The sequence below is a fragment of the Macaca fascicularis genome, chromosome 10 (assembly GCF_037993035.2).
Source record: "Macaca fascicularis isolate 582-1 chromosome 10, T2T-MFA8v1.1".
In the NCBI taxonomy this organism is placed as follows: Eukaryota; Metazoa; Chordata; class Mammalia; order Primates; family Cercopithecidae; genus Macaca; species Macaca fascicularis.
Window position 1 is genome coordinate 84662913 of NC_088384.1, and position 140489 is coordinate 84803401.

The 140489-nt window shown below is 43.3% G+C and overlaps 1 protein-coding gene across 1 annotated transcript; it reads right to left on the reverse strand.

Moving 5' to 3' along the window:
* Window positions 1–7917: 7917 nt before the first annotated feature.
* Window positions 7918–116560, reverse strand: TMC2 (transmembrane channel like 2). Its single transcript, XM_065521815.1, has 21 exons — window positions 116423–116560; window positions 113750–113973; window positions 93372–93433; window positions 91897–92251; window positions 88998–89150; window positions 78476–78566; window positions 71908–71989; window positions 71098–71204; window positions 58736–58834; window positions 56136–56278; window positions 53817–53964; window positions 48767–48955; window positions 39851–40030; window positions 38233–38382; window positions 37228–37356; window positions 34436–34503; window positions 33333–33572; window positions 25355–25480; window positions 13761–13839; window positions 12163–12280; window positions 7918–8135 (listed from the first exon to the last, which is right to left on the reverse strand). The coding sequence occupies exons 1-21, from the start codon at window positions 116558–116560 to the stop codon at window positions 7918–7920; spliced, it is 3099 nt and encodes a 1032-aa protein (XP_065377887.1).
* Window positions 116561–140489: the final 23929 nt, after the last annotated feature.

The window sequence follows — 140489 nt, forward strand, 5'->3', positions numbered from 1 at the left end:
TCTTATTCATCTAACTATATTTTTGGACCTATTGAGTATCCCCACTTTCCCCACTGCACTACCCTTCCTAGCCTTTGATAACCATCATTCCACTCTCTATCTCCATCAGTTCAATTGTTTTAATTTTAGCTCCCATAAATAAGTAAGAACATGTGAAGTTTGTCTTTCTGCGCCTGGCTTATTTCACTTAATGACCTCCAGTTCCATCCTGGTCTTTGCAAACGGCAGGATCTTATTTCTTTATTTTTATTTTTTGAGATGAAGTCTCACTCTGTTGCCCAGGCTGGAGTGCAGTGGCGCGATCTCAGCTCACTGCAGCCTCCACCTCCCGGGTTCAAGTGATTCTTCTGCCTCAACCTCCTGGGTAGCTGGGACTACAGGTGGGCACCACCACACCTGACTAATTTTTGTCTTTTCAGTAGAGACAGGATTTCACCATATTGGCCAGGCTGGTCTCGAACTCCTGACCTCGTGATCCCCCCGCCTCAGCCTCTTCATGTGCTGGGATTACAGGTGTGAGCCACCACGCCTGGCCAACAGGATTTTTTTTTTTTTTTTTTTTTGAGATGGTGTTTCGCTCTTGTCACCCAGGCTGGAGTACAATGGTGTGATCTCAGCTCACTGCAACCTCCACCTCCTGGGTTCATGTGATTCTCCTGCCTCAGCCTCCAGAGTAGCTGGGATTACAGGTGTGTGCCACCATGCCCAGCTAATTTTTGTATTATTAGTAGAGACGGGGTTTTACCGTGTTGGCCAGGCTGGTCTCGAACTCCTGACCTCAGGTGATCCTCCTGCCTTGGCCTCTCAAAGTATTGGGATTACAGGCATGAGCCACTGCACCCGGCCAGGATCTTATTTTTTATGGCTGAATAGTACTCCATTTTGTATACATACCACGTTTTCTTTATTGATTGATTCTGTTGATGGACACTTAGGTTGCTTCCAAATCTTGGCTATTGTGAACAGAGCTGCAATAAACATGGGAGTGCAGATATCTTTTTGATATGCTGATTTCCTTTCTTTTGGGTAAATACCCAGTAGCGGGATTCTTGGATCATATGGTGGTCCTATTTTTAGTTTTTGAGGAACCTCCAAACTGTTCTCCACACTGTTTGTACTAATTTACATTCTCGTCAGCAGTATGTGAGCGTTCCCTTTTCTCCACATCCTTGCGAGCATTTGTTAGTGCCTGTCTTTTGGATAAAAGCCGTTTTAGCTGGGGTAGGCTGATATCTCATTGTCGTTTTGATTTGCATTTCTCTGATGATCAATGATGTTGAACACCTTTTCATACACCTGTGCCATTTGTATGTCTTTTTCTTTTTTTTTTTTTAAATGGAGTCTCCCTCTGTTGCCCAGGCTGGACTGCAGTGGTGTCATCTTGGCTCACTGAACTCCCGCCTCCCGGGTTCAAGCGATTCTCCTGCCTCAGCCTCCCGAGTAACTGGGACTACAGGCGTGTGCCATCAGGCCCAGCTAATTTTTGTATTTATTTATTTTTTTTCTGAGACAGAGTCTTGGTCTGTCACCCAGGCTGGAGTGCAGTGGCGCCATCTTGGCTCACTGCAGCCTCCACCTCCCGGGTTCAGCCTCCTGAGTAGCTGGGATTACAGGCACCGGCACCACACCAGCTAATTTTTGTATTTTTAGTAGAGACAGGGTTTCACTGTGTTGGCCAGGCTAGTCTCAAACTCCTGACCTCGTGATCTGCCCACCTCAGCCTCTCAAAGTGCTGGGATTACAGCTGTGAGCCACCGCTCCTGGCTGATTTTTGTATTTTTAGTAGAGATGGGGTTCACCATGTTGGCCAGCCTGGTCTCAAACTCCTGACCTCAGGTGATCTGCCTGCCTTGGCCTCCTAAAGTGATAGGATTACAGGCATGAGCCACCACGCCCGGCCTGTATATCTTATTTTGAGAAATGTGTATTCAGATCTTTTGCCTATTTTTTAATTGGATTATTATGTTTTTTTCCTTAAAGAGTTGTTTGAGTTCCTTATATGTTGTAGATTTTGGATTTTTGAATTAGGGATGCTCAAACTGGTAAGTATTATGCAAATATTCTAAAATCTGAAAAAAGAATTCGAAATCCAAAACACTTCTGGTTCCAAGCATTTTGGATAAGGGATACTCAACCTGTACTAACCTGTGACCTCTGACTTCAGAGACTTTGCAATCCTGGGAGACTGAATATAATCAGGTGCTAAGATGCAGTTGTATGCAAGCTGACCGGAAGACAATTTGGCCCGGTGTTCCTGAGGTAGACTTCATAGCAAGAAGGGATTTAGGTATTCATAGAAGAGTGTGTAGGTCATTTAGAGATGGAGGATGGAAAGATAGTGGCAGTAAAAGCCAGAAACAAGAGAAGAACCTGCTAGAGGTGTAAAATGCAACCTGGTCAGTAGTTGGACAAAAGACTGAAGGATCTAGAATGTAAGAAACCTTGAATGAAAGTCAGGATGAGTGGTTTGGGTCTGATAAGACTCTTGCTTTTCCATTAAGCAGTGTTTGGAGATTCATTTGGAGGGGATGTGCAGGACAAATTGCCCACAGGGCTCTCACTGAGCAAATGTACTGCGGGGACAGCAGGGCTGAGTGGGAGCCGTGAGTTTCCCAGATGTGCTCCAGGTTCCACCTTAAAGCCAGGTGGCACATGGGGCCTATTTCTTTTTCTCTGTCCATAAGACTATTCGCCCATTGGGAAGAACCATACAGTATATCATCTGACCTTTTTCATTTAGATCAGCCTATGGCTAACTATGTCATGTTGGTGTACATTAGCCCAGGGTTTTTACTCTGGCGACACTGATGGGGACCTATGGAAGTGGAATGTGCTATTTAAATTTCAGTGCCAGGCCATGCATGGTGGCTCACGCCTGTAATCCCAGCACTTTGGGAGGCCGAGGTGGGTGGATCACTTGAGGTCAGGAGTTCAAGACCAGCCTAGCCAACATGGTGACACCCCATCTCTACTAAAAATACAAAAATTAGCCGGGCGTGGTGGTGGGTGCCTGTAATCCCAGCTACTTGGGAGGCTGAGGCAGGAGAATCGCTTGAACCTGGGAGTTGGAGGCTGCAGTGAGCCAAGATCACTCCATTGTACTCCAACCTAGGCGACAGCGAGATTCCATCTCAAAAATAAATAAATAAATAAACAAATTAATTAATTAATTCAGTGCCTTGGGAGAGCTTCGGGAAAGGAAATTGCATGAAACTACCACAAGAGGGTGGCACTTTATACTCATTTTGTGAGTGAGAAAATGCTCATATAAAATTTAAAAGGCTTTCTAGCAATTCCTGGGCTCTTTTCTCAAAAGTGGAAAGAAACCCTGCAACATTCTTTGGCAGTGAGTTACATGTATACGCAACATTTCTTTATAAAGACACAGAAGAAGGGAAGGCACCTTGGGAAGGTGGTTTAGTCCAGCATTCCTTGTCTTTTTTGGCAATGATGACGTGGCAGCTTCTGCAGCCTGGCCGTTGATTAGGATTATAGGGCACAGGGTGCTGTTGTGTTTATCCCCCGAGCCTGAGGATGTTAGATTTTATCCATGCCTGTGATGATAGCTGTTATTTATTGAGTACTTAGCATAATGCTTGGTACGTTACAGTCTTACCTCCATCAACTTGTTGAATCGTCACAGACAGATTTGGAGTTTGGTTTTATATGACAGACACAGTTCAGTGATAAGAGTTTTCTGTATCCTCTGTGTACCTCATCTACCCCAACTATGACCTTGGGCCTTTCTACGTGTTTTTCGAACTACTACTACGTTGAAAGATAAAGTATCTGGCACAACACTGCAGACAGTTGTCTTTAATAGCAATCCTCACACTCTAAAAACAAACTTGCTTAGAAGATTTGATGGTACAAAATCACACCTGGTGATTTTGCCATTGAAAATTATACTTCAGTTTTTATTCCCTAGGAATCAAAAAGGATACAGTTCCTATCTTAGTTTTGTTTATTTTTGGTTTTGAGACAAGGTCCCTCACTCTGTCACCCAGGCTGTAGTGCAGTGGTGTTGTCTTGGCTCACTGCAACCTCTGCCTCCTGGGCTCAAGCGATCCTTCCCGTCGCAGCCTTCTGAGTAGTTGGGACTATAGGTGTGCACTGGCTAATTTTTGTATTTTTTGTAGAAATGGAGTATCACCGTGTTGCCCAGCTGGTCTCAAACTCCTGGGTTCAAGCGATCCACCTGCCTCAGCCTCCAAAATGCTGGGGTTACAGGCGTGAGCCACCATGCCTGTCCCCTATCCTTAGTTTTAAAGGCATCTCTTGAAAACAGCATATAGGATTTTAAAATCTCCATCAGATAGTCTTTGCCTTCTATCTAGAAGTTTAGTCCATTTGCATTTATTTTGATTCCTGATATAGTTTGGTTTATTTCTTTCATCTTACGTGCTTTATATTTGTTGTGCTATTTTTGTTTATTTGCCTTTTTCTTCCCGTTTTGGAGGCACTATCAACCTAATGCCACTTTTTTTTTCTTTTTGAGATGGGGTTTTGCTCTTGTTGCCTAGGCTGGAGTGCAATGGCACGATCTTGGCTCACCGCAACCTCTGCCTCCCGGATGCAAGCGATTCTCCTGCCTCAGCCTCCCGAGTAGCTGGGATTACAGGCATGAGCCACCATGCACAGTTAATTTTGTATTTTTAGTAGAGACAGGGTTTCTCCATGTTGGTCAGGCTGGTCTTGAACTCCTTACCTCAGGTGTCTGCCCTCCGCAGCGTCCCAAAGTGTTGGGATTACAGGCGTGAGCCACTGGGCCTGGCCTAATGCCACTTTTAATTAAAATTTCCACTGAAGGATTAAAAAAAAGTAAAAAAGAAGACAAAAATGGGTGTAATTTTGTAATTCTGAAAGTCTTTTTTCTTTTTTTTTTTTTTTTGAGATGGAGTCTCGCTGTGTTGCCAGGCTGGAGTGCAGTGGCATGATCTCAGCTCACTGCAACCTCTGCCTCCCGGGTTCAAGTGATTCTCCTGCCTTAGCTTCCCGAGTAGCTGGGACTATAGGCGCGCACCACCACACCCAGCTGATTTTTGAATTTTTGGTAGAGACGGAGTTTCACCATGTTGGCCAGGCTGGTCTCAAACTTCTGACCTCAAGTGATCCACCCACCTCGGCCTCCCAAAGTGCTGGGATTACAAGCATGAACCACTACGCCTGGCCAGAGTTTTCTTGATAGAGGTCTTGTAATTATTTGAATTAGAAACTTTTCTGTTAAAGTATGTCCACAAATTCTTTGATAACCCTCCCTTCAAGAAGTGAAGCCTAATTCCCTTCCCTTCCAGTGTGAGCTAGACTTAGTGACTCAGTTCTAATGAGTAAAAGTGGTGGAATTGATAGTGTGACTTCCGAGACTAGGTCATAAGAGGCATTGGGCTTCCTCCTTGCTCTCCCTCTCCGATCACTTGCTCTGGGGGAAACCAGCAGCCATGTTGTGAGGACACCCAAGCAGCTCTATGGAGAGGCCCACATGGAGAGTAACCACGGTCGCCTGTCAATAGCCAGCAAGGAACAAAAGCCTCCTACCAATAGTCATGTGTAAGCCATGTTGAGAGCAGATCTTTCAGTCCCAGTTAGACCTTCCAATAATTGTAGCCCTAGCTGAGAATTTGACTGAAATATCCAGAACCACATCTGCCTAGTTAAGCCACTCCCAAATTTATAACCCACAGAACAGAAACCACGTACAATAATACATAATTGTTTATTGTTTTAGGCTGTTACGTTTTGGGAATAATTTGTTATGCAGCGTTAGATAACACATACATTCCGTCACATAAAATTACACTTCCTCAGATCAGGATGGTTTGTTTGTGTTTGTGGTGGGTATTTATGTGTATTAGTAACCAGTGGAGGCCTGACAGTAATCACTAGGGGGCCAATGGCTCAGGCAGGCAGAGTGTTCCCTTCCTCAGGGCCTGGCATTCTGATGCAGAAGGCCAGGTGTTGGTGTGGTGGCCATCTTGGGGCCTTCTGGTCCTGATTGGTTGGGTTACAGTGCCAGGATCCCTGTATTGAGGCCTCAGGTAGGTTAGCTTGGGGGAAGGCATATGACACACAGGCAGTTTTGGATTTAGGAGCTGGACCTGGGTTCCATGGAAATCAGGCATTGCAACATCTTCATTAGCCTTGCCAGGAGATAGATTGGTGTGAAATAATTTATCCTGTTTCTCCTGGTCACGTGTCCCTATTCCATTGCAGTTCGTATATGTGAAGTTTTGGTGCTGGATTGAGAAGGGAAAGGATTTAGGAGGGAAGTTAGAAATTATTTTAATTATACAGCTTATGGAATTGCTGTAAAAATCTTCATCTCTCTACCAGGGCTTTACCTGACTTTCTGGGTCTGGAGGATTCTCCTGAGAACCCCTGGGGACCTGGTTGGGTGGTGGCTGTAACAGCTGATGAGGTTAAGGTGGCAGACTCTCTTTAGAACACTCAGAGACGTGGGTGAGAGGGTCCCTTGATCCTGAGGCCACACTGCTCACCTGGGTCTGGGAGCACGGAATGGAGGAAAGGAAGGAGCTGTCCGCAAGATAGCTGGGCTGTTGCAGAGTCCTGGACTGCGACTCCCACCCTATCAAGGCTCTGCCCTTGCCATCAAGGCCTTAATGGTCTGGCCCCCGGCTTCTTCCCCCTAAGAAATATTCTGCATAGAACCATGATATGACACTAAGTGAACATAGAATCCCCAGAGACGATGCTCTGCATTGTACCTTTTGCAAAACTCTTCAAAGAAACCATCTTCGAGGTCCCTTGTACAATAATCAGGTTATCAAATTCCTTTTAGAATTTGGTGCATAAAAGAGATTTTTCTGCCCTGGGTAAGGCAGGTTTCCTTCCAAGATAAGAGGCACTGGGCAGCTCACTTGCTCCTGTGATTCACTGTTAGGAGGCTGCCCTCCAGGTTTTGTGCTCCGTGGTGTGAGCTTCGCTTGGGCTGGGTACTGGGGTATCACCAGTCTTCCCACCAGTCCCACTCACCATGACTGGTCTTTGGTCCATTTACCTTTATTTTCATTCACTTTCATTTATTTATTTATTTGTAGAGACAAGGGTCTTGCTATGGTGCTCAGGCTCGTCTTAAACCCCTGGCCTCCCACTTCAGCCTCTTAAAGTGTTTGGATTACAGGTGTGAGCCACTACTCCTGGCCAGACTTGTTGTTGTTGTTGTTGTTAAGACAGGGTCTCACACTGTTGCCCAGACTGGAGTGTAGTGACATGATCTTAGCTAACTGCAACCTCTGCCTCCTGGGCTCAAGTGATCCTTCTGCCTCAGCTTCCTAAGTAACTGGGATGACAGGTGCGTACCACCATGCCTGGCTAATTTTTTTGTAGAGATGGGGTTTTGCCACGTTGCCCAGGCTGGTCTTGAACTCCTGGGCTCAAGCGATCCACCCACCTCGGCCTCTCAAAGTGCTGGGGCTACAGGTTTGAGCCACTGTGCCTGGCCTGGACCTTCCATTTAAACCAGCTCACTTCCTCTGGATTGAGAAATGTAGGCCCTTCCGCATCCCCCTCCCAGCTAGGGAAGCTGGCAGAAACCCGTGTCCTAAACTGTGTCCCATGGAAAAAGTCTACGAGGGTGGTCATGGCCCTTCCCCAACTCCCAAAATCTGGAGGCGATGTCAACTACTGCGAGTGTGGGGTTCAGAGCTGTCTGGACCAAGATATTGGTGAGGGCAGTTAGTGCAGAGATGCCTCCAGGTTCCCTAAAAGACAGGTGAAGCCACTGTCTTCCTCCTTTGGTAGCTGACAAGGGCCTGAAGGAATCAAAGTTCACACATTCCAAGAGAGGAGAGAGAGCATGTATCTGAGAGGAAAGAGGGGAGAGAACCTCAATTTGGTATATGTGAAACTGGGGAACTTGAGGATCAGCCCCAGGATGGAGGCTCCCTGGAGTCCCATCCATCAGTGCGGAGGTCTCTGAGCACTCTTCCCAGAGGCTGACCTCCACAGATGAGTCTGAGATGGGGCGTGGCCAGAATCTGGTTTGACTCCAGGGGGCCGAGATATAGGAAGGTGTCCAGAGGCAGGCAGCGCGGTCCAGCTGGCAGAATTGGAGGTTCCAGGACCCTGAGCCTTCTTGTCCGTGGCCTGGCTTTGGCTGGCAGAGGGAGGCGTGGTCTCTGGAAAATGAACCAAGACAAGAAAGAGGAAGTGGGAGATTTTGTACAGGTTGAATTGGAGCTCTCTGGAGCCGCCCTGCGGTGTGTGTAAGTTTTAGTCCATTTGGTGATGTGAGAGCTGTCAGATTGTGCTCAGCTGTCTCGGGGTCACCTTGGCCTGGCTTTTGCATAAACACATCTGTTGGAGGAGTATGGTCTGCTGGCTAGAGAACTTGATTTTGAACCCTGGCCTTAGGCTAGACTCTCTGATCCCGGGTTTTCTAGAGTATAAAATTGAGACAAGAATAACAGCAACTTTGCAGGGTGACTGCCAGGGTCAAATGTGATGATGGAAGGGAAAGGGCTGTGGGAAGTGTTTGGAATCAAATCTACTTTCCAATCCTTCATTAACTTGTTTCCTTCCCCTCCTCTATCTCCAAGTTAGGGACAATGACTGCTCTCTACTAAACCCAGTCCCTCTTGTTCTGGGACACAGAAATGGGCTCTGGTTCCCTTGTGGATGAGTGTGGCCTATGCTGGAGTTCCAGGCTTTGATGGGACCACATCCAGGTGTGTCCCCTAAGCTCTTCCCCTTGCACTAGCTTGATGCAGGCAGAGCCACAAGATGGAAGGAGCCAGGGTCCCCATATCAGCACTTGTGGCTGTCAGGTGAAAACACCCAGTTTAAACTTTGTGTTGAGTGAGAAGTGAACTTTTATGGTGTCTGAGCCACTAGCCATTTTGGGTCTCTTTGTTGCAGCAGCTAGTATCATTTTATTATAGCTAATACTTAGTAATAATAAATAAATAAATAAAATGCCAGTTACTAAGAAATTGGAATGCTTGTATAAAAAAAAGGGTCAGGCCGGGTGCAGTGGCTCATGCCTGTAATCCCAGCACTTTGGGAGGCCATTTGAGGTGGATCACTTGAGGCTGATCATTTGAGGTCAGGAGTTTGAGATTAGCCTGGTCAACATGGTGAAATCCCATCTCTGCTAAAAATACAAAAATTAACCAGGCATGGTGGCAGGTGCCTGTAATCCCAACCACTCAGAAGGCTGAGCAGGAGAATCGCTTGAACCTGGGAGGCAGAGATTGCAGTGATCAGAGATTGCGCCACTGCACTCCAGCCTGGGCAACAGAGTGAGACTGTTTCAAAAAAATAAAGTTCAGATTCCTAAACTGTCAGTCATTCCTTATGCATCTCATTCACTTCTTACATCCAAGGCTAAAGTGTCTGCATGCATATACTGTTTAATTTTAAAACAGAGATGATCTTTGGAAAATGGGATCACCTCAGAGATGGTCTGTTTCAACTTGAACTGTCCTCACTCCTAATTTGAGATGGTCTATGATCACTCCACTTTGAAGCCCCAGGATATTTTCACTTGACCTTAGCCAAAAGGCCGAGAAGCAATAGCCCCAAGATACTTTCTTGGGAACTTTTTATGTGGACTTTTCTCACTCTATTATTCTAGATATTCCAGTGCTTCTCTTTTCAGAGAATATAAACTATAGCACACATTGCTTAAAGATGCAGATACATTCTGAGAAATGCATCATTAGGTGATTTTGTTGTGTGACCATCATAGAATGTACTTACCCAAACCTAGATGGCATGGCCTGTTGTACACATAGGCTATATGGTTTAGCCTATTGCTCCTAGACTGTAAACCTGCCCAACACCTACTGTACCGAATACTTTAGGCAGTTGGAACATAATGGTAAATATATGTGTATGTAAACATAGAAAGGGTAGAGTATGTGAAATATGACAAATGGTAAACCTGTCTAGGGCACTGACCATGAATGGAGCTTGCAGGACTGGAAGTTGCTCCAGGTGAGTCAGTGAGTGAGTGATGAGTGAATGTGAAAGCTCAGGACACCACTGTCACTGCTGCAGACTTTATAAACACTGTACACTTAGATTACACTCAATTTACAAACATTTTTTCTAGACCAGGCACGGTGGCTCAGGCCTGTAATCCCAGCACTTTGGGAGGCCTGAGGCGGGTGGATCATGAGGTCAGAAGTTCAAGACCAGCCTGGCTGACATGGTGAAACCCTGTCTCTACTAAAAATACAAAATATTAGCCAGGCATGGTGGTGGGCACCTGTAATCCCAGCTACTTAGGAGGCTGAGGCAGGAGAATCACTTGAGCCCTGGAGGTGGAGGCGGCGGTGAGCCGAGATCACACCACTGCATTCCAGCCTGGGTGACAGAGCGAGACTCCATCTCAAAATAAAAAAAAAAGTTTTCTTTCTTCAATAATAAACCTTAGCTTATTGTAACTTTTCTATTTTATAAACTTTTAAATTTTAAAAAACATTTTGTCTCTTTTATAATAACAGTTGGCTTAAAACACAAATACAGTGACCACCTGTACAAAAATATTTTTCTTTATATCCTTATTTGATAAGCTTTTTCTGATTTTAAACTAAGAATTTTTTTTCTTTTTATGTTTTAAATTTTTCTTGTTAAAAACTAATATACAACACACACATTAGCCTAGGTCTACAAAGGGTTGGGATCATCAATATCACTGTCTTCCACCTCCATATCTTGTCCCACTGGAAGGTCTTCAAGGGCAATAACACACATGGAGCTGTCATCTCCTGTGATAACAATGCCTTCTTCTGGAATGCCTCCTGAAGGACCTGCATGAGGCTGTTTTATAGTTAACTATTTTTTATATAAGTAGAAGGAATCTACTCTATAGTATAGTAAACACATAAGCCAGTAACACAATTATCAAGTATTCTGTACCGTATATAATTGTATGTGCTAGATTTTTTTTTTTTTTTTTTTGAGACGGAGTCTTGCTCTGTCCCCTAGGCTGGAGTGCAGTGGCCACATCTCAGCTCACTGCAAGCTCCGCCTCCCGGGTTTACGCCATTCTCCTGCCTCAGTCTCCCGAGTAGCTGGGACTGCAGGCACCCGCCACCTCGCCCGGCTAGTTTTTTGTATTTTTTAGTAGAGATGGGGTTTCACTGTGTTAGCCAGGATGGTCTCGATCTCCTGACCTCGTGATCCACCCGCCTCGGCCTCCCAAAGTGCTGGGATTACAGGCTTGAGCCACCGCGCCCGGCCTTTTTTTTTTTTTTTTTTTTTTTTTTTTTTTTTTTTTTTTTTTTTTTGAGATGCAGTCTTGCTCTGTCGCCCAGGCTGGAGTGCAGTGGCGCAATCTTAGCTCACTGCAAGCTCTGCCTCCCGGGTTCACGCCATTCTCCTGCCTCAGCCTCCCCAGCAGCTGGGACTACAGGCGCCCGCCACCACGCCCGGCTAATTTTTTGTATTTTTAGTAGAGACGGGGTTTCACTGTGTCAGCCAGGGTGGTCTTGATTTCCTGACCTCGTAATCCGCCCACCTCAGCCTCCCAAAGTGCTGGAATTACAGGCTTGAGCCACCGGGCCTGGCCTAGACTTTTATGTAACTGGCAGTTCAGTAGGCTTGTTTACAACAGCTCACAACAAAGACATGAGGCCGGGCGCGGTGCCTGTAGTCCCAGCTACTGGGGAGGCTGAGGTAGGAGAATGGTGTAAACCCGGGAGGCGGAGCTTGTAGTGAGCTGAGATCCGGCCACTGCACTCCAGCCTGGGCCACAGAGCGAGACTCCGCCTCAAAAAAAAAAAAAAACCAAAGACATGAGTAATGTGTTTTGCTACAATGTTGACAGTTACATCACTTGGCAATAGGAATTTTTCAGCTCCATTATAATCTTATGGGGCCGCTGTATATGTGTTCCATGGTTGATCCAAATGTTATTAAGGGGTGTATGATGGCACTACTGCCAGCTGGTATTCACTGGCTCATTCTCTGTGCCAGGAATTCTGGTAGGCACTTTACATGCATGATTTCGTCTCATCTTCACCATCCCATGAGGCAGGTGCTATGATTGACCCCTATATTCACCTGCCCAACTTCATCAGCTAATAATTGTTAGGATTCTGATTTCAATCCCAGAACAGTCTGATTTCACACTGTTTCATAGGCTCTTTACACCTTTCCATGTGGCCTTGTAAAACATAATCATGACAAAGAGCTTACCTTCCTTGGTGAGTTGGAGCTGGGTGGCATTTTTGGAGCTGTTTTTAGGTGTGTCCCCTGAATCTCTGGCTGTGGCTTTGCCTTTCACAGATTTGTGGCTCTTCTCAACTTCACGGAGCTGCACAAAATAATGAACTGTTGGTCCTGGCCCAGGAAATGGGTATTTGAGGCTCAGAGGTGCTGAGAGTGATTTTTTTTTTTTTTTTTTTTTTTTTTTTTTTTTTTTTTGAGACAGAGTCTCACTCTGTTGCCCAGGCTGGAGTGCAGCGGCATGAACTTGGGTCACTGCAACCTTTGCCTTCTGGGTTCAAGCGATTCTCCGGCCCTCAGCCTCTCGAGTAACTGGGATTACAGGTGTGTGCCACCATACCTGGCTAATTTTTGCATTTTTAGTAGAAACAGGTTCACCATGTTGGCCCGGCTGGTCTTCAACTCCTGACTTCAGGTGATCCACCGGCCTCGGCCTCACAAAGTGCTGGGATTACAGGTGTGAGCCACCATGCCTGGCCTGTTTTCAGTTCTTGGTAACTACCTTAAACTGCCTGTTACTGGTCCTCACAACTGATTGGAGAGGGCAGCCTGAGGCTCTCAGATTCGCACAGCTATTGAAGGAACATGGGGCCTGAGGACAGCAACCCTTCCAATCCTCTATTTCAGTGGTTTTCTGTACCTGAGCAGGAGCCCAGCGAGATTAACAGAAGAAGGGGCTTGGCACGGTGGCTCATGCCTGTAATCCCAGCACTTTGGGAGGCTGAGGCGGGTGGATCACGAGGTCAAGATATGGAGACCATCCTGGCCGACATGTTGAAACCCCATCTCTACTAAAAATACAAAAATTAGCTGGGTGTGGTGGTATGTGCCTGTAGTCCCAGCTATTTGGGAGGCCAAGGCAGGAGAATCACTTGAACCTGAGAGGTGGAGGTTGCAGTGAGCTGAGATCGTGCCACTGCACTCCAGCCTGGTGACAGAGCGAGACTCCATCTAAAAAACAAAAACAAACAAACAAAAAACCAGAAGAAGGTGTGGATGGGGTACCAGTAGCAAGACAGATGAGATTCATTCCGGAAGAGGGACAGAGAAAGCAAGGACAGGGCTTAGGGAGGGTTAGGGTCTGAATTTTAGGGAGTGTGTGTGTGTGTCAGGAGAGAGCAGTCAGAAGTAGGGTATCGGCTGGGATGTTGAGAGAGGCTTCCCACGTGTGAAGGAGACTCAGGAGATCTTTTAGGCTAAAGGGCACAAGAAATACGTCATTTTGACAACATTTCTTTTAGTATTTAAATATTCACTTGAATCTGTAGGAATTACTGTGGGTACTGGGTTTTTCTGTATGGGCGTTGGTTGAACTCACTGAATTTCTCCTGTTCTTTAGCAGCCTGTCGACATTTAAGTCATTATTGTCACAAATCACCAAATAGCCTCAATAATATAAATGCATGCTGTTGAATCTCACAAGGCTACTTGCTATGATACAGATATTTTGGTATTTGGTTTAGAAGAAAGCCATTTAGATAACACAGCTGGGCTCACAAAGCAAATTAGCAAAAACCAAAAACATGATTTCTTTTGACCCTCCAGGAGGAAACTTCCAACAGACTCACCGCTTGGATTTTCTTCCTCAGCTGGGCATTAGCTCGGGAAAGGCTTTTGGAAACTGAGTTCAGGTAGTAAATGGCCAAGCTGCAAGAGAAAAGCATGCCTCCTGTGGTCCTGTGATCTTGGCAGATGACAGGAGCTGGGCACCTTTCTTGGAGAATCAAGGCAGGATTCCTGGAATAGTTACTGAGGCTTTAGGTAGAGGGTGGGTGTCCTACCATCTTCTTTTCTCAGTGTGGAGAAGGTCCTGGATGCCCCTGCATCCTCTCTATTTCATTACGCATGGGCATGACTACATAGCTCTAGCTCTGAGAGTGCTCAGTAAAGGTTGGCTGGAGGAATCATCCCTCTTCTGGGAAATCTGAGGTGGTCAGAGGGTGGCAGGGTTTACTGACTGCAGAAGAAGCTGGTCACATTTCCTGTGCACCTGCCTTGTGCCAAGCCCTGTGCCATGTGCACAGTCCACCCCCACCCCACCCCATCTCATTGACTTTGATAAAAATACCATGAAGCAGAGAGTAGACTTCTATGTTTAAAGACCTGGGTCCTGGGACTCAGTGAGGTTAAATAATTTGCCAAGGTCATCCCACCCATTAGTACTCTGCAGCCCACATTGGAAACCAGTACTTTTTCTACAATTTTCAAGTCCTGAGAGGGGAGAGGTGGAGGTGTTAAGAGACCTCTTCTAAGTTTGCCTAAGAAGCACAATTGCAGACGCTCTGAAGGCCTCCTGCTCAAAGTGCCCTAGCATGTTTGGCCCTGACCTTATGGGTTTTAGAGTCCAGCCCCCATAGGCTCACTGGATGTCTGGGTGTCCTTTGAGGCTGCAGCCCAGGCTTTCTTTTCACAGGACCTAAGATCTGGGGTTATGACTACACAGGACACACAAAAGCCAGGGTGCCACCTGGAGTGGATGCTTTGCCAGCCTATTATCTGCTAGCTTTTATTGTCCATCCTTATTAGTAGCTTTTCTCCATGACTTTCAAGTCTCAGCTGCTCCAGCTTTGGTCTCCAGAACCTTCCCTCTCAGGGCTAGGCCATCCATAGCTGCCTCAGTAGAGCCTGTAAGCCCTCTCCAGCCAGAGAAGAGGAGTCCCATGGTCCTTGGGGCAGGGTGTAGGTCAGAGGCTGTCAAGTGAGCCTTCTGAAGCAAGGATTCAGAGAACTGTGGGCGAGGGGAGGAAAGAATAAAGGACAGGTGAAGAGACCAATTTCTGTTATGTAAGGCTGTTACTCTGGGCCAGGCCTTGCCATTCACCTAATTAGCCCATTTTTTTAAGGGAGGAATCAGAGGTCAGAGAGGTGACTTGTCTGGCTCAAGATCACATGCCCAGCAAATGGTGGATAAAATGCTCATGGGTGGCTATGTACCTCCCAAGGTTGTTTACAAGTTTAGCATTTCTCTTTGGTGCCTTCGGGGTCAGGTTTGGTGTCTGGGTTTCAGAATTTCTCCAGGAGGGCACAGGGCAATCCAAGTGGTCACTATCATGTCATCCCTGTCATGCCAGCAGCAGAGGAAATTGGAAATCAAGGATATAAAACAACATGCAAGGGTTTGCTGTTGGCAATGACAGTATTCAGGGCACAGAGCAGACCTTCAAGAATGGGTGTTACATGAATAGATGAACAAATGAAAGGATTCTACATTCACTCCGGCGCCCTTGGGGCCCTGGAATCTCTGTGAGTCCATGTTCATTTCCAGTAAGCTACCAGAGAGGGTGCTGAAGGAGAGGCACCATTGCAGAGTGTGGAGCTCCAGTTCCCCTCCAGGCTGGCAGCCCTTGAGCAGCAGTCAGGAAACTGACCACAGGGTTGGGGGAGTCTGGTTTCATCAGACTATCCTGGAGCTGAAGAGAGCCCTGATGGGGAGCAGCCATTTCTTGAAATACTTTTTGGGAATTTCAAACGATAGACAGAGACAAAGAGATATTTCTAAGGAACAACAAAGATGATAGTCAAAGAGGGAAAGTTTTAACAAAGTCTTTAAGCCCACCCAAGGCTAAACTAAAGTTCAATTGGATGTCAGCAAAATTGGCAAAGATCTCTGAAAATCCTCTCTTCCTTAAAAGCAGTGATAATGCCAGCAAAAATAGTCAGAATCAATTTTTTTTCAGAACTCAAAATTAACCAAACGTTTGCAGCAAATCTAGGGAGTGTCTTTTCTTTTCTTTTCTTTTTTTTTAGAGTCTCACACTGTCGCCCAGGCTGGAGTACAGTGGCGCAATCTTGACTCACTGCAACCTTTGCCTCCTGGGTTCAAGCAATTCTCCTGCCTCAGCCTCCCAAGTAGCTGGGATTACAGGCGCCCAATACCACACACAGCTAATTTTTGTATTTTTAGTAGGGACAGGGTTTCATCATGTTGGCCAGGCTGGTCTCAAACTCCTGACCTTGTGATTTGCCTGCCTTGGCCTTGCAAAGTGCTGGGATTATAGGTGTGAGCTACTGCGCCTGACCTGGGAGTGCCTTTTCAAGGAAAACAGCTTAATCTGAGAACAGTGAGTTTTGCAGCATCTAAGTTGCCTTGTATCCCCTGTCCTACCCAGTTCTGTAGTAGGTTTGAAAACCAACAGCCCAAAATTTTGGTGAAAATCAGTAGCCTGGCAGTCACTGGAGGAGGTAGAATGGATTTGGAGCACCTTAAAATTCTCATACCCAGAGAATTGTCATTATTTGATTTATCCAGTGGTTGATACTACTCACAAGGCTATCTTTATTTAACCTGGCTCAGAGCCCAATCAGTGTGAACAACCTTTTCTCTGAGATTGGCAAAAGCAATCAGAGGCAATTGTTGAACATCATGGCTGTGCGAAGTGTTGCATGACAGCTGGGACAAACAATAGGCTAACCAAAAAGCTTAAAAGGAGAACTGGGGAATGAGATGTCCAATGGAGGCTTTAAAACACTTTGAAATGTTCCTGGGAATCTAGAGAACTGTGTGCATGATGTGTAAGGCTCTGTGCCTGTCCAGGGCTGTTTGTATGTCCAAGAAAGACTTGAGAAGGCCCTAAGCTCTCACCTCTGGTAACCTTGAGTCTCTGAACAAGCAGTCAGTGAGAACTAAGGTAGCGTTGTAAACTGCCTGGTTGAATGTCGAAGGCATACCCCAGTACATACACAGAGCCTCTTGGGAAATACTGGGAGTCTTACTGGTTCCAGACATGTAAGAAAATGTCTGTCCAGTCAGTAGGTGACTACTAAGCTAACAGAGCACAGACTTTAGTGGCCACACACAACAAAGAAAACAGACTTTACATAATTAGTTCAGAAAAGCTACTAAACAAGAATAACAGCAACAATTGTAACAACAAACAGCAACAACAACAAATGCATGGAAGGGAGGAGAACCTGATTTCCATGTCTGCCATATAATATTATTTAAGATACCCAGTTTTCAACAAAAACTAGTAAGACATGGCTGGGTGCAGTGGCTTACGCCTGTAATCCCAGAACTTTGGGAGGCTGAGGTGGGCGAATCATGAAGTCAGGAGTTCAAGACCAACCTGGCCAACATGGTGAAACCCTGTCTCTACTAAAAATACAAAAAATTAGCTTGACATAGTGGCAGGTGCCTGTAATCCCAGCTACTCGGGAGGCTGGGGCAGGAGAATCACTTGAGCCCAGGAGGTGGAGGTTGCAGTGAGCCGAGATCTTGCCACTGCACTCCAGCCTGGGCAACAGAGCGAGACTCTGTCTCAAAAAACAAACAAACAAACAAAAAACACTAGTAAGACATACAAAGAAAGAAGAAAGTCTGGCCCATACACGGGGAAAAGTAGTCAATAGAAACCATTCCTGAGGAAACCTCAATCCTGCATTTAAGAGACAAAGACTTTAAATCAGTTATGTTAAATACGATCAAATAGTATGATCAAAGAATTAGAGAAAACCATTTCTAAAGAACTGAAAGTATCAAAATGGTGTCTCACCAAATAAATAATTTTAGCAAAAAGAAATAAATAAAAGAACCAAATAGAAATTCTAGAGATGAAATCTACAATAACTGAAATAATAAATTTCCTGGAGGTTCCCAACATATCTGAGTTGACAGAAGAAAGAACCAGCCTGGCCAACATAGTGAAACCCATCTCTACCAAAAATACAAATATTAGCCAGGTGTGGTGGTGCACGCATGTAATCCCAGCTACTTGAGAGGCTGAGGCAGGAGAATTGCTGGAGCCTGGGAGGTGGAGGCTGCAGTGAGCCGAGATTACACCACTGCACTCTAGCCTGGGTGACAGAGTGAGATACTGTCTTGGAAAAAAAAAAAATCAACGAACTTCAAAATAGATCAATTGAGATTATCCAGTCTGAGGAACAGAAAGAAAAAAGAATGAGGTAAAATAACAGAGCCTATGGGACACTTTGAAATGTTCCTGGGACAACATCAAATGTATCAACACATGCCTAATGGGAATCTGAGGAGGAGAGGAAAGACAGAAAGGGTCAGAAAGAATATTTGAGTAAATAATGACTATTTTTAATCAGATTTCATCCCCAAATATGATGAAAAAAATATTAATTTACACAGGAAACTCAACAAATTCCATTCAGGATAAACTCAAAGAGATCTATTCCTAGACATATCATAGCAAATTGAAAAAAAAAAAAAGCCATAGTCAAAGAGAGAATCCTGAAAGAGAAACAAATAATCATATATAAGAAAGCCTCAGAAAGATTAACAGTCCGTTGTTTTTCCATATAAACCTTGGAGGCCAAATGGCAGTGGGATGACATATTTGAAAGATTGAAGGAGAAAGACTATAAACCAAAAATTCTAAATCCAGCAAAACTGTTCTTCAAGAATGAAGGAGAAATTAAGTCATTCCCAGATAAAAACTAAGAGAAGTAATCACTAGCGGACCTACTCTGTAAGAAATGCTAGAGGGAGCTCTTTAGGTTAAAACGAAAAGACACTAGACAGTAACTTGAATCTACATGAAGAAATAAGAGCACTCGTAAAGGTAACTACATGGGTTAATATAAAAGCTAGTATCAATATAGTCTTTGTAACTCTTTTTTCTCCTGTCTTATTTAGTTGGCATAAAATGTATAAAGATGTAATTTGTATGGCAGAAACAACCTGAAGGAGAGAGGAGGAAATGAAGTTGTATAGGAACAAAGTTTTTGTATACTATTATAATTAAGTTGGTATTAATCCAAAGTAGTTTAAGATATTAATTGCAATCTCCAGGGCAATCACTAAGAAAATAACTGAAACAAAATATAGTAAAATAAATTACAAGGGAACTAAAATTATATACTAAAATCTTTAACCCAAAAGAAGGCAGTAATGGAGGAATAAAATAACAAAAATACATAAGACATACAGAAAACAGCAGACATAAATGCCAACTTATTGGTAATTAAATGTAAATGAATCAAACACTCCATATAAAAAGCACAGAGTGACAGAATGGATAAACACTGTGCTTCAGCTATATGCTGTTCCAAAGAAGCGGACTATATTTTATTTTATTTATTTATTTAGCGAGAAGGTCTCATTGTCACCCAGGCTGGAATGCAGTGGCACAAACATGGTTCACTGCAGCCTCAACCTTTTCGGTTCAAGCAATCCTCCACCTTGGTCACCTCCCAAGTAGCTGGAGCTACAAGCACGTGCCACCACACTCAGTTAATTTTTAGAGTTTTTGTAGAGATGGGTCTTGCCATGTTGCCCAGCCTGGTATCAAACTCCTGGGCTCAAGCAATCTTCCTGCCTCCCAAAGTGCTGGTATTACAGGCATGAGCCACCACACCCAGCCTAAAAAGGCACACTTCAGATTTTTAAGGTAAAAATAGATTGAAAGTAAAAGGTTGGGAAACATATTAAGGCAAAAATAGTTAGAGACAAATGGGATTGTTTTTTAATTGTGAAAGGGTCATTTCATCAAGAAAATGTAACAAGTAAAAACATATATGCACCTAACAGCACAGCCTTAAAACATATGAAGGAAAAACAGAATTTAAGGGAGAGATAATGGACAATCCAATAATAATAGTTGGAAATTCAATGCTTTACCTTCGGTAATAGAAACAATTAGAAGGTCAACCACAAAATAGTAGACTTGAACAACTCTAAAAGTTCTATCCAATGCCATCAACTCCTTTTCCTGAGCCTTGAATTTATCAAGGCTCAAGTTCAATATTTATTGTCTTCTACAATCCTAATCCCTTCTTCATCTAAATATTTTTTGGACTTATTATTTGTCATAGTTTTTAAGTCTTACTGATTAGATGTTTTAAATTCAGTCTCAAAGCATATTTGAAAGTGGTACCTTATTGTCTAGGGGTCAGCAAACTTTTTCTGCAGAGGGCCAGGCAATAAATATTTTAGTCTTTCTAGACAATACATTCTTTATCACAACAAGTAAATTTTGTCTTTTTTTTGTGAAAAACAGTCATAGATAATAAATAAATGAATGAGCATGAATGTGTTCCAATAAAACTTTACTTAACAAAATCAAGTGTGGTCTGGATTTAGCTTGTGGACTATGATGACCCCTGGTCTACACCAAAGGAAAAAGATTCTGGCATAGATAGCCATTATACAGGCTGTTTACTGCATAAAAGGCACCTGACTAAGGGGGTGATGGTTGGCTGAAATCTATCCATATTCTGTTTGTCAAATGTGCCCCTTGGCATGGGCCTACCTCTGTCTGAAGGAGTGGGCACCTTTAAAAAATTTGCACAAGGTACTATATGGGCTAGTGGTGGCCCTAAATTCACCACCGCCTTTTGAGGTCACTGTTTTTTTTTTTTTTTTAACTTCTGTAAGAAATCAATAATCAGGAAAGTTACTCCACTTTCCTAATTTCCTGATTTCTTATACCTATGTTACAATGACTTACATTCCCTGGTTGTTTTCTTCCTTATTTCATGAATACACTTAGCCCTCCAAAAAAGCAGCACTGTGCTTAACTGAAAACATTAAAAGCACTCCCCACCCTGTAAATGCAGGAAAAATACAAAAATATATTTTATCACCAAATATGAATTAGCTTGTTTTTCCATGGAAGCTACTAACTAATCCTACAGAGAAAAAAAGATCTAAGAATTAAATAAAATATAACATTTTCATTGTTTACAAATGAGAAAATGACCTGGAAGATTCAAGAACTTTGGTTGAGTAAATATTATAAACAATACACTCGTGGGGTGACTGTATTAGCCTGTTTTCGTACTGCTTTAAAGAACTACCCAAGACTGGGTAATTTATAAAGGAAAGAGATTTAATTGACTCACAGTTCAGCATCGCTGGGGAGGCCTCAGGAAACTTACAGGTGGAAGGTGAAGGGGAAGCAAGGCACCTTCTTCACAAAGTGGCGTGAAGGAGAAGTGCCGAGCAAAGTGGAAGAGCCCCTTATAAAACCATCAGATCTTGTGAGAACTCACTATCACAAGAACAGCATGGGGGAAACTGCCTCCATGAACCAATTACCTCCACCTGGTCCCTCTCTTTAAATGTGGGGACTGTGGTGATTACAATTCAAGATGAAATGTGGATGGGGACACAAAGTCTAGGTATATCAGTGACTGAATACAAAATTTATATATAGAAAATAAATAACATTTACATAGAAAAACAAGAACTAGTGAGAAAGTGTGATGAAAACGCTATCCTAATTTAGTATAAAACATAAAAAGATGAAATGCAGAGGAATATATTTAATAAGAAATGTGCATGAAATTTATGAAGAAAACTTAAAAATATTATTGAGGGACATAAATGAACAAATGATAAGGAATATGGTATTCTTGGATTGGAAAACTTAACAACATAGGCATGCCAATTCTTTCTGACTTTTTTTTTTTTTTTTTTTTTGAGACAAGAGTCTTGCTCTCTTGCCCAGGCTGGAGTGCAGTGGCGTGGTCTTGGCTCACTGCAACCTCTGCCTCCTGAGTTCAAGTGATTCTCCTGCCTCAGCCTCTCAAGTAGCTGGGATTACAGGCACACACCACCACAGCTGGCTGATTTTTGTAGTTTTAGTAGAGACGGGATTTCACCATGCTGGCCAGGCTTGTCTCGAACTCCTGACCTCAGGTGATCTGCCTGCCTTGGCCTCCCAAAGTGCTGGGATTACAGGTGTGAGCCACCATGCCCGGTCTTCTTTCTAACAAACATGATCACAGATTATTTTTGTTGTTGTTCTGGTGCTAGGCAACCTGACTGTGGAAAATCAAATAAACAAAGAGAGCAAAGACTTCTTTTTCTGGTCTTCACTGAAGGACTTGTATTGGTCCAGCTTTGCAGAGAAAAACAACTGTAAATGCTGAGCAAAATTTACAAAACTGTAGTTTAAGACATGGGAGAGTGACGAAACTGGCAGACTAAAGGGGCTGGAAGCTTGAGAGAAGGGAAGCATGTGAGGTGAGCCCTACATTCCTCCAGGGTTTCTCCCTGAGAGTATTTTCCAATTTGTGACCTAGAAGCAGAGTCCAAGCAGAAAGTGGAAATGCTACAATGTGGAGAAGATGCAGGTCAGAGTTAATTACTGCCAGAGTCTTTGGGACTTGAGGGACAGAATCCCAGAGAAGAACAAATTGCTGATAAATAAGCCAAACTCTGCGTACATATTGCCCTCAAATGATTGACCAATTCTTCAATTGCTTCAGGAAGCCCAGAAGAAAATGACACCAGGGAGGCTGAAGAGCAGAGCAGAGATTTCACAGTGGCTGTAGCAGTACTATTGGAGAAAGAGTATAAGCAAAGACTGCAGAATTGGGAAAAGAGAGAATGGGTTTCAAGCCCTGCCAAGGTGGAGGGTGTTGGAGGCTGAAAGAATGAGGGTCGTGATCAACTCAGTATACCACTGGAGGCTATATGAGTAAACAGCAAACTGTTCTCATGAATGCAGGATGTTGGCAAGCTGACCACTATGTCGGCGCCCAGAAGGAATGCTGAGGGCAGTCACACCCCAGGCGCAGTGTTTCTTGTGATTAGGCACATCTGAGGCCTGTTAGCAATGATGTGAACCTGTGATCAATCAAACAGCTGACCATTACCTCCTTCTCCCTGCTCTTTCTACCCAATAAATATGAAGGGCTGTAGAAGCTCAGGGCTGCCTTTGCTCACTAGAAGCAAGGAGTTCCCTGACCCCTTCTTTAAAACAAATCCTTTTTTCTTTGTCTTCATTTCTGTGTTTGTCCTCCTTCGTTCAGTCCTGTAGTAACTGTCACAAGAGGGAATTGGTAAACACTGTAGGCTTTCAGTTGAGACCCCTAAAAGACTGCTCAACAGTAAGGATCACGTTGTATGAGTAAGGTTAATGTCTTGGAAATAGGGTGAAACTGAAATAAATCAGCCCTGAGAAAGCCCAAAGCTAGCAATGGCAAACTATTTTCCAAAGATGGCCACAATACTATGACTCCCATCTTACATGTGCTTCTAGAATCTTGCCATTGCATCAAGAGATGAGTCTATATTTCTTTTTCTTGAACCTGGGTATCCCTTTGTGATTGCTCCAATAGAGTATGGCAGGAGTAAGTAAAGATGCCATGTATATCCACTGCATCTCTTGGGATGCTTGCTCTTGAAACTCAGCCACCATGCTATGAGGAAGCCCAAGCAGCTTGTGGGAAGGAAGTGAGGCCTCTAGTCCATAGCCTTTGTTGAGTTTCCAGGTGATGGCTGGTGCCAGCTGGCCAGTCATGTGAGTGACCATCTTGAAAGTGGACCCTCCAGCCTCCAGCTGAGCTGACCCAGATGATGTTGAGTAGAGAGGAAAAGAATGATTCCTGCTGAGTCCTACCCAAATTGCAGATTCATTAATAAAATATTATTTTTCAATTTTGGGGGTTGTTTCTTATGTAATAATAGATAGCTAAAACATCAAGCCTTGACAGGATTAAGTGATCTCCTAGTATTTCATTTGCCTTTCTGGAAAAAAACCCATCCCTTTGGGGAAAGATAACATTATTCATAGCCTCTATAGTTTTTCATCCATATGTCTGAAATCTGGTAATTACATGCCATGCTAAAAGTAGAGCTGATGATAAACAAGAGGAAAACAAATGACAACAAAAATGCACCCAGGTGGTTCAGATATTGGAATATCAGAATGGGATTTTAAAAATAATTGTAATCACTATGTTCAAGAAAATAGAAAGTTGGAGAATTTCACCAGAGAGTTGGAATTTATAAATGACAGTCAAAAGGAAATACAACCACTTTGGAGAGCAATTCTGTAAGATCTAAAAAGATTGAAGAAACACATCTGATGACCCAAAATTCTGCTTCTAGATGTCCACCTTAGAGAAACTCTCAGAATCGTGCAAGGAGATATATACAAAATGCTGGCTGCAGTGCAGTTTGCAATAGCTGAAAACTGGAAACAGCCTAAGTATCTCTAAGCAGAGGAATGAATGAACTGTGGCTTATTCATGCAATGGAACATAGAAGAGCCTTCAAATGTGTGCTCATGTATCCACATGGATAAATCCCCCAACATAATGTTGATTGAGGAAAAGCATGTAATGTGAGTCATTCATGAAAAGGTTTAAAACTCTGGAAACAGTAGTATACACACATATGATTAAAAAGTACAAAATATGCAGGGAAACAATTATATATACTCTGAATAATAGTTACTTTTGGGGAGGGAAGAAGAAAGAAGGATTGGGTGGGGCTTGAAGTGCATCCGTAATGTTTTATTTCTATTAAGAAGAAAGATAAACCTGAAGTAAATATTGCAAAATATTCACATCTGTTGAATCTTGTGATAGTGTACATGGTTGTCTGTACTCATTTGCATGCTGGGAATATATCATAATTTTTTTAAAAGCATGCCAAAATATGTTTTTTTAAATAAAGAAAAATGCTAACATTTTTACTAGCACGTTTTTTGATGGCAGCAATTCCAATCCAAGACTCTGGCTTCCTGCTTTTCTTCCCTAGTTCCTTCCTTGAGCATTTACTGTTTGTGTACTATGCTCTAGGCATTAGGCTGGCGCTGGGGATACAGAGATTTTCAAACTTGTTCTCTAACAGTTGTTGAGGGGGACAGTGATGAAGGAACCAGCTTGTTCCAGTGCATAAGCTGCTCAATCAAGTAGTGCTGTGGGCCCAGCCAGGATCAGGCCGAATCACCGTCCAGCTTCCTGAGAGGCTCAGAGCCCACAGGTCTTTGATATTTCTAGTGAGCATTTTAGTGGGAGTTGTTGCAGATAATGTCAGGGCTCACCCAAATTTTCAGTATGCTCCGAAAGACTTGCACTTGCTGGTGCTCTCATCTCTGTTACCAGAAGCTTCCCTTCCATCTTGGGCCCCTCACTCACACCCCTTGAAGCCATTTTACCCATGAATGACGCTGGGAGCTGGTCTACAAATGCCCCGGATCCTTTGCCCTTAGCAGGGGATAAGTCTGAGGCACACTGCCTCCCAGAATCCTCACAGTGATATCCATGCACTTTCCTTTCCCTTCCTTGTCTCAAGTCCTCACCCCCTCCCCAATAAAATACTTGCACTTGAATCTTCATCATGGAGTCTGCTCCTGGGGAGTGCAGACTAAGAAGGCAAGATGAAAAGGACCTGCCAAGGAAGTCTCAAATTCAAGGAGAGGTTTTCATGGGGTGGAGCCATGGGTCCTGGCTAACTTACAACATCAGCAGGATGGCTGGGATGATCAGGCCTGGATTGGCGAGGAAAGCAAAGATCTTGCCCAGGAAGGTTGGGAAATCATTTTCAATGGTCTCTTGGAGGACGTCATACATTCTGTTTTTCCCACTGGAAAAAGGAGAGGACACATGATAACATGCTGCCAAGTGCCTGTGGCATTCACAACTGTATCCATGCCCCCTCAACCAGGTCCAGGACTGCTGCTTGCCACTGCTTTCCTGGAAGAACCAGAGCTCTGCTCCAAATAAACTGCAAGTAAAAAATTCCCCTTGAGGGGCTGCCATTCTGGCTAGGGTGACAGCTGGGTCGGCACATGGGTCACCAGCTTTCTATCCTAAGTAACTTACAACCTCTCAGTCTTCACAGGTCTTTTGTGTCTGACACCTTCCTCAGCCAGAAAAAAATGTTTTTTTTTTCTCATATACTCTAACTGGAGAAATTGCCTGTGTTTTAGCTACCAGACCAACATGGAGCTTCCTTTGGGCCTGAAACAGTTCTGCAGAAGCTGATGTGCTGGATAACCTGAGTGTCTCTCAGAAATACCTAGAATTAACCTACAGATTTTAAGTCTAGGAGATATTGGATCACCTAGGACAGGCTCCTGGACAGTTCGCAACTATAATTTTTATTTTCTTCAAATACTTAAGAACCATTATGCAGATTTACTTCTACGAATGCTGGCCGAGAGCCTCCTGGATGCTACTGGCTCTTGGTTGGTAATTTTGGTGCCAAGAGGTGGAATATGGAGTTTGAAATTCCTGGTTTAAATCCTTGCTCCCCCATTTATCACTTGTGAGACACGTGGACAATTACTCTCTCTCTCTCTGTTTTTTTTTTTTTTTGTTTGTTTTGTTTTTTTTTTTTTTTGAGATGGAGTCTTACTCTGTCACCCAGGCTGGAGTGCAGTGGTGCAATTTCAGCTCACTGCAACCTCCACCTGCGGGTTCAAGCAATTCTCCTGCCTCAGCCTCTCGAGTAACTGGGATTACAGGTGAGCGCCACCACATCCGCCTAGTTTTTTGAATTTTTAGTAGAGATGGTGTTTCACCATGTTGGCCAGGCTGATCTCGAACTTCTGACCTCAAATGATCCGCCCTCCTCGGCCTCCCAAAATGCTGAGATTACAGGTGTGAACCACCGTGCCCGGCCTGACAATTATTCTCTTTTTGCTTCATATCCTGCCCTGGTTCTTCCCACGAAAGCTGTGCTGTCTGATGTGGCTATTAAAAATAAAAATTAAGATGAAGTAAAATTTAAAATTCAGTTTCTTAGTTACACATTTCAAGTGCTCAGTAGTCATATGATTAGTAGCTGCTCTGTTAGAAATGCAGATATGTAATGTTTTCATCATTATAGTACGTTCTGTTGGATGTCCAATATCTGCAGAAGTTCAATACCTTTGGGCAAGATATTGAAAACTTCTCTGCCCCAGTTTCCTCATCTGTATAATGTAATATAATAATACTATAGTATAATATGGTATTTTAAGTATAATAATTGTATTTATCTCAGAAGATTGTTTAGAGGATATAGATGAGAATTGATACAAAACATTGAGTATGGTGCTGTTAAGTTATAAGTGCCCTTTGACATTTTGCAGCTAAACATTTTCTGTGTAAAGTATAGATGAGGAGTTGACCAACAATGGCTCCTGGACAAATTCAGCTTGTTACCGGTTTTCTTTTCTTTCTCTTTCTCTTTCTCTTTCTCTTTCTCTTTCTCTCTTTCTCTCTTTCTCTTTCTCTTTCTCTTTCTCTTTCTCTTTCTCTTTCTCTTTCTCTTTCTCTTTCTCTTTCTCTTTCTCTTTCTTTCTTTCTTTCTTTCTTTCTTTCTTTCTTTCTTTCTTTCTTTCTTTCTTTCTTTCTTTCTTTCTTTCTTTCCTCTCTCTCTCTCTCTCTCTTTCTCTTTCTCTCTGTTCTCTCTTTCTCTCTTTCTTTCTTACAGAGTCTCTCTCTGTTGCCCAGGCTGGAGTGCAGTGGTGCAATCTCGGCTCACTGCAACCTCTGCCTCTGGGTTTCAAGCAATTCTCCTATCTCAGCCACGGGAGTTTACACACAATGCCTGATGGATTACAGGCAGTCACCACTACACCTGGCTAATTTTTGTATTTTTAGTAGAGATGGGGTTTCGCCATGTTGGCCAGGCTGGTCTCAAACTCTTGACCTCAGGTGATCCACCTGCTTCGGCCTCTCAAAATGCTGGGATTACAGGTATGAGTCGCTGCACCTGATCTGTCACCTGTTTTCATATAGTCTGTGAGCTAAGAATCATTTTTACATTTTTAAGTAGTTGAAAACAAATCAAAATAGGAATACTATTTTGTGACATGTAAAAATGGATGTATAAAATTAAAATTTTAGTGTCTGTAAATAAAGTTTTATTGGAACACAGCTATACTCATTCATTTTTTGTGCTATAATGACAGGGAAGAGCAGTTGTCAGAGACCATTTATGGCCATCTCATTGCTTACAACAGTTGCCCACCACACCACAAATTGCAATGAGGCAGTTATAGCATGATGGCATTTCAAGTGCCAGGCACATGACTATCACAATGTTTAATTTATTATTATTTTTATTTCCAGTGCATACCCACCATGTAAAAATGAGAAAAGTTAAGTTTACATGTTAGGCTTTTATGTGACAGTTGAATGTAGATTATTTTGTCATTGAATTAGATGGTGTATCAGATTCCAGTGCCTGCTGTTTGCCATACGGGTGACTTAAATTTAATAACTTACAGTTCTGGAGGCCAGAAGTCTGAAAGGGTTTCACTGGGTTGAAACCAACCTGGGGCAGGCATAGGATAACAGTTATAAACATTCCAATACCAAAAAGGAGAAAATGGAAGGAAGAAAGAATCACCAATCTCAAGCAATTTTGAAATCCAGTCAGCCAAGCTCCATTAGGGTTTATTTATTTATGTATTTTTTGAGACAGAATTTTGCTCTGTTGCCCAGTCTGGAGTGCAGTGGCATGATTTCGGCTCACTGCAACCTCTGCCTCCAGGGTTCAGGTGATTCTCCTGCCTCAGCCTCGCAAGTAGCTGGAATTATAGGCACCTGCCACCATGCCTGGCTAATTTTTCTATTTTTAGTAGAGATGGGGGTTTCTTCATGTTCAAAACCAACAGCATAGAATCTTTAAATCTTTGCCTGCTTCTATGGTCACATCACCTTCTATGTTTCTGCAGTCAAATCTCCCTCTCCCTCATTTTTTTTTTTTTTTTTTGTTGTTGTTGTTGTTGAGATGGAGTCTTCCCCTGTTGCCCAGTCTGGAGTATAGTGGCATCAACTCAGCTCACTGCAACCTCCAACTCCCGAGTTCAAGCGATTCTCCTGCCTCATCCTCCCTAGTAGTTGGGATTACAGGCACGCTCCACCACACCTGACTAATTTTTTGTATCTTTAGTAGAGGTGGGGTTTCACTGTGTTGGCCAGGCTGGTCTTGAACCCCTGACCTTGTGATCCGCCTGCCTCGGCCTCCCAAAGTGCTGGGATTACAGGCATGAGCCACGGCGCCCAGCTTCCCTCCTTCTTATAAGAACACTTGTGACTTAGGGCCCACCTGACTAATCCATGATGATATCCCTATCTCAAGATTCTAGAAACTAGAAAATGAGTTATTTACTTTCAAAAATAAAATGGTGGGACAGGCGTAGGATAAAAGTTGTAGACACTCCATTACCAAAAGGGAGCAAATGGGAGGAAGAAAGGAATCACCCGTTCCAAGCAATTTTGAAATCCAATCAGCCAAGCTCTATTAAGTTTTAAAGTCCTGAAAATAATCCTCTGGGCTCCAGACTCTGCCCTGGTGTGCCACAGCTTTGCCCTCTAGGTTCACAGTTCTGCTCATGGAAGAATCCTTCTTCTTGAAGGATAGCACGTGTTTCAGCTGAGTAAATTTTATCAGTCTGTTTCCTGCCACAGAATTCTGGGAGGCCAGTGGTCTGCCTTTATTTTGTCTTCCTTCTGCTTCTTTCAGTCCAAGTTGGCAGTGTTTCTGCTGTTAAATATTCTCAAAAACCTTGTGTTTTTCATACATGTCATGAGAATTTACTCTGTTAAACAAGAGAGGCCCACATGATCTTTTCTGGATAATCCTATTTCTTTTTTTTTTTTTTTTTTTTTTGAGATGGAGTCTCACTCTGTCGCCCAGGCTCGAGTGCAGTGGCGTGATCTCAGCTCACTGCAAGCTCCACCTCTTGGGTTCACTCCATTCTCCTGCCTCAGCCTCCCGAGTAGCTGGGACTACAGGTGCCTGCCACTGTGCCTGGCTAATTTTTTGTATTTTTAGTAGAGACGGAGTTTCAGCATGTTAGCCAGGATGGTCTTGATCTCCTGACCTCGTGATCCACCCGCCTCAGCCTCCCAAAGTGCAGGGATTACAGGCTTGAGCCACCACGCCCAGCCAGATAATCCTGTTTCTATTCCTGACTTCTGATGTGATGGTTGAGGGGATCCATTAGTCACATGATTAGTCAGAGTTTTCTGTGTGAATGATATTCAGATCTTTTGATCCTTCAGAAACACTAGTAAAAGGTTGTCCAGATTCACTCTTGGCTTTCTTTTTACAGCACATTCTCATGACAGTGAATCTAGTTTTAGCATATTTTGCAATCTAGATAAGGCTGAGAATTTCCAGAATCATCAAATCCTGGTACTTTCTTGGTTTATCAGTTACTTACTCAATGTACCTCTTTCCTTGCACATTTTCTATAAGCAGCATGAAGAAACCAGGCTGTACCTTCAATACGTTGCTTGGGAATCTCTTCAGCTAAATACCCAAGTTCTTTTCCTTCTCTTCTCTTCTCTCTTCTCTTCTCTTCTCTTCTCTTCTCTTCTCTTCTCTTCTCTTCTCTTCTCTTCTCTCTTTTGAAGCAGAGCCTTGCTATGTTGCCTGGGCTGGAGTGCAGTGGTGCAATCGTAACTTATTATAACTTCCACCTCCTGGGCTCAAGCAATCCTCCCACCTCAGCCTCCCAAGTCGCTGGAACTACAGGCACGTACCACCATACATGGCTAGCCAAGTTCCTTTCTTATAAGTTCAGCTTTCCATACGACTGTAGGAGATGGTTCTTACCATAGTATAGTTGTCCCTGCTGACCTCCTACCCAGTGACAGATGGGAAACTGAGAAAAGAGGTGCTGGCATTTGCACCCAGGGCCCAGCCCTCCAAACCTTGCTTAGGAAGAAGCCAACAGAGGCTTCTTCCATGCAGTTTTCCCTTCAGCCTGGCATCTCAGGCCGCCTGCAGTCCAGCACGTTCCTTCTGTTCTAGACTGATCCCCTCCTTCTGTGTGAACCCTGTTTTCCAGATCACACCATGCTGGAACACTCCTGCTAACATCCCTGGGGTCCAACTATCACAGGTCTTTATTTAGGTAAGTTCCTTATGAACTGAGAAGAAGCAGATCAGCATTTCTCAAAGTGTGTTTGTGGGGGACATGAGTGACTTTATTTTACATGCTAATCTGCCTTGTAACTTCTAACTAACCCTGAGTCTGAGAGTGCCTCCCACATGTCTAGCAGATGTATAACTCTTTATGTAGGAACCCTTGTTCCCTGTAAGTTTCCTCCAAAACCACCCTTGATGCTGCTGCAGAAATCATAGGCTGTGATGTTCAGAGCCACCTACGCATTCCTTCCAGAGCACGCATACTTTCCCCAAGATATAAGCCCTGGGCCTGGGGGATTGAGGTGTGGAGATCTACTTGTCTTGCGGCTGCTTGCGACCATACTTCTGTCTGTAAGTTACCCCTAATCACTCAAAGCTGACAAACTGCATTTGTCTCCTTCCTCCTTTGGATTCTAGGCTCTTTGGGCATTTAGGGGCTGTTTTGCATATACAACCCTTTCACGGAACAGTGTTTCTCCTCATTGGTAGGCAGGGTTGGGACTAGAGTGAGGCAGGTGAGGCCCTGAGTGCACAATTTAAGGAAGTAATGCCCTCAGGGTTGCTCATGTGCAGTGTAGGGCGTCATTCACCTGCCTCACCCTATTTCCAGCCCTGGATGAGTGATCCATGCAGAAAGGGTTCTGTGGTCAATAAGGATGGAGACACTAGCTTACAGGTGTTACCTCATTACACGATTCTTCAGAGCCTTTAACAAAGGAGTGTGCATCGAGCATTTCTAAGTGAGATAATGGCAGACAGAAGGGGCAGTATGTCCCAAACTGCTTTAACTACAGAACCTCTCTTTATGGAGTCAGCAGAGGGCTTTGTTTTCAGAAGGTCATTCATTTGGAAAGAGAACAGTAGATACACATTATTTCTTGATCTACCTCCTTACATAACTATTTGTCCTTTTATACAATATCCAGGCTCCTAACTAGCTTGACTTATATCTTGAACCCTCAGGCCAATACTCTAGAAAGCAGAGAGCTCAGTTGAGGTTGGGCAAGAGTCCACTGCAGCTGCTTCACATTTAAATGGCACGTGTAAGTGTATGGTAATTCATCCTCAGAATATCTACTGTTACTTATCCTGTGGTAAACTAATCCCAGGTAGTAAGTTATCCATGTGTTAAAAGGGTAGAACTGTGCTGTCGAATATGGTAGCCATTAGCCATGTGTGGTTATTTTAATTGAAATTAAAATAAGAATGAAATCTTGTCATGTAGCAACATGGATGGAACAGGAAGTAATTATGTTAAGTGAAATAAGCCAGGCACAGAAAGACAAATATTGCATGTTCTTACATGTGGGAGCTAAAAAAGTGGATCTCATGGAGGTAGAGAGTAGAATGAGGTGACCAGAGGCTGGGAAGGATAGAGAGGAGTGGAGATGAAGTACGGTTGGTTAACTGGTACAAATATACAGTTAGAGAGAGGGAAGAAGTCCCAGTGTTCCATAGCACAGCAGGGAGATGACAGTTTACAATAATTTATTGTATGATTTCAAAGTTCCCAACACAAAGAAAAGATAAATGTTTAGGCCAGGCGCTGTGGCTCATGCCTGTAATCCTAGCACTTTGGGAGGCCGAGGCAAGTGTATTGTTTGAGGCCAGGAGTTTGAGACCAGTCTGGGCCACATGGTGAAACCCCGTCTCTACCAAAAATACAAAAATTAGTTGGGCATCATGGTGTGTGCCTGTAGTCCCAGCTACTTGGGAGGCAGAGGCACAAGAATCACTTGAACCCGAGAGGCGGAGGTTGCGGAAGCTGAGATCGCACCACTGCACTCCAGCCTGGGTGACAGAGCGAGACTCGGTTAAAAACAATTTTTAAAAAGATAATGTTTGATGTGACAGATATCCCAGTTACCCTGATTTGATCATTATACATTGTATACACGTATCCAAATATCACATGTACCCCAAAATATGTACAACTATCAATTAAAAATTAATAAATAAATTAGAAAAATAAATACATGAGAAATTCATTTTCTCAGTTCCTTATTTCAATCATTCAACAGCCACAGGTGGCTGGTGGCTACTGTAATGAACAGCACAGGCTGGGCGTGGTGGCTCCCGCCTGTAATCCCAGCACTTTGGGAGGCCGAGGCAGGTAGATCACGAGGTCAGGAGATCGAGACCATTCTGGTTAAGATGGTGAAACCCCATCTCTACTAAAAATACAAAAAAATTAGCCAGGCATGGTGGCGGGCGCCTGTAGTCCCAGCTACTCGGGAGGCTGAGGCAGGAGAATGCTGTGAACCTGGGAGGCGGGGCTTGCAGTGAGCTGAGCTGAGATCGCGCCACTGCACTCCTGCCTGGGTGACAGAGTGAGACTCCGTCTCAAAAAAAAAAAAAAAAAAAGAAATGAATAGCACAGACACAGAACAACAGAACATTTCCATCCTGGCAGAAAATGCTCTTGCATAACATCGATGATTCACTCAAAGCTCCATGGCCTTTTACAAGTCGGCATGAAACTAGAACTGGAATTCTGGGCCAAGGCCCTCTGAGCAGACTGCCTCGGGAGGAGAGGTGCTCCTGGGCAACTGAGACTCTGCACCTGAACGGCCCGCAGTCAAAGGAGGGTGGGAGGGACATGATGGTGTAGGCCACTGGCAGGAGGCTGAGGAAGAGCACCAGCAGCAGGAGGCCCATGTAGAAGTTGTTGGATCGGGAGGCTTTGAACACGCGTTCATGGGGTACGTTGCTGCTCATCACTGCCCAGCACTGGAAGTACATGGAGGTCAGCAGGCGCAGCACGTTAATGCCCACCAGGCCTGGAGCATAGAAGGAGCCCATCCTGGAAGGGCAGAAACCGAACACCTGGTTGGCTGGACAGCAGGGAAGGCAAGGGAAAGGTGATAGAAGGAAATGCGACGGATGGGTTAGGGGCATGAGGCTCAGCTGCTTTCCTGGCAAGTCCCCAGGTAAGGGACCTCCCATTTAACCAGAATATTGATCATCAAGCCAGAACCATGTAGTCCTTAGGAGAGGGAGGCACTCCGAGCATTCCTGGCTTACGTTCTGGCCAGGATTTTACCACTGCTTCGCCCCCAGGCATCTAGCAAATTATACTGTCTCCTGCCTGTTTCTCCTTGGTTTCCATAAAACAGCATTGCTGCTCAGAAGAGTATTTGAAGTCCTTCAATTAAGAGAATTGGACAGTGGCTTGCAGCAAGCCCTTGGCACCTTGAAAGTCTTTACCTAAAGTTATGTACCTCCTCAAACTCGCTTTTCAAAGGAGGGAGTTCCGTAGTTCATTTACCTTCCACCTTCTCTTCCTTCTTTTCTCTCTCCCTCCTTCTTTGTTTTCCTTTCCTCGTCTCTTCTTTACTCCTTCCTTTTCCCTTTCCTTTGTCTTCTTTCCTTCCTCCCTTTTTCTTCCCTCTTCTCCTCCTTCTCTCCTGCCTTCCTTTCTTTTCCTTTTCTCCCCTACCCCCCCGTCTCTCCCTTTCTCTCTACTTCTATGGTAGCATATGGGTGGGCCAGAAACTGTCCTGCTTCTCATCTAGTCCTGCTCTGGATTTTTCATGTGAAAGAGGGGAGTTCAGAGAGGCAAGATGACTTATCCAGCCTCTTCCAACTAGTTAAGTTGCAAAGTCTTGGACTCCGGTTTTTTGACTCCTTGGATGAGGCGATCACCAGATGAAATGGATAACTCACCAGATCATTCCTTGGTTGAAGATTAAACCCAGCACATTTCCACTAATATCAAACTCAGCATATGAAGGCTAGAGAGGGAGGGAGGGAGAGAGAGAGAAAAAAAAAAAAGAAAGCATGTTGGATGAATTCAGCCAAACCCTACTACTAACCAACTGGCCAAGGCAAGACCATTCCATCCCAAAGAGCTTGCTCTGGTAACTAGAGAAGAACCTTAGATTTAGCACTCTGTTTCTTTAATATGTTTTCAACTTTTAACGAAAAAATTTGACATTCTCAAAGCTGAAACTTTTAAAATGCCTGTTTCAGTTAAAAAAAAAAAAAGAATTTCTATCTTTCAGGACTTGCAGGCTGACAGTGTGTTCTTGGGAAGACCCTTGCCTCTAAGAGAACATTTTATCATGTTTTAATTGGAAACATACCTTGAAATTATAATCAAGGAGAAATCTAATAAATAATGAAATGCAAATAATTAAATGAGGAGTCAAAAGAAAAGAAAGCTTAAAATCAAACAAAAACCAAATCATCCTTCCAACTCTTCTTTCTCCTTCTCTTCTTCCTCCAGTCTGAGAGCAGTTCGTGGAAAGGAAAGTGCCCAGCTTGGTTCACATTTTCAGCCTAACTGATTTTCAGTTTTCGTGATTTGTCCAATATTTGAAAGAACATAAAATCTGTGAGCACTGAGGATATGAGGGTCCTCATGAAGCATGCTAAAGCCCACATCCTAATTCGTCTTCCAGAAATGGAGATAAAGGGAAATGAGAACACAAGAAGGAGAGATGGGAAGTTAGGAAAGAAACAAAGGAAGGGCCAGCACGCATGGATGGAAGGACGAAACATGCATACGCTAAATCCATGGGGGTGAAGTCTTGGATATTTATTTATTGAGATGGAGTCTCACTCTGTCACTCAGGCTGGAGTGCAGTGGCACGATCTCGGCTCACTGCAACCTCTGCCTCCTGGTTCAAGCGATTACGGGGTTTCACCATGCTGGCCAGGCTGGTCTTGAATTCCTGACCTCAAGTGATCCACCTGCCTCAGCCTCCCAAAGTGCTGGGACTACAGGTGTGAGCCACTGCACCCGGACCCAAAATTTTAATTTTAATATTTTAAAATGTTAAAAAAACACTTGTCTACTGGGTTTCATGTCCTGCTTAGACAAATCATCCTCGCTTCAAGATTCTAAGTTTGTACATGCTTTCTTTTAGAAACTTATATTTTCATTTTTTTGATGTTTAAGACTTTGATTCACCTACAATTAATCTAGGTGAGATGAATGAGGGATATAGTCTCCCACATTTTTATATAATTTATATATATTTTAATAAAATCCTTTCCCTCCAGTGCATTTGAAAGTCTCCCTTTATCATAAACTAAAGGCCTATATAGATAGTATCTATTTCTGGACTTTCTATTCTGTTCCATTGACATGTTGGTCTATTTTCTAGTACCAGTTTTGGTTATTATAGCTTTATCATATGCTTTAGTATTATGGTTCCTTTTAGTCTTCTTTTTATTTTTTTTCTTTATTTTTTGAGACAGGGCCTCACTCTGTTGCCCAGGCTGGAATGCAGTGGTGTGATCAAGGGATCAAGGGATCCTCCTGCCTTAGCCTCCCGAGTAGCTGGGACTACAGGCATGCACCACTACACCCAGCTAATTTTTTTATTTTTTGTAGAGATAGGGTCTTGCTAGATTGCCCAGGCTGGTCTTGAACTCCTGGACTCAAGCAATTCTCCTGCTTTGGCCTCCCAAAGTGCTAGGATTACAGGTGTGAGCCACCATACCTGGCCTTATTCTTCTTTTTAAATATTTTTTCTGGATATTCTCACATGCTTATTTTTCAAATTAACTTTAGTATTATTTGGAAATCGTGGTGATCTTACAAACAAATTTAAGAACAATGACCTCTTAGTAATATTGTGTCTTTCTATCAAAGATGTCATCCTCTTTGAGCACAAAGTTCTTTCATCTTTGTTCTCAGACAAGATTATGAAGCTTTCCTGGCTGCTGAGGAGCTCAGCAGACTTGTTTATAACTGAGACTGATGACTGAAAGAAAAAAAAATGTGACAGAAACCTGTACTGGGGCCCTTACCTGGGCCAGGCCAGGATGAGGGCTACACAGGTCAACATCCTATGGAGCCTCTCACCAGGAGCTCAGGTAAGAGGTAGGTAACTTACATGCACACCAGTGACTACAGGCTGGGCCAGTGAGGTGTCGTGGAAGAGACACGTCCAGCACAGGTGTCTGAGCCAGAGGTTCTGCCAGAGCATAGAAGGCCACTACTGAGAGGAAATGACACACATTTACCAGGTAGGTGGAGAAGAGGGCTATAAGGGAATACGAGTCAAAGGAGGTTTCTCAAAGCATCATACAGAAGACAGGACCGGTGGTTATTGCGTTCTTGGTGTGTTCCAGGACTTCCCAAAATATTCGCCTCCACTGTCAGATTTCAGCCTCCCTAGTGAGAGTTGAGGCTGCTCAGGTGCAATTCCCTATCAACCATTGACTCAGTACTGGAGCGTGTGGTCCACTTTCCCCTAGACCAGATGCCTCCATTTCCTAGAATAGAAGGTCACATTGTTCATTACATTGGGAAAAAGCAGTTTCCCCTATGAAGGCAAATAAGACCCTTAAAGGCAAAACAAATTAAACACTTTACTACTCCACAAAGCAGAGACTGGCATTAAGCCTCCAAAGAAATGAAATGCCCAAGAATGCATCGCGTTATAAGTATCAAAGAGGATAGTTGAAATTCCTTTGAGCAGAATGTCCATGAAGTGGTGACCTACAAATCCAGCCTCCAAGTCCCAGCACCAGCAGTAGTTCATGAACCGCACAAAACAAGCCCGTAGGAAGTCCCCCAGCAGGATGGTGATGTACGTTACCAGCATGTCGGACACCGTCAGCCTCATGAATTCCTGCAGAGAAACATAGGAAGAGGGGGCGGTTGGAGACCTTGCCCACTTCTTCCACCCTCCCTGAGAGTTCGTTGAGAGTCTCATAAACTCTCCCACCCACCTGACTTTCTCTCTGTGACCCTCTGATTCTTTGTTGTGAAGAGAGGCGACCCCTGGCTCTGGAAAATGCTTAATTTAGGTCCCAACACGACAGATTACCAATTGTATGGCTTTGGAATAATCTCTGAACCTCTTGAAGCTGATACTGATATCATTCTCAATCTGATATTGATACCAACAAATTACTAAGTTGGGAAACTTAGTAATTATGTATATAAATTGCCTGTTAAATTGGCTATGCCCAATGCATTGTAGTCAGCATCACTAGGACCCGAAGGCCTTGCTTCTCCACTTATTCTGAAGTGCCAGCTGCCCCCACTAAGACTAAATGTGACCATCATTAACTGGGGACAATGCCTAGCTTTTTTCACCTCCTGCTAATCGGATTTCTCTCTCTCTCTCTCTCTCTCTCTCTTTTTGATATATAGAGAAAATAAAACAGGTTTTGCACAGAGGCACATAGAAGAAGGACCAAAAACTGAAGGACAAAGCTTTCTCTGCATTCGTAGAATAGACATAATTTACTATTTTTCTGGAAAAATTGAAAATATCTACCAGACACCATCACAACCTTTGAGATACCAAAGAGATTTGGAGTTCCTGGGGGGCACAGAATCTGCTTTGGTAATTTTATTTCTTCCAAGATGATTATGAAATGTTTGCTGGATGAACAGCTGGTAAGTTTTCAGGTTTATTCTGCAAATGGAAACATCAAGGAGGCAATAACAAAGAACCAAGAACAGAGGTCACCTTTTCAGAGAGAGCATGACTACTCACAATGCCCACAGCTGTCTCCCAGCAAGAACCCCGGGGCACATCTGCAGGGTGCAGTGGTGGTCGGGGGACACTCTCATTCCAACCAGAAGAGTTGTAATAGTTAAACAGAGTCCAGTGAGTGATGTTTTTTATTGTCTCTTCATTAGCAAGCTAGAACAGAAGATGGAGGTGTGGGGTAGGAAGGAGCCAGGGATGGTCCAACTGTTTCTATAAGAACAACGAAAGTGAGCAAATGCCACAACCCTACCATTTGGGTCTTTCCCATGAAGGTATCTTCTACTCTAAGTCACTATCTGTCTGTCCATCCATCCATTTGTCTGTTCATCCATTCAACCATCCATCCATCCATCCATCCATCCATCCATCCATCCATCCATCCATCCATCCAAGCATTCATCCATCCATTCATGTATTTATCCAGTCATTCATTATTCTCTTGAAAATAATTTATTCAGGGTTTCTTCTGTGCATATAAAGTAGTGGTGATACAGAGTGACCAAGAGAGATGGAGCTTTGCTCAGAAAGGTTAGAGTCTAGTAAATGACGGAGATGAACAGGCAATTACAGAACAGAGCGATACGAGCTGTGGGAAATTATCTCTGGGAGAAGGAGCATCCACATCACACAGTGGGGGCCACAAAAGACTTCCTGGAGGTGGTGACATCTGGGCCAAAACCTCAAGGAGGATTAGTCAACCAATCAAACATGAGGAGAGGGGTAGAGAGAGAGGCAAGAGAGAATTTTGCCCTGTGGCAGAAATGTGAGGCTCAGGAGAGTAGAGCAGTCTCCTGGGGAGGAGGGAAGCCAGAGATGAGCCGGGAGGGGAGGTTAGGGCCAGATTCAGTCACTTCCATGCTTAGAACAATTTTCTGTTAGCATCAGGAAAAAGTTCCTACAACTCAATAAAGGAGGGAAGAGATGGAGAAGAGGGGCATCAGCATCATCAGGCCCTCCCTTGCTCTATTTTTTTCCACTCTTCTGCTCCACTCCATTGTTCAGCCATCATCTAGTTCCCTGTTGACCCAGCTGTTCCCTCTGCCTTTTTCAATGTCTGCTAAGGTTCCCAGGGTGTAGGATCTGGAGCTTCTCCTGTGCGCTGCCATGCTGCCCTGGGCTTACCCCTACTGATGCATATCCCACAGAGTGCTGTAATGAAGTCTGTCTCCTGGCCCAGAGTGTGAACACACTTGGGACAGGACTGTGTCTTCCTGTCTGCTCTACCCCAGGGCCTGCCATTGTGGGTGCTCCATAATTGTGTGGTGAGCATTGATGAATGGTTAAGTCATGACATAGCACCTTAGAGGACAATTACTTGGCTGTTAATCATTTATGGCAGCTCTGAAACAGTGTGGAAAAGGCTGAAGATAAAATATTAAGGTATCAAATGACATGTATATGGTATGAAAAAATACAACCAGAGAAGAAGACAGTAAAAAACAATAGGAAAAGGTTAACAATGGTCATCTTTGGGTCATAGATTCTGAGGAGTTTTTTTTTTTTTCTGAATTTACATTTATTTAATTAATATGAATTATACATAATGAAATTATTATATTAAAAAAGAAAATACTATGGGCACCAGGAATTGCAGTGGGGTGGAGGGCGTTGTGGTTTTTACCTTGAGGTGGACATCATCCATGAGGGCCAAGAGAAACGTGTAGAGGTTCCCCAGGAAGAGTGCAAAGATGCGTCCCAGCTGCCACTTCAGTCCAGTGCGTGGGTGGTAATTCTCTAGGAGAGCGATGGTTTCAAACAGAGGGGGACAAAACATTCCAAGCAGGGACATCACGATCTCTACCTGAGGAATCAGGAAAGCCTAGGTTGGGTCATCAACATTATACTTGTTTGGCCGCCATCCCTGCACTCCCATGGCCATCGATCTCCACTTCTTTGCTGCCCTCTCCACTGCCCCTGGAGAGGCCCTGGGGTCTATATAGCTTGCGGTGTGACCCTGGCAAAGGCATCAACATGCCCTGAGCAGTCGGCCTGTGCTTGCATATCATAATTGCTGTGTGACCAGATGCTATCATGGTTGTTGTTATTAGTATTGATGAAAATAACACTTTCTGACCAGGCTCGGTGGCTCACGCCTGTAATCCCAGCACTTTGGGAGACTGAGGCAGGTGGATCACGAGGTCAAGAGATTGAGAGCATCCTGGCTAACATGGTAAAACCCCATCTCTACTAAAGATACAAAACTTAGCCAGGCATGGTGGCGGGTGCCTGTAGTCCCAGCTACTCGGAAGGCTGAGGCTTAAGAATCGCTTGAACCTGGGAGGTGGAGGTTGCAGGGAGCCGAGATCGTGCCACTGCACTCCAGCCTGGGCGACAGAGTGAGACTCTGTCTCAAAATAAACAAACAAGCAAACAAACAAACCAAAATAGAGAGAGTGTGCGTTTGGAGTCAGCTCTCTGGGTTTAAGCCCCAGCTCTAACACTTGCTGTCTTTGTAACTTAGGAAAAGTTACATCACTTCTCTGTCCTTCTTGTTTCTTCATGGGTAAAATTGTGATGACAGTCCTTGTGGTGAGAATCAGAAGAATAATATATGTAAATCTACTATCCCAGAGCATGGTAAGCATCAAGCACTCAATTTTGGCTCCAGTTTTGGGAGAATACCGACTCATATGACTGAATCTGACCACAATGGGACATCTCTCTGCAATTAAAACTGCTCACCCGGCTGGGCGCGGTGGCTCACGCCTGTAATCCCAGCACTTTGGGAGGCCAAGGCAGGTGGATCATGAGGTCAGGAGATAGCCAGGAGATTCTGGCTAACATGGTGCAACCCCATCTGTAGTAAAAATACAAAAAATTAGCTGGGCGCGGTGGCACGCACCTGTAATCCCAGCTACTCAGGAGGCTGAGGCAGGAGGATTGCTTGAACCCAGGAGGCGGAGACTACAGTGAGGTGAGATCGTGCCACTGCACTCCAGCCTGGGTGGCAGAGCAAGACTCCATCTCAAAAAAACAAAAACAAAAACAAAAAACAAACAAAAAATAACTGCTCACCCAGTGGAAAGTAAATCCCTGAACTGCTGACCAAATTGCAAGTTGGTCAGCTCTTCTAGGCTTGTCCTGACTCTCCCACTCTCTCTCACACCAACCCTTGGCTTGGTTTCTCATCATCTCCATACCTGTCCATATAGTTCTTACCTGGAGAGCCATCACTGCCCCATATCTACCACTGCCCTTCGTTATATGTTTGTGTAATGCTCAGCCTAATTCCCTTCTCTGCCACAAAATTCCACTGCCTCTTCAGCTCTCATGGACAGTTCTATCTGTAACCTAAAACATCTTATTTGATCATGGTATTCCTGCCTACTGTTGTTTGTGCTTTGGTTTACTCTTGTCAAGCCTGCATCCTAAGGAAACTGCAATCCTCTTAAGAGTAGAATTCATCTTGGGCATCTTTTGAGTCCTTCTCACAGCTCAGTGACCCAGTGAGGCTTTGTGGAAGGGACATTTTTCCCTTCTTACTCTATTCCTCAGTTCTCCCATCCTACAGAGGGGCCCCCAAAGTCCCTGTCTTTCCATATCTTAAACCCATTCTGACCAGGTCAGGAGCTACACTGGGGCCTCTAATCCACTGTTGGGAGTGCCTGAGTTGATGTCCAGCTGCACTGATCCAGAGTAGGTTAGAGGTAAGTTTAGGCAATCAGGAATGAGGCCCCAGAGAGAGACTCAGAGCCAGGCAGGTACTGGGTCCTAATCCTGACTCCGTTGCTAGTAAGTGTGTGTCTTAAATTTTCTGGTACTCAGATATTTATGCAAAAACTAGGACTAAGGGTGCCTATCCTGCCATGGTGCTATGAGGCATAAATAATGCATATAGAGGTCTATTGTAGGTATTCAGTTAATAGTTATCTCCTTTGTCTTTCCTCCATCTCTCATTTATTAAGCACTTACTATGTGTGAGTCACTGTGCCAAATTCTAAAGATGCAACAAAGAATAAAAAGTCATACACACTCTGCCCACAAGGACTTAAAGTTGATGTAAATAATTCCATAATGAGTTAATCATTACATAATCATTACAAAGGTAAAAATGCTGCAAAGGGTAAGTACATTAAGTATATAATAGAAATAAGGATATAACATTTAAACTCAAACCTGAAATTATTCAAGAGAGATGAGAGTGTGTGAGAAAGCATCTCAGCAGAACAGAGGCCAATGTTGCTGCAGTTTAGTGAAGATGGGAAGAGTGACTAAAGGTACAATTGGTGGCTAGGTGTGGTGGGTCATGCCTGTAATCCCAGCACTTTGGGAAGCTGAGGCAGGTGGATCACCTGGGGGCAGGAGTTTGAGACCAGCCTGGCCAACATGGCAAAACCTTGTCTCTACTAAAAATATAAAAATTAGCCAGGTATGGTGGTGCGTGCCTATAGTCCCAGCTACTTGGGAGGCTGAGGCAAGAGAATCACTTGAACTCAGGAGGTGGAGGTTGCAGTGAACTGAAATCGTGTCACTGCATTCCAGCCTGGATGACAGAGCGCGACTTCATCTCAAATAATAATAATAAAGAAAAATAAAGGTACAACTGGGAAGGTAAGTCAGGGAAAGCCATCTAGGACTTTATCCTAAGAGAAAATGATGGTTTTCATGGTGAATGCATCTTCATACTAAAAATAATAACTTGGAGTTCTGGGAAGATAATGATAGCCACAACATGATTTTTGAATCTCCCTGAATTCTCATGTAAAACTGGATGAAGCGATTAAATAATAAAAGAAAAATCACATAGACATCAAAGTTAGATGTCCTAATGAATCCTTAAATACAAGTGGTTACAATACAATACAAATTACCAACAGCCACAAGTTCTTACAGAATTCATGTTTGGATGAGAGAAGGCCAAGAGAAAACAGTGGGGTGTCCAGTGAATTTGAGAACAGGAGGATGTCAAAATGGCTAATAGGTACTCAATGAAAAGCATAGTGGAACAATCAGAGAACAGCAGCTGAAACTGTGAGGAACTCTGCTCAGTCCGATAATAGGTGAGTGCAAGGTCATTTTTGGTTAATCTGGAGATGAGCTAAAACAGCCTGGGCCTCTTGAACTTTTGAAATTGATCAGTCAAGCTCCCTAATAGGACAGGGCACAACATGAAGGAGACTATTCTGAGAACAGAATTGAAATTAAGCAGACGGGGGGAATATAGAGAAAGGAATGGGAAGGTCTAGATAAAAAGTAGAAAAGGGATGAGAGGCAGGAGCTCTCAGAAAGCAAGCCACCAGGCCGGGCACGGTGGCTCAAGCCTGTAATCCCAGCACTTTGGGAGGCCGAGGCGGGTGGATCACGAGGTCAGGAGATCGAGACCATCCTGGCTAACCCGGTGAAACCCTGTCTCTACTAAAAAATACAAAAAACTAGCCGGGCGAGGTGGCGGGCGCCTGTAGTCCCAGCTACTCGGGAGGCTGAGGCAGGAGAATGGCGTAAACCCGGGAGGCGGAGCTTGCAGTGAGCTGAGATCCGGCCACTGCACTCCAGCCCGGGTGACAAAGCGAGAGACTCCGTCTCAAAAAAAAAAAAAAAAAAAAGAAAGCAAGCCACCATATATTTTGAAGACTTCACAAAAACAGTGGAAGAGAGAGCTCTGTTAAATTAGGGAAGTTTTCCTGAACTATGGCTCACTAAAACTTCAGCAAAACTAATTTTATATGAAAATGAACAGCAGAAAAGTTTTTTTCTAGGTCAAATCCCATACAAAGTTATTACAAGGAAAAGAGAACAAGAAGTAGATTAAAATCCTTTCAGATAATGAAAACGCACCAAAAGGTAAGTTATACAAAACAGTTAAAAAAAATTATAATCAGTATTCAAAAACAGAAGACTGAAAGATGTTAAGAAAATACAGGTCACAAAACAATATAAACAAAAATTAGAAAAACCCAGAATACTGGTAACAGAATACTGCAAAAAAAAAAAAAAAAAAAATTAAGGGAAAACTATATTAAAATTGAAGAATACCTAAGAGAATCACAATTAAAAAACATAATGATAATTACAAGAAAAAGATAAAAAGGGGGAGAATTTTAAAAGTAAAAAATATATGAAGAAAGAAGTTAATAGGATTTGAGAGAAAATGAGATGTATTGAAGAGAGACAAGGAAGATTCAACACAGGTATAATAGGAGGTCCTGAAGAAAAAAACCCAAACATGGGAACAGAACAAATTAAAACAACTGTAATTCAATAAATCTTCCCTTAAATGAAAAACAAGATTTGAATCTGCCTAACATTTAAAAAAACTTTGGGGTCCAGTACGGTGGCTCACACCTGTAATCTCAGCACTTTGGGAGGTGAGGTGGGCAGATCATTTGAGGTCAGGAGATCGAGACCAGCCTGGCCAATAGGGTGAAACCCCATCTCTACTAAAAATACAAAAATTAGCCAGGCATGGTGGCATGCACCTGTAATCCCAGCTACTCAGGAGGCTGAGGCAAGAGAATTGTTTGAACCCAGGAGGTGGTGATTGCAGTGAGCCAAGATCATGCCACTGCACTCCAGCCTGGGCGACAGAGTGAGACTTTATCTCAAAAAAAAAAAAAAAAAAAAGAGAACACATTGTGTATCCGAGAATATCAAACCAGAATGACCAACACCAAGACGTATTCTTAAGTAAAGTTAATGGACTTTAAAGAAAAAGGAAAATAAATCTTGGCATGTAGGTAAAAGGAGCAAGTCTATCATTTTGCCTTATTTTCTTGTATACCAGGTAACCTATAACTTCTTTCTGGTCATTGACCTTTAATAATTATGTATGGAGTTCTTTGAGGCCTAGATATGTACATGCTGAATTAGAGAGGCTCTAAGCTTGGTTCTGCCAGGTGCCTGGTACACTACCATCTACAACGCTTCAAACCAAAGTCAAGGGCTGAGAGCCCCAGATACAAGTCTGTTCAGTGGAAGGTCTGAGGCCATAGGCTCTGGGGACAGCACCTTTTCCTTCTCTTTTCCACTTCCAGCCTAAACAGGAAGCTGTCCCCTCAGTAGTTACTGGAGGTGCGAGGAGGGTCAGATCAGGTTCACCCATACCTTGAATGCCTTAACTCCTGGAAGAGAGGTGGTGAGGTCAACTTAGGGAGATTTTCCCCTCTTCCTAATATGGAAAAGTCCTGGTTTGGAAACTTTGTCTCTTTGGACTTTATGGACTAAATCGTGTCTCCTCCTCCCCCTCCCACAAATTTGTATCTTGAAGCTGTAACTCTCAATGTGACTATTTGGAGATGGGGCCTTTAAGGAGGTAATTAAGGTTAAGTGAGGTCACAAGGGTGGGACCTAATCCAATAAGACTGGTGTTCTTCTAAGAAGAGGAAAAGACACCAGACATCTCTCTCTGTCTCCGTGCACATGCACAGAAGAAAGGTCACAGAAGGACACCGGGAGAAGACAGCCCCTGCAAGCCTCAGGAGAAAGCAAATCTGCCAACTCCTTGATCTCGGACTTCCGGCCTCCAGAACGGTGAGCAAATACATTTCTGTTGTTTAAGCTACTCAGTCTGTGGTGCTTTGTTGTGGCAGCCTATATGTTTTTTGTTCTATACTCTCAACACTTTACTTCCAGGACACTTCTGACACCAAATGTGTCAGACACATTTGACACTTCTGACACCACATTTTTCCCCATACCAACCAATTTTCTGATACCAGCTGGGTAGCGTAAAATTCAATTCAATTAGGACACTAACCAGAGTGAGCACAGACTCCACAGGTGAAGGGCTCAATCCCACAAGGCTGCCCCCACTTTGGATGCCAATCACAAGTATTAGGTCGCCAGGTTACTGGCAACTTCTGTCTGATTTGGCTATAAAGCAGAGATTCTCACAACCCCTTTCTTGGGTTTGGTCATTTGCTAGAGTGAGCAAATCATTCAGGAAAACAATTTAATTACTAGATTATCTGTTTATCTCAAAGGATATAACTCAGGAATGGCCAGGTGGAAGAGATCCGTAGGATAAGGTATGGGCAAGGTGCTTGGAGCTTCCAGACCCTCTGGGCTTGCCACACTCCACGTGTTCAGCAACCCATAAGCTCTTCAAACACTGCCCTTTGGGTTTTTATGGAGGCATCATTATGTAGTCATGATTGATTAAATCACTGGCCATTGGTGATCAACTCAACCTCAGCCCCTCTCCCCTCCCTGGAGGTGAGGGGATACAGCTGAAAGTTCCAATTTTCTAATCACTGGTTCCCCTGGCAGCCAGCCCACATGCAGAGGTTATCCAGGAGCTTCCAGCCACCAGTCATCTTACTGGCATACACAAAAACACTGATCACTCTAGAGATTCCAAGGGTTTTAGGGGCTGTGTGCCAGAAACTGGGAGCAGACCAATATATAATAAGAAATACGTAATAATGTCACAGTCCTAGCAAACTGATACATCATAATTTGTGATCCTAATGTCTCAAAATGGAGTCAGTCATGTCAAAAAGCATTAAGCCCATAGTGAAGTTGTTCCACCCCCTCTCAAAGTGATAAGCATGTATATAATGGACTGAGGTGATAAGTGAACACCTGCTGCTGCCTGGTATTTCCTGAAATGAACTGATAAGAGAATGAAAGGTTGGCTGAGATGAAGAGAACAGACCCATCTGGGAGGATCATAAAAGCAGCCAGGACCTGGCCTTGTTCAAAAAGCCTTTGGAGGCTCTGCCCATGAGAACTCTGGAACCTTCTCCCAATTTTAGCAGCAGCTGCTGCAAGAGAGAAACAGCGATGCCTGCTTCTGCTGGCCAGTGCCTGAATGACTTCTGGATCCACTCGGCTCATCTGTTGATGTGTTGGTCTCCGGAGCCATCGTTGTGGTTTGTTACCTCCCTTTTATTACTGCCTGTGTATTGAATATTAGTCGAGTGACTGATGGGGTATGAAGGCCTCGAAATAAATTGGGAATTTGAGAACTGCTAATTGGCTATTGTGAAACTTCCCACCTTAGGACAGAGTCACCACATCAAGGCTGAAGGAACCTAATTAACCCAACACAGGCTAAGACACTGGCCCTAGTGGGATGGAACTAGAGCACAGGAACAAGTGTTTGAAAAGTCAGCATTTGCCTTCAGAGCATAAGAGACTTGGCACTGATACTCCCCTTATATTTCTGGTCACAGGCTTTCACTTAAAATTGGTCTTGGGAGTCTCTCACTGTGTTTTCAGATCCTCAGTGTTTTCAAGGTATGCTTTTTCTTTAAACTAGCATTTTTAGTGCTTTTAATTGGTTACTTGATCCAAATAACCTAGGCCACCCTTAGCAGAAACCACCGGCCCCATTCTTTTATTTTAAACTTTTCTGTGTCCCGATGTTTTAGATGAGTTAATTATAAATAGCACATAGCTTTAACAGTTTTTGATCTAATTATTATTGTCTTCAAACTGTAGCATCAAATCCATTTACATCTGTTAGAATCACTGATATATTTAGATTTAAATCTGATTTTGTGCTTTATATTTGTCCTCCTATCAATTCCATATTTCCTTTTTTATATCCTTTCTTGCTTTGTTGGGAGAAGATAGGCTGTCTTCTTTTTTTAAAATTGCAGTTTGAATGCAAGATAAACTCTTTCTTATTATTAATTTATCTAGCTCATGATTCTGTGGGGCAGCATTTTTTTTTTTTAACTGGACTTAACTGGGTGGTTCTTTTGTTGGCCTTACCTGCTGATAGCTGATGGCTCCATTCAAATATCTGGTGGTTTACTGGCTATTGGCCAGGGTGGGGAGATGGACCATGTGTCTCATCATTCAGGAGGCTAGCCAGAGATTATTCACATGATGGAGGTGTGAGGGTTTCCAAAAGCAATAAAAGAGCAAGTCTCAATACACAAGCACTTTTCAAATCTCTGCACATTTCATGGTTGCTATTGTTGCATTGGCTAAACCAACTCACATGACCAAGCTAAGGTGGATTCAAAAGATGGGGGACACAGATGCCACCTCTTCATGAATGTGCAAAGGAAAGCAAAGGGATGTGCATAAAATGACAGGAAGAATTTGTAGCCATTTTCACAAATGACCACAGATTTCAAATTCCCAAAAGAGGTTTATGGATTCTATGTTATCACAATAAAACCTTAATGCATTTTATTGTGGAGCTTGATGAGAAAACTCACTCTATCAGATATTAAGACATAGTGTAAATGCATAGTATATCAGTTTCTTATTTGTGCAGGAATAGACAAATAGGAATAGAAAAGAGAGCCCAGAATCACACCAATGCATTAATAAGCACTTGATTTACGATGTAAGGAACTGCAAAGCTGTGAGGAAAGGATCACCTCGTTAGTAATTGGTGTTGCACAGTTGGCTATCCAGTTGCTAATCCAGTTTTTCTAGTTGTAAAAGCCAGTTCCGAAAACCTAATAACAGGTGACTTTTTGTTCAGGATATTCATGCTATTTGACTGGAAAGGGATGTAATTTCACTTATTAAAACAAGCCTATAATCCAGACTTTCAATAAATCAAATGAATGGCATAGGAACCAGTGATTTTCAGTATTTGCCGTCAACCTTCACTTCATCAGAGATGTGTTCTTACCTCATTCCTTTCATACCAGCTAACATTCTGCATTTTGGAGAATTGCTGGGATCGCTTCACCACAAAGTAAATGAGGTACCCACTTCCACACAAACAGCAGATGATGAGAAAGTTGGCTAGGACACGAAGAAATCTTGTCAGATGGATATTTTCTTCTTTGTTACTCTCTTGTTCATCCACTATTGATTCCTTAATGTGTGAAAATGAGATGTGCATAAATGTCAGGCCAGAAATGCCAGAACCATGGCTGTTGGGTCCCTGAAAATAGTACTTTCTATATTTCCAGAAATGAAGTAATACAGAGGAGATGATGTAATGCCCTGTGCCCTATGGAGAATTATTTTCTGTAAAAAATACATTTGTTGTTACTGCTATTCCAGTATGTATAAGAAAAACTTAGATTTCTTAAATAGTGACCATGAGTCAGACATGGTACTTTCCATGCATTGTCACTCTTTTTTTCTTTTTTGAGACGGAGTTTTGCTCTTGTTGCCCAGGTGGGAGTGCAATGGCACAATCTCGGCTCACCACCTCCTGGGTTCAAGTGATTCTTCTGCCTCAGCCTCCTGAGTAGCTGGGATTACAGGCATGCGCCACCACCCCTGGCTAATTTTATATTTTTGGCAGAGATGGGGTTTCTCCATGTTGGTCAGACCAGTCTCGATCTCCTGATCTTAGGTGATCTGCCTGCCTCAGTTTCCCAAGCTGCTAGGATTACAGGCATGAGCCACTGTGCCCGGCTGCATTGTCCCTCTTAATCCCAGCAACAAACCAGTAGAATAGTTACTGTTATTGCCCATATTACAGACCCTAAGGCCCAGAGAGATTTCAGTAACTGATTGGGACTAAGTCTATAGGTCAAATAGATTCCAACTGAATCTTAAAATATTGAGTCTTCTAATCGAGGGTTGGCAAACTCATTCCATAAAAAGCTAGATAGTATTTTTGGTTTGCTGGTCATATGGTCTGTCTCACAACCACTCAACCATCGTGGCATGAAAGCAACCACAGACAAGGTGTAAATACATTGGAATGCTTTGTTTCGATAAAACTTTATTTGTAAAAGTAGGAAGTAGGCTGGATTTGGCCTGTGGGCCATAGTTTGCCAACCTCTGTTCTAATCCATCAGCATAGCGTATCTTCCATTTACTTAGGGTTTCTTAATTTCTTTCAGCATTATTTTATACCTTTGGTGTAATGGTCTTGTACATTATTTTGGCTAAATTTATCCTTAGGAATTTTATGTTTTTTTTTGGATACTATTATCAATAGAAATTAAACTTTTTTTCTTTTTCTTTTTTCTTTCTTTCTTTTTTTTTTTTTTTTTTTGAGACAGAGTCTCACTGTGTCGCCTAGGCTGGAGTGCATGGCATGATCTCAGCTCACTGCAACCTCCGCCTCCTATGTTCAAGTGATTCTTCTGCCTCAGTCTCCTGAATAGCTGGAATTAGAGATGCCCACCACTACACCTGGCTATTTTTTCTATCTTTAGTACAGGCAGGGTTTCTCTGTGTTGTCCAGGCTGGTCTCGAACTCTTGACCTCAGGTGATCCTGTCTCAGCCTCCCAAAGTGTGGGGATTACAGGTGTGAGCCACTGTGCCTGGCCTTAAATTTATTTTCTAATTGTTTTCTGTTAGTATATAAAAATTGATTTTTGATTATTAAACTTGTGCCCTAGACACAGAGAGTAAGTGGTAGAACCAGGATGAAAAATGAACTCTCCCAGACCCCAAAGTCTTAATTCACAGAATTTTCACCTCTATTCTGTTATACAAGTATATTATGTCTCTTTTAATAAGCTCACAAAAGAAGTCATTTTACTTCTCACATGTTCAAAGTGTTTCAAAGACATTGATCTTCTTTGTCCCTTTCTCACAGTCCTGGAGGAAAAGTCGAAGCCCCCAATCACCCCTACCCTGGCTTTGGATGGAAGTGGCCATAAGCCCCGCATTGCTGTAAGAAGAAGGAGAGGAGACAGAGTCAGCTCCCTGCTCCATGCACTACAAAGCCCACCGGGCTCTAGGCTGGGAAACCCATGCTGTGAGTTGCTGAGCTCAAGCCCTTTTCCTAGTGGGTGTCCCTGCCATCTGCAGGCATCAGTCAGTGGACAGCAGGAAGGAATTCAAGAGAGGAGAGGGACAAAGAAAAGAGAACCAAGCACAGTTGCAGTGTAAATGTGAGCTTCGCTAGGTCCTGGGGGAAACTGATCAGACAGGAGAAATATTGAGCCATAAAGAACTTGACATGGGAGCTGGATGCAGTGGCTCACACCTGTAATCCCAGTGCTTTGGGAGGCCAAGGAGGGAGGATTGCTTGACGCCAGGAATTTGAGACCAGCCTGGGCAACATAGTGAAAGACCCCATCTCTACAAAAAATAGAAAAATTTAACTGAGCACGGCACTCCAGCCGGAGTGAGACCTTGTCTCCAAAAAAAAAAAAAAAAAAAAAAAAAAATTTGATTAAAGAAGAAAAAAGGAAGAATTTGGAATGGTTTTTACAATCACAGGGGCAAAGTACAATGTGCAGTGCTTCAGCATTACAACTTTGGCCTTCATTCATTTGCTTCCCAGCTGGATGGTTATTTTATATGAGCTATAGTTCTACAGGCCTCCTCAAACCTCTCTTGTAAAGAAATTATTTGTATGTGGATTGAAAGAAACATAGGGTTAATTTCATCTTTTTTTTTTTTTTTTTTAACATCTCATTCATTCATTCATTTTGAGCCAGAGTCTCACTCTGTCACTCAGGCTGGAATGCAGTGGTGCGATCTTGGCTCACCGCACCTTCTGCCTTTTGGATTCAAGCGATTCTCTTGCCTCAGCCTCCCGAGTAGCTGGGATTGGCAGGTGGATCATTTGAGGTCAGGAGTTCGAGACCAGCCTGGCCAAAATGGTAAAACCCCATCTCTACTAAAAATACTTTTTGTTTTTTTAATATGCAAACCCAACCACTCAATTATACATATGTTTCAACTGCAACTTAGAACCCTGCAGTAGTCCTTTATTTATCATGCACCCTCAGAAGGGTCTTTCTGCTTTGTTGTACTTTTTTTTGGACATGTACACACAGGAAACTTTCTGGCTCTTTCATAATCTCATGGAACTGTGTTTTGTTTTGTTTTCAGAACGCCCCATGCCTGTTTTTATACCAGTCACATAAATAAACAACACCCAGTCTCACTGGACAATGATGGAAACTTTGTCAGCAGCACTTCATATATATATTTTAAAAATCTCTTGTTTAGAAAATAAATTGTGATTTTAAAGTAGAGACATGGGCCGGGCACGGTGGCTCACACTTGTAATCCCAGCACCTTGGGAGGCCAAGGTGGGCAGATCACTTGAGGTCAGGAGTTTGAGATCAGCCTGGCCAATGTGGTGAAACCATGACTCTACTAAAAATAAAAAAAAATTAGCCGGGCGTGGTGGCGTGCACCTGTAATCCCAGCTACTCAAGAGGCTGAAGCAGGAGAATCACTTGAACCCGGGAGCCAGAGGTTGCAGTGAACTGAGATTTTGCCACTACACTCCAGCCTGGGTGACAGAGCGACACTCTGTCTCAATAAATAAATAAATAAATAAATAAATAAAGTAAGGCCGGGCGCGGTGGCTCAAGCCTGTAATCCCAGCACTTTAGGAGGCCGAGACGGGTGGATCACGAGGTCAGGAGATCGAGACTATCCTGGCTAACACGGTGAAACCCTGTCTCTACTAAAAAATACAAAAAACTAGCCGGGCGAGGTGGCGGGTGCCTGTAGTCCCAGCTACTCGGGAGGCTGAGGCAGGAGAATGGCGTAAACCCGGGAGGCGGAGCTTACAGTGAGCCAAGATCCGGCCACTGCACTCCAGCCTGGGTGACAGAGCAAGACTCTGTCTCAAAAAAAAAAAAAAAAAATTAATAAAGCAGAGGCAAGGTCTGTGAAGGAACCCTCTCAGTCAGAATCCTACACACTTGCAAAGGTTTGCCCACCTCAGCCCCTGTAGGACTGATCTGCGCAGACCATATTGCTAGCCTTCCATCACCAAGCTTTCACTCTGTCTCCCTTTCTCTCTCTTTGTTATTTTCTAACTACCAAGTTCAAATTCTTTTTTTTTTTTTTTTTTCATTTCAATAGCTTTCTGGGGGAACAGGTGGTGTTTGGTTACATGAATAAGTTATTCAGTGGTGATTTCTGAGATTTTGGTGCAGCCATCAGGGTTGATTTCTTTATTCCCACACCTCCAAACCAGGATTCTCAACTCTTTCTGGGTATTCTAATCACTTGGGGAGTTTTTGAAAAATCAATATCAGGACCCCACTCCAGGCCAGTTATATCAGAGTCTCTGTTAGTGGATCTCAGGAGACCTTTTAAGCTCCTTGAGTGATTCTAGTATGCAGGAAAGGTCGAGAAACGCTTTCTCCAAATGTGTCCTTCCACTTATTCCAGCAGAAAAGTGTTTCATGTAGAAACAGGCAGCACCAGGTCTCAGCATCCAGGATACTCTGTCATATTAAGAAACAGACAGGCTGGGTGTGGTGGCTCATGTCTGTAATCCCAGCACTTTGGGAGGTGGAGGAGGGTGGATCACTTGAGGTCAGGAGTTCAAGACCAGCCTGGCCAACATGGTGAAACCCCATCTCTACTAAAAATACACACACACACACACACACACACACACAAGATTAGCTGGCCATGGTGGCAGGCACCTGTAGCCCCAGCTACTTGGGAGGCTGAGGCAGGAGCATCGCTTAAGCCTAGGAGGCAGAGGTTGTAGTGTGCTGAGAGGACACCACTGCACTCCAGCCTGGGCAATGGGAGAGAGACATTGTAAAAAAAAAAAAAAAAAAGAAAGAAAGAAAGAAAGAAACAAAGAACAGAAACAGGCAGTGGGTACCAGCCACGAGCATTCTTACTTAAGGGCTTGAAAACTGGGCTCACATTTCTGAGAAGGCTCTTGCCACAAATTATTTGAGGACCTTATTTTCTATGTCCCAGCTGGGAGAAGTCTTTCAATGATCAGAGGGACCTAGAGTTCCCCCAGAAGTGGGAACTGCCCTGGGGTGACTACCTTGAAGCTGGTGGTGATGGAAGCATATTTGTTGTCAGCTGTCTCTGAATTCCCGATCAGGTAGTCCCAGCTGGTGAACATCTTGAAGCTGAATGTGAAGTTGTCACTCTCCCCTTCGCCTGTGCTTCCTTGGGTATTGCTGGCCATCCTGTAGGGCACACAGGACTGTTGCAACGTCTGCCCTCTTTCTGCTGTGTCACCCCCCAGGGAATCTTGGCCTAAGCCAGTCTTGGACACAGGTAACAGATGAACAGGTAGCTGACATTCAGCGACAAAACAAGCCAGGCAGGGACTTGAACCAAGACAGCTTTTAGGATAGCCAGGGCACCTTTCCCCACAAATTCAGAGTCCCCTGCAAGCACACATGGTGTCAGTTAGGTAATAAAAGGCCTGCAGGAGACAGGACACGTGACCATGTTTTCTTCCCTATACCTAATTTCCTGTGGCTTGACTCACCTGCAAATGCAGTTTGAGAACTCTTTACTGGGAGTCTATTCTCAAACAGGAGCATTCCCTTCTACGCCATCTATTTGCTTGGATAGAACATATCTATATATATTTCTGATATAAAATGCAAAACACACTGAGGTGGCTGGTGCTATTTTGTTGTGCTACTTTTTTTTTGTTTTGTTTTTGGTAATAGAGTCTCGCTCTGTCATCCAGGCTGGAGTGCAGTGGCCTGATCTTGGCTCACTGCAGCCTCCGCTTCCCAGGTTCAAGCGATTCTCCTGTCTCAGCCTCCTGAGTAGCTGGGATTACAAGCACCTACCACGACACCTGGCTAATTTTTTTGTATTTTTGGTAGAGATGGGGTTTTGCCATGTTGGCCAGGCTAGTCTTGAATTCCTGACCTCAGGTGATCTGCCTGCCTCGGCCTCCCAAAGTGCTGGGATTACAAGTGTGAGCCACCACACCTGGCCTGGTACTACTTTTAATTTCAAAACCATCAATTACTTTTGCACCACCATAATACAATCAGGTCATATATCCTTTTCTTAAGCAAGTTTGGCTGAAAGCACTTTGGACCTTCCTATTTCATCCTACCTGTCTTCAACCTATGCTCCCTAGAGTTTGACCCTGTGGGAATCACAGAATTCCAAGCAGGGGTGCTGTAAGATACAGGGAGGGGTTTGTCATCTTCCCTAATATGTTGGCTTTCTGGATTTGCTGTTCCACAGGGCTTAGTTAGCTTTTTTGGTTTGTCACAAAAACATTCCCTATTTCTATACTTATCTGGGGTGAGAACATGGAAAAAGCAACAACATGAGGGCTAAGAATAAAAGCACGCCTGTCTCCTTGTTCTGTTCCTTTTGCCTGATAGCGCTGTGCAGTCCGAGATCACCCAGTGGTCGCTGTTGGGTGATGGGCAGGGCCTTGTGAACAGCAGCATTTCCGCCTGAGACCATGTGGTAGAAAGCCAAGCCCCGCGTCCCCATTGCCCTTTCAGGGGCTCTACCCAGGCTTCACTCTACCCAGAGCTCCACTCCTCTCCTGGAGGCACAGCCACCCGCACTGTTTTGGGAGAAGCGACCCCTCATGTCTGTGCTGAAGGGAGAGCGGACCCGGGTGGATAGGTTTGTGTAGGAGACAGTGCCTTCCACCCTGCAACCCCCAGCCACAGCTGATGGGGTCCCCTGATTCTGAAGAAGGCGATCAATCCATGGGCTGGTCCACGTTTTTTTCTTCAGAGAATATGAATTAAGTGTTACAGACATATTAAAAGGCCACTTCTGACCACAGAGACAAGTAGAGTTGGGGCCAGAGAGGCCGCCATGGTTAATCATTGCCACATATGTTTATTTAGTGTAAGTTTATTGGTTGTATCTTTCTATATGCCAGCCTTGGTTCTGACACACAAGGTAGAGTTTGGAGGAGCAGAAGAGTTTTTTGGAGGAAGCTGAGCTCTGGAGAAAAGCAGAAACAGGCCTGACAAACCTCCAGCCCTACCTTACCAGGTACTATGCTCCCTCTCAAGCCACACTGGCCTTTTGGCAGTTTGGGGCAAACACTATGCTATTTGCTGCCTCAGGGCCTTTGCATATGCTCTTCTTTTGTCTAAAATGCTGCTCCCCAGAATTTCAGCATGGCTGGCGTTCTCAGCCTCATCCAAAGGGGTAGTTTCAATCCTGTTTCCCAGAACATCCCACATGACCTGGTTCATGTCTTTCATACCAAAAATTATAATGTACATATGCTTTCTGTGTTCATTTCCTGTTTTCTCTCTGAATGCCCCACCAGAAGGGAGGTAGGCATAGAGTGGCCAGGGGAGTGAGCTGTGGCTGTGAAGTCAAAGCCTGTAGATGAGACTGTCATACTTACGATCGAATAACAATCATCAGGCTGTAGCCGAACACGCTGACCCCCACCATAAAGTAAGCCATAGGCAGCCGGTACCTCAGCCACCCGATGGTCCTCTGGTTGTTGTAGTAGCCATAGAAGAGTGCAGAGTACTTGATATAGCCCTGGGGACAGCAAAGCCAAATGCTCTGGGTTGATAAGCTCAGAGCTGGTGGTCACCAGACACGTCCATTCTACCAGGGATTTCTTTCTCAGAGTCTTAACTGAGTCTAAGGGGCCAAAGGAAGAGTTCCAGATGTTCTTGCTCTTCCCTTCACCTCCTCCAGTAGCTCCAGAGCCCCTCCATGTCTCCCCTTCTTTCTCTTCTTCATTCTCTCTATTTCCTCATTACACAGAGTACATGGAGACATGGGAGGGAGAGGAGAGTGTTGTTAACATTTGGGATAAAATCAGGGATGGGGGTTGGGCACTGTGGCTCACGCCTGTAATCCCAGCACTTTGGGAGGCTGAAGTGGGCAGATCACTTGAGGCCAGGAGTTCATGACCAACCTGGCCAACGTGGTGAAACCTCATCTCTACTAAAAATACAAAAATTTGCCAGGTGTGATAGTAGGCGCCTGTAATCTCAGCTATTTGGGAGGCTGAGGCAGGAGAATCACTTGAACCTGGGAGGTGGAGGTTGCAGTGAGCAGAGATCATGCCCCCGTACTCCAACCTGGGCAACAGAGGGAGACTCTGTCTTTAAAAAAAAAAAAAAAAAAAAAAAAAAAAAAAAAAGGAATAAAGGACTCCTTAGTAATAGTATAGTTGGGAACCCCTGTTCCAAATAACTTTCTGAAGGGTTTCCAATCTGACTTTGAGAGTGAAGGATGGCAGCAGCAATGACTTGCTGTGGGAGGCACTACAACCATGCCTCCCAGCCTCAGCAAGCCCTTGGAGCTGCAGACTAAGCCTCCAGAGGCATGGGGGTATGAAGCTCACAAAGGAGCTAAGAGTGCTGCAGGCAGAGGGCCATAAGCAAAGGCAGAGAGGCAATGACAGTGTGTGATGCATGCAGGGACTTCCCCAAAGCTCGGTGGCATTGGGGCACTAAAGTGTGAGGTATTACATGGACATGGGACTGGAGAGGTAGGGAGCAGCCTGGTCATGAACAGTTGTTTTGTAAACCCAATTAAGAACACTGGCTTTTATTCCGCTGGGAATGAGAATCAATGAAAATTTGAGGTAGGGGAGTGACAGGGTCAGATCTGCATTTAATAAAGATCACTCCAGCAACAAAGGGAATGGAAATTTTAGGAGCCAAGCCAAGGCAGGGAGGAGAGGTAGATGATTCTGACAGTAGTCCTGGTAAAGTGAGGACATTATTCAAAGTGAAGGTAAAAGACATGGAAAAAAGCATTTTGCCTAATGATGGGATCCTATTTGATTAAAGCACTGGTTTTTCAATAATTAAGTCCACTGTTTCACACTTACACATGCAATCTTTAGGCCTCACAATCACAAATGGAAGTTCATTGGTACGTTGGCAATAGCACCTTGAAATTCCGAAGGATGAAAAACTCCATGGCTTTTTCTTACTCAGTCCAGATATTCATTGATTTTCTTCCTCCTCAGATATTCATTGATTCCCATTCCCAAATGGAATGAAAGCCAAGGTTCTTAATTGGTGATATGGTTTGGCTCTGTGTCCCCACCCAAATCTTATCTTGAATTGCAATCTCCAGATGTTGAGGGAGGGACCTGGTGGGAGGTGATTGGATCATGGGGGCAGTTTCCCCCATGCTGTTCTCATGATAGTGAGGGAGTTCTGGTGAGATCCGATTGTTCTAATAAGTGTCTGGCATTTCCCCTGCGCTGTCTCTCTTCTGCTGCCACGTAAGAAGCGCCTTGCTTCCCCTTTGCCTTTCACCACGATTGCAAGTTTCTTGAGGCCTCCACAGCCATGCGGAACTGTGAGTCAATTAAAACCCTTTATTTATAAATTACCCAGTCTCAGGTAGTAGTCTGAAAATGAACTAATACAATTGGGTTTGCAAAAGATTTAAGAAATATTTAGCAGGTAGGCTCAGATTTAGTGGTTGGTTGGATGGCAGTGGGGTTGGTTGGTGAGGAAGAGGGAGAAGTGTGGGATGATTTTCAGCCTTCAGACATGGATGATTGGATGAATGGGTGATTCCAGTAAAGGAGATGGGAAAAAGAGATGTGGGTTTTGGCTGGATAGGTGTTGCATTTGAAGAGCAAGTAGGACATTCAGTTGAAGATGTCATGTGAAACTTGGGGGAAGCCTGGAGTGGAGATAGATCTGGGGTCTTAATGTGGGAATGAGGAAAGAAAACCATATTGTGAGATCACCTTGCAGAAACCTGGCAGACAGAGAGGCGCAGTGGCTGCATGGGGAGCCCACATCCATCAGAGTGTGGCTGGAGAGAGCAGTGCATGAAGGAGACCCTGGAGGACTGTGCAGAGACATGGTTTGCAAGCTCATTTAGCTTAGTGCTGGGATCCTATTTTATTAAAGCAATGGTTTTTTAATAATTGCATGCACTATTTCATACTTATCCATGCAATCTTTAGGCTTTATAATCACAAATGGAAGTTCATTGGCATGTTGACAATAGTACCTCAAAATCCCAAAGGACAGAAAAATCCATGGCCTTTTCTTCCTCAGCCCGAGGCACTGTCTTTCTGGGAATACTCCCATAGGGCATGCCCATCAGTACCTTGTGCAGAAACACAATGACACAAGTATGAGTGGAGGAAATACAAACACACAGAGATATTCATATACTGGGGTAAATGCTTTCCTTCTCAGAGTGGGCCACACCTATTTTCTTCTTTTTTATGTACTTATTAATTTAATTTGTTTTTATTTTTTGAGATGGAGTTTCACTCTTGTCACCCAGGTTGGAGTGCAGTGGCGCAGTCTCAGCTCACTGCAACCTCCACCTCCCAGGTTCACGTGTCCTGCCTCAGCCTCCCGAGTAGCTGGGATTACAGGTGCTGGCCAACATGCCTGGCTAATTTTTGTGTTTTTAGTAGAGACAGGGTTTCACGATGTTGGCCAAGCTGGTCTTGGAACCCTGACCTCAGGTGATCCACCCACCTTGGCTTCCCAAAGTGCTGGGATTACAGGCATGAACCGCTGAGCCCGGCCCTATTTTCTTCTTTAAATAACATTGATCGCGTTCTTGATTTTAAGAGTAACACACACTCATTGTAAAAAATGTGAAAAAGTACAGAAGAGCGTTTTCTTCTTTTCTTTTTTTTTTTTTTGAGACAGGTTCTCACTTCATCACTTAGGCTGGAGTGCAGTGGCTCCATCTCGGCTCACTGCAACAACCTCTGCCTCCCTGGCTCAAGTGATCCTCCCACATCAGCCTCCTGAGTAGCGGGAACTACAGGTGTGTACCCCCAAGCTCAGCTAATTTTTTGTATTTTTAGTAGAGACAAGGTTTTGCCATGTTGCCCAGGCTGGTCTCAAACTCCTGGGCTTAAGTGATCCTACCACCTTGGCCTCCCAAATTGCTGGGATTACAGGCATGAGCCACTGTGCCCAGTCAGAAGAGCATTTTAAAAATTACTTACCAGCGCCAAAATCCAAAAATAATGACTGTTAGATATTTATATATTTTCTTTCAGTTATTTCTGAGTTCTATATATATTTTAGTCTAGTTATTTAGCCTAATATTTCTTTGTGACCGATTTCCTATATCATAAGGTATTTCCCCAAGTAAAATGACTTCAAAAATATCTAATAAAAAATATGTATAAGAAACTTACTTAACAAATCCCCTATTGTTGGACATTAAAGTATTTCTAATTCTATATATGTATATAATTCTGTTATTAATACCCTTATACATAGGCCCTTATTCATATCCTTAATTGTAAAAAAAATCAGAAATGGATTAAATTTATATATTGATCTTGGAAGGATTGACTTTTTAACGAGATTTAATTTTTCCTTCCAAGAATATATCCTTTCATTTATTGTCTTATTTTTGTCCAGTAATTCTTTATAGTGTTCCTCACAGAAATATTCTGATTTATTAAATGTATTTAATACATATTTTATAGATTTTATAGATTTATTGCATAGATTTATTGCATTGTGTCAAAATTTTAAATTCTATTGTTAAGTGGACGTTAAATATACAGAGAATCACTGCCGTTTGTCTTTAAAATGACTTCAGTCATCTCAATATACTTGTTTATTAGATTCTAGTAGTTTTTGATAAAATCATTGGAGTTTTTGGGGGTTTACAATCATATCACCTGCAAACCAAAATAACTTTGTATTTTTTTGTACAAAGTATATAAGATGTTAATTTTCCTGACATTGCATTAAGTGGTAGAAATTAATATTGAAAAGTAGTAGGGATAGGGATATACCATGTTTCTTTTGATTTTTGTAACACAGGCTTTAGTATTTTTCACCGTTTAATATAAAATTATTTTGTTTCTTAATTTATAGGTTCTTCATTTTTAGGTAATTTCCTTTTATTTCTTTTTGTTTCTTCGTTTTAAATTTATTTTCTTATTGGGGAATATGTTATACATAAAAGAGTATATGTATAACAGATATGTATAGTTCATCATAATATAAAGGAAATTAACTGCTATATATCCACTAGCTAGCTTAAGAAACAGAAAATCTCCAGGCCTTTAAAATATCCTGGATAAGTCTCTCCTGAATTATATATCTCTTCCATCCTAAGATGCAACCAAGATATGGTATATTTTGTGATAACAATTCCCTTATTTTTCCTTATATTTTACTCATTCATTGTTTAGTTTTGCCTGTTTAGTTGTGCTTTAGTTTTGCCTGTTAAATGGAATCACGCATAAGTATTCTCCTATGAATTGTTTTTTTCATACAACATTACACTTTTGAGATTCATTGATATTGACATGTGTAGCTACAGTTCTCTAATTTTCACTGCTATGTAATATTGCATTGTATGGACATACTATAATGTATTTGCACAGTCTACTCTTCATAGACACTTGGATTCTTTCTAGATTTTGCTATTAAAAACAACACTGCTGGCCATGCATGGTGGCTCATGCCTGTAATCCCAGCACTTTGGAAGGCCAGGGCAGGTGAATCACGAGGTCAGGAATCAGTCCTGGCTAACACAGTGAAACCCCGTCTGTACTAAAAATACAAAAAAAAAAAAAAAAAAAGCCAGGCATGGTGGCGGGTGCCTGTTGTCCCAGCTACTTGAGAGGCTGAGGCAGGAGAATGGTGTGAACCCAGGAGGCAGAGCTTGCAGTGAGCCGAGCCACTGCACTCTAGCCTGGGTGACAGAGGGAGACTCCGTCTCAAAACAAACAATACTGCCAGTAAAAGCAGGGGAAGTTGCTTTGGACAAACTCTTTCACTGAGAACAACTAGACAAGTGAACAATCATGACTTGTGCTGCCAAGATCCAGGAGATAAAGAAATTCTGGAGAAGTGATTGTGCATTGTTGTTCCCCATGAGTTATTTGCTTATTTCAATCATAGCAGCTAAAAGATAAAGAAAGCATGCAGCAACTTTGGAATAGTCAAAGGGGTGAAGAATGAAATGAAAGTCAAATTTAAGGACAAATAGGTTTGGGAGGCTGAGGCAGGTGCATCACTTGAACTCAGGAGTTCAAGACCAGCCTGGTCAACATGGCAAAACCCCTTCTACACACACACACACACACACACACACACACACACACACACACACACAGAGCAAATAGGAAGATATCTGGAAAAAGCCCAAGCTTTTAGTTGAGGCCTGGGAACATTTTACTCAGAAAGTAAAATTAAACAAAAATATAGACCATCTTGGTTAGTTCTCCCACCAGAGGAATAAGTAAATCTCAATAATTGCTCACAAACAATGCCTAGCACTCAGTCAAAAATAACTAGTTATAAGAGAAGACAAGACTTGACCAAAAACTAAAAGAAAAATTAAACAGTAAAAACAGATTCACAGGAAGTCTAGATAAGGGAGCTGTCAGTCATGAGCTTTAAAATAAGTTTGATTAATATGCTTAAGGAAGTAAGGGACAAGATGAATCATTTTGGTAGAGAACTGGAAACTAAAAAACAATCAAATGGAAGTTATAGAACTGAAACATGTTATCACTGAAATTAAAAGCTTGGTGGACAGATCTGAGAACATATAGATCAGAGAAGTGAATGGCTAAATTTTAATATAGGGTTTAAAAAGTTGAGACTTAAATATATAGAGAAAAAGATGGAAAATACTGAAAAGAACATAAGGCATACATGGAAATACAGAGACAAGGCTCACCGAGACAAGAGACACATACAGAAATGCACACGCAAATGCACACACAAATGCACACACATATATGTAGTCCCAGAAGGAGAGAGAACATGGAATGGCACAGAAATGGTATTCAAAGGGATTATGGCAGAGAATTTTCCCAATGTGACAAAAAACAGTTTAATATTTAGTAAGTGCTACAGATCCAAAGCTGGATATCTACTGCTTTGGATTTCTATTGCTGTGTAACAAATTACCACAAAGAGGGTCTAAAGCAACACCCATTTATTAGCTCACAGTTCTGTAGGTCAGCAGTCTAGCATGGTGTGGCTGGATTCTCTGTTCAGGGTCTCACCAGACTGATATCAAAGAGTCAGCAGGGGCTAAGGGTCTCATCTGGGGTCTGGAGCCCTTTTCCAAGCTCACTGATTGTTGGCAGAATTTATTTCCTTGTGCTTGTAGGACTCAGGTCCCTGTTTCCTTGCTGGGTGGCAGATGGTGGCCATGCTCAGCCTCTCGAGGGCTCCCACATTCCCCATTACATGGTTCCCTCCATCTTTAAGCCAGCAGTAGTGTGTTCAATCCTTCTCATGTTTTGAATGATCTGTGACTTCTTCTGCAATCAGCCAGAGAAAACTCTTGGCTTTTAAAGAGCTCATGTGATTAAATTAGGCTCACTCAAATAATCTTGGCATGATAACTCATTCCCAGGTTCTGTCCATACTCAAAGGGGAGGGGATTATGCAAGATTGAGGGTCATTTAGGGTCATTCTTAGAATTCTGCCTACCACATATACAAAAAGCAACAAATCAACAATGACAACAAAAACTTCACTTGGGGAATTGGGGAGATTGGGAAATTGTTGCTCAAAGGATACAAAATTTCAGTTAGATAGGAAGTATAAATTCAAGAGATCTATTGTACAACATGGTGACTATAGTTAATAATAATATATTGTATACTGGAAAATTGCTATAAGAGTAGATTTTAAGTGTTCTCACCAAAACTAAATGATAAGTATAGGTATATGAGGTGATACATATGTTAATTAGCTTGATTTAACCATTCCACAATATATACACATTCCAAGACAGCATTTTGTACAACATAGATATATGCAATTGTCAATTAAAATAAGTAAATTTTCAAAAATTCACCTAAACCTACCACTGGAAAATTTACACAAATTCTTCAAGAGAATAATAAAAAAAGAAACATTCCCAAATCACTTTATGAGGTCGAATATTGATCCCCAAATATGATAAGAAAGTTATAAGAAGGATATTTACAGTCTAATATCTCAAAAATAAATGTAAAAATTCTAGATAAAATATTCACAAATAAAAATCAGATGATATATGAAAAAGATAATCCATAATAACCTAGTTGGGTTTATTCCAGGAATGCAATCTGGTTTAACATTTGAAAATATATCAATATAATTCACCACATAACAATCTTAAATTTGTATGTACCCAATAACATGGCAGCAACATATATAAAACAAAAAATAATAATTACAATGAGAAAAAGACAATAGCAGGAGATTAACTTTATCTCACTCAGCAATTGATCATGCTGCTCTAAAATTATTAAGATTATAGACAATTTGTAGAATACAAGTAATATTTTGAACCATGCAAAAAATATAAAAATTGAGGAAAATTAACCATATTCTAAGCAAATAAAGCAAGTCCCAAGTAATGAAAAAGTATCAGTTTCATATAAAATATACACAATGATCACATAAAATTATACTAAAAACCAGTAAAAAATGCTGCTAATCTTTCTATATATTAAGGTCTTGAAAATATATTCATAACTAACTTGTAGATCACAAGGAAATTAGAAAATACCTAAAAATAAATAATGGCAATGTACATCAAAGTATATGGAATGCAACTAAAATGGTATTGAGAGGAAAATTTATAAATGGGTGTTGTGTTATTGATGTCACTTGGATGTTTGTCCCTTCTAAATCTCATGTTGAAATGTGATTCCCAATGTTGGAGGTGGGGCCTGGTGGGACATATTGGATCATGAGGGCAGATTCTTCATAAATGGCTTAGAACCATCCCCTTGGTAATAAGTGAATTCTCACTCAGTTAGTTCATGCGAGATATGGTTGTTTAAAAGTCTAGGACCTTCCCCAGTCACTCTCTTGCTCCTGCTCTCGCCAAGTGATGTGCTGGTTCCCTTCACCTTCCATCATGATGTAAGCTTTCTGAGGCCCTCAACAGAAGCAGATGCTGGCACTTTGCTTTCTGTACAGCCTGCATGACCGTGAGCCAATTAAACCTCTTTTCTTTATAAATTACCCAGCCTCAGGTATTTCTTCATAGCAGGACAAGAACAGCCTAATACAGTTATAGACTTGCTATGGACCAATAACTCCCTTGTGCCTCCCATTTTTCTCCTGTTTGAACACAGACATGCCTATAGCATTTATCTTAGGCCTGTCCCACCATTTTATGTTTGTTGTGTTGGTGCAGATAACATCTCTTTAGTCTCACAGTAAAGAGAACTGCACCCAAGGAGTTGTATTTAAAGAGCTACTCCCATGGAGCCTCATCTGCACCTGAACTACTGATTTAGAGTGAGAGTTTGGAATCTGAGCTGATGCTGTGCCAGAATGAGATTTTTAGAGGCCTTGAGGAGGGGTGAGTGTATTCTGCAGGTGGAAGGGATGTGAATCATTGAGGACCAGAGGGTCGAATGTGGTAGGCAGCCTGTGAGGTGGCTCACATGATCCCTGCCTCTGGTATTTATTGTTGTGTACAATAATACCCTCCCACTGAGTGTGGGCTTGATTTAGTGACTCACCACTAAGGAATAAAATATGGCAGAAGTGATGGAATGTCATTTCTGAGATTAGGTTATAAAAAACGGTGGCTTCTATGTGGGAAGCTTCTTTTTGCTCTATTTCCTTCTTGTATTCTCTCCTTCTGGGAGAAGAAAGCTGCCACCTTACGAGCATGCCTATGAAAAAACTCATGTAGTAAGAAATTGATGTCTCTGGCCAATAGCCACTGAGTACCTGAACCCTGGGAACAGCCACATAAGTAAGGTTGGAAGCAGATCTTCTGAGGCCTGCAGAAGCCATGTGAGTAAGCTTGACATCGTGTCTTCTGAGATCTGCCAGTAGCCTTGTGAGTGATCTTGGAAGCAGATCTTCTTCAGTTCAGCCTCAAGATAATTGTAACCTTGGTCAAAACCTAGATTGTAGCCTGCGGGAGACCCCAAGTCAGAACCACTTCTGGATTTCTGACCCACAGAAATAATCATAAATGGTTGTTGTATTCAGCAAAAATTTAGGGAGTAACTTGTTACACAGCGATAGATAATGAATACAAACCCCAAGAAATTAGACGGAATGAAATGAAACATATAAGAGAAATTAGTAATGTAAAAGTAAAGATATATAAGAAAAAGACCTGAATGTGAATGTTTATAGTAGAGTTATTCATAATAGTTTCCAAATAGAAACAACTGAAATGTCCAAGAGCTGGTGAATGGATAACAAAATATGATATACCCATATGGTAGAATATTACAATCTCATTGTAATTTTCAATTCCATTTCAGCAATAAAGGGACAAATGATTGATAAAACTACATGAATGAATTTCAAAGACATTGTACCAACTGAAAGAGGTTAGACACAAAAAAACTGCATACTACATATTTCTATTCATATGATATTCTGAAAAGGACAAAACTTTAGGAACAGGAATCAGAAATTAATCCTTGGTTGTCAAGGGCTGGGAGTTGGAAGAGGAGATTGCTTGCAAAGTGGATACTAGAGAAATTTAGAGGGTGATGAAAATGTTCTATATATCAGTTGTGTGGTGGTTACCTGATCATTTGTCAAAAGCCATTGAATTGTATACCTAAAAGGAGTAAATTTTACTTTATGCAAATTGTGCCCCCCAAAGACTGAATTTTTTTTAAAAAGACATTTCAGAGAGAATCAGCAAAGCCAAAAGTTTTTTCTTGAACAAAATAACTAAAAAAGACAAACCTTTGCTGTAAATGAGACAAAAAAAATTATACTGTAATGCAAAAGGCGATACACCTTTAGATACACTGTGATTTTAGAAAATAAGAAATGACTGTATTTAAGTCAATAAATTTCAAAATGTAAGTTGAAAAGGGAAGTTCAGGACAGTGAGGGTTATGTAGGTAATAAAATTGGGGAAAATTAATTAGAGGACTTCAGTGTATATGTAATATTTTATTTTTTAGGCATGGTGATGAGCAGGTAGGCTCATTCATTATATCTTTTCATATGTCTGAAATAATTTAGTAGATATTTTTAAGGGGAAGTATCATATGAGGTTTACAGACTGAATGCTTGCTATGTAAACCTAGAGCACAGCTTACTTAAAGACCTTATAATGTACATTAGCAGTTTTCAACCCTAGCTGCATATTAGACTCACCTGGGGGAGCTGTATTAGTCATCTACTGCTATATAACACATTATCCTAAAATGTAGAGGCTTTAAAAAACACACATTCATTGTCTCACTGTTTCTGTAGCTAGCATTTTGGGTATGGCTTAGCTGGGTCCTTCGCTTCAGGATCTTTCACAAGGCTGCAACCAAAATTTCTGCTTTGGTCTCATTTGAAAGTTTGACTGGGGAAGAGTCTGCCTTAAAATGTGCTGATGTGAGGCTGGGCATGGTGGCTTATGCCTGTAATCCCAGCACTTTGGGAGGCTGAGACGGGTGGATCATGAAGTCAGCAGTTCAAGACCAGCCTGGCCAAGATGCTGAAACCCCGTCTCCACTAAAAATATACAAATTAGCCGGGCATGGTGGCACTTGCCTGTGATCCCAACTATTCAGGAGGCTGAGGCAGGTGAATTGCTTGAACCTGGGTGGCAGAGGTTGCAGTGAGCAGAGATCATGCCACTGCACTTCAGCCTGGGTGACAGAGCAAGACTCCGTCTCAAAAAAAACAAAAAACAAAAAAACAAACAAAAAAACACTGCTTATGTGGTTGTTGCTGGGTTGCTGGACTAAGGGCCTCAGTTCCTTGCTGGCCATTGTCCAAAGGCCACACTCAGTTCCTTGCCAGGTGGGACTCTCCAATCTGTCAGACTGCTTCATTAAAACACCCAAGCCAAGAGGGGAATGAACAGAGAATTCTGTCAGCAAGATGGAAATCACAATCTTTCATAACCTAACCATTCTATATTCTATTTGTTAAAAGCAAGTCTGTAGGTCTTGCCTATACTCAAAGGGAGGGATAACACAAGAGCATGAATACCAGGAGAGAAGGGTCATTGGAGATTATCATAGAAGTCTGCTTACCACAGAAGCTTTTACAACAGAGATAACGAGACCATACCCTCAGAGAGTCAAATTTATTTAACTGGGGGTGGGCCTAAGATCTGGTATTTCTTTTTTTTTTTTTTTTTTTTTTGAGATGGAGTCTGGCTCTGTTGCCCAGGCTGGAGTGCAGTGGCCGGATCTCAGCTCACTGCAAGCTCCGCCTCCCGGGTTTACACCATTCTCCTGCCTCAGCCTCCCGAGTAGCTGGGACTACAGGCGCCCGCCACCTCGCCCGGCTAGTTTTTTTGTATTTTTTAGTAGAGACGAGGTTTCACCGTGTTCGCCAGGATGGTCTCGATCTCCTGACCTCGTGATCCGCCCATCTTGGACTCCCAAAGTGCTGGGATTACAGGCTTGAACCACCGCGCCCGGCAAGATCTGGTATTTCTTAAAGTTCCGCAGGTGATTTTCACAAACAGCCAGTGTTGGAAGAGAAGTACATAAACTTGTCATCTAGTGGGGCCTTGCCAGCCGGCTCCTGCAGCATAACTGAGGGTTCCTCAGGGATCACATAGATATCCTGGGTTGTGCAGGCAATGGCAATTAAAGATAAACAAGGCTCATTCTTATATTCAGAGCTGTTTAATTTCATAAAGTGGTATTAAGGGTTTGTAGCAAAAGGAAAATGAACATAAGGAGAAGTTTTGTTAAAGTTGCATTCAAGGCCAGGCACGGTGGCTCATGCCTGTAATCCCAACACTTTGGGAGGCTGAGGCGAGCAGATTGCTTAAGGTCAGGAGTTCGAGACTAGCCTGGCCAACACGGCGAAACCCTGTCTCTACTAAAAATATGAAAACTAGCTGGGCCTGGTGGTCCGTGCCTGTAATCCCAGCTACGTAGAAGGCTGAGGCACAAGAATTGCTTGAATCTGGGAGGTGGAGGCTGCAGTGAGCCAAGACTGTGCCACTGCACTCCAGCCCAGGAGATAGAATGAGGCTCTGTCTCAAAAAATATATAATAATAATTATTATTATTATTATTATTTTTTTAAAGTCATGTTTGAGCACTTCTACTATTCTTATCCCTGGACCCTCTGGTTCACTATGCTTCATTTTAAAACATCCATGAGTCACGGGGATATCTCTGAACCTTAGCTTATGCTGAAAACCCTTGGGCCCTGAAGTTCTCTGTGTCTTTGACCAACAGGACACTTCATATATGCAGTGAATTTGGTTGTGTCTGATTCCTATATGGCCAATTTCCCATCATCCTAAATAAAAAGGCATCTTAGGACACCGCACATCCTAATTGCTGTTATCCAACCTGTCATCAAGACTTGTCCGTGCACTTCACTGATTCCTCTCTTTTAATCCATTCCCATTGATATTACCCGGATCTAGCACTGACCTACTGCAACAGGCTCCTATCTGGTCTAAACCTCTTCCCTTCTCCTCTATTTCCCTTCTTCCATTCTCCCTCTTCCCAAGCCAAGGCTCCTCTTTCCTGCAAGGTATCTCTCTCTCTCTCTCTCTCTTACTCTCAACCCACTCCGACACGGGTTTCCCAATCACCTGCCAATCAAATCAAGGTGCTCTAGCACGAATGGTTCAGATCTTGGCTGCTTCATTGGAATGCACCAATCACTAAGTTTTTATTGTTTCAAATAAATGTTCCCTCATAAAAATATTTATAAACATATATAAATTATACCAAATTTAATGTTTTCTTTAAAAAAACAACTGAGTGTCCTTAAAATTCCTCAACTTCCCACAAAACTGCCTTTCATGGACCACTGCGTAGCAAAATTCCAGAGATGTCTCATAGGCCTATGGCATTTAAATGTGCTCTCTTCTCATGGAATAAAAAGATCCCAAGAAGAAAGCCAAGAGCTTTGTGAAGGTAAATTTCCCCATTGACTACTGAGGAAAACATTTCATATTTACCTGACTATGGAGGAGAGAAATGAAACTTCCTATTAGCTTTTGACAATATTTTCCCCGTGGGGAGAACCAGACTTGGTGTCACAGTGTTTGTGTATGCTTGACAGTGAAGTTTAAAATGCTAACTTCTGGGTCAGAAAGTGATATTGGCATAGGAATATATGTAGGGCTAAGTGAACTCAGAACCCTTGACTTCTGGGTGTGTATATGAAAGAGTACAAAGGCTAGTTAATGACATATTTGTAAGCACACGTTTTGGGTAATTTAGAAAAGAATCCAACAATTTTATAAATAATGTAACACTCCTTTGCTACCAAAGGCTATTATAATGCATGGTCAACCTCCTCCAATAAATCTGATTTAATTCACATGATGTGAAAGGTTTTTAATGTCCTGAAAGTGGCTGTGCAGAAAAGTTAAGCATGTAACTGCAGATATAATATGCTCACAGAACCATTTATAACAAAATAGGAGTCAGTAAGTCATCAAAGAACCAATTAATACACCTGTGAGGAAGAACATACTAAATGTAGACATATTGTTCCTCTGAAAGCTGTTGAAGTAGACCCACTTGTGTACCCAGCACTGGCACCAAGTATTTCAGTCAGGACTATAGCAATTGTAGCAATTGCTGTGCTCAGTGCTTAGTGAGCCACAGGCTCCTTGGAAAAGACCCCAGGCCTTCACTCTGGGGACCTGGGATCCAATTCACAATGAACTTATTGTGTGACTTTGCACAAATTGCTTACTACCCCTTTTTTGTTTCTCAATTAATCATCTGTAGATAAGAATCTATTTACGTCCATAATAAGATCACATCTGGGGCCAGGTGTGGTGGGTTATGCCTGTAATCCCAACACTTTGGGAGGCCGAGGTGGGAGGACTACTTGAGCCCAGGAGTTCAAGGCTGCACTGAACCTTGATCACATCACTGCCCTCCAACCTGGGCAACAGAGTGAGACCCTGTTTCTAAAATAAAACTTCCTTAAAATATTATATATGGGAGAATAGTGAGGAGAGATATTCAAATCCAAGGGTTTTTTTGGTGATAAATAATGATATAATGTATTCTATCCCTCTCTTTTGTTTGAGGGTAAAAGAAAAAACTCACCGAAACATAAATTCTCCACTGATCTTAAGGTAAAATGAGAAGTAGAAAAATCTAAGATTCACCTATTAATTAAGGAACAAAGTATTTTGGTTCCATTCTTTGTACTTAACTATCTGGGTAATTGATGTGAGTACATTAGGTCGTAGGTTGGTGCAAAAGTAATTGTGGTTTTTGCCATTACTTTTAATTTTATAAATTTACTTTTCATGGCAGTAATTTATAAATTACTTTTAATGGCAAAACCCACAATTACTTTTGCACCAACCTAACAGCATTTTAGATGAATGACTGATTCTTTGTAAAATAGGAAGTATTTGGTTGATACTTGATGATGGTGGTCATAAGCCTTAACTCTATCCAAAGATTTAGGAAGTTCTTTTCTTACCTCTGGGATTATGACTAGACCAAATATTAAGCCAAAAAGGACGAGGTTAACGCCATACATCCATCGGAGAAAGATGAAATATGATGCCACTGAAGAACCAAAGTGACCTAGAGAGAGAAAAGATGGTGGGTATGAGTGCTGCAGAAGGAAAACATGGACACTATTGAGCACTTTATGTGTGTGATGAATTCAATTTTCACATCAGTCTGTTGAATGACACCTGGATCTCCCTTTCTTTTCCTGGATAAATAACCTGAGGCTCTTTGGGGTTAACTAACTTGCCTAAGTGCCCACAGTAAGAAAGTGAAGAAGCAGAATTTAAATATTGGTCTGGGATGGGTGCAGTGGCTCACGTCTGTAATCCCAGCACTTTGGGAGGCCAAGGTGGGTGGATGACTTGAGATCAGGGATTTGAGACCAGCCTGGCCAACATGGTGAAACCCTGTCTCTACTAAATATACAAAAAAATTAGCCAGGTGTGGTGGCCCAGACCTGTAATCCCAGCTACTCAGGAGCTTGAGGCAGGAGAATTGCTTGAACCTGGGAGGTGAAGGTTGCAGTGAGCCGAGATCACACCACTGCACTCACAGCCTGAGCAACAGAGTGAGACTCTGTCTCAAAAATAAATAAATAAAAACAAACAAACAAATAAATAACAAATCGTGGTCTGACAAGTTCAAAACCCATTCTTTTTTCCTAATACAACAGAACCAATGAAATAATCTATTCAGAGGGCCAAGGAAACAATCCAAGCTCTTGGGAAATGCTTTAGGAAACCAATTAAAAAAACAGTGACACCAGCATACTCACTTTCAATGTCCTTGATCTTCATTTCCCAGGGGATACATTGAGTCTTAAAATTATCAAAGTCTCTTTTAAATTTGACCCATTTCTGAAATAAAAGAGGTAAAACTCTCAGTTCGTTAACATGTCAACCTAGAGCACAAAGGGGCATGAGGAGGCCAACAGGTCAGCATGAGTGAGGCTGCTGTCTTGTAGTCCCCAGCTCCTGCTGTCCTTGAGCCCAGGCTGCCAGAGGCAAGGGTTCAAACCTTTACTTCTCCAACGTCAGGCGTGGAGTGAGAGGCAAGCGAGGGCCACCCTTTACTGTGCTGCTAAAATTTCTGGTTTGGACAGTTTATAGATAAAGTGAGAAATTCTCTGTACGATTTCTGGTTTGGAGGGTCCAATTGAGTTAGCAACCTCTGATATGACTTCCTTCAACTTAAAACAAAAATTCAAAGGAGAAAGGAACTCCGGACAACTCTCAGACGCATGTCTGGCAGACAGCCAAGTGCCTCTCTCTGATAGGAACTGTCGCAAAATTGCAAGGGTGGTGCAACTGATAAGGAGATCTCAACCCATGACTGAACATTCTTCTCCTGGGGAAACAACAGCCTCGCTTTTCTGAAAAGAGTCAGAAAGGCATGTTGCCCCCTCCTGTGGTCTGTTCCCAGCTCGACACCCAGACTGTGTACCAAACAGAAACCTGATCAGCTGTCTTTCTATGGCTGGGTGTTGTTTTGTCAACTCTCCAAGGGGCTGCTCTCCACCAACCCCACACTCTGGAAACAAATCCATTTGGAATAAAACAAATACTCTTAGAAAGCTGAGGTAGAAATACTCGTAGAAAGCATAAGAGGTAGTAGAGAGCAGATCCTAAGATCACTTCCCATTATTATTATTATTATTATTATTATCATCATCATTATTATTGTTATTTTGAGACTGAGTCTCACTCTGTTGCCCAGGCTGGAGTGCAGTGGCACAATCTCAGTTCACTGCAACCTCCACCTCTCGGGTTCAAGCTATTCTCCTGCCTCAGCCTCCTGAGTAGCTGGGATTACAGGTGTGTGCCACCATGCCTGGCTAGTTTTTGTATTTTTAGTAGAGATGGGGTTTCACCATGTTGGCCAGGCTGGTCTTGAACTCCTGATCTCAAGTAATCTGCCCGCCTCGACCTCCCAAAGTGTCGGGATTACAGGCGTGAGTCACTGTGCCTGGCCCAGTTCCTATTATTAAAAGGTCTCCTCAGAACTTGTTCATGGAGGACATGAGATTTTCCCCTGTAAAGTCACTAAAGTCCGCACCTGTGAAAAGAAGGGACAAAAAATAAAGTCATCAGAAGATGAAAGGGAAATGTTTCTCTTTTCAGACGTGGTCTCACTCTGTTGCCCAGGCCGGGAGTGCAGTGGCACAAACATGGCTCACTGCAGCTTTGACTTCCTGGGGTCAAGTGATCTTCTTGCCTCAGCCTCCTGAGTAGCCACCACATGCAGCTAATTTTTTTATTTTTTGTAGAGACAAGGTCTTACCATGTGGCCCGGGCTGGTCTCAAACTCCTGGGCTCAGGTGATCCTTCTGCCTTCAGCCTCCCAAAGTGTTAGGATTTCAGCCATGAGCCACCACATCCATCAAAAATTTTGTGAACCATCAGACAGCCTTCCAGACCTGGTTTTCCAGATATGGTTTTGACCATCTCCTGATTGAATGATTGTATAAAGGAGGGAACCAGCTCTCAGAAGTGGGAAATGGTCCCAGATGCAAAAGAGAAGAGAAGCCTACGAGCAGACTGGTTGATAGCAGTGGCAAAGATATGGGGGATATGGTGATTGGCAGAACACAGACACTGGGCAGCCCAGTCTCATTGCTTCATCCACCCTCCCTAGCTCTGAGTCTGTGTTCAAAAATACTCTGGGCTGGGTGTGGTGGCTCATGCCTGTAATCCCAGCTTTTTGGGAGGCCAAGGCAGGTGGATCACTTGAGGTCATGAGTTTGAAACCAGCCTGGCTAACATAGTGAAACCCTGTCTCTACTAAAAATAAATACAGGCTGGGGGCAGTGGCTCATGCCTGTAATCTTAGCACTTTGGGAGGCCAAGGCTGGTGGATCACCTGAGGGCAGGAGTTCAACACCAGCCTGTCCAACATGGTCAAACCCTGTCTCTACTAAAAATACAATACTTAGCTGGGCGTGGTGGCAGGCACCTGTAATTCCAGCTACTCAGGAGGCTGAGGCAGGGGAATCACTTGACCCAGGAGGCGGAGGTTGCCATGCGCCGGGATCGCGCCACTGTACTCCAGCCTGGGCGACAGAGCGAGACTCCCTCTCAAAAAAAAAAAAAACAAGAAAACCTCCCAAACCCAAAAATACTCTTTGGTTATTTGGCTTCCTATGTAGGTCTGCCTATAAAGAGAGCATTTGCCCTGAGTATTTTGGTTTCTATGGCAGTGACTTTCATTGCAAATTCACAGATAGGAATTGGCATGATGGTTTAGCTTCTTGTATAACTCAGCTATCGAAAATAAAAGGCATGGCTGCTGTGGACTTCAAATTTTCCATCTTGCATCATTTATTTCTTCTTGTAAGTCAATAATCCAGCATCTGGTTTCATGTAGCAGTCTCATAAGCTTTATTAATGCGAGTCCTCCCCCGAAAGATGGATCCCCTGTCAGGGTGCTGATAAAATCAGTATAAAATATAGGCTTGCAAGGCTGAGGACCAGCAGGGGTAATGAACATCGCCAAGTGAGGCCCCTGGAGGCACAGCCTGCCGGTCGGTTCCTTGGCAACCACCTGACAGCCCCTCAAGGCTGTGGGTATCTCGGACTGAAAAGTGAGACCCCGGAACTGGAGCAGAGGCAGACAGAGGCCTGGGAGATGCTCTGGCACAAATTCTCTTATCCTACATTGGTTGTAAAAGTCAGAAAACTGGGCTGGGGCATGGCAGAAGATTCCAAGCCCCTTTCTCAGGGCTGTGTGAAGTGGTTGCTGCTGGTCCTAGGATGGGTTGTTAGTTGTCATGCTGTCTTGCCCTCCAGCTATATATAGGAAAAAAATTTCAAGTCATGGTGGAGCAAGACATAAGCAAGCTACATGTCCTGTCAATGAAATCAGGATCTGGGTGATGAAAATGAAAACAACCAGTGAGGCCTGGGAAATATTATTGCAGAACAGGGAAAAAGGAACGCCAGTCTTTGAAGACATTTCCTCCAAGATAGAGACATAAATTCTAGAGAGCAGTTCAGCCATCCTAACAGGATGCAAGAAATATGGCTTCTAAAGTAAAGGATACCAATTTGAAAGGAATACAGATGAGATATGGAAGGATTACAAGGAAGCTAAGAGCTTAGTAATCGAATGAAGAAAACATTAGACAAAATAAAGACTATAATTGACACAGAGGAAAACGGATTCAATGATATTGAGAATGAACCTGATAAATATCTGAGATTGCAAAGAGAAAGCAGCAAAGAGCTAAAAATAATGTGGAAAAGTAAATATGGAGGATGGGGGTGGGGAGAGGCAATCCTTTTCCTAAGGGGGAAGCTAGAACTGTGTGAACAGAAATGTGGTTGAACAGAATCATTTATCAAAGATGTATTTGTCTAGAGATCTGCTGTACGACACAATGTTTATACTTAACAACACAGTATTGTGTACTTAATTAGTTAAAAAGGTAAATCTCAAGTGTTCTTACTGCAATAAAAAAAAGCAGTGAATAGAAATTAACGAAAGAATAATAACCTATTTTTTACCCATTAGATTAGCACAAAGTTAAAAAGATGTAACATTCGTAACTAGTGAAGATAAGCCATTCTCCCACTTTGTTCCTGTGAGTATGATTTGCTACAAATTGGGGGAAATAGTTTGAAAAATGTGAAGTAAAAGTTAAAATATGCACACTTTTGAACTAGCAGGACTATTTGAGGGATTGTCTTGTTGTGATTTAAAAAAACGCACAGATCCAAGATAAATGTATAAAGGTGTTTATTGAAGCATTGTTTGTCACAGTAAAAATCTAGAAAAAAATATACTTGAAGAGCACATTCTTCATTGGAAAAAATAAGATGTGAGTGTGCAGTTGGTAAGTGGTAAATAGTCTCTAGACAAAATTAATAAAATCACCCATAGAGAGTTGTCTGGCAAGTATAACTGGAAAAGGAGAAAAAATAATATTAGGAATAAGAAAGATTCAGGCTGTGCACAGTGGCTCACACCTGTAATCCCAGCACTTTGGGAGGCCAAGGCAAGAGGATCACCTGAGGTCAGGAGTTCGAGACCAGCCTGTCCGACATGGTGAAACACTATATCTACTAAAAATACAAAAATTAGCTGGATATGGTGGTGCATGCCCATAATCCCAGCTACTTGGGAGGCTGAGACAGGAGAATCGCTTGAACCTGGGAGGCAGAGGTTGAGCCGAGATCATGCCACTGCACTCTAGCCTGGGCAACAGAGGGAAAAAAAAAAAAAAGGAAAAAGATTCAAACCCAACAGATACAAAAAGTAATTACAAAAATTATGGGGCTACTATATGTGACTTTCTGTTAACACATATGAAAATTTGAATGAAATGATCAAGTTTCAGGAAGAATATGAATTATTGAAATGGTCCTAAGAAAAAGTTAAAACTTGAGTACATCAATACACTGAATACTTGAAAAAAAATTTCAAGGTATTCTATAAAAATGGCTCTTGATCTCTACTATTGTAAGGGTATCATCTTTAAAATTAACAAAAAGTGTATTATCATGCTCCCAAAACTGATTTACAGCATAAAGAGGAGGTAATGCTATTCATTTACAATTGTAAAGCAAGTGCAGTCCTAATGTTAAATTCTGCCAAGATACTGCACATGCATACACTTGTGTACAAACACACACAAATTCAGATCAATCTTATGAAAATATATGTAAAAATCATAAATAAAATATTGGAAAATCAAACGTGGAGTTAGAAGTAATGTACCATGACTGAGGTTATCCCAGAAATAAAAAAATTAATAACATAAAGGAAAAAGTGTTTAATAAAACCTAATTATCTATTTCCAATGAAGTGGAAGTCTTACTAAACAATAACTAGACAATAATTTTTTATGGTGACAAAGAAAATCTATTTCAAGCCAACAACTCCCACCAGCTTAGTGTGAAAATCATTAGAGTCATTCTCATTGAAGTGATGCAAAGACAAAGAGAACTATGATCACCGTGATCAATTGTTACTGTTTTAGGATTGCTAGCCCACATTTTAGGATAGGAATGAGATGCCACATTTAGGAGAACCCAACAAAAACATCTTTATGAACATAATCAGATGAAAAAGATTAGAATTAATAAGAGAGTACCATAAGAGAACCAGATATAAAATTAGCACACAAATTGTAGCTTTCTTACATACTACCAATAACTAGTTATTAAATAATTGAAAAATGATCTCATTTGCAAAAGCAACTAGGCTATTAAATGTGCAGAAATAAAACATGGTAAAGATCTATAGGGAGAAAATGACAAACTTTGCTTAAGGATATAATATAGCCTTGAGAAATGTATGGTATTCTAGATGTGAAGACTAAACATTGTATAGATAAGGAAGTCCCAAATTAAATACAGGATTAAAAGAAATTCCAACCAAAATCTCAATACACTATGGTGGAACTTGGCAAAGGGATTTTTTTAAATGCATGTAGAAAAATAGGCAAGACAGCCAAGACATTAAAAAAAAAAACCCAAAGTTTTATCAGGGTGTGGTGGGGTGCTCCTGTAGTCCTAGCTACTCAGGAGGCTGAGGCTGAGGCTGGAGGATCTCTTGAGTCCAGGAGTTCAAAGCTGCAGTGAGCTCTTGAGCCAAGGAGTTCAAGGCTGCCACTAAGGCTGGAGTGGTGATGCTGCACTCTAGCCTTAGTGGCAGAGTGAGACTCTGTTTCTAAAAACAAACCAACAAAAAATCAAACGTAAAAAGGGGAACCTAGAACTACCAGGCATCAAAATTAAGAGTTGAGGTAATGACATCAAATGATTGTTCAGAATAAAAGCCCTGAAACAGGCTCTGTACAAGAATTAAGTGAATGAGAATGGTAGTTTTTCAAATCAGTAGGTAAAGGAAAGATACTTCAGTAAGTCTCACATTAAATATCCAACACGAAACATTGTCCTAACTTAAATCAGATGCCCAGATTATGATACAACTCAACAAAACAGACTTGCCCCCCATCCCTCTGGGGACATCGCTGTTTATCATCCATGTGACCCTGATCATGCCACAGCCCTTCTGGGTCTCTACCAACTCGACCTCTCCCAATTTGGGGTTTGGAAAATAAAATCCCAGTGGTTTTAACATCATTCGTTCTCTAAGTGTATTCACTGGAGAGAAAACAAGTCTCAAATGTATTGAAGCCCTCACAGTAAGTATGGAGAAATTGGCAGGATACGATTGGTTTCCATTCCTAGATGGATCAGAATGGTCAGGTGGCCTTCACACCCAGGATTCTGGGGGCAGCTGGACACAAATGGCGAAGCTGGGCAGGTGCCTGAGTTGGTCCCCAGATTCCAAAGCTGAGCAAGCCCTCCCCACAGATTTACTGCCTCCACCCCACACACCTTGGCCATCAGCATCTGGTAGGCATACAGTCGCTTGCCTTTCCCCTTTCCCAAGGCACCTTCATACTTCTCCACAAATTCCTGGGCCTCCCTGCTTAGAAAAAAGAAAACAAACAAACTAACTAACAAACAAAAACACAGGAATTCAGTTAGCACCTAACCAAAGGAAATCTGAACTATGAAGGCTCAAACATATGTGCGAAGGCTTATGTCTTTGTATACCTCTGGTTAAAATATAAATTCCATTAAGGCAGGACATTCTGTCTGTTTTATCCACTGAAGTTTCCCAAATGCTGAGAAGAGCGCTTGGTACATAACAGGCATGGTAGAGGCAGAACTATGGCCCCTGTGACCTTCGTTTGCTGGTGTTCCACCCATGAATATAATATATTACATGGCAAAAAGGACTTTGAAGATGTAATTAAGATTACTGATTTTATTTTATTTGTTTGTTTATTTTTAGAGATAGGGTCTCGCTGTGTTGCTCAGGCTGCTCTTGAACTCCTGAGCTCAAGCAGTCACCTGCCTCTGGCTCCCAAAATGCTGGGATTACAGGTGTGAACCACCATGCCCAGCCAAGATTATTGATTTTAAAATAAGGAGATTATTCTGGGTCATCTGCATGGCCCCAGTGTAATAAAATAACATGAGCCCTTAAAAACAGAAGAGAAGTCTCTTAAGAAATCTCCAAATTGCTTTCCACGGTGGCTGAAGTAATTTACATTCCCACCAACAATGCGTAAGTGTTTTTTTTCCCCCCACACCCTCACCAGCATCTGTTATGTTTTGACTTTTTAATAATAGCTATTCTGACTGGCGGAAGATGGTGTGTCATTGTGGTTTTGATTTGCATTTTTCTGATGATTAGTGATGAAAATTTTCTCATATGTTTGTTGGAGGCTTGTATGTCTTCTTTTGAGAAGTGTTTGTTCATATTCCTTGTCCCCTCTTTTTTTTTTTTTCTTTTTTTTGCTCTGTCGCCCAGGCTGGAGTGCAGTGATGCGATCTTGGCTCACTGCAAGCTCCACCTCCCGGGTTCACGCCATTTTCCTGCCTCAGCCTCCCAAGTAGCTGGGACTATAGATGCCTGCCACCATGCCTAGCTAATTTTTGTATTTTTAGTAGAGATGGGGTTTCACCATGTTAGCCAGGATGGTCGCGATCTCCTGACCTTGTGATCCACCTGCCTGGGCCTCCCCAATGCTCTTGATTTTTGTACATTGATTTTGTATCTTGAAACTTTGCTGAAGTCGTTTATCAATTCCAGGAGCCTTTTGGCAGAGTCTTTAGAGTTTTCTAGGTAGAGAATCATATAATCAGCAAAGACAGATAATTTGACTTCTTTTCTTTTATTTCCTTCTTTCTTGCCTTTCATTTTTTCCTTTTGTCTGATTGCTCTGATTAAGACTTCCAGTACTATGTTGAATAGGAGAAGTGAGAATGGGCATTCTTGTCTTGTTCCAGTTCTTAAGGGAAATTATTCCAGCTTTTGCCCATTCATTATGAATTTCACTATGGGTTTCTCATAGATAACTTTTATTATTTTGAGGTATGTTCCTTCAATGCCTAGTTTGTTGGAGGCTTTTATCATGAAGGGATATTAGATTTTATCAAATGTGAAGCAGGAAAATTATTGACTCTCTGTATCTGGGGCCCCTTTGGAGGGGCTACATAAAAAGCATGAGAAGGAAATGAATTCTGCCAACAGTCGGTGAGCTCAAAAGAGAACCTTAGTCCTGGATGAGAACTGCAGTCCTACTGATACCGTGATTTTGGTGTGATGAGACCCTGAACAGAGAATCCAGCCATGCCGTGCTGGACTTCTGACCTACAGAACTGTGCGCTAATTAACGAGTGGTATTTTAAACTCTTAACCTGTGGTAATTTGTTGCAATAGCAATATAAAATTATTACAGATGTCCCTTGATGTACAAGGGGTTATGTTCCAATAAACTTATTGCGAGTTGAAAACATCATAAGCTGAAAATGTACAGCCGGGTGCAGCGGCTCATGCCTGTAATCCCAGCACTTTGGGAGGCCGAGGCGGGTGGATCACGAGGTCAGGAGATGAGACCATCCTGGCTAACATGGTGAAACCCTGTTTCTACTAAAAATACAAAAAGAGAAAAAAAATTAGTTGGGCGTGGTGGGGGGCGCCTGTAGTCCCAGCTACTCGGGAGGCTGAGGCAGGAGAATGATGTGAAACCGAGAGACAGAGCTTATAGTGAGCCGAGATTGTGCCACTGCACTCCAGCCTGGGCGACAGCCTGGGCAACAGAGCGAGACTCTGTCTCAAAAAAAAAAAAGAAAAAGAAAGAAAGAAAATGTACGTAATATCCCAAAAAGGCCATTGTTAAGTAAAAAAATTATAAGTTGAACCATCATAAGCCCATATGCTCCTCAACTTATGATGGGGTATATCCAATAAACCCACTGTGAAGTTGAAAAATTATAAGTTGAACCATTGTAAGTAAGGCATCATTAGACAGGTCTTTGTGGAATGCATGGATGTTGAATGAGTGAGTGAATGAACATCCTGGTAAAGTTGTATGAGAAACAAATGAATCAATTTGTCTATTAAATATTCTGAAGTGGTTGCTGGACCTGGTGAGGACAGCCTTTGAGAACAGATTGTTAAATCTTCAGGAACTTGGGCAACCAGTTGTTAAACTGTTAGTAGCTTTGAGTTGGCCATGGTGGGAGTATTTAGACCATGGAAATCAGCAAATACTATGACCAGGGCTCCTCCTCCTGTCCCACACCTCAGAGAGCTAGTTTATCAGTCACCACTAGATAAACCCAATCATGTGGGGGAAGAATGAAATCCATCTTAGGGCAGATGGAAGAAGGTCTTGTGGAGCTGTGTGTCTGGCTGCAATCGCTACAGTCACCACTGCTCCTACAAAATACCTACCCCACTGTTCCTGCTGCCTCCAAGGTACAAGTGTGGACAGTTGATACATGTGAAGTTGCATTCTAACCTTGAGGCTGGCTTTATTGGGATGTTTCAGTGTCTCAATGCTAGTGAGGCTGCCTGTCCAGCTCCTAACCCCAGGGTCAAGAGCTGGGCTGTATGTCCTCCTAAATGGGATCTTCTCCCTGTTCCCCCTCTTGGCAGGAGATGTCCCTCTCTGCAGGGAAGTCCCCATTGCCCCTCCCCACAAGCAGGCTGATTGATTTACTGCCCCCCTCATCCCAAAGCATGGTCCCCCCTCTTGACTGGATGCTTTTGTTTTCAGAGCTGTGTCTCCTTCATCATTTACTATTAATTCCTTTTTATATATAGCCAGTCTTTGGGTATGTTTGTTGTATAGCTTTTTAGTAGTTGCTCTAGGTGTTATACTTATTTATTATATTATATATAGTCTACTTAGCTTTCAAAGTCTACTGGCGCTGATATTTTACTAGTTAGAGTGAAGTGTAGAAACCTTGCTTCTCCTTATATCCTTTTACCCTCCTCATTGATAATGTAATTGTCTTAAACATTTCTTCTACATTTATTGAGAACTACTTTATGTGGTGTTATAATTTTTGCTTCAACTGTCAAATATATTTTTAAAAACTCGCCGGGCGCGGTGGCTCACGCCTGTAATCCCAGCACTTTGGGAGGCCGAGGCGGGCGGATCACAAGGTCAGGAGATCGAGACCACGGTGAAACCCCGTCTCTACTAAAAATACAAAAAAAAATTAGCCGGGCGCGGTTGTGGGCGCCTGTAGTCCCAGCTACTCGGGAGGCTGAGGCAGGAGAATGGCGTGAACCCGGGAGGCGGAGCTTGCAGTGAGCCGAGATCACGCCACTGCACTCCAGCCTGGGCGACAGAGCGAGACTCCGTCTCAAAAAAAAAAAAAAAAAAAAAAACTCAAGGGGACATTTTCCAATATTTTTTTCTACCATGTTCTTTCTTCCTTCCTGATGTTCCAAAATTCCCCCTTTTTTGTAAAAAAAAAAAAATCATATTCTTTCTGTTCAGAGAACTTCTTGTTGCCATTCTTATAGGGTAAGTCTGGTGACAAATTCTCTTAGTTTTCCTTCATCTGAGAATGTCTTGATTTCTCCTTTATTCTTAAAAGATATTTTCACTGTAAATATAGAATTCTGGGCTGAGAATTCTTTTCATTTAGCACTTGAAAATTGTTATGTCACTTTGTTCTGTCCTCCATGGTTTCTGATAAGAAATTTATTGTCATTATAATCGTGTTTTTTTCCCTGTAGGTAATATTTTGTTTCTGTCTGACTGCCTACAAGTTTTTAGAAGTTTGACTATGATGTGTCTTGGAATGAATTTCTTTGCTTTGGGTTTATCCTGTTTGGGATTTGTTTTGCTTCTTCAATCTGTAAGTTTTGCCAAATCTGAGACACTTTAGCCATAATTTCCTTGAACACTTTTTCAGTCTCATTCTTTTTTTCCCTCTTTTTCTGGAATTCCAACGATACTAACGTTAGGTCTTTTATTATAGTCCCACACATCCTTGAAGTTCTGTGCATTTTTTTTCCAGGCTATTTTCTCTTTATTGTTTAGACTGAGTAATTTCTCTTGTTCTATCTCCAAGTTCACTGAGTTTTTACTCTGTTCTCTTCATTCTGTTGTTGAGCCCACTCATTGAGTTTTAAACATTTCAGTTATTGTATTTTTTTACTTCTAAAATTTCCAGTTGTTCCTCTTTATAATTTCTATTTTTTTTTTCTGAGACTTTCTGTTTTGTTCATTTGTTTCATGTGTTCACAATTGCTCGTTGAAGCATTTTTATGATGGTTGCTTTAAGACCTTTGTCGGGCAAGGTGTGGTGGCTCACGTCTGTGATTCCAGTGTCTTGGGAGGCTGAGGTGGGAGGATTGCTTGAGCCCAAGAGTTCAAGACCAGCCTGAGCAATACAGTGAGACCCTGTCTCTACAAAAATAAAAAATAAAAATAAATAAAATAAAACCTTTGTCAGACAATTCTAACATCTCTGTCATCTTGGTGTTAACACCTGTTGATCATCTTTTGTCATTTAGTTTGAGGTCTTCCTGATTCTTGGTATGGTGAGTGATTTTTAATTGAAACCTGGAATTTTGGATATTATAAGACTCTAGATATGATCTAAATCTTAGGTTTTACCCGGCCTCCTCTGACATCGCTATGGTAATTGAAGGTGATGTTGCCTGGTTACTTCCAGGTGGGAGTGAAAGTCCAGAGTCTTCATTTGGCCTCCTTTGACACCTCAGGCTGAGGAGAAGCTCCTTGTCACTGCTAAGCAGGGATGGGGTTCAGGCTTCTCACCAGGCCTCCACTCAAACCTGGTTACTTCCAGGCGGTGGTGAGAGTCTAGACTCCCCACATGGTCCTCAACGAAACCATGGGGAAAGGGAGGCACCATTACTACCTGCTGGGGATGAAGGTCCCTGCTTCCCACTCAGCCTCCTCTGACACACCCTGGTTAGGGGTATTGGGGCACCTTGCTTTGGCCTGGCAAAGGTGGGTATCCAGGCTTCCCCACTTGCCTTTGCTGCCAGGGTTGGGAATGGGGGCCATTGTTTTGTGTGTGGTATTTGGCTGGAGAACAGTTATTGTCCAAAAGTTTTCTGTCTTGCCAGTCTGTTTCTTTCTTGGCCCTTTGGCTAGAAATAGCAGGTTTTTCTTGGGGCATTTTTTTGGCTGCATCCATTGGGGTTTTTGGGTTGCCAGCTTTTCCAATAGCAGTCTGGGATTTAAAGGTGAAAAAGAAAATCCAAGGAACTCCGTGCCCTGGTCATCCCTTTGGTACTGAGGTTCTTAGCCAGTTTGCCTTCTTCTTTCTACCTTTTCAAATCTTCTTATATTTGCTTTAAATGTAACATTCAGGGTTTTCGTCGTACTTAGTGGGAAGAATAGGGAAAAGCGTCTCTACTCCATCTACCTAGAAGCAGAAGTCCTCTAATCACTCTGAAGAAAGCAAGCAGTTTGGGTAGTTTTCTTAGACATTAGGCTTCGGACAAAGCTGAGAGACAGACCTAATTAATTCTATGATTAAAGCAAATATCCCCGATTCATGGGCACTAGAAGCTGTTATGCCAACTTCACATCCTACTGTGTATCATTATTGATGATGTCCACATGCTTCTCTGATTCATCTTTGTTCCCCAACCTCACCTCTCAGGGCTCAGCATAGTGTCTGGCATAAAAGATGTTCAAGCTTTAATAATAACAGTAATCACTATTTGTTAATTGCATATTATGTGCTAGGCACTTAATAAAAATATTTTGAAATTGTTTGAACGCCTGTGAGGTAGATGTTATTATTCCCATTTTACAAGTGAGAATTATTAGGCTCAGAGAGGTTAAAGGAAGGAAGTGAGCCTGAGAGGGATTGAGTAGCCAACCAAAGTCTCCAGATGTGGCAGAGGTGTGAATTCAGGTTTGCCCCACTCACTGCTATTGCTTTTTATGTCTAGCCAGCCTTTTGTTTTCATATTTTTTTGGAGACAGTGTCTCACTTTGTCACCCAGGCTGGAGTGCAGTGGCATGATCTCAGCTCACTGCAACCTCCACTTCCTGGTTCAAGAAATTCTCCTGCTTCAGCCACCCAAGCAGCTGGGAGTACAGGCATGCACCACCACACCTGGCTAACTTTTGTATTTTTAGTAGAGATGAGGTACCACTATGTTGGCCAGGCTGGTCTTGAACTCTTGACCTCAAGTGATCTGCCCACGTCAGCCTCCCAAAGGGCTGGGATTACAGGTGTGAGCCACCACACCAGCACTGGCAAGCCTTTTTAGATAGTCTACAGTAACCATGCTCAGGTCAGCCAGTGCCTGACTGGGCCAGAGACTGGGGCCCCCACACTACTATTTCTAAAAGAGAGGAGATAGTATGGGGATGCTGTCTGCAGCTGGAGACTTTATTTTCAGAAGAAGAAATCATACTGGTAGCAAAGGGGGTGCATTGTCAAATGGTAATTCTGGAGAGACGACTGCAAATTAAGAGAGCAGGCTCTGTAATCCCAGCACTTTGGGAGGCCAAGGTGGGAGTATCACTTGAGCCTAGGAGTTCGAGACCAGTCCTGGCAACATAGCAAGACCTGTCTCTAAAAAAACAAAAACAAAAACAAAAACAAACAAACAGAAAAACAAACAGTGCAAACTCTGGAGTCAGAATTCCTGAGTCCAAATCCTGGTTGGGCCACTTAACTTGCTGTGTGGTCTTGGGCAAATTACTCAATTGCTCTGTGCCTCAGTCTTCTCATCAGTAAAATGGTAACAATAATAATAGTACCTACATCGTAGGGTGATTGTGAAGATTAAATGAATTGTTATACATACAACACTCAGAACAGTGCCTGGCACAAAGGGCATGCCCAGCAAAGACTGGCTATATATAAAAAGGAGTTAATGGTAAATGATGAAGGAGACACAGCTCTGAAAACCAGAGCATCCAGTCAAGAGAGGGGACAGTGCCTTGGGATGAGGGGGGCAGTAAATCAATCAGCTGCTTGTGGGGAGGGGCAATGGGGACCTCCCTGCAGAGAGGGCACTTGGCCCGAGTCTTACAAGGCGTGCAAGAATTAGCAAGGAAGGTGGCAGAAGGCACAGCTCTTCTAGGCAGAGGCACTAGCTTGGGTGGAGACCCAGAAGCTGAAGAGCCTTAAACCTGAGTCCAGGATAAGGAGCCTTGGGGAAGGGAAGAAGCTAGGAAGAGACGGGAGGGAGGCCCAGGGGGAGGAGACCACTCTTTGCTGGGAGACCCGCTCCAGTGAGAGAGGCCTAGGCCTCCTCGGCTTCTCAGGCCTCAGCTTCTGCCCATCCTGCCAGCCCCAGGAACTCTGCCCCTCAGAGGCAGGGAGGAGATGTCAGATTTCTCCTCTGGCAGCTGAGGGAGCCCTCAGGAATTGTCACAGTCTCTGAGACTTACAGCCAGCTGGAGATCTCATTTCCCTAAGCATCAAGGCTACACTTTTTCCACTGTTAATAAAAGATGTGTTCTGGTGACACTTGAGTGGGAGTGAGATTCTGTTAGAGTGACAGGTGGCTCTTCTACCCTGCTAGCAGGAGAAGGAGCCCAGCTTGGAGGGAGCAGGGAGAAAGGATTCAAAAAGCGGAGGCTGAGGGCCAGGCGCAGTGGCTCATGCCTGTAATCCCAGCATTCTGGGAGGCCGAGGCGGGCGGATCACAAGGTCAGGAGATTGAGACCATCCTGGGTAATATGGTGAAACCCTGTCTCTATTAAAAATACAAAAAATTAGCTGGGTGTGGTGGCAGGCGCCTGTAGTCCCAGCTACTTGGGAGGCTGAGGCAGGAGAATCGCTTGAACCTGGGAGGCGGAGGTTGCAGTGAGCTGAGATTGCGCCACTGCACTCCAGCCTGGGAGACAGAGCAAGACTCCGTCTCAAAAAAAAAAGGAGGAGGCTGAGAAGGAAGATAGCCTAGAGCTGAGCCTAGCTTCCACATTGTTGCTACCCACCACATGGGACTATTTAACTTTTTAAAATTAATTTGTTATTTTATTATGTAATTGACAAATGGGCCAGATGTGGTGGCCCATGCCTATAATCACAATACTTGGGGAAGCTGAGGTTGGAGGATCACTTGAGTTCAGGAGTTCGAGATCAGCCCGGGCAACATAGCGAGACCCTGTCTCCACAGAAAATTTAAAAATTAGCCAGGTATGATGGCATATGCCCATAGTCCCAGCTACTGGAGAGATTGTGGCAGGAGGATCACTTGAGCCCAGAAATTCAAGGCCACAGTGAGCTAACATGGTGGACTGGACTCCAGTGTGGGTGACAGAGCAAGACTCTGTCTCTTAAAAAAAAATTGTGTATATTTATGGTATACATGATATTTTGATATATGTATACATTATGAATTGCTAAATCAAGCTAATTAACATATGCATTGCCTCCCATACTTATTTCTTGTATGTGGTGAGAACACTTATAATCTATTCTTAGTAATTTTCAGGTATCGAATACATTGTTATTATAGTCACTATGCTATACATAGATTTAAGTTTAAATAAAAGCTAAAACAAAAACATCAGTTTTTCAGTTACACTAATCTGTTTTAAGCACTCAGTAACCACACGTGGTAGAGGCTATGTGTTACAGAGTGCAGATTTAGACTGATTTCCATCATTGCAGAAAGCTCTGGTGCTCAGCAGCACTGGCCTAAAGCATAAGCCTGGAGGCATTACCAGAAGGTGTTTTTTCTTGCAGCCCTATAGGAGATGACGTAATAATTTGCAGGGCCGTGGGGTAAGCTTTGTTTTCCTTGTCAGGGTCTGCCCAGTATTGGTGTAGCTAGATCTTTACTGTGCCTCTTGGGATAAATAGTGCCAAAACATGGCTGTCAAACTGCTCTGCTTAATAAAGGGTGAGGAGTTTGACTTGAGGAATGAGGAAGCTCAGGTATGAGAGGAGCCAGAGAGCATGAGCTTCCTACAGAGGAAACGGAGGGGAGTGTCACCCCCAATACTGTGGCAAAAAAACAGAGGGACCTTGGGGAAAATGGTCATGTTGGATAGGAACTTTTTAGCAGAAACTCAAAAAGTATGTAATATGACTGCTGCTGCTATTTCTTTTTTTTTTCCTTTCTTTTTTTTTTTTTTTTTTTTTTGAGACAGAGTCTCCCTCTGTTGCCCAGGTTGGAGTTCAGTGGCATGATCTCAGCTCACTACAACCTCTGTCTCCTGGGTTCAAGCGATTCTCCTGCCTCAGCCTCCCGAGTTGCTGGGACTACAGGTGCCTGCCACCACGCGCAGCTAATTTTTGTCTTTTTAGTAGTGATGGGGTTTCACCATGTTGGCCAGGCTGGTCTCAAACTCCTGACCTCAAGTGATCCACCCGCCTTGGCCTCCCAAGTGCTGGGATTACAGGTGTGAGCCACTGCGCCCAGCCTACTGTTATTTCAAAACTGCAGCAAAGACCCCAGAATCATCAAATGCTCTGTGCATCAGCCTTTTACATGGAAACCAAAGAAGTGGCTGAGTAGAAAACAGGAGTCGAGTGGCATGGGCAGGAGGCCTGCTGCCATTCACAGAGTAATATTCATGCTGCATGAGGGCCAGCTTGACTTTGTGCCAGGCAATGGGGATGTGACAGTGGCTCAGACAGACTCTCTCCTACTCACTGTGCAAATCACACGAGTGAGAGTGTGTGCACATGGAGAGATGCTGGGTGCTCCAGGAACATGAGAGAGAGCTGCTTTTGAGGTGGAGGGGGTCTAGAAAGCTTCTGGAGGAAGGCATGTCTGTGTTGGGCTGTGAGGGAGGCACAGAAGCCACAAGATGAGGGCGACATGGGACAAAAGGGGCAGCCAGGCAGGGGAAGGCATGGGCACAGGTTGGGAGTCCTCTAAGTCTTCCGTGGCTCCCCCTCCAGGCCCTGTGGTGCTGATGAACAGCAGGGCTGCCTTGACTGTCATGGGGCTCTCTGAGTGCTGTGCTCCTTGCTGGAGCATCCCCCTTCACATCAAGCCCCTTTGGGGGAATGTGGAGGGAGGGGCTCTCATTCCCATCAGAAGGAGCTGTGGAATCGGGCGGCCCTGGTTGGCCCGCAGCCTGCTCACCTGAGCTCTGTCAGCTTCTTCGCCATGGGCCAGGGCTTGCTCCGCATGGTGGCAATGAGCTTCTTTTTTTCTTCCACCTGCTCCAAGATCCGGGCCAGTTCCTCCTCAGACAGGGACTCCCCGCCAGAGGCGCTGGAGGCCAAGGAGGATGATCTGGAGGCAGAGCCAGGGCAGAGGCAGAGGAGAGATGGAAAGGAGGTGGTGTCCTCAGGTGCTGTGGAGTGAGGAGGCGCCCACAGGCAAGATGGCACCCCTGCCCCCTGCTCAGAAGCCATCGGTGACTCCCATGGCCTGGCAGCAGAGGCCAAAATTCTATCCTGTAGCCCAGGGCCCCAGAGGGCTGCGTCCCCGTCCCCATCCACGCACAGCTCAGTGTGCCCCAAAAGAAATAGGACACAAGCCACTTGCTGTAACATAAATTTTTCTAGTAGGCACCTTGAAGTGGTAAAAAGCAATGGATTAAAGCAATTTTAATAATATAGTTTATTTTATCAAATATATTAAAAACTGGAATTTAACCTGTAATCAATAGAAAATTATGAGAGATATTTCAGTCATTTAAAAAATACTGTCTTCAAAGGTCAGTATTCATTTTGTACTCACACTGCAAGGCTATTCAGATGTGAAACTTTCATCAGATATATTTAATCTGTATATTTCATAAGCTGATAGGTGAAAAAAGTAGATTTGCCCAAATTGTTTTAGACATACTTAAAAGATTCCCAATAACTGAATCAAGTAGCAAAATATTATTTTCCTTTGATATTTGTATCTGCATTGACAACAGTAGTTTTTCTTTTTGTAGAAGAACTGTTTTGGCTTCAAAGTCAAATCAAATCAGTTTCAAAACTACATCTGCCCAAATTAAGTAAATTCACCAACGCTTATGTCAACTCAGTGGTATTAACATTGAGTTACAATTAAATGAGAAATGCGGTTCCTCAGGCACACGGGCCACATTTCAAGTGCTCGGCAACCACATGCGGCTAGTGGCGGTCATATTGGACAGCAGGGCTGTGGAGAATTTCCAGCTGGGGACCTCCCCATCTCCCAGATAATACTATGTGCTCAATTGTCCCAAAATCCAAGTGTCTGTGTGTGCTCCTTACGGCCTCCAGCCTATTCTGGCTCCTTTAGTGATAAAAATAGTGACTCTCAGCCGAGCGAGATAGCGCCCAATCGGGTAGGTAAAGAAAAGGACTAAGGAAGGGTTATGGCTGGGCGGCCTGAGTGTGTTTCATAAATGGCAGTATCAGGGTGTGGGCTTGGGTTACTGCAGGTTTTAGAGATAGGTTTGCAGCAGTCTCAGGGTGTTTTAGCTTCTGATTAACTCCTGGGGAGCAAAGCAGAAGTTTTAGGATGCCCTTAAAGGTTGAAAAGCCTAGAACACAGAGATTTTTTTTTTTTTTTTTTTTTTTTTTTTTTTTTTTTGCCGTACTTCACGCACACCCAATCAATGATAGCTGCCTTTGAGTCTCTGCATAGGGTGTTCCCACAGTTTGGGGGGTTGGGCATTCAGTCATTGCTATTCACATTCCACCTGTTCTTCAAAGCCTCACTGAGATGTTCACCTTCTCCATGGAGGAACCCTGATGGCCCAGCACCCCAGGAATTCAGCGCTCCGTCAAGTCCTGTCTTGCATGCATACTGCTTTCTGCCTTGTCTTAGGATTACCAGTGCCTATGTCTTATCTCCTGTGCCACACTGTCAGTATCTAGGCAACAGGAACTGAACATTTTCATCTCTCTAACGCCCTGGCATGGCCCTCAGCTGAAAATGACGAATGAGTCTGTGGCCCATTGGGATGGTACAGGCTCCCTCTAAAGTTCAGGACACCCAGGGCCCATCAACTGGGCATTCACGTTATTTTTAAATGGCCAAGGGCACTATGCACCCTTTACCTCTTTAGTTCATGTCTGGGAGCAGCCAGACAGTAGACAAAGGCTCTAACCAAGCCAGGATGGTTGGCATGGCGACAGAAAAAAATCAGTGGCCTTGTTTAAGAGCCTCTCTGTAAAGGTGGAGAGGAAGGTGGAGCACCCAACTGAGGCTGTGGGCAAAGAGGATTTGCTACAAACCACCGGGAAAGAACATCAATTCTTCACCATAATCCTAATATTCCCAACTCTTGCAAAAGCCTTCCTACTCCTATCACAAGGAATTCTTAAAGCAATCTGAGCAACGAATAAGGCATCTATTATCCTCAATGATTGAAAAAGCGAGGCAAAGAGAGAGACAGCTACTAAAATTGATAGCAAAAACATGAACCCCAAATCTTCACTTTCTGATGCCATAAGCTGGCCCTGTCCACTAACCCACACATGCTAGTTGGTGCTAATGGTAATGGAACAAAGGAGGCAAAACAAATAAAACCTCCAAGTTCCAGAATTTCAGAGCTGGTAGCATCCTTGAAGGTCTCCTAGACAGTGCCACGTTTCCGGAATAGGAAGCTGGCCCAGATCCGGAATCCGGAAAGAGGTGTGCTTAAGCCCTCGGATGGTTCCTGAATCCAATTTTGTTCATGTCTCTCAGCTCCTCCTCTTCAAGAGCTGGGGTGAGTCACCAGCTGAAATTCAGGGGACGCGGGGTCTTGTCCCACCCTGCTGCCCTGTCACCTCACCATCCGCGCTCCACTTCACCAGTGTGCCATGAGACACTGGAGTGGAGAGCCCGTGGGCACTCCTCGTGCGAGGACCTACGACCTTCATCCCGGTTCTGGGATAAAGAACCCGCCGCAGAGCGGGGCAGTGGTAAGGGCTGGGAGACGCGGAAGCCAGAGCGAGGGCACGGGCTGCCTCTCACCAGGGAGGAGGACATCAGCCCCTCATGGGGGAAGGAGAAGTGCCGCGAAGGAGCGGGAGCGCGCGGAGCAGCGCGCAGAATCGGAGCCACAACACACCTGGGTTTCTTCTGCCGCTTCAACTTCTCCTTCCTCGGAATCTCCTTTTCCTTCTTTGGGGCTGCTGTCCGCTCCTTGAAGGAAGCCCTCTCGTCCCGCTTTCTCCTCCCCTGGCAGGTTCTCTCTGCCTTGCTCTGCTCCTGTTCCCCCAGCTCTTCTCCGTGTCTCCTGCGCCCTGTTTGCTTCCTCCGGGGAGACCCCGGGCTTGGGCTGTCCCCAGTGCACGCCTTCTGGCTTCGCTGAGCTCCGAGCCTGCCCGGAGTCGCCTCGGCTTTGACAGCCCGCTTGCTCGAGGATCTCCTTCCCAGCCTGTCACCTGCAGGGGCAGGAAATGGACAGTTCTGGTTCCAACGGCCTCAGGCCCAGGAAAATGTCCCTGGCCGTGAGAAATCAAACGTCCAAGATGATTATGAGAGCTTGTGAGCTCTGCGGGGCTCAGAACAGGACACCCCAAAATATGGCACCTTGGCATATTGAGTATTTTAAGCCGAAGGAAACTAAGAAAACTGCAGAAGCAGGAAGGTCACTCTCTGGACTTCTCCCTCCCTTCTCCCTTGAACACCTCCTGTGACAGGTGTCCTGCCGTATACCCAAGGAAAGGAAAGTCACACAGAGAGGCCAAGAGGAATCTGAACAAACAGACCTTGCTACTTCCCCCTGGTTGATAACCATGACATCATACCCTTTTGTCCTGCAATCATACTTCTGCACAAATGTCCATAAAAATACAGTTTTCCCTGTATATTTGGGTCTTCATTTCTGAAGGCTCGTGTGTCCCCTAAAACTTACATTAAATAAAATTGGATGCTTTTCTCTTGTTAATCTGTCTTTTGTTATTGGGGCCTCAGTCACAAACCTTGCAAAGGCTAGGGAAAGAAATCTCTTCTCCCTCAAGGTCCAAAGGCCACCTATTTTGAAAGCCTCTGGTCTGGGTGAGAATGACTGCCTTGGTTGGGGCACATTTTCATGAGTTTTACCTCCAGGAGCCCTACTGAATTTCACTGTGAGGTCAGGAGTTGGAGACCAGCCTGGCCAACATGGTAAAACCCCATTTCTACTAAAAATACAAAACTTACTGGGCATGGTGGTGCGTGCCTATAATCCCAGCTACTTGGGTGACTGAGGCAAGAGAATCGCTTGAACCCGGGAGGTGGAGGATGTAGTGAGCTGAGATCATGCCGTTGCACTCCAGCTTGGGTGACAGAGCCAGACTCTGTCTTTAAAAAAAAAAAAAAAAATAGCTTCGTGCGGAGGCTCATGCCTGTGGGGATTGAAGGAAAATTCCCTGATGCTTCCAGCAGGAAAAACAACCAGTTTGAAATATGTCCAGAGCATTCTGATCTTAACAAAGGTCTGCTCTTAAGGGAAACTGTGTTGCCGAAGTGAGCCTAGCTGACTGGAGTTTGACCAGAGCATAACTGACCTGGGGAAAGAAAAGTACCCACCTCTAGTCCCTTCAGGTTTTCCTGTCTCACCTGAGGTGAGGAAGGAAGCTGAGAAGCATTTGTGAAGGTCACAGCCCAGGGGCACAGGCTCACTAAAAGAATGAGATATAATTATAGAACTACAGAACATTTTTCCTCCCCCCACACCTTACCACCACATCAATAGGACCCCTGTATAATGTCAGGGGTTTATAACAGAAAGAACTGCAAGGCTCAGATTCTATTTAAGAAGGAGTTTTGAGGGTAACCCTAAATGAATAGAGAAAACAGTAGCAAGGGCTTTAGGGGAGATTGAATCATCTGACACCTACAACTACAGCAAACGGTAAACATAGCCTAACTCCTATCCTGTTAAACGTAACACTTCACATTAATGGCATATTCACTGAAGTTCCTTTTTTCTAGCACATCACGCTCAGTTTCAACAAAAAAAATGACAAGGTATACTAGAAGACGAAAGACATAATTTGAAGAGACAGAGCAAGCATCAGAACCAGACTCAGCTATGATAGAGATTTGGTGGGAATTTTAAATAACTGATTAGGCCGGGTGCAGTGGCTCACGCCTGCAATCTTCCCATGTTGGGAGGCTGAGGCGGGTGGATCATCTGAGGTCAGGAGTTGGAGACCAGCCTGGCCAACATGGTGAAACCCCATCTATACTAAAAATACAAAAATTAGCTGGGCGTGGTGGTGCACGTCTGTAATTCCAGCTACTTGGAAGGCTAAGGAAGGAGAATTGCTTGAACCCGGGAGGTGGAGGTTGCAGTGAGCCGAGATTGCACCACTGCACTCCAGCCTAGGCGACAAGAGCAAGACTCCATCTGAAGAAAACAAAAATATAAATAACTGATTAATATGTTAACAGATCTCATGGAAAAAATGGACAACATACAAGAACAGATGAATAATATAATCAAAGAGATTGAAACTCTAAGAAACAATAAGAAAGAAATGGTAAAAACCAAAAACACTGTAATAGAAGTAAAGAACACCTTTGATGGGCTCATTAGTAGACTGGTCACAGTCAAGGAAAAAGAGTCAGTGGGCAGAGGATATATCAATAGAAACTTCCCAAACTGAAAGCAAAAAGAAAAGAAATTTCAGAGATGGAACAAAATATCCCCAAACTGTGGGACAATTTCAAAAGGAGTAACATATGCATAATGGGAATGCCAGAAAGCAAAGAGAGAAAGGAAGAGAATAAATATTTGAATTAATAATTGCTAAGACTTTTCTAATATTAATGACAAACACCAAACTACACATCCAGAAAGCCCAGAGAACATCAAGCAGGATAAATGCCAAAAATCTCCACCAAGGCATATCGTATTCACACTGCAGAAAACCAAAGACAAAGATAAAATCTTGAAAAAAGCTGGAGGAAAAAACTCACCTTACCTATTGGTACAAAGATAAGAATTACACTAGATTTCTCTCCAGAAACTGTGCAAGTAAGAGAGTAGAGTGATATATTTAAAGTGTTGAAGGAAAAAGAAAAAAGCACAGAATTCTGTATCCATCAAAATTATCCTTCAAAAGTGAGGAAGATAGACTTTCTCAGACAAACAAAAATGGAGATAATTTGTTGTCAGTAGACCTGCCTTGCAAAAAAAAGTTTTATTTTATTTTCATTTAGAGACAGGGACCTTGTTGCCTAGGCTGGAGTGCAGTGGTGCCATCATAGCTCACTATAACCTTGAACTGCAGGGTTCAAGTGATCCTCCTGCCTCAGCCTCCCAGCTAATCAAAAAACAATTTTTTTTTAGAGATGGGGTATCACTATCTTGCCCAGGCTGATCTCAAACTCCTGGCCTCAAGAGATTCTCCTGCCTTAGCCTACCAAAGTGCTGGGATTACAGGCATGAGCCACCCTGTCCAGCCCCTCAAAATGTTAAAGGAGGTTCTTCAGAGGGAAGGAAAATGACATAGGTAAGAAACTTGGATTTACATAAAGGAAGAGCATTCAAGAAGGAATAAATAAAGAAAAAATAGGCTGGACCTGGTGGTTCACGCCTGTAATCCCAGCACTTTGGGAGGCCAAGGAGGGTGGATCACGGGGAGTTCGAGACCAGCCTGGCCAAGATGGTGAAGCCCCATCTCTACTAAAAATACAAGAATTAGCCAGGCATGATGGCACGTGCCTGTAATCCCAGCTACTGGGGAGGCTGAGACAGGAGAATCACTTGAACCTAGGAGGTGGAGGTTGTAGTGAGATGAGATCGCATCACTGCACTCCAGCCTGGGTGACACAGGAAAGCTCCGTCTCAAAAATAAATAAACAAACAAACAAATAAATAAATAAAATCCTTCTTTTTAAATTCATAACTGACCTAAAAGATAAGGGTTTGTTTAGGATAATAATAGCAACAATATGTTGGATAATCACAGCTCATGGATAAGCTAAATGAATTAAAGCAACGTCAAAGAGACGGGAGGGAGACACTGGGAATAACCTATTATAAAGTACCTGTGCTACCCATGAAGAGGTATAGTGTTATTTAAAAGTGGACTTGAATTAGTTAGAAATGCAAATTATAGAACAAACCCTTTTAAAAAAGTAACAAGGAAGCAAAATTAATATGCTAACAAAGGAGAAAAACTGGAATCATATTAAATGCTCAGTCAAAACCGCAAAAGGCAGAAAAAGAGTGGAAGATAAAAATAGGAACAAAGAACAAGGACATCAAAGAGAAGACAGCAACAAATATGGTAAACATTAACCCAACTGTATCAATAATCTTTGTACATGTAAATAATCTCAGTACACCAACTAAAGAAAGAGATTGTCAGAGAATTGATCAAAAACCAAGACCCAAGTATATGTTGTCTATAAGAAACCCACTTTAAATATAAACACACTTATAGATTAAAAGTAAAGGGCAGAGAAAGATAACCGTGTTAACCCTGATCAAAAAAAAAAAAAAAAAAAAGCTAGAGTAATTTCAGACAAAGCAGTTTTCAGAGCAAGTAAAATTATCAGAGATAAAGAAGGGCAAGACCAGGTGTGGTGGTTCATGCCTGTAATCCCAGCACTTTGGGAAGCAGAGGCAGACAGATCGCTTGAGCCCAGGAGTTTAAGACCAAAAAATAAAAAATAAAAAGAACGAGCATTACAAAAGGGTCAATTCTCCAAGAAGATATACAATACTTAAAGTGTATGCACCTAACAACAGAGTACCAAAATACATGTGGCAAAAACACAATAGAACTGCAAGGAGAAAGACTGGGCTCGGTGGCTCACGCCTGTAATCCCAGCACTTTGGGAGGCCAAGGTGGCTGAATCACCTGAGGTCAGGTGTTCAAGACCAGCCTGGCCAACATGGTGAAACCCCATCTCTACTGAAAATACAAAAATTAGCTGGGCATCATGGCGCATGCCTGTAATTTCAGCTACTTTGGAGGCTGAGGCAGGAGAATGGCTTAAACCCGGGAGGGCGAGGTTGCAGTGAGGAGAGATGGCACCATTGTACTCCAGCCTGGGTGACAGAGTGAGATTCCATCTCAAAAAACAAAACAAAACAAACAAACAAACAAACAAAAAAGACTGCAAGGAGAAATAGACCAATTCACTACTCTAGTTGGAGACTTTAATATTCTTCTATCAACCATTGGCAGAGCCAGCAGGCAGAAAATAGTAAGGACATGGTTGAACTGAATACCACTGTTAATCAATTGGATTAAATTAATATGTATAGAACATATCAGCCAACGACAACAGATTCTTCTCAAGCTCATATGGTACATGCACCAAAATAGACCATATCCTGGACCATAAAACACACCTTAACAAATTTAAGAGAAGAGATATCATACAATATACTCTCTCAGATCATAACGGAATTAGACTAGAAATCTATAACAGAAAGATAACTGGAAAATACCAAAATATTTGGAGATAAAACAGCACACTTCTGAATAACACATAGGTCAGAGAAGCCTCAAAAGAATGAAAAAATGTTTTGGACTACATTTAAATGAAAATACAACTGATCAAAATTTATGGGATGCAGCAAAAGCAGTGCTTAGAAAGAAACTCGTAGCACTGAATGCATGTATTGGAAAAGAAGAAAGATCTAAAATCAATAAGCCAAGCTTCTACTGTATAAAACTAAAAAAGAGCAAATTATATCCAAAGTAAGCAGAATAAAAGAAATAATAAAAATTAGAGCGGAAATCAATGAAATTGAACACAAGAAAATGACGGAGAGAAGCATGAAATCATAGAGTGATTCTTTGAAAAGACTGATAATATTGATGACCCTCTAGCCAGACCAACCAAGAACAAAGGTGAGAAAACATACATTATTTATCAATTTATTTTTGATACAGGGTCTTGCTCCGTTGCCCAGGCTGGAGACTTAAATTATTCATATCAGAAATAAAAGAGGGATCATCACCATTTATCTCAAGGACATTAAAAAGATAATAAAGGAGGCTGGGCATGGTAGCTCATGCTGTAATCCCAGGACTTTGGGAGGCCAAGGAGGGTGGATCACCTGAGGTCAGGAGTTCGAGACCAGCCTGGCCAACATGGTGAAGCCCTGTCTCCACTAAAAATACAAAAAATTAGCCAGGTGTGGTGGCAGGTGCCTGTAATCCTAGCTACTCGGGAGGCTGAGGCAGGAGAATAATGTGAACCCAGGAGGCAGAGGTTGCAGTGAGCTGACATCATGCCATTGTATTCCAGCCTGGGCAACAAGAGCAAAACTCTGTCTCAAAAAAAAAAAAAAAAGGATAACAAAGGAGTATTGCGAACAACTTGATGCCTATAAATTTGCTGGCTCAGATGAACTCGACAAATTCCTGGAAAAACACAATCTACCAAAACTCACACAAAGCCAAACAGGTAATCTGAATAGGCCTATATTTATCAAAGAAATTGTCTTGACAATTAGTAGCCTTTTAAGTAGAAAACACCAGGCCTGGATGATTCCACTGGTGATTTTATCAAATGTTTAAAAAAGAAATGGTACAATTTTTTTTTAACATTTCTTCCAGAAAATAGAAGCAGACAGAACACTTCCTAACTCATTTTACGACGCCAGCATTACTCTAGAACAAAAAACAGACAAAAATGTCACACAAAACAGACTTGTATCTCTTATAAACATAGATATAAAAATCCTTAATAAAATAGAAAATTGAATTCAAGAACATATAAAAAGAGTTGTATACCAAGGTCAAGTGGGATTTAGTGCAGGCATACAAGACTGGCTCAACATTAGAAAATCAATTGATGTAATCCAACATATCAACAGCTAATGAAAAACAATCACAGGATCATATCAATAGATGCAGAGAAAACATTAAAAAAAAGACACTCATTCATGATTTAAAAAATTATCAGCAAACTAGAAGTAGAGGGGATAATTCCTCAACCTGATGAAGAATTGCTACAAAAACCCTAAAACTAACATCATATTTAGTGATGAGAAACTAGATGCTTTTCCCCCAAGACTGGGAACAAGACAAGGATGTCTCCTGTCACCTATTCAGCACTGTGTTGGAAGTCCTAGATAATGCAGTAAGACAATAAAAGGATATTAACAGTAGACTAAATGGGAACAAAGAAATAAAACCGTCTTTGCTCACAGATAGCATAATTGTCTATGTAGAAAATCTTAAAGAATTGACAAAAACAAAACAAAACAAACCACAAGAACCTCCTAGAACCAATAAGCCATTTTGTAACAAGGGTGCAGGGTACAAGGTTAATATGCAAAAGTCAATTGCTCCTATATGCCAGCAATGAACAATTGAAATTTAAAATTAAAACCACAACACCATTTATATTAGAACTAAAAAAGTGAAATACTTGGCAGGGCACGGTGGTTCATGCCTGTAATCCCAGCACTTTGGGAGGCCAAGGCAGATGGATCAGTTGAGGTCCGGAGTTCCAGATCAGCCTGGCCAACATGGTGAAACCACGTCTCTACTAAAAATGCAAAAATTAGCTGGGTATGGTGGCACGAGTCTGTATTCCCAGCTACGTCAGAGGCTGAAGTGGGAAGATCCCTTGAACTCATGAGGCAGAGGTTGCAGTGAGCCAAGATTGTGCCACTGCACTCCAGCATGGGTGACAGAACTCTGTCTCAAAAACAAACAAACAAACAAAACTTATGTATAAATGTAACAAAATATGCATAAGAGCTATATGAAGAAGACTGCAAAATTCTGACGAAAGAACTCAAAAACTTAAATAAATGAATGTTCAATGGAACGAACATGGAACATTCATGAATAAGAAGACTCAACATTATTAAAATGTCAGTTCTTCCCAGCTTTCTCTACAGAGTTAATGCGATATCAGTCAAAATCCCAGGAAATTATTCTGTGGATATTGATAAACTGATTCTAAAGTGTTTGTTTATTTGTTTAGACACAGGGTCTCATTCTGTTGCTCAGGCTGGAGTGCAATGGCACGAAAATAGCTCACTGGAACCTCGAACTCCTGGTCTCAAGCAATCCTCCCACTTCAGCCTCCAAAATAGCAGGGGCTACAGGTGCACACTAACCATGACCAGCTAATTTTTTTTATATATATATATATATTTTTTTTTTTTTTTTTTTTTGGTAGAGAAACAGTCTCTATATTGCCCGAGTTGTTCTCAGCGCCCTGGGATCAAGCAATCCTCCCAGTTTGGCCTCCCAAAGTGCTGGGATTATAGGCGTGAGTTACTGCACCTGGCCCTGATTCTAAAGTTTGTATGGAAAGGCAGAAGACCCAGAATATCCAACACAATCCACATCAAGACTATAAAGCTCTACTTCATACACATGAACACTATTACAGTGATTAAGACAGTGTGATACTGGTGAAAGAGAATTAGATCAATGGGACAGAATAGAGAGCTCAGAAATAGACCCACACAAACAGAGCCAACCTTTGACAAAGGAACAAAGAAAATCCAATGGAGAAAGGATAGTTTTTTCAACAAATTGTGCTGGAACAACTGGACACCCAAAGGCCAAAACCAAAAATCTAGATACAGACCTTATGCCTTTCACAAAAATTAACTCCAAATGGATCATAAACCTAAATGTAAAACACAAAGCTATAAAACCATAAAAGATAACAAAGGAGAAAATTGAAATGACCTTCGATTTGGCAATGACTTTTAAAATACCACACCATAAATGAAAACAAAAACAAAAACCAAGAATAAAATACAATACCAAAAGCATAATCCATTAAAGACAAAAACTGATGTTTTACTTCATTAAAATTAAAAACTTCCACTCTGCAAAAGACACTGTTAAGAGAATTTTTTTAAAAAGCCACAAACTAGGAGAAAATATTTGCAAAACATGTATCTGACAAAGGACTTGTATCCAAAATACGCACATTAAAATTCAAGAATAAGAAAACACACAATTAAAAAATAGAGAAAAGATCTGAACAGACATCTCATCAACGAAAGTATACAGATGGTAAATAGGCATATGAAAAGATGCTCGACATGGTATGTCATTAGGGAACTGTGAATTAAAACGCCAATGAAATACTATTACACACTTATTGGCAACACAAAATGCTATAAAAAATGTAGAACAACAGGAACTCTCATTTATTGCTAGTGAGGATGCAAAATGGTACAGCTACTTTGGAAAACAGTATGGCAGTTTCTTACAAAACCAAACATAGATTGACCATAAAATCCAACATTTGCACTCATAGGTGTTAACCCAAATGAGCTGGAATTTATGTCCCAAAACAAAAGCCTGCACACAAATATTTACAGCCGCCTTATTCATAATTATCAAAATGTGGAAGCAACTAAGATGTCCTTCAATAGGTGAATGCATAAACCAACTGTGGTCATAAATACAATGAACTATTACTCGGTGATGAAATGAACTTTCAAGCGATGAGGAGACATGAAGGAAACTGAAATGCATATTTCTAAGTGAAAGAAGGTAATATGAAAAGGTTATATGCTGTATGATTGTAACTATACAGCATTCTGGAGAAAGAGAACACTCTAGAGACACGGAAAAAATGATCAGTGGTTGCCGAGGGTTCAGCAGGAGGGAGAGAGGGTTGAATAGGTGGGCCACAGGATATTTTGGGGGCATATTATTCTGTATCACACTGTGATGATGGATACATGATTTATTATGCATCTGTCAAAATCTATGGAATGTACAAAGAGTTAACTCTAGTGTAAAATATGCGCTTTAGTTAATAATGTATCCGTATTGGCCCATCAGTTGTTAACAAATGCAGCACACCCAATACGACATGCTAGGAGAAACATTGGGCGAGGGGAGGAAAGAAGGTTGTACATGGAAACTCTATGTAATTTTTTTAAATTTTAATTTCTGTTTTTTTGAGACAGGGTCTTGTTCTGTCACCCAGGCTGGAGTGCAGTGGCACAATCTCAGCACACTACAGCCTCTGCCTCCCACGCTCAAGTGATCCTCCTGCCTCAGCCTCCCAAGCAGCTGGAACTATAGGCATGCGCCACTGCACGGAGCTATTTTTTTTTTTTTTTTAAGACGAGAGTCTGGCTCTGTTGCCCAGGCTGGAGTGCAGTGGTGCGATCTCGGCTCACTGCATCCTCTGCCTCCAGGGTTCAAGCGATTCTCTTGCCCCAGCCACCGAGTAGCTGGGATTATAGGTACACACCACCATGCCCAGCTAATTTTTGTATTTTTAGTACAGACAGGGTTTTACCATGTTGGCCAAGCTGGTCTCCAACTTCTGACCTCAGGTGATCCGCCCACCTTCTCCTCCCAAAGTGCTGGAATTACGGGCACGAGCCACTGCACCCGGCCAAAACTCTACATAATTTCTGCAAAATTTTTCTCTAATCCTAAAACTGCTGTAAAAAATGAAGTCTATTTTTTAAAAATGAAATGATTGCTGAATGAGATGCTCTGAGGAAACTCAAGGGTAAGTTTTTCTGAAGATAAAGGAGTTGCAAACTGTAGAAGGATAGGAAAAATATTTTTCCTCTTTGGCTGGAGTGCAGTGGCGTGCTCTCGGCTCACTGCAACATCTGCTCCCCAAATTCAAGGGAATCTTCTGCCTCAGCCTCTCGAGTAGCTGGGATTACAGGCATGTGCCACCATGCCTAATTTTTGTATTTTCAGTAGATACAGGGTTTCACTGTGTTGGCCAGGCTGGTCTCAAACTCCTGACCTCAAGTGATCTGCCCACCTTGGCCTCCAAAAGTGCTGAGATTACAGACGTAAGCAACCATGCCTGACTGGAAAAATATTCTTTAAAAAAGTCATCAACAACAATGACAACAAAATAAAAGAACTCATTTAATTAGCTGAAAAGATATTAAGTGCTTAGGCTGGGCGCGGTGACTCATGCCTATAATCCCAGCACTTTGGGAGGCTGAAGAGGGAGAATAATTTGAACTTAGGAATTCAGGACCATCCCGGGCAACATAGTGAGATCCTGGCTGTACAAAAAAACTAAAAATTTATCCAGGCATAGCGGTAAGTGCTGGTAGTACTAGCTACTCGGGAGACTGAGATAGCAGGATTGCCCAAGTGAGCTGTGAGGGCACCAGTGCACTCTAGCCTGGGTAATAGAGCAAGACCCTGTTTCTAAACAAATGCAAAAACAAAAAAAACAAAGAACACAAATAAATTTTTAAAATCCCGGAAATTACGTAAAAATTTGGCAAATGAACTATTTTATTATGTTTAATTTAATAAAAACCGCTATGCCTTCTTTGGTTTTTCAGCATTAAGTAAAAGACTAGCTTACATTTTTAATTCTACTTGAATATGCTGTTTCTAGACTTACATAGGTTCCTTGCTAATCTAAAATGCTGATGTGTGACAGTTGACAATTTTCCATCCTCCCAGTTTGTTCTGTGAAACAGAAGATCCTTTGGTTAAAAGTTATAATTAAATGATACTCTATTATGATCAATCTTGATAGAGAGGTACAACTTTGTATGCAAAGTAACAAAATGTGTTTTTGTTAAGAAAAAAAGAACAGTTTTGTCCTGAAGTAAAATGCCTAGTTGTTCCAGAGTAGTAAAGATATCTGTGAAGGACGAAACCCGAATGGAAATAGGAAATAGCAGAAGGTTTGCAGAAAGGAAATTTTATTTAAGATAATAAAGCTTCTTCACTTATGAAAGAGTTAAGGTTCTTAGCGGGTGATCACCTTACCTTCTATGCTTGTTTTTAAATATTTTAAATGTTTTATCGCCACTTTCAAATGAGTAGCCAAATGTTATTCTTGTGTTCAATTCTCCAGACAATTTTGTTTGTTTCTAAGATTGACTCTCAAATGAAGTTGAATAACCTTCAGAATACCTTTTTACCTAAGACTACCTTTGAGATTTCCCAGAGGGCCCCTAGAAGGCCACAAGACTTGTTCTTTCACCTTATTTAAAATACAGGAGCCAGAAACAATTAGGATGATTTGATACATTGTTGTTAGGATTTTGTGGGAAGCTTGTCAGATCAGAAGAGATGCTTAGCCTTCTCTAGGTTAACTTGTGTAGGTAAAATGTTCAAACATTTCAGCACCTATATGTTCTATATTCAGAGATTTGTTAATTCTTCCATTGTCTATGGTCTGTTTCCTTTCGTTAGAGTCCTGGTGGTGCCCTTCCTGATGTTAGACAACAGTGGAATCATCAGTCATAATTCAGTTATCATTTAAAATGTTTATTTGGACACAATGTTTCCTCTTTAATTTGAATCTAGCCTCCTTCAGGCCAGTGCTTTTCTATTGGAGATGCACATCGGACATATCTATGGACTTTTATTAAAATGTAGATGTTTAGGACCTACTCCATACTTACTTACTGAATCTTTTTACTTGATATTCTTCATATAGTCTTGATATATTTTCTTATATGTTTGATATTTTCTTGGTATGTCATGTACATTATGTTTTTAGATAATTATATGTTATACTTCAAGATTTTTTCTCTGTAAAAATTATGGTTATCCATCTTTATAAATTAGATATAGTGTACATTATCTATTGAAACATGCTTAATCATTATAGACATTTTACCCAAAGCTTTTAGAATGCCTTCATTGTTTGTTTTGCATGCTATGGAAGCATCCAAATTTTCCTGTCAGTTTCATTGTTATGAAATGTTTCACTTTTGAAAGTTTTCAGGAATAAGTTACCCTCAACCGGTTTAAGTCTGTGTCACCTGCAGATACTATTTGTTTTGCCCCCAGTGCTTTCTTAAACCCTCCAGAGTTTTTGTCTTCAACAAAGAACTATTTCAGAACCCTAGTTGGAAGGACTCTGTTAGGTAATGACTAGCATGCTGGTGAAACTCTTAAAGAGTTGATCATGTCCTTCAACTCAAGAGACATAAACCATCCTAAAATTACTAGAAAACCATTCCTATTGGTGACCTCAAGCTAAAGATTCTTAGGAGACCTCCCAAAGCAGACAGCCTCAGATGTAGACAGCTTATGCCGAAGATCTACAGCTTATGCCCAAGTCTGCAGATTGCTATTCTATAATCGATATTCCTCTGTTTCCTATTCTTTTACCTACCTCCTATCCTCTCCCTGACTTAAGGCCACTTTAGTTATGTAACTTACAAGACTTATATTTTTAATATTTCTGTTTACATCCTTAATCACTCGTTGGTATGAGTTTAGTACCCAGCTACAGCTAACCCATGAACTGTCTAGAGTGCACATTTTTCTTCAGGAGCCACCCAGTTTAATTTGGTTCCAGTTCCTTTTAAGAAATCAGTTGGTTTCCTGGGTAACTGGACTCAACCACTGGAAGACTTTTTAGATGGCAACTCTGCAATAGGTCGGGGTGGAGGGGGAGAAATCCAAAAGCTTCGTCATGTCCTAGAAGGGCCCTGCCTCCATGAAACACTACCTGGGGACCTTTTGTGAGAGCTAGTCTTTGTGACCAGACTTTCACTGACAGAATTACAAGCGGATTGAGGAATAGGTGGTATATTTTTGGAGACTGTCTACTTTCAAAGATCTTACAAGTAAGACATCAGTTTTGTTTTTTCCTCCTCCTTCTCCTCTTCTTCCTTCTTCCTCCTTCCTCCTCCTTCTTTTTCCTTCTACTTTCTTCCTTTTTCCTTCTTTCCTCCTCCTTCTCCTCCTCCTTCTTCTTTCTTCCTTCTTCCTTTCCTCCTCCTCCTTCTTCCTCTTCTTCTTCTTCCTCTTCCTCTTCTGTTTGCTTTAGATCTACTTAGTGATCTCAAAACTACACAATTACCTGCTTGACACCAAACTATTCGTGATGAATGGTACCAACAGTTTACAGCATTATTTGACGATCCCATAGGAGTATTCTGGCCAAAACCAGATGACTGAATGGCCCCCAGTGACGGATACTGGATAAGGAACAGAAGCCTCTTGACTTACTCACAAACAAGACAGGAACTTCTTACCTTTGTAAACTAATACCTACTCTCAGAATTGTCTATGATATCATCTATTAATTTGTTCTCTAGTAAAATGAGATCAGTAGATAGTTCATTGAAGAAGGAGGAAAACTGGGCCCTGGTTTGAGAACTGAAATCCTAAGTACCCTAGGGGTATTCTAGATTTCTTTCTTCTCCCCTCAAGACACTTCTTTTCATACTTTATGTATGTATGCATGCCTTTATGTGTATATGTATTCATTTATTTTTGAGACAGGATCTTGCTCTATCACCTAGAGTGAAGTGTAGTGGAGCCATCATAACTCATTGTAGCCTCAAACTCCTGAGCCCAAGAGATCCTCTCATATCAGCCTCCTGTGTAGTTAGAACTACAGGTGTGTGCCACCATGCATGTCTAGTTAATTTTTTTTTTTTTTTTGTAGAGACAGGGGTCTCATTATTTGCCCAGGCTGCTCTTGAACTCCTGGCCTCAAGTGATCCTCCTGCCTCCACCTCTTGAATAGCTAGGACTACAAGTATGCGCCATCATGCCTGGTCAATTTTTAAATTTTTTTGTAGAGATGGAGTCTTGCAATGTTGCCCAGGCTGGCCTTGAACTCCTGGCCTCATGTGATTTTCTCATCTTGGCCTCCCAAAGTCCTGGGATTACAGGTGTGAACCACTGCACCCAACCTTCATTTCATAATTTACAAGAGATCTGGATAGTAGGGTAAATGTAGCATGCTGTGGTTGAGAGAATAGCAGATGATTTAGACAATGTCGGTAAGGCCATAAAACTCATTTGTCAAGAGGTTTATGAGATTGGGTGGGTGGTGGTCCAGAACAGAGCTGCCTTAGATAAGATATTGATCTCCCAAGGCAGGGAATGTGTGCTGTTTTAGAGGAAGAATGCTGTACTTACATTCCTGCAGACCTCTCTGAAATCTTTAATATTACTAAAAAGATCTAGGAAGTAAACAAAGAAATCAGAAATTGGGTAATTTGATGAGTAACCTCATATTTGGTTACATGGACTCCAGATTCGGGATGAGATCTACTTTCTTGTTTAGTCGGGGCACTCTTAGCTCCCAGCTGAGAAGTAGATTATACAGACTCTGATGATAATCCTTCTCTTAGTATTTGTCTGTGTGCCAGCATTCAGAGGTGGCATCTCCAGAGTTTTAAATGCTGCTGCACTGCTGCCATTATTCTAATCATCCAGCAAGGGTTATCCACTAAGGAGAACTGGAAAATCTGGCTGGGCGCGTTGGCTCATGCCTGTAATCCCAGCACTTTGGGAGGCAAAGGCAGGTGGATCCTTGAGGTCAGGAGTTCGAGACCAGCCTAGCCAACATGGTGAAACCCTATCTCTACTAAAAATACCAAAAAAAAAAAAAAAAAAAATCAGCTGGGCATGGTGGCGAGCGCCTGTAGTCCCATCTGCTTGGGAGGCTGAGGCATGAGAATCACTGGAACCCAGGAGGCGGAGGTTGCACTAAGCCGAGATCATGCCACTGCACTCCAGCCTGGGTGACAGAGAGAGACTCTGTCTCAAAAAAAACAAAAAAATAGAACTGGAAAATCTGACATGCAGGTTGAAACAGTTGCCACCAGAAGCTGGATGTGAAACAACTGTTAACAGACAATTGATATGAAATGATGACCCCTCAAATACTGGTAAATATCTAGATTGACATACTGATGGCTTTTCCTTCAGCTTGGGCTGAAGAATGACCACAAGGAGAAATTGAGAACTTAAACCATCTTCCCTCACACTGAGTCTGGACACAGACAGCCCAGCTACACCTTAGTGTCTGTATTAAGATGACTTTGTGCTACGCCTCTGCTTCATGAGCGTGTCTTTATTTTTCTAGGCATCTCCTACCCAGGCAAATGTTGATTGTTCATTACAGGATTTTCCCAAAGACCTGTCAATTCTTCAATTTGGGCTCTAAGATTCTTCGAATGCCTCACCTCAAAATCCTGGCCATGCTGTTTATTGTGGACTATTATGTTGTGATTCTTACCCAATCTCATTCCAGTTCTCACTTTGAAAGACCTGCCTTCAATCAAATTTCCAATTCTCAGTAAGTTCTGGCCTTACCTTCCCCTCTGTAAGATACTGCCAAAGCTTTGCCTGCTATAGGCAATAAATCAGCTTTGTCTTATCAACAGGTTGTGGGGTGTTAGGGAGCCAGCTTTGGACAATAACGTAGATAAATGTATTTTGTTTTTATTTTATTTTATTTTATTTTTGAGACAGAGTCTCACTCTGTCACCCAGGCTGGAGTGAAGTGGTGAGATCTCAGCTCACTGCAGCCTCTACCTCCCAGGTTCAAGCAGTTCTCCTGCCTCAGCCTCCCGAGTAATTGGGATTACAGGTGTGTGCCACCGTGCCTGGCCTTGTATTTTGTTTTTGAAAAGAAAAACACAAAATACTAAATACTTAGTATATTACTAAATATACTAAGTATAAAATACTAAAAATACAAAAATTAGCCAGGCGTGGTAGTGCTCGCCTGTAGTCCCAGCTACTCGGGAGGCTGAGACAGGAGAATTGCTTGAACCTGGGAGGCAGAGGTTGCAGTGAGCCAAGATGCGCCACTGACTCTAGCCTAGGTGACAGAGTGAGACTCTGTCAAAGAAAAGAAAGGAAGGAAGGAAGGAAGGAAGGAAGGAAGGAAGGAAGGAAGGAAGGAAGGAAGGAAATGGTGGACTAAAGAGAAAAGACTGTAAAAATACAGAAAGAGAAAGGGAGTGATAAATTATCGTCGGGATGGTTGGAAATGCTTCACAAAGAACTGATGTTTATGAAGGAGACTAGAAGATACCTTCCCAAAATATGCCTCTTCGGCATAAAGATTATTTGAAGCTGAAGGTAATTACATATGTGTCGCTCCTTTCCCCTTTCGGACTAAAAGCAGGACGTATATTTCCATTTGGAAGGGGTCTCCCTCTCCTATACTTGGAAGATAACTACTCTAGAGACAGCTCTTAGCACCTGAGAAGACTCTTACCTGCTTAACAAACCTTACTAAGTAACACTTATTTACCATACATTTCCTAGTCACCTTCCGTAACTTACCCAGAAGCCCCAAAATGCTTTTCCTTTGTCAAGCCTCTTCTCCACACTCTATCACCCTTTAAGATGATATTTACCTCTAAGATGGTATATAAGCCCCAAATTCTAACCACCTCCTTGAGTCATCTTCCTTGTGAACACTCATTTGTACATATATAATCCAATCCTTTTTCCCCCTCTTGTTGATCTGTCTTTTGTCAGTTTGATTCACAGAGCCTGTAGTCACTGAACTTAGGAAGGTAGAGGAAAAAAATTCTCCTCTCCAACACTTACTCTGAATCTTTTTTTTTTTCAAATAAGAAAAATTTTTAATCAAACATGAGACTAATGGAAAGAACTCACATATCAATATGGGGGAGGACACAAAGACTGTTAAGCAAAACTTATGAACAGGTAAGTTACTAATGGGGAAATGCAACTAGGAAACGGGAAAATGCAGTTTTACTAATGATCAAAACAAATTTAAAATAAATCAATAATGAGATTTCAAGTCTTGTTTATGGTATTAGGTTTTTAAAATTTTCCATCCAGGACTAATGAGACTTGTTAAAATGTATATTTATTACTGGTAGCAATAAAAATTGTAATGCAGCTCTTTATGCAGTTTGGCAATATGTAACAAGAGCTTTACAATACTTTCTTTTTTCTTTACTTTCTTTTTTTTTTTTTTTTTTGGTTTTGAGACAGAGTCTTGTTCTATTGCCCAGGCTGGAGGGCAGTGGTGCGATCTCGGCTCACTGCAACCTCAAGCTCCTGGATTCAAGAGATTCTTGTGCCTCAGGCTCCCAAGTAGCTGGGATATAGGTGTGCGCCACCACACCTGACTAATTTTTGTATTTTTAGCAGAGAAGGGGTTTCGCCATGTTGGCCAGGCTGGTCTCAAACTCCTGAGCTTAAGTGATCTGCTCGCCTCGGCCTCCCAAAAGTGCTGGGATTACAAGCGTAAGCCACCATGCCCAGCCTAAAAATACTTTCTGATCTATTAATTCCACCTGTAGGAGTCAACCCAAGCCCAAGAATCTTCAATGCAACATTATTTCTATTATAAAAATGAGAAATAACCTAAATATTCAGTAATAGAATAATGCTTGATTAACCTGTGATTTATCTACTGTGTGAAATATTTTACAGCTCAATTAAAAATAATTACGATGAAGTCTTTAATACATACCTAGGGGCTACTCTGAATCTTGAAGGATGAATAGGAGTTTGCCAAGAGAAGAAGTGGGTAGAGAAATGGAGGGGGTGATTGTGGTAGCAAGTTAGGAGGATTCCAGGCAGAGGAAACAGGGGATTGAGGGGCCCCAGCAGAAATGCCAGGGAGTCTGGGGCATAGGTGACCAAGGCAGAGCTGTGTCCCAGGTGTGTTCTGGTGTGGGAGGCAGGAGGAGAGGGGAATGCACCCACAGGGAACTGGGTTGAAATCCGGAGGGTAAGGGTGTGATAACGGAGCATGTTTGCTGGGGCAAGGTCTGCATCAAAGGGTCACACTAGCAACATGGAAGAAGGTGATGTGGGGAGGGTAACACTGCACTGCGGTTGCTACAGGGAAGGTCTTGTGAGCATATTAGCTGTGATTGCTGCACTTATTTTAAAGGCAAAAAGAGGCACCAACACGGGTGTGAAGCCATCATTAATAATCTCCTTTTTTTTTTTTTTTGTTTTTTAGACAGAGCCTCTCTCAGTCACCCACGCTGGAGTGCAATGGCGCCATCTAGGCTCACTGCAACCTCCGCCTCCTGAGTTCAAGCGATTCTCTCACCTCTGCCTCCCGAGTAGCTGGGACTACAGTCATGCACCACCATGCCTGGCTAATTTTTATATTTTTAGTAGAGACGAGGTTTCACCACATTGACCAGGCTAGTCTCGAACTCCTGACCTCAAGTGATCTGCCCACCTCAGCCTCCCAAAGTGCTGGGATTACAGTCATAAGCCACTGTGCCTGGCCATCTCCATGTCTTTGAGACTCAGTTTAAATGCTGAGGTTACTGCCGGGATTGATGAGACAACTGGCATAGGTGCATTGAAAAGTCTTGCGGCCAGGCGTGGTGGCTCATACCTGTAATCCCAGCACTTTGGGAGGCTGAGGCAGGTGGATTATGAGGTAGGAGTTTGAGACCAACCTGGCCAAGATGGTGAAACCCTGTCTCTACTGAAAACACAAAAATTAGCCGGGCGTGGTGGCGTGCACCTGTAATCCCACCTACTTGGGAGGCTAAGGCAGGAGAATCACTTGAACTGGGGAGGCAGAGGTTGCAGTGAACTGAGATCACACCACTGCACTCTAGCCTGGGCAACAGAGCAAGACTCCATTTCAAAAAAAAAAAAAAGAAAAGAAGAAAAAGGAAAGAAAAGAAAAGAAAAGAAAAGTTTTGTGTGCTATTTGCAGGAGTGAGCTAAGAGAACCTGTCCTGTATTAATCATAGAGCAGGTTTCCTTAGCCCACTCCTGCCCCAACCTTTTCCTTCTTCTCACTCCCTATGGAAAACCAGTCTTTGATAAGACGACATAAAGAAATACTATTTTTGCATAACATCCAAGGTAGGAAGCTAGTCAGTGTTAGCCAGTGAGGAATGATTTGTCTTACAAATGCTCCTCCCCCTGTTGGAAAAGGGACAGAGCAAAACAAATATTATCACAGCCATGACCCCTAAGAGAGCTCTAGCACTGAGCCCAGCACCCAGAAAGGGCAGAGAAGCAGAGATCAAGGCAAGGGATCACGGAAAAGGTTCCCTGGGCTCCCATAAAGATCAGCTCTATGTTGCTTGAAAGGACTGAATGGGAATGTCATTGTTTGCATCCTCTTGTGAGTTCTCTCTGTGTCCTCAGTCAGCTAATACAATGGTTTTCATTGTGATAATGAACTACACCAAGCACCCTTCCTAGCACCATAGATACAATTTGGTGTTACACTTTTTTTTTCCCGAGCTGTAATTCCTACTGTAATTTAGTTCTCCAACTGAACAAAATTCACATGCAATGTGGAAAACAAACCAGAATTTGCCCTTCAATCTTCCCCAGACCACTTTTACATAGAAAATCAGCTGCTTTTTCCTCTTTCATAATCAGTTTTCAACAGACTCCACATAATGCATAATTTAGGAGCTGGAAAGGCAGCTGTCTTGCTAGGAAGGCCTCCAAGCCCAGCACACGCTCTCCTAAACGTAACAGGCCTCTTCCTGTGTAGCACCTGACTCCGTCAGAGAATTCACAGTGCAAAACACAGGCTGAGGAGAGGCTGCGGCCGCCCTCCAGTCCAGTCATTTCAACAGTTCAGTGCATTTACCAAATGATACAGGAAGAGGGAGAGTTCTCATCCTTCTTTTCAACGAACACAGTAACAAACTGTAGCTATTCTGAGAAAAGAACATTGTATTCTTAAGCTTTTATTCCCTCCTGGTAGAGTATAAACGGAAGGATGAGGCTATCAGGTCCCGTCGCAGGTGACTCCAGAGGAGATTTAAAATGGAAAGCTTCATGGGGCTGGGTTTCAGTTAATTTAATATATTCTCAATATTTAACTTTACTGCACCCCTTCACCACTTAGATCTGTGAAGTGAAAATTCTGACCCATTTCCTGTGTTCTATGGGAAAGGGAAAATGGCAGAGGCGACGTGGAATATTTCAGTAGGAAAGGGTTTGTGTGTTAGGCAAAATGGTCTTCCATTTCAGTCCTACTCAAGGACTACTGCTCACAGGGGAGTCCCGCACGGCACAGCCCTGCAGCGGAGGCAGAGGGAGGCCAGGCTAGGCGCGGAAGGGACAACATCTGGATGACAACGAGAGGAGTGGAGTGTGGAGAACCAGCCCGAGCATCCTACAGGCGGTGGTCACCACAGGAGCACCGCGGCCCGACCCCTGGGAGGAAGATTTCTCGTCTGGCCACCCTGGGGCATGGAACTTTCTCAGGTTTGGTCCGACATCTTTGGATTGAGATAAAGAATGGATGAGGCAGGCTGGTGGGGTAGGAAGAAGGGACAGTGGCTGAGGCAAGTTCCGGGATGGGGGCCAGGAAGGGCTGTTGAGATGCCACAGCAGAATCCCCTGTCAGCCTCTGCCCAGCTCCTCCATGTCTCCTGCTCCTGGGTCTCTCCCCTTGTAACAGAGCTGCCTCACTGAGACTCAGGCTCCCGACAACCAGGCAGCAGCGGGTCACAGGAGGGGAAAGGGCAGACGAAGGGGCTCCTGGGGCCAGCTCCCCACTGATGGCGTGCCAGATAGGGCCTTCCCTCCCAGATAGGGCCTTCCCTCCCAGAATGGGGGAGGAGGAAGATCTCTTCCAACCCCCCAGAACCCCACTGCTCCCCGAGGTTCTGGTTTCTTGCCTACTAGGGTTGGGTGCAGGACCCAGCCCTGCCTGGGATGTGAAGGGGAAGCAAACAGCACCACATCCATAATATTTTGTGATATGAAGATGCCCAGCCTGTGAGTGTGGCTTCTGCCCCTCTCCTCTGAACCCTCAGTCTCAACCAAGGGTTTTCTCTCCACCTGTGGCTTCCTTGGGCTCTCCCGCTTCTCTTGGAGCAAGTTGGCTCCCTCGCCAGCTCACGGGAGAGCTGTGGTCACATTCCCAACGGGAAGGTGATGGAGCACCCATTATGGCAGCTACTTGTTGGAGGTTAAGAGTGTTCGCCCTGGAGTCCGGCAGCCTGGATGTGGGTCTGGCCACACCACCCACCAGAAGCCTGCACGGAGCTTCCTGCCCTCTGTCTGGTGAAGGTTCACTGCTTCCCAAGGCTCAGCTCAGAGTGTCACTAACCCTGGGAGTCTCCCCTGACACCGAGTGCTAAGTAGCACCTTCTCTGAGTGGTACTCTGCCCTCTCCCATGTTAAACAGCTTGCCTCCCAGGAAGGCTCCGTGCAGGGTGTTGAATGAGAGGGAAGGAGATGAAGGAGAATGTCAGATGGGTAGCTGGACTGTTGGGCTGGGCAGAGGGCACCCAGGCACAGCAGGCTCCCCAGAGACCCACCACCCCATCTCACCTGTGCGTGGAGAGCCGCTCCTCGCCCGCCCTTTCATTCCAGCTTGTGCTGTAAGAGACAGGATTGCTGACAAATGGCTGACCTCCGGTGAGTCCCCCTCCCTGTAGCCCCCCGGTCACTGTGGGACCCCTCAGCTGGTTTGTGGCTGCCTCAAACTGGGACCCAGCTCCAGTGGTTTTGCTCAGCAAATTATAGAGTCCCCTGCCTGTGACATTGCTCTGATACTGTCAGTCATGAGGTCAGAACATCCCCCACCCCCTGCCCTGGACAGAGACAGAGACAGATAGAAATCTGCTGAGGGGCTGGCTCCGAACAGGCAACCCTAACTGAGACAACAGAAGGCTGAGAGGCCCCAGCAGGCTCTGAGGAACACGCAGCGGCCGGGACAGTCTCCAGTGCTGGCCTGAACACAGGCGCGGTGCACAGGTTGTCTTGAATCCTTCCAGTAGCCCTGCAAGGAGGTCATGACTATCCCCATCTCATGCACAAGGACCAGAGAGGCTGAATAACCAGCCGAGGTCTCTCAGCACGCAGGGGGCAGGCCCTGGAGTCAAACCCAGCTCCTCCCTATGCCTCTTAAAGACCACGTGTGCTTCCCCCATCCCCTGCTGCTGCCCAGGAACCCTGTGGGCGGGACACGCAGGATCAAGACGTGGACTCACCTTCCTCTTTCAGGCCCTTTACCTGGTGGCTCATGGTGAGCAGGGCTGCCGGGGTCCCGCACAGGCTCACGCAGCGTGCTTACGCATGCACGCCTTCAGCCTGGGCCGCTTTCCTCCCTCATGGTGGCTGGCCTCCCCTCCTAGACCTGACAGCAGCCAGGGCTTCTTGGTTTGAGATTGAATGTAGAGGTGGATGAAGTTTGCAGGAGAGAGACGGGTAAAGGAAGGCGGTGAGTTCCCGGCCCATCAATCCGGCCACACACTCCTCTTCTCAGGTTTCCCGGCAAAGCAGCAGCGTAGCCTCACATTTCAGGCATCACTTATACATGAGGGGCCCTGGAGGGGCTAGGAGCTGCAGGCTCATCTCCCGGCAATGATGCCACTGGCACTCTAGCCAGAGGAGGTGTGAGGAGCATCCCAGGCCCTCTCCCATTATCTTGAGTCCCTAACTGGGACAAAGCACCAGGGAAATTCTGGATGTTTGTTTAAGTTATTACTTGGGCTTCTGTTTAAAGTACAGATTCTGGCATGTGGTCATTCACACCTGTCATCTCAGCACTTAGGGAGGCAGAGGCAGGAGGATTGCTTGAGCCCAGGAGCTCAAGACCAGCCTGAGCAACATAGCGAGACCCCATCTCCACAAAAAGAAAAACAATAATAATAAATTTTAAAAAATAAAATGCATATTCCCAGCAGTGGCACTGGGTGTTGGAATCAGTCAGTCTGTGCCAGGCCCCAGGAGCCTGCACTGTGAATCCTGCTGCAGGAGTCCCGAGACCACACAGATGAATGTTCCCGCCCCACTTAAAGCTTTTAAGCTTTTCTCTTTGTCCCTCACCTTGCTCTCTGACCCAACTGGTTCCTGCAGCCCCCACCCCCTCCCTCAGCAGCTTTTCCTTCCCTGGCTTCAGGGAGGCACAGATTTGGCTGCTTTGAAAACCATCACCAAAGCGTCAGAGGGACCCTCTGGAAGACATTCACAAGGCTTCAGAGTGTGGAGTTCTTAACCTGGAGTCCCTGGAACCCCCAGAGCTGTGGATGGAATTCCGTGAGTTTGTGAATAGTGATGGAGAAAATATTACACCTTCACTTTTCCTAGTCTCAACTGAGATTTAGCATTTCCCTCAATCACGAATGTAAGCAGACATGTGATTTTTGTGCCAGCGAGTCACAGATATTTTATTCCCCCATTAAACCAATGAGGTTGCCTCAAAATATCTTACACGTTATCACAACTTCAAAATTATAATAGAGACCTGCCATGAAATCTTATTTAATTAGGAAGCATATATTGTCATTATATGAAAGATATTTAAAGTGATTTTGATGCCTATTTCAGGATCATTGGTCTCCTTTGTAATCCTAGTGTTTTATTTTATGGATTTAAAGTCTATGTTCTGAAAAGTGGTCTGTGGCTGGGCACGGTGGCTCACGCCTGTAATCCCGGAATTTTGGGAGGCCAAGGCAGGCGGATCACCTAGGGTTGGGAGTTCGAGACCAGTCTGGCCAACATGTTGAAACCCCATATCTACTAAAAAAATGCAAAAATTAGCCGGGTGTGGTGGGATGTGTCTGTAGTCCCAGCTACTCAGGAGGCTGAGGCAGGAGAATTGCTTGACCCAGGAGGTGGAGGTTGCAGTGAGCTGAGATTGCACAACTATACTCCAGCCTGGGTGACAGAGTGAGACTCTGTCTCAAAAATACAAATAAATAAATAAATAAATAAATAAATAAATAAATAAATAAATATGAAAAGGGGTCTACGGACCTTACCAGGATGCCAAAGGATTTTATGACACAACAGAATCAAGAGCCTGCCCCAGGGCAAGTCTCCTGTGGGTGTCAAGGACAGACCTGGCCTCTGATCATGCCCATGTACTTTCTCAGGGGTCAGGAATAGGAGTGCCTGTCTCCATGCAACCTTGGTGAGGGAAGGGGCAAAGGAACTACCTCTAAAATGCACATGCAACAGTTCATCTCAAGCTTTTAAGCTTTTCTCTTTGTCCCTCACCTTGGTCTCTGACCCAACTGGTTCCTGCAGGGCCTCCCCAGTCCCCAGGGCATGAGGCAGTGAGAGGATCTCAGTTGCATTCTCTGGCATCCACACTGCAGGACGGCAGCAGCGAATCCCTGTCTCCACCAGGGCCATCCCAGTGCAGGGCCTCCATTCATGTGAGAAGCAGCATGGGCAGCTGTGCAGCCACAGGACAGCCTGGCCCAGAGGACTGGTGAGCAAGGTTCCTGCCAGGGGTGCCCCAAGTCCTCTCCTCTGATGAGTGAGGACCCCCAGCAGCCCTTTGCCCTGCTCTTGTTCTCTGTTGCCAGAGGAGCAAGACTTTCTACAACACCTTCATCTCTGGAGAGACATTCCCTCCAGATGGGACTATCAGATTCCCTTGTACCTGACTGTCCACGCTGTCGATAACTCCACTTTTCTCCTTCTCACAGATAACAATGAGCACCCACTAGGGTCAGAGCCAGTTTTTGGTTCCGGGGATTCATCAGCAAACGAAACAGAGACCCCTGTCCTCAGGGGCTGATGTGTTTTTGCTGTCTGTTGGCTGGGTTTAGCCCTTAGTGTCTGAAGGAGTGATCTAGGAATTGGCAGATTTCTTCTCTCTCACAACAAACCCTGCTTTCCACAATTATTTCTATAGAATTCAGAAATTCAAGTTTGGAAGTCAGATGCTGAACACAGAGTATTTTGCCTTTTCCTTTACACGCCACTTAGATCAATTCCAATGCTTCCTGAGATAAATACATGTTCAGGCAAGAGGGAGCAGGTCTCGTATCGGAGAGCGCGAGAAAGAAAATGACAGTGATGTCTTAAAATTATTGTCCTTGTGGCATGTGTGTTACGCACTGCTCTGTGCTAGGTCCTGCCCAGGGCACTCTTGCCCCAACCTCTCTATTCCTCACAACAGCCCAATGAGACAGTGTTGTCACCGCCATGTATCAGATGGAGCAAATGAAAAAATGCAGAGCCCTTGTGTCTCCTGGACAGGTCTGTGACAAGAGATCAATTGAGTCTGGGTCTGGAAGTTGAGATATGTGGCTTTGACTTGGGTTGACCATTCAATCCCCAAGTGCCTTCTTGTGAAGGTCACTTCTGGGCTGTGGTTTCCTTGTTCTGGGTTAGATTCTGTAGTGGATACTGCCGGTGATCTTCCCAGATTCCTCTCAGAGCAAGTGCACCCATCCCCCAGGGCTAAGGCACATAGTGGACCCCTTCTATGGAGGAGAATTGCCCTTGGCCGAGCAGGGGCTGCTGAACCCTGAGGTAACCCCGTCACCATCCCCGGGTTAGCCTACAGTCACAGATGGATGGACAAGGAGGTATGACAGCCCAGCCTTTGTCAAAAAGGGAACAATTTATTGATGTCATTTGCATCCCAGAGTTTCCTGTGAGATCAGCCAGAAGCTGGACTCCAGTGGGGTCTTTGCTCATCCCCTTCCCCTGCCCTGTCCTGCTTCTTGCCTCTTCTCCTGAGAGCACCCCCACCCCCTGCCTGCCCCATCTCAGGCTCTGCTGTTAGGGAACCAGGCCTAATGTTGGCTTTTCTAAAAAGGCAGCTGCTCGTCCTCCCACATAGGCTGGGGCAGGAACTGAGGGAGCCAGGCTGGTGGGGATGAAGGGCAGGGGCGGGGGGCGGGCAGGGATGCTGATGCTCACTCAGACCAAAGGGGAGACAAGGTCCAAGAGGAGGGTGGGACAGGCCTGAGCACCACTAGGCTGGCCCATCTGCTTGGACATAGAACCCAAGGTGTATCTCTGAAACAAATGCAAGGATTCTATAACATGTCTGTCCTTCTAGCCTCCAATGACTATTAGGATTCTACTGCTTTTTCCCCAGTCCTCACTCACCCACCCCCAGGGGTTAGTAATACAAGCAGCAGAGAGGCCTAAATAATTTGCAGGGCCCAGTGGAAAATGAAAATGTGGGGTCCCTTGTCCAAAAAGCAAGAAAAACAAACAGTTAAAGGTACTAAAATATAAAGCCTTTCTCTTTCTGCTATTTAATGTCATTTTGAGAAAACTCAAAATTTTAAATTATTTGCAAGCATCCCATTGTTCATCTGTACATTGAGCAATAACCAGGTTTCAGTGCAAGTATAAGAGTACTTGACTCCTATGTGGAGTCACTGAAATGACGCAATTTGTATTTTGTAGCTTGTACATGTGCAGGATTTCAGGCTTATCAGGACTGTAGAAATGCTGCACAAAGCTAACTCAATGGTTTTACTTCACATCTTGACACGTGCATATTCTACCAATGTTCCCTGCCTTTGGCTTACTGATGAGTAAAAAAGAACTGAAAAAAACAGGAATTATGGGTTGCTCTATCTTTTCCTTTTCTTCCGGGTCATTATTGTCAGCCTATGTGGTTGGCTAATCCAGGGAAGTAACTTGAATGAAAAAGAATAGGGTAGGGTCCCTTAGTTGTCATGCTTCTTAGAACACCACTGCCTTCTTTTAGTATTTGAAGCAAGTTCTGGATTAAATGGGAAGTGTAGCCCCTCTGGGCTGGAAGCATTCCTACATCTTTAACCACAGATATTACACCACTGCCTTGTACTGGCTTTGAGTCTTGCTTTGAGCCCATGCATCATGGGCCCACTGGAATTATGTGCTCATGGGGCATCATATATGGGATATGCAAACAGGGCAGCATATGTTCATATCTCCACTGCTCATGTACACACCTCATTGTCCCATTGACTGCCCCTCCTCCTTCTCCTTCTCTCCTCCTCCTCCTCGTCCTCCTCCTCCTTCTTCTTCCTTCTTCCTTCTTCCTTCTTCTTTCTTCTTCTTCACAGGCTCAGGCTAGAATGAAATGGCATGAACATGGTTCACTGCAGCCTCAACATCCTGGACTCAAATGATCCTGCTGCTTCAGCCTCCCAAGTAGCTGGAACCACAAACAAGCACCACTAAGGCCAGCTAATTTTGTGAGTTTCACTCTGTTGCCCAGACTGGAGTGCAATGGCATGATCTTGGCTTACTGCAACCTCTGCCTCCCAGGTTCAAGCGATTCTCTTGCCTCCCAAGTAGCTAGGATTATAGGCATATGCCACCCACACCTGGCTAATTTTGCATTTTTAGTAGAGATGGGGGAGATGGGGTTTCACCATGTTGGCCAGACTGGGCTTGAACTCCTGACCTCAAATGATCAGCCCACCTCGGCTTCCCAAAGTGATGAGATTACAGGCAGGAGCCACCACACCTCGCCCAATTAAAAACTTTTTTTTTTAGAGATGGGTCTCACCGTGTTGCCCAGGCTGATTGTGAACTCTCTAGCTTATGCAGTCCTCCTGCCTCAGCCTCCCAAAGTGCTGGGATTACAGGCATGAACCACCATGTCCAGCCCAAAAGATAAAAATTCTTAAGAATTTCACTATAGGCTGGGCACGGTGGCTCATGCCTGTAATCTCAGCACTTTGGGAGGCCGAGGCGGGTGGATCACCAGAGGTCAAGAGTTCGAGACCAGCCTGGCCAAGATGGTGAAACCCCATCTCTACTGAAAATACAAAAATTAGCTGGGTAGATATGCCTGTAATCCTAGCTACTTGGGAGGCTGAGGCAGGAGAATCCCTTGAACCTGGGAGGTGGAGGTTGCAGTGAGCCAAGATCACGCCACTGCACTCCAGCCTGGGCGACACAGCTCCGTCTCAAAAAAAAAAAAAAAAAAAAAAAAAAAAAAGAGTTTCACTATAGTGTCAGCACAGTATTAGACCAAGTACAGGGCGCTTCTGAGTGCGGAACCATGAGCAGCCACGCGCAGGCTGCACACTCAGGAAGCCCACCCTTCAAGACAGCCACAGCTGAGAGTTACCTGTCACTGCCTTTCTGCCAGGCACTTGCCAACCCCTTCAAATGACTTATTGAATCATCACAACAACCATTTGAGGCAGATTGTCTTATTTCTTTACAGATGAAAAAATGGAGGCTGAGATGTGATGTGGCCCAGCAGTCCCTGGAGACAGGATTCAGCCCTGTTGACTGTTCTTACTCCCAAGCCCAGGCTTTTATGCCCTACACTTTTCTGACCTCTTGGGAAAAACCTGGACCACACCATATCCTCCTTTCCAAAGGTCCCCGTGTTTTCCTCCCACCTGGGCACTGGGCTGCTGCCCTTCAGTTTCTCTCTTGCATGGCAGCCAAGGCAGCCCCCAGAGCAGAGGTCTGACTTCATCTGCCCTCTACTTAAAACCCTTCACTGGGACTCCATGGCCTAGGGGTAAAACCCAGACTCTCTAATGTGCCATCTAAGGCCTTGGAGAGCTCCAACACCCTCCAGGCCCCTCTGCCTCTTTCTTTCAGTGCAGCCATTCCTACCTGCTAATGTGACTTGCTCTCACTCTCACTGGAGGTACTAGAACTTCTCTTTGTCTTTGCTCCCACTATCCCCTCTGCCTGGGGCACAACTATGAAGACTGCTGACCTCAGGACATGTGGCAGAGCCCTGGGCACACTGCCCACCCAGCATTTTACAATATGACTTGTAATGATGTTTCCAAGCAGAGCTATAACCCTAACAAACTGCCAGGTGGGGTCTGGTGTCTGAGCAGAGCATTCCGGCCTCTGGGAAGATTCCCTCTCTGCTCTGCCCTTGGGTTTTGCCTCATCAAGATTTGCCTTTTCTCCGTGGTGGTCTTGACATGTCTGTAACTGGAAACCTCTTGAGTTCACACATTTGCAACTTTTAAGGGAAAAGTGGCACAAAAATGTGTTTTTAACTTTTTGTGAAATATTCCTTTTCTTTTTCTTCATTCTTCTTAACACAATACGTTAGCTAATACTATTTGAATAACACTTATTGGACATTCAACTCAAACATTATTCTGAAGAGTAATAATAACAGAGTGTTGTGCCCTAATGTTATCAGGATAGTGAACGTCCCTATTGCTAGAGCTGAGGAGGGTGAGCTCTGTACTAATTATCTTTCATGGTTATGGCTTGCTCAGAGAAAATAAAAGCCCAGGACCCAATACAACAACAACAAAAATAACATGTGCAATCTCCATCAAAAGTCACAGGGCATTCAAATCCAGGGGGGCTTTTGTCCCCAAAGCTTTTATTTGGGGAAGCTTCTTGGGCCATCTTGTTAATTTATCTCTCCAATTAGAAGTATATACATATATATATATAATTAGCTGTGGGTATCTGCTTACAAAACATCCAGTGTTGCTCACAGAACGTTGTCAACCTGCACAATGGAGAGGATCCAGTTACGCCAGCTAACACCCTAGCTGGATAACGTGAGCTGGCGCTATCTCAAGGATGCTGCCCTCCACTTATGAACCCACACCAATGAGCTTGGTGCTGGGGTAGTTTGTGGCACAGGGTGGGAGAGAGGCCATAGGGATCTGGATGGTAGCAGCGTGTCCCTGAAAGCTTTGGGTGGTGTAATATGAACAGTGCTCCTAAGTTTGTTTGGTCAGAGTCTTGGTTCCTTGACCTTTCTCGATCAGCACTGATGTTGGGGCAGAAAGGTCCTGTTTTCGAGAAACTGCTGAGGTTGTCTCTGCCATCTCAGACTCTTAGGCAGGAAGTTGGACCCACATCCAGGTATCTGGGACCTGAGGGTGCCCCGCCCATTACTCCAAGGGCAGGGGAGAATTACTGCCAGATATAAGCCAGACAGACTGAGAGGCACAGTCTACACAGCCCACAAGGAAAACTGCAGCCAGCTGGTGACTATGGGTCATAGTTTTTTTATTCTTCTGCTTCTCCCCCACCACCCCAGGAGGCAGACTCAGGGAAAGAAAGTAGGGAGCCTAGATTCAGGGGCTCTGTTACTTCTGCCCATGCGGGATAAGGACAACTCGAACGCTCCTCAAAGCAAAAGTGTTAAATCAAGTCAACCCCCATTTTTAGGTGTCAGCTGAAATCAGAAGTGTTAAACAAATCAAGTCAACCCCCATTTTTAGGTGTCAGCTGAAATCATGGGGTTTCACCATGTTGGCCAGGCTGGGCTTGAACTCCTGGCCTCAAATGATCTGCCCACTTTGGCTTCCCAAAGTGATGAGATTACAGGCATGAGCCACCACACCTGGCCCAATTAAAAACTTAATTGAAAAGGGTGACAAGCCCCTCTTCACTCCACACTACCATAAGCAAGTTATTGAAGCTTTCTCTGCCTCCGTTTTTTCATCTGCTGGGTGGAGGTAATTCTGTTGCAAGAGCCCTTTGGGGACTGAGTGAGATATTATGGTCATAACCAGAACACCCCAAAGCCCTGAAGAGTTAGGAGAGAGCTCTGTGGGATCCCTGCTCACCATCACTTTGCTCCCAGCCTCACTGCCTAGGCCTGCAGTGCATCTGGGCCCCACTTTTGCCAGGGCACGAATGAGCCTGCCCTTTTCTTCTGCTCCACGATGCACCTGCTGCAAAGTTCCTTACTTCACTGCCTCACGAAGATATGGCCACATGGTGGTAGAGGTGTGGCCCTCGCCTTGTCAGCTGCTCCACCTCCAGCCTCTTCTGTGTTCTGTCTACCCTACTGGGCTCTAGGCTTTCTCTCTATTCCACAGAGCAGCACTAAGCCAGGCTATGATGTGCAATCGCTCATCACCAACCCTTTGGAGATAACCTGGTGTCGTGGTAGCAGAGCCCAGGGCAGCAAAGTCCCCAGCAGAGACAACTTAATTGCTTTAAGTTTCTCAGCCACTTCTGCCATAGGAATTACCTCCCTAACACCTCTCCTTGGATGTTTTGAATTCTTCCTCCTACTTTGTTTCTAGAGCTCGCTCTCTCTAGCAAGACTCAGCTCATCTGAGATCCTAGAATGTCAGAATATTCATGCATACAGTTTGGAGTGGAGAAGACCTCTGCTGAGCCAGAGAGTCCCACTGTTTTAAGATTGCTTGGAAACTAGTAGTCCTGTGGTTGGACCACTGCTCAGTGAGCTTTGACCTTGGCAAAGGGAGTTGGAATGGATGCAGGGAGACTTCACCATTGAGATGCATTTGTCAGGGACAACATTGGTCTCCCTGTCACTTGGGCAAACTCTTTTAAATCATCACTCTTCTTACCCTTGTTTTTTTGTTTGGGGGCACTTTGCTATCTGCTCATATTTCATTGTGAGGTGCTGAAAAGCTATGTGGAAGAATTCTGCATGTGGGCAGGCCTTGCTGATGGGTGGGCCTCAGTTTAGGACAGTGTTTCTCAATCTCAGCATTAGTGACATTTTGGACCAGATAATTCTTTGTTGTGTGAGAGCTGTCTTTTGAGTTGTAAGATGTTTAACAGCATCTTTGACCTCTATGTGATAGATACCTGTAACACCCACCTGCTACCAGGTGAGGCGACCCACAGCATCTCTAGGCACTGTTAAATGTACCAGGAGAAGGTGGGGCGAGGGTAGGGGGTGTCCCTCAAGTTTGAGACCCACTGCTGTAGGGTGATGAGGCAGGGATAAGAGACACCCACTCCCAGTGTTTATGGGCCATTTCTTCTGGGCAGGGCAGAATTCCCAGAGAAAAATCTTCCCATTTTCTCAGAGAACACACCTTGGCTGCCAGTGTCTGGGGAGCTGAGGAAGAGAAGGCAGCTCGGAGTCCTACTCTTCAGGAGGCAAATTTTCACTCAGTTCTCTTGTTTTCATATGGTTTCTCATCTTGCCCTTGGCTGTGTCTACAAACCCTCAGCCCAGAGCTTTCCACCACGTCAGCCTCTTAGGGAGCCAACCTTGAATCTGCAGAAGTGGGAAAGAAGTGGGAAAACCTGGGGTCTAACTAGTCTTGTTTATGTGTTTGTTTTTAAGAACACCTTTATGGAGGTATAATGACCATACTACAAAATTTACCCTTTTAAAGTGAACAATTATGTGTTTTTTAGTATATTTACACATCTGTCTCTGGTTTTCACAGGTGACTGTTTCATTAAGTTTTTCTAATTTGGTGCTGACTGTGATTATAGCTTACATTTTTCTTTTTGGTAATGTCAGAGGCATTTGAACCAGAACAACTGGTTGAATAGAGGCTGGGTAAAATAAGGCTGAAACCTACTGGGTTTTACTTCCAGGAGGTTAGGCATTCTAAGTCACAGGATGAGATAGGAGGTAGGCACAAGGTACTAGCCAAGAGTGGTGTCTCACACCCCTAATCCCAGCACTTTGGGAGGCCTAGGTGGGCGGATCACCTGAGGTTAGGAGTTTGAGACCAGCCTGGCCAACATGGTGAAACCCCGTCTCTACTAAAAATACAAAAATTAACGAGGTGTGGAGGTACACGCCTGTAGTCCCACCTACTCGGGAGGCTGAGGCATGAGAATCGCTTGAACCTGGGAGGCAGAGGTTGCAGTGAGCCAAGATCGTGCCACTATACTCCAGCCTGGGTGACAACTCCGGCTCAAAAAAAGAAAAAAAGAAAAGAACAAACAAACAAACAAAAAGCCAAACCCCTTGCTGATAAACAGCATGCCCAAGAATAAGATGCATGATAAGAAGCCTGCCCAAACCCACCAAAACCAAAAACCAGGAAAGTGACCTCTGGTCGTCCTCACTGCTCATTATGTGCTAATTATAATATTTTAGCATGATAAAAGTGTCTTCTTTTTTTTCACCATGACAGTTTACAAATGCCATGGTAATGTTCAGAAGTTACCCTATACGGTCTAAAAGGGGGGAAGAATCTTCAGTTCCGGGAACTGCCCACCCCTTTCCCGGAAAACTCCTGAATAATCCAGCCCTTGTTTGGCATATAGTCAGGAAGTAACTGTAATCAGTTGAGCAGCCCACGCTGCTGCTCTGCCTATGGAGTAGCCATTCTTTATTCCTTTGCCTTCTTAATAAACTTGTTTTCACTTTACTCTATTGAATCGCCTGGGATTTTTGCCCAAGGTCCAAGAACTCTCTCTTAGGGTCTGAATTGGGACCCCGTTCCGGTAACAGTAACACCTTTTTGGTGAATGTTCTCAGCCACGTGTGCGCAAGTCCCTCTAAAGCCAGAAGCAGGGCGAATGGCTCAGGGTTTGGGGCTTTATCGCCCCTGCTGTCCCCGAACCCTTTCCCCCATCCCCTGACCCTCCGGAGGCCTCGGGGCTGTGGCAGGGCCAGGGGCTCCGGATGCCAGATGCTCTCCGTCCTCACCTCCCTACGGAAGCTCGGAGAAGTCAGGTCTCTGAGGCTACTAAAGCTAAAAATGGGGACTTCGCTTTTGGGCGACAAATGGGGACTCAGCCTCCGCAGGGTGGCGGGTGGGGAGGGAACGGGGACTCTGCGGCTGGCAGCCTGGGTCGGCACTACAGCGACAAATCGGGACTCGTTCCCCAGAGCGCGAAGTGGGGGCTTAGCCTCTGGTGGGGCTGGTGGGGATTCGGCCGCCGGCGGCGTAGACAGTCACTTAGTCTCGGAGCGGAAGGCCGGGTTAGACCTAGGATCAAAAATGCCGGATTCCTTTTCTGGGGTGAAAACTGCGGGATCCGCCTCTGGATCTGGCTGAGCCCCTCAGGGAGAGGCGGGGATTCCGTTCGACTCTGGAGAGGGCCACTCCGCTTTCGAATGAAAGGCCGGGACCTTGGCCTCTGGGCCCCGCGGAAGATCGGGAGCCAGTGGGCGCGGTGGCTCACGCCTGTGATCCCAGCCCTTTGGGAAGCCGAGGCGGGTGGATCAGTTGAGGTCAGGAGTTCGAGACCAGCCTAGGTGACAGAGCGAGAACCTCGCTCAAAATAAAAATAATAAGAGGGAAGGGCCAAGCAGGGAGGGCGGGCCTGCTGCAACGCCGGGCCTGGGGTCTGGGCTTCGGGTCGTCACTGCACCTGGCTTCCTTCCTGAAAGGCCTCCAGACCCTCTGCGAAGACCCCTTGGGCTCCCCCGGCAGGGCCCGCAGCTCTCGCCCGCCTTGAACCTGAGGAATTGGGCCTGGAAGCTCGCCCATCTCGGTCCTAGCGGTTCGGCCGGGCGCCCCCTGTTGGCCAAGTTGGGGACTTGGCATTGCAGCAAAACCTGCGATTCGCCGCAGGGGCAGGCAGTGTGGGAACAGCCTGGAACCAGAACACGAAACCCAGCCTCACGGTGGGAAGTGGAGACGTAGTGGATACTAGCAGGTATATGTGAAAGCAACCTCAAAATCACGCGTTCTCTGCAAGGGTAAGCATTTGTTGTGAGTTAGAGCGACTTGAGATGAATTTCAGCAGTTTAATTTATCTGTCTTTTTGAGACAGGGTCTCCCTTTGTCCCCCAGGCTGGAGTGCAGTGGTATGATCACGGCTCACTGCAGCCTCGACCTCCCCAGCTCAAGCAGATCCTAAGCCTCCCAAGTAGCTAGGATCATAGGTGCATGCTCAGCTAATTTTATTTTGTAGAGAGACAGGGTCTTACTATGTTGCCCAGTCTGGTCTTGAACTCCTGAGCTCAAGGGATCCTCCTGCCTAGGCCTCCCAAAGTGCTGGGATTATGGGCATGGGCCACCCCAGCTGTCCTAAGCAGTATTTTAAAAGAGGCTCAGAATCACACTTCGATTTTTTTTCTTTTTTGAGATAGGGTGTCTGTCAGCAGGCTGGAGTGCAGTGACACGATCTCAGCTCACTGCAACTGTTACGGGAAAGGTGTCCCATCCAGACTCCAAGAGAGGGTTCTTGGATCGTGTGTAAGGAAGAAAGAATTCCTAGCCGGGTGTGGTGGCAGGCTCCTGTAATCCCAGCTACAGGGGAACCTGAGGCAGGAGAATCACGTGAACCCAGGATGCAGAGGTTGCAGTGAGCTGAGATTGCACCATTGCACCCTAGCCCGGGCCACATTGCAAGACTGTCTCAAAAAAGAAAAAAAAAACACATAGCTATGGAGTAGGGTTTAGCTGGAAAAGGTGACCTTGCAACTTCATGTGAACTTCTGGCTCCTCAAACAGTAGGTTGGCAGTAAGGCAGGGAAGTTGTTTTCCCATTTCTCACTGAGAAGATTGTGAATATTTCCATATGGATTTCCTATTATTAATGTTACTCTGATTCTTTGTTTTAAAATAAAAATTCTGAATGTATATATAAAAAAAAAGGAAAGAATGCCCTGCGAGTCCATAAAGTGAAGGCAAGTTTATTAAAAAAAAAAAAAAAAAAGGAATAAAAGAATGGCCACTCCATAGGCATAGCAGTGGCATGGGCTGCCGGACTGACTATACTTATAGTTATTTCTTGATTGTATACTAAACAAGGTGTGGATTATTCATGAGTTTTCTGGAAAAGGGGTAGGCAGTTCTCAGAACTGAGGGTTCCTCCCTCTTTTAGACCATATAGGGTCTTCCTGACATTGCCATGGCATCTGTAAACGGTCATGGCGCTAGTGGGAGCATCTTTTAGTATGCTAATGAATTATACTCAGTGTATAATAAGCAGTGAGGACCACCAGAGGTCATTTTCATCATCATTTTTGTTTTGGCCAGCTTCTTTACCACATCCTGTTTTATCAGCAAGGTCTCTGTGACCTGTATCTTGTGCTGATTTCCAATCTCATCCTATGACTTAAAATGCCTAGCTTCCTGGGAATGCAGCCTAGTAGGTCTCAGCCTTATTTTGCCCAGCCCTTATTCAAGACAGAGTTGCTCTGGATCAAATGCTGCTGCCACAACCTCTGCCTCCCAGGCCCAAGCAATCCTCCCACCTCAGCCTCCAAGTAGCCAGGTCCACAGGCACAAGCTACTTACATCTGGCTAACTTTTTTGTGTCTTTTGTGAAGACAGGGTTTCACCATGTTGCCTAGGCTGGTCTCAAACTCCTGAGCTCAAGCTATCCACCTGCCTCGGCCTCCCAAAGTATTACAGGTGTGAGCCACCATGCCTGACCTCACACTTTGATCTTAAAAGTAACTTCTTATTATGAGTCGGAGTAAATATAAATGCAATTAAGCAGCTTATGTTAAAATTGAAACTGAGCTAGATTGACTTATTGTGAACTAGAGCATGTTAGCTCAGAAAGACAAACTAACAAACTGGCTCAGAAAGACTCATCTCCAACTAAGTATCTTTTTGTAAGTTTGAACAAATGAAGATAAATCTAAGTAGTATTCCCAAACTCAACTTCATATGGTAAATTAGGACAAATGACATCTATGTGAGAACAAACTCAAAAGCAGGCATTTAAAATAAAATGTATGAGCTTTGTAAGTGCTGCGTAAATTGCACATATGCAAACAAGTTCAGAAACACAGTCACCTTGGCTGGGCATGGTGGCTCATGCCTGTAATCGCAGCACTTTAGGAGGACGAGGTGGGTGGATCACTTGAGGTCAGGAATGCAAGACCAGCCTGACCAACATGGTGAAACCCCGTCTGTAGTAAAAAAATACAAAATTAGCCAGGCGTGGTGGCACACACCTGTAATCCCAGCTACTTGGGAGGCTGAGGCAGGATAATTGCTTGTACCCAGGAGGCAGAGGTCATAGTGAGCTGAGATCGTGCCACTGCACTCCAGTGTGGGCCACGAGAGTGAAGTTCTGTCTCAAAAAAAAAAAAAAAAAGAAAGAAAGAAAATAAAAGAAAAGAAAGAAAAGAAAAAGAAAAAAAGGAAACGCAGTTACCTGAAAAGTACCATCTAAGTGCAAGTTGGAACAAATTAAGTAGGTTAAATAAAAACAGTGTCGCATTACCTCTAAGGTAACTCCAAAGTACCTTATTATGTTGAAACAGAAGTGTATGTTTACAAACAAGTAGAGTGTTTGCAAACAAGCTAAGAATCAGACATTCCCCTCTAAGGAAACTTCTAATAGTGAGAAAGTAACTAAAATGAGTTAGAACTAATTTAGATAAATCTAAGCACTATTAAGGAATATGTCCTTAACCTAACTTGTTATGTGGAATTAGACTCAATGTAGTCAATACTAAGCATTTTAGGTGAAATCAAGCTCAAAATTACTCATTCATTTTCCACCACACTTTTATTACTTAGAGATAATTCACATGTAACAGTTGATATTAAAACAAGTGCAGACTCAAGCATTCTCAAAAGGACCTTCTTAGAGTAACTTAGAGTATATAAGAGTTAGATATATAAGAGTTTATGTTAAATCAAACTCAAAATAACTTATTCATTTTAAACAAACCTTACACGCTTCTTAAGTGCTTTGTAAACTTTACATGTGCGAACAGGCTGAGAAACATTCATTTCAAAGTGTCCTGCTTCCCTCACTCACTAGGGGGAGCTCCTCCAGCCTGGCATACAGGCCCCTCTGTGGAACTGATTTTGACCGCGACCACCCACGACTATGTGCCAGCTTTTCCCTCCAGAAGCTGAGTCTAGATCTTCAGCTTCAGAGGCTAAGACCACATCTCCCACTTCAAAAGCTAAATCCCCACTTCCCACACAGAATCTAAATTCCCATTTCCCACACCAGAGACTGACCCTACTTCTCCATCCAAAGGCTAAGAGTCTTCACCATATACCCACTGGCTAGGTCCACACTTCCCTCTCCAGAGGCTGAGCTCCAATTCTGACTGCAGAAGGCATCTCTTGCCTCAGAGACTACATCCCACTACCCACATCTGAGTCTACGGCTCTGCTTTTAGAGCTGGAAGCTGAGTTCCTAGAGGTCTCCCGAGAGGTGAGGGCCCTACTTCTCCCTCCAGAGGCTGCATCTGGATTTGGGCTCTACAGGCTATCGCTGTCTCTTTCCCTAAAAGCTACTTCTGTCTCCAGAATATAAAAAGTCCACTGTATTCTTCCCAACGCTGAGTCCCCATCTGACTCCAGAGAAGAAGCCCCCACTTTTCACCCCAGAGGTGAAGTTTCCACTTTTTGCCCCAGAGTCTATGCCTGCCCTGATTTTGACTCTAGTGGCTGAGTTCCCAATGCTTGTCCCATAAGCAAGGTTTCCACCATCTGTCGAGGGGTAAGTCCACTCTTCTTCCAGAGGCTGGGTCTGGATTTCAATGCCAGACGTTAAGCACCTATCTTTTGCCCCAGAGATTACATGTTCATTTCCCTCAGCAGAGGCTACGTTCTTGCTTCTCCCTCCAGACGCTATGTCCTCACCACTTGTCCCAAAGGCTACGTCTACACTTAACCTTTCTAGTAGATGAGTTTTGATTTCAGTTCTACAGACTAAATCCATGCCACTCATTACAGACTTCCCACTCCAGAAGCTTCCTCCCTGCATCTCCCTGAAGAAGCTAAGTCCCCTCCCCCTGCCCTGGGGCTGTGTCCCCACCTCTCCCTCCAGAAGTGAAGTCCCTATTTTTTGCTTCAGAGTCCAAGTGCCAACCTGTGCTGCCGGCAATTGTCCCCAGTATTCTCTTCCAGAGGCTGAATATCTGCCACTTGCCCGTGGTGTGAGTCACCACTTTTCTGCGTAGAAGACAAGTCCCCATGTTGACAAGTGCTTTACAGGGGGTGCCTGCCCAAGTTTCTGGGACCAGAGCTGACCAATGATCTTCCCAGACCCATTTCCCACAGATTCTCCTCTTTAAGATGAGTTAGAGCATATCTAGTAAAAATAAAAATTAAAATAAAAAAATAAGCAGTATATTAATGAACAAGCTCAGAATCAGACATTGTTCTGAAAAGTGATTGTAACCTCTTAGGAATAATTAAAGTGTAGCTAGGCATATGTAATACATATTTTAATTTAAAAAATTATTTCTTTTTAATAGAGATGGGGTCTCGCCATGGCGTCCAGGCTGATCTCTAACCCTGGGGTCAAGAGATCCTCCCACTTTGGCCTCCCAAAGTGCTGGGATTACAGGTGTGAGGTGCCACGCCTGGCTAGTAGCACATAAATTAGGTGATACAAATGAAGTCAAGTTCAAAATCACTCATCCATTATAAATGAAATTTATACATTTAATAAATGATATGTAAACTTCATAATATATACAAGCTAGCTCATAACATGCACGTAGAATACAAACATAGAATCTTAAAGCGCATTAAATTAAGGTGAATCTAAGCAGTATTAGTGAAACCTAGTTCAGAAGCAGTCATTATCCTCCAAAGTACTCTATTATGTTAAGTTAGTAGAAATATAGATTAAATTATGTACAACCAAGCAGTAAAAAAGCTAAGAACCAGACTTTCTCCCTTAATAAGTATGAAATGGTGAGATAGAGCAGATAAAAATAACTTAGAGCCAAATTACGTGAATCTAATCAGTATTAGAGAAAATAATCTTACAATCACACATTGTTCTCTAAATTTCCTTATTTTTTTGTGACTTACCACAAATTAGGATGAACCTACACAATTTAAATCAGAATCATCTCCCTATGGTGAATTCAATTAAATATATGTAAAGCTGAACAGAACAGTTGAAAACAGGCAGGAAACCACACTCCAACTAACGTTCAGGTCCAGCTTCAGAAACATCTCAAATGAAATGTCCACTGTGCATTAGAGCATATTTAGAGGAAACCAAGCTGTTTATGTCAAACGGGTTCAGAATCTGTCATTTTTCCTGAATGAGTCAGGGTTCTCCAGAGAAAAAGAACCAATAGAATGTGTATTTATATGCGTATACACCACATGCACACACACATATGGAGATTTAGTATAAGGAATTGCTTCACACAATTATGGAGGCTGGCAGGCTGGAGCCCCAGGAAAGCCAATGGTGCAGTTCCAGTCCAAAGGCAGTCTGCTAAAGAGTTTCCTCTGTTCAAGGAGGCTGGTTTTTTTGTTCTATTCAGTGAGGTGAGGCGAATCCAAAGGCGAAGTTCAGAGTCAGTGTGAGTGTGAAGGTCAGGCTCATTGTTAGGACCAGAGTGAGTATGAGAGTGAGCTGGAGGTACAGGGTCAGAGGGAAGGTCAGTGTCACAGTCAGGATTAGGGTGTCAGTGTCAGAATCGTTATGACAGTGTAGTAAAGGAGTTTGCGGCAGGGTGTGGGTAGGGCGTTGGTATGTAATGTGGGGTAGGTTACGGGGTATTTGAGGGAGTAAGTAGAGAATGACTATCGGTCAGAAGGTGGTGGATGGGTGGATTAGTCCATTTTCACACTATTATAAAGAACTACCCAAGACTGGGTAATTTGGAAAGAGGTTTAATTGACTCACAGTTGCACATGGCTGGGTAGGCCTCAGGAAACTTACAATCATGGTGGAAGGTGAAGGGGAAGCAAGGCATGTCTTACATGGTGGCAGGAAAGAGAGAGGGGGCAGGGGACTGCCAAACGCTTTTAAACCATCAGATCTTGTGCGAACTCACTATCATGAGGACAGCATAGATGAAACCACCTCCATGAGCCAATCGCCTCCCACCAGGTCCCTCCCCTGACGTGGGGATTACAATTCGAGATGAGATTTGGGTGGGTGGGAACACAGAGCCAAACCATATCAGTGGGCATGGGCTGCAAGGGTAGGCACTGAGTGGTTTATAGGGCAGAGGTAGGTGGTGTGTGGGTGAGCGTCAGGGCATAGATATTGAGTGGATGTGGGGCAAGTGGTGTAGGGAAGTGGACACGGGGCTGAGGGCACCTGGTATGTTGGAAGGCAGTGTCTATAAGGGAGGGTTGTAGGTTGTGAGTGTGGAACTGGAAGGGTAGCTATTTAGCAATCAGAAGTTAGAGTTTGGCACTTTTGAATACTTTTGTATATTTTGGAGTACTTTGGAGTACAAAAGATTATTTGACAACAGTTAGCGATTCTATGTTGGCTTCAGAATTCTAGATTCTACTTAGTTTGCTCTAACTGGCAATAAGAAGGATCTTTTAAGAGCAATGTGAGAATGAGCTCATTTACACGAATACTGCTTTTGATTCATTATAATTCTCCCAAATAGAAATCAATCTTTAAGTCTCTCATCTTTAAGGTGGCTCACGCCTGTAATTCTAACACTTTGGGAGGCCAAGGTGGGCAAACTCTCTGAGCTCAGGAGTTCGAGACAAGCTTGGTCGACATGGTGAAACCACATCTCTACTCAAAAAATACAAAAAGCCAGATGTGGTGGCACGCACTTGTAATCCCAGCTACTTGGGAAGCCAAGGCAGGAGAATCGCTTGAGCCTGGGAGGCAGAGGTTTCAGTGAGCCAAGATCGAGCCACTGTACTCCAGCCTGGGCAACAGAGTGAGACTCTGTCTCAAACATGAATAAATAAATAAATAAATAAATAAATAAATAAATAAATCTTTGAGTACTTAAAAAAATTTATTAAGGACAATAGGTGATTTTGAAATGTCTTTCACATATAATGTTTCCCTTTGTCTTAGCTCTAAGTACAGTTTTGATGACATGTGTTTCTCACCTTTTTAAAATTATTATTATTAGATAAAGCTTACTTTCATGTCAATTTATTCTAACAAGCAATAAAAATTTGAGGCCAAGGGCAATGGCTCACTCCTTTAATCCCAGCACTTTGGGAGGCTGAGGTGAGAGGATCACTTGAGGCCAGGAGTTCAAGACCAGCCTGGGTGACAGAGAGGGACCCCATCTCTAAAAAAAAAATTAATAACTAGCCAGGCATAGTAGTGTGTGCCTGTAGTTCCAGCTACTTGGAAGGCTGAGGTGGGAAGATTGCTTGAGCCCAGGAGGTCGAGGCTGCAGTGAGCCATGATCATGCCACTGCACTTTAGCCTGGGTGACAGAGTACAGAGTGAGACCCTATCTCAAAAATAAAAATAAAAAAAAAGACCAGAGGGAATTCTTCAGCAGGCTGTCCCTTTGGACTGGAACGGCACCATCGGCTCTCCTACTATGTATATATGTGTATATATATACCCACATATACATCGGCTGTATATGTGTGTATATATGTGTGTGTGTATTTGTATATATACCTGTGTGTGTGTACACATACACAAATATATAAAACACACAAAAATTCTGTTGGTTCTATTTCTCTGGAGCACTCAGTCTTATTCAGGAAAAATGACAGATTCTGAGCTCGTTTGACATAAACAGCTTGGTTTCATTTAAATATGCTCTAATGCACAATGAGACATTTCATTTGAAATATTCCCGAACCTGGACCTGAACCTTAGTTGGAAGCATGGTTTCCTGTCTGTTTTCAACCTGTTTTCAACTATTCTGCTTAGTTTCATATATATTTGATTGAATTCACCATAGTAAGTTACCTTTGATATGAATGTATGATTCTGACTTAAATTGACTAGGTTCATCCCAATTTGTTGTAAGGCACAAAAAGTAATGACCGTGACACTGACACTTATCATGAAGGACATCCTCAATGTCAACTCACTCACATCTTCTCCCTGACCCTGAACCTCATGCCCACCTTTACTCTAACACTCTCTGGCCTTGAGCCTGATCTTTATCCTCAACCTGACCCGCATTGTGAGCATAACCCTCATCCCGACCCCTGCCTTAAACCTGACCTAAGCCTCATACACTGGACCTGAATTGCACTTGACTCTCACTTTTTCTCTCACTTTCATCCTCAGGTAGACCTCACTCTCCCTCACTCTCACATTCACCCTGACCTTCAGCTTCATCTTGACACTTGCCCTTGACTCTAAATGAGACCTTCATCATCACTGTTGCCCTGACCCTGCCCTGCTCACTCATCCTCACTCTGAGTTTATTCCTCAGGTGGACGCTTACCTTGACACTGACTTTGATCTCTCTCTCACACCCATGCTCACACTCACCGTGCACCTGCTTTCACTCTGACTTTAATCCTCACTGGGACCTACTCTGATCCTAAATCAAACACTAACCCTCACCCTCAGCCTGACATTAACAGTGACTCTGACCCTCACTCTGGCCCCATCTTTACCCTAAATCACAATCCCCTTCCTTTTTTGAGACAGGGTCTCGCTACATTGCCCAGGCTGACCTCTAATTGTTGGACTCAAGCAATCCTCAGCTTCCTGAGTAGTTGGGATTATAGGCACGCACCAGGACATCACATCCTTAACATCTCTGTGACCCTGACTCTCATCCTCACCTTGATTCTAACCTGAATCAAATGCTCAGCCTACTCTCTCCCAAACCCCAACCTAGATCATCACCCTAATTCTCAACCTCACCCTCATCCTAGCCCCCATTCTCATTTCATCACCTTAGTCTGACCATCACTCTCACTTTCAGTCTGGCCCTGACATTCACCCTCACATTCACCCCATTCTGACTCTGACCTTGACCCTCAGTCTCACTCTGAGTCTGACTGCCCCCCCTCCTTTCATGGCCACTGACCCTGACAGTCACCCTTACTCTGATCCTCTTGATGATGCAGATACGGATCATCGCCCTGACTGTGTGATGCTTACTCTGGTACCATCACCTGAGCCTGTCTCTCACCCTTATATTGACCCTCGAAGTCTAAGGTTGAAGTTCATGCCCAAGATCAAAGTCAAGGGCAAATCTTAAGCAAAGAATGTCAACCATACATTTTTGTTAACTATAGCTTATTTCTTGTTCATACAACTAGTGAGAACTATTGACAAGTAGAGATAACAAGATAACCCAGACTAACTAGGTAACTAGACATAATTAGAATAACTAGAGTATGTAAAAGAGAGGCTCCAGGACATACATGTGTCTCGAGTTGTCACTAGTTATCTAGTTAGCAATAGTAGTTCAAAAAAGAAGTTAGAGTTGGAGTACTTTTGAATGCTTTTAGAATTTTTTTATGATTCTTTGGAGAACAATTCTAAGTTGATTTCACAAATCCTGCTGAGTCATTGTAACTCCTCCATATAACAATACATATTTTGAATGCTTTTGACTACATTTGTAAATTTATTAAGAACAATATGGGATTCTTAATGTGGTAATATATTGAGGCTAAAAAAGAAAAAAAATATGGGATTCAGAACTCCTTTTCACAAATATCATAAATAGCTCTGACAAATAATAAGTGAGATGAAAGTGTGTTTCTCACCTGGTTTGTTTAAAGTTTACATTAATATCAATGTATTCTAATCAGCAATAAATTGAGTAGAATGTTTGAACTTGTGTTTACTAATACTGCAGTATTAGTCTTTTTTTCCTTCCTTTTTCTGATTTGGCTTCTTCTTTTTTTTCTTCTTCTTCTTTTTTTTTTTTTTTTTTTGATACAATGTCTCGCTCTGTCACCCAGGCTGGAGTGCAGTGCAGTGGGGTAATCTCAGCTCACTTGGCTCATTGCAATCTCCGCCTCCTGGGTTCAAGGATTTCTTCTGCCTCAGCCTCTCAAGTAGCTGGGACTACAGGCGCATGCCACCAAGTTTGGCTAATTTTTTATATTAATATTCTTAGTAGAGATGGGGTTTTGCCATATTAGCCAGGCTGGTCTTGAACTCCTGGCTTCAAGTGATCTACCTGCTTTGGCCTCCCAAAGTGCTGGAACTACAGATGTGAGCCACCATGCCTGGCCCGCTTTGGCTTCTGATTCATTAAACACACAGTATTAGTCTTTAAAAAAATCTTTTCAAAAGATATTTTTATATATATATATATATATATATATATTACCTTGAGCTTCTTTAGACTGCTTATTTTTACAAATACTGATTGGATTCATCTTACTTTGATTTGACTAGCAACAAGAAGGTTCTTTGAGAACATATATGGTTATGGGCTCATTTACACAAATACTGCTTTGATTCACTATAATTGCTTATAACTCCCAATAAGAGAAATTCTAAGATCTTTGAAGTTTTGAGCATCTTAAGTACTTTTGAATCCTTTTGAAGATTCTTTTGAGAACACAGGTGATTCAAGCTCATTTCCATAAATGCTCCCTAGCTAAATTTAATTTGGTCTTACTTGAAGAAGAAAAGTGCAGTTGAGGCAAGTGTGTATCCTTGGCTTTTAGCTCATGTAAAGGTGATATTTATCTCAATTCATTCTAATAGAAGAAATTTCACATTTAACCATTTTAAGTTGCACAGAGGCGTTTAGTACATTCATAGTATTGCCCAACAATCACCATTATCTAATTCAGAAAATTTTCATTTGTTGCTGTTGTTTTTCTTTGTATTTCTTTTCTTTTCTTTTTTTTTTTTGAGACGGAGTCTCGCTCTGTCGCCCGGGCTGGAGTGCAGTGGCTGGATCTCAGCTCACTGCAAGCTCCGCCTCCCAGGTTCACGCCATTCTCCTGCCTCAGCCTCCTGTGTAGCTGGGACTACAGGCACCCGCCACCTCGCCCGGCTAGTTTTTTGTATTTTTAGTAGAGACGTGGTTTCACCATGTTAGCCAGGATGGTCTTGATCTCCTGACCTCGTGATCCGCCCGTCTCGGCCTCCCAAAGTGCTGGGATTACAGGCTTGAGCCACCGCGCCCGGCCTATTTTCTTATTTTTAAATTTCTTTTTCCTTTTATGTGATTCTTCAATTAAGACATCCCATTATGGCAATTCCAGAACATTTCCATCACCCCAAAAGGGAATCCTGTGCCTATTAAGTGGTCATTTTGCATTTCACCTTCCCACTAGACCCTGCTACTAACCTGCTTTCTGTCTCCATGGATCTGCCTATTCTGGACATATAAATTCATTTAAGTGGAATGATACAGTATATGGTCTTTTGTGTCTGGTTTTTTTCACTTAGCATAATGCTTTCAAGGTTCATCCATGTTATACCATGTATCAATACTTCATTCCTTTTTATGGCTGAATACTATTTGATTGTATGGATTTATCATATTTTGCTTATCCATTCACCAACTGATGAACATTTGGATTGTTTCCACCTTTCAGCTATTCTGAATAGTGCTGATGTAAACATGCTATACAAGTTTTTGTTTGAACACCTGTTTTCAATTATTTGGGGCATACAGCTTGGAGTGGAAATGCTGGGTCAAATGCTAATTCTATGTTTAACTTATTGAGGAACCACCAAACGGATTTCCCCAACAGATAGAACACTTTAAATTCTTACCAGCAATGTACAGTATAAGGGTTCTAATCTCTCCACATCTTTGCCAACAGTTGTTATTTTCCATTAAAAAAGTATTTTTATTATAGCCATTCTAGTGGGCGTGAAGTGGCATTTTATTATGGTTTTAGTTTGCATTTCTCTAATGACTAGTGACATTAAGCATTTTTTTTGGTGTGTTCTTGATGGCTGTTTTGTATGCACTTACTTCTTTGAAGAAACCTTTATTCAAGTCATTTGTTCATTTAAAAATTGGGTTGTTAGTCTTTTTGTTATTGAGTCATAGACATCTTAATATATTCTGGATGCTAGACCATTATCAGATATACGATTTGCAAATATTTTCTTTCATTCTTATGGGTTGCCTTGTCACTCTTCCAGTAGTGTCCTTTGGTGCACAAAGTTTTCAGTTTTGATAAATTTCTATTTCTTTTTTGAGACAGGGTCTCACTCTTGTCATCCAGGCTAGAGTGCAGTGGTACAATCATGGCTCACTGCAGCCTGGAACTCCCAAACTCAAGCTATCCTCCCATTTCAGCCTCCCAAGTAGCTGGGACTACAGGTGCCTGCCACCATGCCCAGCTATTTTTTGGGGAATTTTTCTTTTTTTTGGTAGAGAAGGGTCTGTGTTGCCCAGTCTGGTCTTGACCTTCTGAGCTCAAATGATCCTCCTGCCTTGGCCTCCTAAAGTGCTGGGATTACAGGGGTGAGCCACCACGACTGGCCCAATTTATTTTTCCATTTGTTGCTTCTGCTTTTGGTGTCATATCTAAGAAACAACTTTTCAGATGCCAGGTAATGAAAATTAACCCCTATGCTTTCTTCTAAGAGTTTTAGCTTTTATATTTAGATCTTTATCGTCTTTGAGTTAATTTTTGTATATAGTGGAAGGTAGAGGTCCAACTTCATTCTTTTACTTGTGGTTATCCAGTTGTTCCAGCACTATTTATTGAAAAGGCTATTCTTTCCCCATTAAATGGTCTTGGCATCCTCATTGAAAAGCAATTAACCATTTCTCTATGGTTTCATTTCTGGACTTTCAATCCTATCCATTGGTCTATGTCTACGCTTACGGCAGTGCCACACTGTTTTAATTACTGAAGCTTTGTGTTAAGTTTTAAAATTAAGAAGAGTGAGTCCTCCAACCTTGTTTTTTTGAAAATTGTTTTGGCTATTCTGGGTCCCTTAAAATTCCCTATGAACTTTAGGATCAACTTTTCCATTTCTGCAAAAAGGCCATTGGAATTTTGACAGGGATAGCTGTAGATTGCTTTGAGGAGTAATGCCATTTTAACAATATTAAGTCTTTCAACCCATGAACACAGTATGTAGTTTCATTTATTTGGAGCTTATACAATTTCTTTCAGCAATGATTTGTAATTTTCAGTGTACAAATCTTGTTCCTTCTTGGTTAAAGTTATTCCTAAATATGTTATTATTTTTGATGCTATTGCAAATGGAACTATTTTCTTATTTTCAAATTGCTTGTTAGTTATAGAAATGTAGGCTTTACTATATATAAGATCACATCATCTGTGAATAGAGATAGTTTTACTTCTTCCTTTCCCATTTGGATGGCTTGTTTTTTCTTGTCTAATTGCTGTAAACAGACCTTCCAGTACAATGTTGAATAGAAGCGGCACAAGTGGGCATCCTTGTCTTGTCACTGACCTTAGGGGAAAAGTTTTCAGTTTTCACCACTGAGTATGATGTTAGCTGTGGGTCTGTCATTATTGCATCCCATGCTGTGAATGTAGGCTTCGAGACTGCTGAAGAGCCAGGGAGGAAAGCAGGGTGAGGGGCAAGTAAAACATTGCAAAATTTTCCTAATTTTTCTCTTTTATGAATAGACTTCATTTTTAGAGGAATTTTAGGTCCACAGCAAAATTAAACAGAAGGGACAGAGATTTCTCATTGATGTCACCTCTGTCCTTGTATTTTTAATTAAACTGTTCCATAGATTTTATTCACGTGATGAGTAACAGTCACATGGAGCACAGAGGGATGCTGAGGGAGGGCTCCAGATCAGGGGCTGGATTTGAAACTGTCCCAATTGTCCCACAGAACTGATGTTTATGGTTTCTTTGAATAAACAGAAATTGGTCCTTCCAGGCCAGGTGCGGTGGCTCATGCCTGTAATCCCAGCACTTTGGGAAGCTGAGGTGGGAGAATCACTTGAGCCTAGGAATTTAAGATCAGCCCGGGCAATGTGGTGAAACCCCATCTCTACAAAAAAATAAAAAAATTTGCCAGGTGTGGTGGCATGCGCCTGTAGTCCCAACTACTCGGGGCTGAGGTGGAAGACTCACTTGAGCCCAGGAGGTTGAGGCTACAGTGAGTGGTG

Coding starts and splice junctions, on each gene's coding strand:
- TMC2 (XM_065521815.1), bottom strand. CDS start 116,560: ATGGCCCTGGTGGAGACAGGGATTCGCTGCTGCCGTCCTGCAGTGTGG. Junction 113,974..116,422: donor CAGTTGGGTCAGAGACCAAG/GTGAGGGACAAA, acceptor CATGACTGACAG/TATCAGAGCAATGTCACAGG. Junction 92,252..93,371: donor AGCTTCCTTCCTCACCTCAG/GTGAGACAGGAA, acceptor CCTGGGCCTGAG/GCCGTTGGAACCAGAACTGT.